The 144179-nt window shown below is 38.8% G+C and overlaps 2 protein-coding genes across 6 annotated transcripts; one reads left to right on the top strand and one right to left on the bottom strand.

The window, feature by feature from the left end:
• Nucleotides 1-34079: 34079 nt before the first annotated feature.
• OSTF1 (osteoclast stimulating factor 1) lies at nt 34080-97495 on the bottom strand. Its single transcript, XM_027875051.1, has 10 exons — nt 97119-97495; nt 59128-59174; nt 46892-46942; nt 46373-46436; nt 44318-44371; nt 43363-43470; nt 43090-43139; nt 42863-42941; nt 39682-39780; nt 34080-34631 (listed from the first exon to the last, which is right to left on the bottom strand). The coding sequence occupies exons 1-10, from the start codon at nt 97150-97152 to the stop codon at nt 34573-34575; spliced, it is 645 nt and encodes a 214-aa protein (XP_027730852.1). The 5' UTR covers nt 97153-97495; the 3' UTR covers nt 34080-34572.
• A 208-nt stretch (nt 97496-97703) lies between these two features.
• Nucleotides 97704-128612, top strand: NMRK1 (nicotinamide riboside kinase 1). Of its 5 annotated transcripts, none has more exons than XM_027875179.1 (10): nt 97704-97917; nt 107913-107968; nt 110122-110280; nt 113287-113377; nt 113704-113752; nt 118055-118202; nt 118276-118347; nt 121864-121970; nt 124762-124836; nt 128157-128612. In XM_027875179.1, the coding sequence occupies exons 3-10, from the start codon at nt 110243-110245 to the stop codon at nt 128207-128209; spliced, it is 633 nt and encodes a 210-aa protein (XP_027730980.1). In that variant the 5' UTR covers nt 97704-97917; nt 107913-107968; nt 110122-110242; the 3' UTR covers nt 128210-128612. The 5 variants fall into 5 exon arrangements, with proteins under 5 accessions (XP_027730980.1, XP_027730978.1, XP_027730979.1 ...); XM_027875177.1 differs by having other exon boundaries at nt 124753-124836; XM_027875178.1 differs by lacking the exon at nt 110122-110280 and having other exon boundaries at nt 124753-124836.
• The last annotated feature ends 15567 nt before the right edge of the window (nt 128613-144179 follow it).

Below are 144179 nucleotides of genomic sequence, written 5' to 3'. Positions count from 1 at the left end.
GAGCACTGGGCTGGGAACCAGGAAGATAAGTCTTCCTGAGTTCAAATCCAGCCTCAGATACTTATTAGTAGTGTGACCCTGGGCAAGTCACTTACCCCTGCTTACTTCAGTCTCCTTATCTGTAAAATGAGTTGAGAAGGTAATGGCAAACCACTCCAGTATCTTTGCCAAGAAAATCCCCAAATGAGGTCTTGGAGAGTAGGACACAACTCAAAGACAGCAAAAATATACTATGATCATGCTGTACTTGGGAATACATTTATATAGCTGGGAAGTTAGTAGGTTTTCAATGTAATGTTTCACTTGCCTGTGCAAGCAGCTAAAAGACATTCTGTTTAGCAGAAGTTAAACTTAGAAAGTTTTCTACATTGTACGTTTTCTGAAAGTATGGGGAAAGATAACTTCTAAAAAAATCTAAATTAAATACTTTTTGTATATATATAGAAAGAGAGACACTATACTGTTTGTACATAGTTGTTTGCATGCTGTCTCCCCCATTAAATTGTGAGTTCCCTGAATGAAGGGACTGTTATTTACCTTTCTTTGTATCTGCAGTGCTTAGCACATACTTGGCACACAGTAGGTATTTAATAAATGTTTATTGAGTGACTGACTGATTGACTAGTCATAAGAAAAGTCAGTATGATATAGTAGATAGAAAGCTTCCAAAACCAGGAGGATCTAGCTCTAATTTTATTTCTTATACATCCTGAGTGCACATTCTGGACAAATCACTTAAACTCTCTGTGTCCCAGGCATCTCTCTACAGCCTACAAATTAGAGACAAAGTCTTGATTTGAATTGGTATTGGAAGGTCTTCACTGAGAGAAATCACATATTCAGGTCTCCCCAAAAACCCTTCATAACAGCGGGGACTATGTAGAGACTTTCTTTGATTTCCTTCTTCTAATGGTTGCTCCAGATCATTCATTTCAGTAAGTTTGAAATGCTCTACAAAATTGGGTCACAAAGAGTTGAACACCAATGGAACAACTGAATGTCAACAGAAACAAACAATTGTGCATTTGTGAAGTTAGCTGGGGCGAGATGTAGTGTTTCTCTTTGGTATCCCCCATACAAGGCTGTCAACAAGGGCACACACTAGGGTATCAACAAATACACCTTTTTTTTTCTTTTTCAGTGAATAGCATTTGTTTGATCCATGGTCATTTTAAAAATGGGAAACTTTTGGTATTTGACAGAACATGATATTCTCCTGGAGGTCATCCAGATATTCTCATACCTTAAGCTTGTTTATAATTCATTCTGGCATTTAGTTCAAAAACTCAACAAATATTAAGTATGTGATTCATGCAGAGCATTATAATGGATGCTGGGAAAAAAAACCGTTTAGATAAGGTCATTGCCTTTACCGAGTATACAGTTTATCAGGAAAATATATTGCATTGTACAATGAACAACTGTGAATGACTTAGTTCTTCTCAGCAATACAATGATCTAAGACAATTTCAGAAGACTCATGATGGAAAATGCTATTCACATCCAGAGAAACAACTGATGGAGTCTGAATACAGATTGAGGCATACTATTTTCACTTTCTTTATTTTTTCATAGTTTTTTTTTCCTTTTGTTCTGTTTCTTCTTTCACAAAATGACTATGGAAATATGTTTTACATGATTGCAAATGTATAACCTATATTAAATTGCTTATTATCTTAGGGAAGAGAGTTGAGGGGAGAGGGAAAAAATTTGGAACTCAAATTTTTATTTAAAAAAAATGTTAAAAATTGCCCTTTCATGTAATTGAAAAATAAAATAAAATACTAATTAAAAGAAAAAATAAAAAGAAGATAAGTTGCACAGATAACTAAGTAGCAAAGCAACATTTAAACAGCCACAAAAGTATTCTTCCAGTGACATAAATCTAAATTCTTTAATCTCTCAGTGCTCTAGGCCAGTGGTGTCAAACTCAAATAGAAATGGAGTCACTAATCCATACATATGGATCCCTGCATATATTGACAATTTTAAAATATAGTATTATCTATTGTAATTTTTTTTTTGACTTGCTTGTTGTTCAGTCATTTTCAGTCATGTCTAAATCTTCATGATCCCATTTGGTGTTTTCTTGGCAAAGATCCTACAGTGATTTGCCATTTTCTTCTCCAGCTCATTTTACAAATGAGGAAACTGAGGCAGACAGGGTAAAATGACCTGCCGAGGGTCACACAGCTAGTACATATCTGAGGCTAGATTTGAACTCAAGAAGATGAGTTTTCTTGACTCCATGCCTAGCACTCTATTCACTGCTCCACCTAACTGCCATATATCTTGTTTAATATTTGCCAATTACACATTTTATCTGTTTCTGATTCACTCAGGAATGTTGAAGGCAGTGTGACTGACACCTCTGCTTTTAAGTTACAGAGAATTCTCCACCTACTTGCATGGGGAAGGGGAGTTTCCTCACCTGGGGGTTCTTTATAGCCATGAAATTATAGATCCAGTCCTTAGCCCCTAAACACAAACTCCTGGGTCTTTATAAATTATCAGGTAAGGAGATTATGAATGGAGACCATGAAAAAAGTTAGAAAAATCCCATAGAAAGCCTATGTACACATATTTTCCAATAATCTTGTTGATTGCCATATAGGAATCTGTGTATTGTGGATACCACCAACCCAAACTAAAATTCCAAATGATCAATCACACGATTTCAAAAATAGAAATAAAATATTATTTTTGTCCTGAAATGTAAAGAACATTGAAAATTAGTTTAATATTTCCCAAAGAGGTCCTAAGTTTATGAAATATCTCAGTTTCTTTTCAAGGACTAGGGGTCTAACAGTACTCAATGACTATAGTAATCTACTCTTTGATAAACCTAAAGACCCCAGCTTCTGGGATAAGAACTCACTATTTGACAAAAACTGCTGGGAAAACTGGAAAAGAGTATGGCAGAAACTAAGCATAGACCAAAATCTTACACTGTATACCAAAATAAAGTCAAAATGGGTTCACGATTTAGGTATAAAGGCTGATACTATAAGAAGGGGTCTAGCCAGGAAACCTCAACAGCAACATAATAACCACCATTTATTTAACACTGTTTCTATGAAAGATGTGTCGAGAATCAGTCTTGGATCGCATGATCTTCACAACTACATTGTGAAACAGGTAATATTATTTTCCCCATTTTACTACGTAGCTGGCTCCCTATTAGGAGAAAGAACATTTACATAAATCGATAGATATAAGACACATATTGTTGTTTGTCCTTCACTTTCAAAGAGGGCCAATGACATCATGAGATGTCTTGACCCATGCTTGAATTGGATTTGTGAGGCAGGGTTGTGAGTAAGGCTGATATACATATAGAATAGATGTAAGATATCTTAGGGAAGATGGCACTTATAGCTGCAGGGACTGGAAAAGGTCTCCTGCAGAAGATGGTCTTTCAGCTGAGAATGAAAAAAAAGTGTGTGTGTGTGTGTGTGTGTGTGTGTGTGTGTGTGTGCATGTGTGTGTGTGTATACACACACACATATATACGTACATACATATATATGGATGGATGAATGAATGAATAAATAAATAAAAAGTAAGAAATAAGTCAGGAATTCTAAGAGGCAAAGGTGAAGAGAGAGAGCATTCCAGGCAGAAAGCTAGTGCAAAGACAAGTAGACAAGAGGTGGAGCATCATGCATGAGGAACAGCATGTAAGGCAGTATGGCTGGACCATGGGGTGTGAGTAAAATAATATGTAAAAAAATTGCAAAGATAGGAAGGAACCAGGTTATAAAGAGCTTAAAATGCAGAACAAAAGAGTTTATATTTGATCCTAGAGGTGATAGAGAATCACTGGAGTTTATTGAGTAGAGAGCTGACATGGCCAGACCTACCCTTTAGAAAAATCACTTCAGCAGCTATATGGAGAGTGGATTCCAGTGGGAAAAGATGAGACAGGAAGACCAGTGGAGAAGCTAATACAATAGTCCAGGTGAGAGGTGATAAGGATCCAAATTTGGGAGGAGTCTGTAAGGAGTGTAGAGAAGGCAATAAATGCAATATATTTTATGTGCACACTATAGAAATGATAGGATTTTACAACTGATTAGATATGTGGGATGAAGGAAAGTGAGGAGTTAAGGATGGCACTGAGGTTTCAAACCTAGGTTATTAGAAGAATGAGGTATCCTTGACAATAACAGAGAAATTCAGAAAAGAGTGAGTTTAGAGGTAAGGATATTGAATTCTCTTTTGGGCATATTGAATTTAAAATACCTAGAGAACTTACAGGTCAAAATGTCCAATATGTAATTGGTGAAGCAAGATTGGAACTCAGGAGAAAGATGAGGGTTGGACATAGAGATCTGGAAGTCATTGGCATAGAAATGATAATGAACCCATGACTAAGTGAGACAGCACAGAAAGAAAAAAAGGGCCCAGGACTTAATCTTGGGAGACATCAGAGTTGACAGAAGGAAGAAGAATCAATGAGAGCAATATCACAAAACTTAGGAGAAGAAAAAGTATCCAGGAGCATGAGGTCAGCAGTATCAACTGTAGCAGAGAGGTCAAGAAGGATGAAAATTGAAAAAATAGTTTTGAATTTGGCAATAAGTAACTTTGAAGAGGGCAGAAACCAGTTTGCAGAGCATTTAGGAGAGAGAGATAGAAAGTGACAGAGACAGAGAGAGAAGGAATTAGGGGCAAAAAGTCTAGATAGCTTTTTCAAGGGGTTTGCTAAAAAAGGAAAAGAGATAGAAGATGACAGCTAATGCAGATAATAGTAAGATTTCTTTTTTGAAAGAATATAAACAAGTAATTCTCAGAGGAAGAAACCCAAGTTGTATGGGAAAATACTCCAAAACACTAATAATTAGGGGAAAAAAAGCTGAAACAACTCTGAAGTTCCATCACACACCTATCAGATTGGCAAAAATGTTTTAAGGAGGGGCGGGGAGCAGGGCTAAGTGTAATAGCAATTGTTGAAGTTCATGGAAAGAGAGACATACTAGTACACTGTGAGTGAAACTATGGATTAGCCGTTCTAGAAAGCAATTTGGAACTATACCTGAAAAAAAACCACTAAACTGTGATCCTTTGACTCAGAGTAACCACTATTAGTCCTACAGCCCAAAGAAATCAAATAAAGAAAAAACAGACTCATGTATAAAAAACATTAATAGCAACTTTTTTATTGTAGCAAAACACTGGAAACAACCAGGTTATCCAACAACTGGGGAATAGCCAAACAAAGGATACGAATGTAATAAAATATTAGTGCCCCATAAGAAATGACAAAAAAAGGACAGTTTCAGAGAAACCTGGGAAGATTTTTATGAACTTACGCAAAGTAAAGTGAACAATTTATACAGTGACAAGATTTTAATGTCAAACAACTTTGAAAAATGAGAAGAGAGAGAGAGAGGAAGGAAGGAAGGAAGGAAGGAAGGAAGGAAGGAAGGAAGGAAGGAAGGAAGGAAGGAAGGAAGGAAGGAAGGAAGGAAGGAAAAGAAAGAATACTTTTTTAATGTACAGAAGAGAACTAAAAGAAATTCAGAAGGAAATATAGAAAGCAAGGACAGCTTTGAAAGTAACACGTTAAATTTATTTTATGCTGGTTTTTTTTTTTTAAAGGAAGCTGTATGTCATTGATTCAGTTTTACATATGCTCCTTTTTCTGTTCTACTTTGGGAAAAAAAAAGGATAACCTCAACAACAACAAAAATATGAATGAAATTCTGAAGACACAAACAGAAATGTTTTCCTACAGGTTGGTCAATGCTAAAAACAATAGGCTCTTTTATTTTGTGGCCTTAAATGAAAACCAGGTGGCTTACCTAGAGATATGAGGGCCAATCTGACAGGAAGCTTCTGAGGTTCAAGGAATCACGTCAGGGGGATCCAGAGATGAGGAGTTCAAAAAGAGGTCCAGAGCAAGAAAGAAGGGGTAGCAGTCAGGAAAATGGATTGCAACCAAAACATAGACACTTTTTTTGGAGGGAGAAAGTTCAGAAAAATTGAAGTTTTTTCTAGAGCACAACACCCATTGAGCACCTATTATATACAAACCACTATTTCAAGTACTGCTCCATAGCATTACTCCATTTATAAGTGAAAGCATTAAAATCTAGATGTGCTGAATGACTTTCCTTAGTGCCTGTATAGGAAAATTGTAGGTGAAAAATCTATTGAGAATTCTCAAGAACTGATACACAGCAAATAAATAATATAACACAGATTTCACTAAATAACTCTATCTATTTTGAGGTCTTCTGAATAGAATGTCCCATTCTGGAAGCCTTATAATGTCTTCCAATGAGCTTGAAAATTCAACCCCATTTTAATTTGCTTAATCTACATCGCCCTGCCTTACTTATTTTAACATTCTGTTCATAATTTTATTGCAGCATTAATAACAGTTTCACCTTAATTCATACCTACTTAGAAAATCTCATTGTATTGAAATGAGTTCATGAGCCCCTTCTACAGACATACAATGTTAAACAGCAATTTAATACTAAAACCATAAAAATTTACATCTGACACTAATTCATTTTTCCTATTCACCAAGGGACTACAACATACCTACTTTGACATGAAAACCATTTTCACTTTATAGTTAACATAATTTTTGTTGCTACTAAAAGCCACCTCATCTCTCATAACTTTATAAATTCTTGGGTGTGACATTTTGCCAGATCTGTAACTAGGGCAAGGCAGCTGGGGTTTTGTCCCAGGGTACCAATTAGAGGGCATAAGAAGATTTGCAGTGCTTCAGCAACATAGAACTAATAGAACTTAGCGCCTAGTTAGTAGGGAAAAAAATAATAGGAAACTGCTAGATGGTTGACTTCCTTCCCCTTGTGGCCACAAAGGTGAGCTCCTCCTCAGCCCAGCCCTGCCCTGATAACTTACCACTCCTCCTACAACCTCCCACACACACTGGCCTTATGGTGCTTCAGATTTAAAAATGTATTTGAAGACACATTTTGTGCCATTTGTTTCAAGTTCAGGGTGCTGCCACAAGCATAAAACTTAAAAGTTAGAGTTCTACATTTTGCTCTGTTTTCTTTGTCTCTGTGGAATCTGTCCTGGTTCCTTGGAGCTTTCTTCTGTTCTCTGCATGTGGCTCACTCATTTTCATAAAGTCCCCCAATGCTTCATGGGAGTGAATTGAGACCTGGTAACTGAACAATGAAAGTAGCACATTACTTCTACACACAGTGGGACATGTCTTTTATGAGACAATTCAAAAAACATCTATTAAGTACTTACAAGTAGGTATCAAGTAGGTATATTCAAGTTAGGCATTCAGTCTATATAAAATGAAGGCATAACTAGAGTACAAAAGAAAGGAAAATGTCTCCATTATAGAATATCTGTAGGAAAATTGCCTTATAACCATTTAACAAATAAAAGATCAATAGTACATATTTCTTCAGAAAGAATTTCCAGCTTTTTACTATGTATGAAGAACTTAATGGACCATCTAGGAAAGGACAGATCATTGGACTGGGAGTTGAGACCTGCAGTTCTAACCTCATCTTTGCCACCAATTACCTGGGAGACCTTAAGAAAATCACTGCCCATCTCTGGACCTCAGTGTCTTCATCCTTTTAAATGAGGGGGTTACATTCTGGAAAGCAATTTGTAATTAAGCTAAAAAAAAGTAACTATAATGTCCATATGCATATAACTCCAAGGAGGTCAAATACTTAAAGAAAAGTACTTTATACACCAAAATATTCATAGTAAAACATTTGGTGATAACAAAGAACTATAAACAAAGTTATTCATCAGTTAGGGAATGGCTAACAAACTTTGGTAATCAAATGGAATGGAATCATAGGCAAGTCAGCTTAGTGAGAGAAATGATTATTTTTCTTTATATTAATAATCAATTATTAAACTAGGATTGAGGTTTCTCCTTTCTATTTCCCCATTCAGAGACCAGTCCCTGTAGATCAGTCAGTCTTTGAAGGACATTGCTGATAAATGAGATTGCCCAAATTCTCCAGGTGTATGCTTCACCATCTTGGGTCAGACCCCACCCAACTACAAGACCTTACAAACAGAATCTAATCTAGGTGAATTCTTGCCCTTAGGAAATAAGCCCATGCTATTGCACCCTCCACTAGAATTTAGGGTGACCCAGCTTATGAAGGAGAAAACCAACCAGAGTGGTCTGGGGAGTGACGGATTCCTTTGTCCAGATCACTAGAGGCAGCTGAGTCTCTTGATCAAGTCATGTTTTCAGCAGGAGTAGCAGAAAACTTTTAGCCTACCTCCTCATTAATTATTTACCAATAAGGGGTTGATTTTTATCTGTCGGGGCACCTCCTTTTTCAAAGGTATTTAAGCTTTCACTGATCTCCATAGTTTTATCTTTGGTTACCTAGAGACATTACTGGCCATCAATTTATTGATCATTTGCTAGCCTAATTAACAAACTAATTATTAATTACCCAGAAATTCTGTCTCTTGGGCTCTTCATTCATCACACTAGGTGTAACAGCAAGTCACCGTGAAGAAGAGAGAGGAAGCTACATGGGCCAGGTGGGCCAAACCAATGCCGCCACCTTTAATGTCACTTCCTCTCAGACTCTAGTGGAGACAGCCTAAGACTCTGAGCCCAAAAGCCCTGGGAATAGAAGTGCCAACCTCTCTCCACCTCCTTCACTGGCCCTGCTTCCAATCTGGCTTCTGCAGCCATCACAGAGGGGAGAAACCCTTTTGGAGAAGTAGCCTACCATCTCCACCATCATAAACAGCTGACCAGCTGCTACTCATGTGTAGATAAGCCCTAGAGCCCTGGGAATAACAGCATACCCAAGACTGCTCACCCTTCTATCGCTTGTCCTAAAGTCATAGACCAGGGAAGGAACCAGAAGCAATTGCTTCTGTAGCTGTGACAGCACCCACCCACATATATCTCCTCAAGCAACCACAACTATTGGAGCCTCAGAAAAAAAATTCTTGCCCCCAAAGTCCTTGGCATTGTTAAATAGTTAACTAGAAATGGATATAGCTTTATGAACAGAAATAATATTTTAAAAAATACATTACCATCTGGACCAGTAGGGTCTTTCCATCTGACTTGCTCTTGAAATCTCCTGTATGTGATGTATCCTCCTATTAGAATATGAGCTCCTTCAGAACAGTGACCATCCTGCTTTTTTATTTGTATCCCCAGTGCACAGTAAACAATACATTTTTTTTGTTTGTTCATTCAGAAAGAGTTGTTATTGTTGTTCAGTCATTTTCAGTTGTGTCTGACTCTTTGTGATTTCTTTTTCAGGTTTTCTTTGCAAAGATACTGCAGTAGTTTGCCATTTCCTTCTCAAGCTCATTTTACAGATGAGGAAACTGAGGCAAACAGGATTAAGTGACTTACCTAGAGTCACACAGGTAATAAATGAAGCCAGCTAGTAAGTTTCTGAGGCCACATTTGAACATAGGTCTTTCTGACTCCAGGCCTGGTGCTCTATCCATTGCACATCCAGCTACCACTTCAGAAAGAAAGAATAATGTAATTATGATGACAAAACTTGGCCCCAGAGAAGAGATGAAAAAATTTATCTCCATCTTTTTTGCAGAAGTGCCGGGTTATAAGCATGGAATATTGCATGCACTGTCAGAGTTAACTAAATTGCTTTTTTCTCTTTCTTTTTTCTTCCCTTTTTTTTTTAAATAAGAGGTGACTCTAATAAGAGGAGAATCATAGGATCATAGCTCTAGAGCTGAAAAGAGTCTTTGAGGTAATCTAGTACAGAAATGTCAAACACAGGGCTGCTGCATTGTGGCCTATAACATTCCAGAGTATGGCCAGACCCAAATTAAAAAATAATTGGGAAATAGTTAACAAATTAAATAAAAATATAATAGAACATAAATAATGTTAATATGTAGTTTTCTAAGCCAACATGTCCCCCACAGGGATCCCCTTATGTATCATATATACCTTAGTGCCCCCTCCATTCTATTTTACTTTGATACCATTGATCTAGTACAAACCCCTCACTTTACAAATGAGGAAACTAAGGATCCATAGAGGTTAAGTGAGTTGCCCAAGGTCATGCAGGTAATAAGTAACAAAGCTGGGATTCCAACTCAGGTCCATTGATTCTAACTTCAATGCTATTTCCACTATATCATTATGCATTAGGGGAGGGATAAATTTAGATGCAAAAGTGATCTAAAGACAAAAGTTAGCAACAGAAATTTAAACTTAAAAAAATATGAAAGGGTATTCTGTGGTACAGTAGGAAGAGCACTGGTTCTGGACTCAAAGGAAATGTATTCGAATCCTACATCTGACAGAAACTCCTTGATGGACATTTATTTGGTCTCCTCCCTAGGCATTGATTTTCTTGTATAAAATGATGGTGTTGGACTAGCTGGCTTCTGATGTTACTTCCAGCTCTATATATCTCTATATATCCATGATTTTATGACACCATATAGGGGCAGCCAGATAGTGCAGTGGTTAGAGCACCAGCCTGGAAGGAAGACCCAAGTTCAAATCTGACCTCAGACACTTCCTAGCTATATGACCCTGAGCAAGTCACTTAATCCTGTTTGCATCAGTTTCCTCATCTGCAAAATGATCTGGAGAAGGAAATGGCAAACCACTCCAGCATCTTCATCAAGAAAACCCTAAATGGGGTCATAAAGAATCAGACATAAATGAAAAACAACTAAACAAGAACAAAAAAAATGATATCATATAGCAAAATTTTGCCTCAGAATCAAAATATAAGCTCCTCTGTGTGGGGAAAATTATTAATTATTGAATTATGAGAATAATTATTTATTATTTCATTGTTTGAATTTAGCCTTTCGTGGCAAGAAACATGACGTGGATTGCTTAGAGACCAGTTTAGTTTAATGCTTAACTTGGGGCTCCATGCCAATCTGATCCCAGGAAACTTTAAGGAACTCGAAGATTGATGTATGGAATTTCCAATTTCCTGAGAAATATCTTTTAATTAATCTATGTGCAACGTAGTTAATCAATGTGCCTTATTTGGACATTCACTACATGCCAACAAATCAGGTGACTGTTTCCCTGCTTCTTTGTTTGAAACCTGCACAATGTATAACTCATAGAAGTTCAAGGAACAAGCTGCCTATTCTGGCTCTGCCCTCTACTGGAAGACTTAATAAACTTCTTCCTAAATTTCTTCAGTTCTCAGTTTTGTTGTCAGCCAACATCTGTTTGGTATTCAAATCTCTTTACAACCTGGACCCTTCCTACCTTGCCTTTCTTTCTGCACAGCCCTCCTCCACATGTCTCTCCACCAGGGATGTCAAACTCAGAAAAAAGCAAACCTCTGGTCTTATATTGACTTAGAAAACCACAAAATTAACATTATCTATGTTGAATATATTTTTACTTATTTCTTTAAATATTTCCCAATTACATTTTGATCTGGTTGGGGCAGCACTAAGAAGTTTTGTCCTCTGCAGGCTGCTGCTTTGCACACTACAACACTCCTCTCATCTCTATGCCTTTGTACTAACTGTTACCCATACTGAAATGCACCTCTCTTCAATTCTACCTGTTAGAATTCCTGGTTTTCTTCAAGACTCAAACTAAATCACCACCTTTTATATGAAGACTTCACTAAATCCCTCTACCCACCAAATGCAAGTGCACTCTTTCCCAAATGTATGTTATGCTAATTTTTTATTTATCACGTACATGTAACACCAGCTAGGCTTGGGTAGTTCCCTGAAAGACTCTGTGATGATATGCACTGCAAGTATGAAGGAGTATGTAACTCCTGCTTGTCTAGGATGCTTCTGAGCCTGTGATGCTATACATATATTTAGAGAGACTATGGAAAGAGAAAAGCAGAAAAAAAGAGAATAAGGAGTAACTTTGAATGTGGGATAAGAGATTTCCCTGGAGCCAAAGAAATGTAGGAAAAGCCAGCCCTCTAACACATCCTTTGATTCCTAGCACCTGAATCCCCAGAGACTACTAAGAATGCACTTCTTGGATGAGATCATACTTCTAGATTACAAATAGCTGATGTTGTCATAACTAGATGTAATTCTAGCTCAATATAATTTGGAGATAGGGAGATGAGAATCATTGCCCAGTCCTATCCATCTACTCACTCACCACAAAGGTCAAAATCACAGATTCCCACAAGTCAGTGGACCATATCTCACAATCTATGCTACACAGACCATCCAGGATCTCCACAACACAGATATACCTAGCTTCTATAAATGCTTATATACTGTCTCCCTTCTTTGAATATAAGTTACTTTTTGGGGGTTTTTTTGGTGAGGCAATTGAGGTTAAGTGACTTGTCCAGAGTCACACAGCTAGTGAGTGTTATGTGTCTGAGGTCACATTTGAACTCAGGTCCTCCTGACTCCAGGGTCGGTGCTCTATCCACTGAACCACCTAGCTGCCCCTGAATATAAGTTCCTGCAGAGCAAGTACTCTCTCACCTTTGTCTTTACATTTACAATGCTCAGCACCTTGCTGGGCATTTAATAAATGCTTGCTGATTGACCGTAAAAGTACACTGAGGTGGCAAAAAACTAAAAATAAGATAGGTGACCATCAATTGGAAAATGTCTAAACAAATTACATGACATGAATGTAATAGAATATTATTGTGCCATCAGGAAAAAGAAATATGAGAAATTCAAAGAAACATGGGGAAGACAGAGAAACTAATACCAATGTGATTACAACACTGTGAACTATAACACACACAAAAAAACAGTTGAAATCTGATTGAATTTTGTTAAACAATTTCAGTACGGGAGAATGGATTACAAAACACAGCTTTCCCTTAGTAGAAAAGTGGGGTCTATGGATGTGCCATATCCATATATGTGTTGTAAATACTGTCTGGCTAAGTTATTGGGTCAGTCAGGTTTGCTTATATGCTTTTCTTCGTTACAAGGAACAGCTCAACAAAGGGGTTAGGATAAGAGAAAATAGCTATGGTTTAAGAGCAATAGCCTACAAAACTTTTTAATTTCAAAAACTTTTTTCATATGGTAGGTTGAACTTGATGACTTCTTCCAACTCCATCATTCTATAACCATAGCAGGATATCCAGGGGTGAGTCCATTGGTAACCTTCTGACCCTGTTTTTAGTGTAATGAAGCTCCCAGGTGCTTAGAATTTCAAAGGGTTAAGAATTAGGATCACACCCTACCCCCTTTATAGCCCATACACTGAATGATTCCTCCCCTAGAAATACTTCCTTTTTCACACTACTCAGCTACTAACACCATAAACTCTATTCCACTTCTCCCCATGATAATTTGCATCACAGTGGTTCCCAACATCTCTGGGCCTGGATTGCTCTATCTAAAGCCTCTTGGAGACTTCAATGGCTATCTTGCTTTCTGAAATTCCTCTTAGTAATCTGACACCTGACAACATAAATAATAATAATAGCAATAATAACTAACATTTATATAGGCACTGTCCTAAGTGTTTCTTTATAATTATAATTATTATCTCATTTGATCCTCAGAATAACCCCATTTGATGGATAAGGAAACTGAGGTAGATAGAGGTTAAGTGACTTGCCCAGCGTCACACAACTAATAAGTGTCTGAAGCCAGATTTCACCTCAAGTTTTCCTGACTCCAGGCCCGGCAAGCACTTTCTCTACTGCACCACTTAATTGCCTCTAATAAATATAGTATACTTACAAAGTATAATTGAGTTTTCTGTTGTCAACTTCAAATATTTTTATCTTTTTTTAAAAATAAATTTCATTCTAAAAATATGAAGTGAGATTCAGATCCCATGAACCTCCGTGGGAGAATTATGGTTTGAAGGTTGGGGAGATTATGCTTTATAAGCTATTACATAGATAACATAGCTATAATTTCATTGAGAGAATAGCATTTTCTTTTTTGTGACAGATGCCTCAAGAGAAAGTGAAAAAAAAAAACCACAATTTACTTATAAAACAAAAGCAAAACCTTTAGCAATCCTAATTATTTAGTATTAAAGAATTGTTTTCTTCTCTTAAATTCAAGTTCATAAGAAAGGTCCCTCTTGACATTATTTTAAGGCCAAAGTATCCATTTTTCTATCAATTGTATCTCATTTTCACATATACTTACTTGTGGATACCTATTTCAGGCTTCTTCATAGATCCTTCAGAGGATTTAGAGCTAGAAATCATGTCTGCTCATATATATATATATATACACACATATATATATATGCACACATATACATATATATGTATATATACACACATATATACATATATCTCACTTCCACAAACTATCTCATTTAGCCTTCACAACAAGCCTTTGAAGATTGCTAAAGAGTCTTCTTTTGTTTCCTAAGTTGTGTTTCTCCATTTTCCCTTGAGGCTTCCAAAAAGAAAAGGAAATTTCATTACCCCCTTGAAATTACAACTCTGCTATTCATATAATATGTTACAAAACACAATCCCTCCAACTCCTAAACTGTAATTCTCCCACTGAGCTTCAGAAGAAATAAATTCCTTTTCACATTTTAAGAGAGAAAATTATTGCTATTTTTAATGAAATAAAACCAAAGATTTGTGGTTGACAACAGAAAACTAAAATAGAGCTTAATGTATTATTATCCTTATTTTACAGATGAAAAACTGAGATTCACAGAAGTGACTTGTCAATAGTCAGAGACATAACCATTATCAAAAACAGGATTCAATTCCAAGTCTTTCTGATTTCCAAATCCAGGGCATTTTCTACTATGTTTTATTATTAGTTAATATATCCTTTTAAGTGTCTGAAAGGGAACTCAAAGATCATTTATTCCAGTCCCCTTCTTTTTCCAAAATCAATTCCACAAACATTTATGAAGCACCTACTATTTATAGTCCTCGCCACAAAATCCTATTCTGGTGCTTCATCATGTCTAGGTTTTTTGAAGACTTTTTGTTCTTGTTGTTCAATTATTTCTGACTTTTTGTGACCCCATTTAGGATTTTCTCAGCAAAAATACTGGAGTGGTTTGCCATTTCCTTCACCAGCTCACTTTTACAGATGAGGAAATTGAGGTAAACAGAATTAAGTGACTTGCCCAGGGTCACACAGCTAGTAAGTGCCTGAGGCCAGGTTTGAACCTGGGTCATCCTGACTCTAGGTCCAGCCTAGTCCACTGTGCCACTTGGCTGCCCCTTTTGAAGGCTACATTAGCAGTATATGTACTCTGGCAAATTCTACCATGGTAGACAGGCTCTAAACTGAATCAGCTTTCCAAGAAACAGCCTGGCTAAGTACAGTCATAACCAGTAAACTAGCCATTTGTTAACTCATGAAACAAAGGAAAAAACAAAATGGTCCTCAGTCCTAATGACCCCTTTGTACTTCTGCAATGATGGTGGCCAAATAGCAGTAAAAGAGTCAGAGGATTAAGAATCACACATTTTTAGAATTTCAGTAAAGTTTAATTTGACTGTCAGTGCTCTAAATATGAGCCTTTCCCAACCTTTCCCAAAGGTTCTCAAATAAACATACAGCTGGGAGAAAGTGTGTGTAGGGGGGAGAAAAAGGGCACATTGTTGAATCATATCAATCTTGTCAGTCTTGCCTGGAAAAATTAAATAAATTAAACAGAAACAAGAAGTTGCTACTACATGGAAGGATGATGCACAGAAGTTCTTTGGAGGAACAAGGACAGGAGTTAACAGAATTGCTTTTACCATATGCCCAAAGTCAACAAGAAACATTATTTTATGTGATGACAGGTCATTTCATGTAAGAGTGCTCATGGTAAGTATTTACAAGAAGGCTATCAAACAACTGCAATCTTATACATCAATATCAGGATTAAGAGGCAGAGAAATTCTATAAAGAATTCAAGAAGATGATCCAAATTGAATCAGCATCCAACACTCAGGAAATTCAATATGAAGGTGATAGGAGTACAAAATGTGTGGGAAAGCTTTGTTCAGGAAGAAGGAATTAAAAAAAAATTCAGATTTGTAGATTACAAAGAGGCCTCACACCTTTATGCTTACAATATCAATATACGATGCAGTTTGTTTGACTGTTAAATCAGCATTTTACATTTCACCTTGGTTCTGAACTGTACAAACAATTCCCTCTGGGATTGTGTTTCTAACAAGGCAGGCCAGTAGTCATCTTCACCCTCAACAAGTATTGTTATGAATTACAGGATTACCTCCCATAATGTGGCTACTTTTGACCAAAGAACCTTGGAACTCCAACCTCTTGAACTCCTAAGATCACCTACAAGTTTCAACATGTCCATCTCAGGATCACTATTTGGTTACCAATGCTCAGATCACCTATACCCTCATGGCCCATCTCCACTCAAGTTCCACAGGGGTACAAATCTATTACACTTCTATTATGCTTATTTGCCACTCATTTATATGTGAGTTTATATTCTAAATCATTGTTGCCTTTGGCCACCATCTTTCTCCATCAGGCAAGTCAATTTTTTTTTTTTACCAAAGAGCTTTCTTATTTCTTTTAGTTGTGTGTGTGTCAGTAGACTCAGATAGATTAAAATTCTGCAGAAAATAATTATTAGTGTCAGTGTAATTTTTAATGTTAATTTTCCATTTTCCTTGTCTATTACTTATTTAAATACTTCAGCCTATATGAGCCTAAGCCAAGGTCTGGCTTGCCAGAAACATAATCCTGGAGGGAATTGTTTGTACAGTTCAGAGCCAAGGTGAAATGTAAAATGCTGATTTAACAATCACACAAACTGCATTGTATGTTGCAATTGTAAGCATTATTTTGGAAATGTAGAACAGTACTCATATTATTGCTGCTGCTTGATTAAATTTTTGTGTCAATGTGTGATTGTAGGATTGATATATGATAGGCATTTCTTTTGTGTAGAGGAAATAAACAGCTATCTTATACCTAATCTACATTGTAAATTGAAAATGTTTCTATTCCTTGCTTTGGGGAGACCTTAGACATAAGCAAATTCTATCTAATATTCAAAGAAAAATAAATTCCAATAATGCAGTAACTTTTTACAATAACAGGAAAAGAAGGAATCCTACCAATGATTCTTGCCTTATATGACCTTGATCTGTTTTCCAAGTCATCTCTTTTTGATATGAGTTACTTTACATTTTCTTTTATTTTTTCCAGTCTTTTAACTTTATTTCAATGTTTCTTGTTGTCTCATGAGGTGATTAATTTCTCTTTGATCAATTCTGACTTTTGAGGAGTCTGCAAATTGGATAAGGCTCTGTACCTTTTGTACTAAGCAATTCATTCTCCTTCTTATCAAATTCTTTCAATGACACAAATATTGTTTTGGTAACTAAACCAGAAAAAGTCATAACAGGGAAAGAAAACTATAGAACATTATCTCTAATGAGCTTTGATGCAAGGATTTTAAATAAAGTATTAGCAAAAAAACTGCAACAACATATCACAAATATTATACAATAATACTAGGTTGGAATTAACCAGGGATTCAAGGATGGTTCAGTATTAGGAAAACTGCAAACATAATTGACTCTATTAATAAAAAGAATGACAAAAATCATATAATTATTTCAATAGGTACAGAAAGTTTTTTATAAAATGTAATACCCATTTTTGTTAAACACATACACACACACATACGTGAGAATAAATGGAGCTTTCCCTAACAATGTAAGTAGTATATATCTAAAACCAAGAAGCAACATTATATGTAATGGGTACAAATTAAAGGTCTTCCCAGTAAGATTAAGAATGAATCAAGGATGCCCATTATCACAGCTACTAACTTGCTATGGTGAGAAAAATACTAGTTATGACAATAAGACAAGAAAAATAAATTAAAGAAGCAACATACACAATTTGTTGTTGCTCAGTTGTTTTGGTCATGTCTAACTCTTTCTGACCCTATTTGGGGTTTTCTTGGCAAAGATGTTAGAATGGTTTGCCATTTCCTTCTCCAGCTCCTTTTATAGATGAGAAAACTGAGGGTTTTCCGAGACTTTTTCTGAGGTTTTTCTCAGTTTTCTGAAAACCGAGGCAAACGAGGTTAAGTGATTTGACCAGGATTAGTAATCCCAGCTCTCTAGCTGAGGTAATATGGTTCATTGGAAGGAAGACTGGTTTGGAATTTTAGGACCTGCTTTCAAATACTGCCTCTGCTGTTTCCTGCTTTGTGACTTTAGGCAACTCACTGAATCTTCCTTGGGTCACGGTTTCCTCATCTGTAAAAGGAGGAGATGACTGGAGTAGATGATTTTCTTTGTCTGTTCCAGTCTCTGAGTTATGACCTCTACCATGAAAGCTCCTTTGTGGGGAAGAAAACCCTCTGTTGAGATCAGACAAGAAGAACCAACACGTCAGAGGCAGGTAAGGTGAGAGTGCAGAGCTTCAATGTTTCAAAAACCTTGCTGACAGTGGCTGTAGCAGCTGGACAAATGACAGACCATGAATAAACATCCTAGGAGAACAGAGTCCTTCTTACTAAAAGGTCTTCTTATTCACTTCCATACACATAATACTAATAATGTCAGAAATCTCAAAATCTGATAGGAGGGGGAAATGATAAATGTTGGAGGGGATGTGGAAAAATTAATACACTAATATACTGTTTGTGGAACTGTCAACTGACAAAACCATTTTGGAGAGCAATTTGGAATTATGCCCCAAAGAGTTAGTAAACTGCGTATACCCTTTGATCCAGCAATATCACTGTTAGGTCTGTTTCCCAAGGTGATCAGGAAAAAAGAAAAAAAAACCTATGTGTTCTAAAGTATTTATGGTTTTATATTCTAAACTATATATAATTTTCTTTGTGGTGGCAAAGAATTAAAAATGGAAGGGATGCCCATCAATTGGGGAATGGCTAAACAAGTTGTGGCATATAATTGTGATGGAATATTAGTGTACTGTAAATAAGAAATGATGAGCAGGGCAATTTTAGAAAAAGATGGAAAGATTTGTATGAAGTAATGAAGAGTGCAATGAGCAGAACCGAGAGAGTAATAGCAGTATTGTTTGAAGAATAAGTATAAACGATTAAGCTATTCTGAGTATTATAAATATTCAAGTCAACTATATAGGACCTATGAAGCAAGATGCTGTCCACCTCCAGAGAAAGATGATAAAGAGAAGTATGCATGGTATGGTTTTACACACACATACACATATCTGTGTCAAATGGTCTTCTCCAGTGCGGGGTTGGCAGGGGCGGGGGAGGGAGGGAGGAAGACAGTTTGGAACTTAAAATGTGACAAAAAAATTAATTAAATTAAATTTTTTAAAAAGTAAACTGGAAAAAAAAAGAAATGTAGAAGTCAGAGTAATGGGGTAGAAGTGAGGGGCAGAAATTGGTGGACCCCTACCCTCCAGTTCAATTAATGTGATGCAGAGGAGGAATACATAGTAGACAAAGGAGATGTTAATGTGTGAAGGTAATGAAAAAAAAATACCCATCTGTGCCCTGTCATTTTCCTGAAGAAAATGGAAGAGCAGCTGCCATTTGGCTAGTACTCTTTGGCTGGCCGAAGATTGGCTGGACTGCTAGTGGCCTTTACAAAGCTAAGTCTATAGGGGCAGCTAGATGGAGCACCAGCCCTGAAGTCAGGAGAACCTGAGTTCAAATTCGGCCTCAGACCAAACCCCATACTTACTAACTCTGTGATCCTGGGCAAGTCACAACCCCAATTGCCTAAAAAAAAATTAAAAAAAAAAAGCCAAGCTTACCGGCTCTGGCAAGAAGCCCTCTTGTGAAGTGTAACCCCTAAATATCTACCAGAGGAAGAACAGAGGAGAGATTTTTCTTTCTTTTTCTTCTGCCCATTTGCGGTGGCGTCCTACAGTGGAACTTTTGTTGTTCAGTCTTTTTCAGGTGTGTCTGACTATGTGACCCCATTTAGGTTTTCTTGGTAAAGATATAGGAGTGGTTTGCCATTTCCTTCTCTAGTTCATTTTACAGAAGAGGAAACTGAGGTAAACACGGTGAAGTGATTTACCCAGGGTCACAAAGCTAGTAAGTGTCTGAGGCTGGATTTGAGCTCAGGAAGATGAGTCTTTCTGATTCCAGACTGACACTCTATCCACAGCAACCACCTAGCAGTTTGTATACTAGAGCTTCTTGAGCAGAAGCAGACAGCACATCTGGGAGGAAGCAGAGAGATATAGACTCAGATAGTCAAAGGCAGGAAGCAAGTTCAAGAAATGGGCCCTCTTTCTACTGAGAAGAAAGTCAACTATCGATGCTAGGCAAGAGTTGAGCTGTGGAGAGAAGACCTGGGAGCCACACGGCAAAGACACCGAACCAAAGAAAATGTTCTTAAACTTTTTTGTATCGTGGACCCCTCTGGCATTCTGATGAAGTTTACAGCCTCCTTCTGAGAAGATTTTTAAATATTTAAAAAAGATACAGAATTACAAGGGAAAACAAATATATTGATATAGTTATCAAAATATTAAATGTTCCAAATTCACAGACTCCCTGAATTCTATTCACAGACTCTTTCCCTCTCACTCCCCCAACCCCAAGTTAAGAACCCCTGGCTTAAAAAAGGCATTGTGAAGACATAACAAGAAAAAAAAAAAAGGACATCAGGATCCTCCAGTACTAGAGTCATGAATTGCCTTGGCCATGTGTCCCCTACATGAGTGCCTCACCAGCAGTTTCTAAGTTTGTGCCCATTTTCCCCAAATGTATCTATGGGAAAAATGCATCTCACATTTATGGAGGGGTATATTCTGTATTGTTCTTCCTATGGCATCTTAGTAAATGTCTGCTTTGAGCTAATTGTGTGTATGACTGCCTATTGAAGGTAAACTCACCAGGGTGTGCACCTACAGAGTACCATGAACATAGGGGCACTAGGCAGACTGTCCCCTGGGGCCCAAATAATCTGTAAATCTGTGAAGGAAGCAATTGGGCAGTAATTCCAAAGGAAATACTCCATAAGGGAAAAAAAAAAGACAATATCAGAGGAAACCTGCCTGCTGACACTCACCTCAGATGTGTGAAAAATCAGGGTAAGGAGATTCAAATAGAGACCATTAGCCATCCAAAGGTGTGGGGTGAGCATTATAGTAGATCATAGTGTTTCCTGCCATAGGCACAGGGGATGGGAGGGTTGAAAGCTGACACTGCCACGCTTAAGGGATAAACTATGGCCTGAGGTTCTCAAAAATCAGGCTTTAACCTGATCTCCCCTGAAAAATTGATGGAGCCGTGACACCCTGTATTTCCACAAGTAGAGAGCTGACATTGCTTTCCTAATCTTCACCTTTCCCAAGACAGAGGTTTTGTGGTAGAAATGAAAGCTGAGACACTCAAAAGTTAATGAATTGAAAAATTATAAACTGTCAAAAGTGAGAAGCAAGTCTAAAAGAAGCAAGCCTTATGATGCCTAGTTCAGTCATTGATCCTCTCTCATTGATTTTCAGGTTAAATGATTCCATGTAGGATTATTTCTGCAGTTAGGCGGCTCAGTGGACAGAGCCCTGGCCTGGAGCTAACTCCTGACCTGAAGACCTGAGTTCAAATCTGGCCTCAGACACTCACTAGCTGTGTGACCCTGGGCAAGTCACTTAACCTCTGTCTAATCCACTGGAGAAGGAAATGGCAAACCACTCCAGTATCTTTGCCAAGAAAACCCCACAGACAGTATGGTCCATGGGGTCATGAAGAGTCAAACACATCTGAAGGACTGAACAAAAACAACAGAATTATTTCCAAACATCCTTTAAGGCTTGGGATCATCAGCTAAACCATCTATGTGGACATTTAGGAAGAATCACTTATTACATCGTTATGTTGCTATTGGAAATCAACCTTTCACTGCCAACCCCTCCACCATTGGCTGCACTGAAATAATAATAAATAACGTTTGTGTGAGGCTTTTAGATTTGCAAAACACTTTATGTGTATTATCTCATTTTATCTTTGCAATATGAGGTATTAGCCCCCATTTTAAAGAAGAGGAAAGTGAGGCAGAGAAGTTGAGTGACTTGTCAAGGGTCACAAAACTAGTGTTTGAGGGGGGATTTGGACCCAGGTCTTCCTGATAATAATAGTAACTAGCATTTTAAAAGGGCTTTACATTTTCTCATTTGATTTTCACAACCCTGTGAGATAATGTGTGCTTATCCCCATTTTGAGGCTGAGTGGTGACTTGACCAGGGTCACATGACTAGTATTTGAGGAAGCACTCAGACCCAGATCTTCCTGATTCCAGGTCCGGTGCTCTATCCATTATACCATACTACCTTCCTAGAAGAGGAGAATCCTGAGAAAGTTCATTTTATTCTTTTTATTCCTACCTTCCTGTGCAGTGTCTAGGGTGGAACAACTAGAGCTTTGTCCCTGGGCACCAACATTAAGAAGACTTTGATAGCTTTTGCTCCATCGAGGAGAAATTAAATTTAGCATTGTTAGCTAGAGTAATTACTGAGCAGTTAAAACATTATTAGTTAATAATTAATTAAAATAGAAACTGCCAGTCCTTTCCTCATATATGGCATGGTGTTTTGGAGTCTCCTTCAATTCAACTGTGTACTCAGAGAATATTCTTTTTTTTTTTTTTGTGGTGCTTACTATGAGTACCAGATGGTTACTGCTCTGGTTACACATAAGTAAGGACTCTGTGTGACACTTCATTTCTATTCTCCTTCATGCCCATGTCTGAAACACTCTCAGTGGGTCTTTGAGGCTGATTTTTAAAAGCACGCAAAAGGCTTTTAGTTCTTAAGGGAAAGGTTGAATTTTTAAGAACAAAGTTTATATGAATAAATTCATGAAAAAAATATCATTAATCATTCTGAAGAAATGTACAAGCAAGGTAAGAATATCAAACATCTGAACACAAGCTAAATAGAATTCAAATTTCACATAAAGCACTAAATGTTTGATCCAGGATCTTTCAGACTCAAGAAAAACATTCCAAAGGAGGCAATAAAAAAAAAAGTGGCAGAAATTTAGAGCTAGGACCCTTGTCTCTAACTGACTATTTCCATATCATGCTCACTTGAACAGTGATTTTTTTTTAAGTGACAATAACCAGGCTTTTGTGGTCACATTCAAAAATATACTCATGATATATGATGTACTAGCAAAACATGGCTCCAAGAGTCAGAACACTGGAATTTCATGCCCAGCTCTGCTACTAGCTAGCTGTTCAACTTTAGGCAATTCACTTTCCATCTCCAGACCTTGGATGCCTTGTCTAGGAAAGGGAGGGGGGGGGGGGAAGAAGGCTATAATTGATGACCTTTTAAGTTTCTTCTAGCTATGATATTCTGTGATACCAAGAGACCCTTCTCTTCACACACACACCACACAAACACACACACACACACACACACTCACACTCACACACACGATTATTTCTGGAGAATGTGTGTTGGTTAACACTATTTTTTAAATGAAAAATACCTCATTTAGGCCAAAGGCTTTGCACCAGAAATGTGGTCAATTTTGAAAGGGAGACAGCCATTTCTCTTTCCTCTAGATGTTCACTCTTTCCTTTTTCCTCTCTCCTTTGCCCTTCCTTTGCTCACACAACTGGTTTTCCTCCATTTTTTTTTGTCTCATCCCAAATCTCTCCATCTTGAAATGCCCTGGCCTCAAATATCTCACCTTGAGCTAACTCACTGAAGACTAAGTTTACTGTAACGGTGCTAGAAAATCAAGCAGCCAAGGAGCCTCAGGCCTCCTAAGTATACAGAAGTGAACAATAGGAGCTGGGAAAGCCCCTGATATCTATTAGTTCTTACCCCTCCCTAAAGTCATCACCAGAGACATAACCAGCACTTCAGTTCCCTGAGATGAAGGGCCATAAAACCCATGGCAAAATAGAAAGACAAATCATTTGAGCTGTGGAAGTAGGGAGGTGAGACCTCAGATTTTGTGACTCAAGGAGCCCTGGAGTGGTGATGCCCCAAGAAACCTTCCCTTGTGACAAAGTCAGAGACTCCAGAGCACAAGGTCATAGCTAGGGAGAACATCACCAGGGGATAGGAAAAGGTAGAGCTAAACCTAGGATTTCACCTGGGGCTCAGTCAACATGATGGTATATAGTAGTTTCCTATTTTGACTATTTATTCTTCCTAGTTAGATGCTATAAGCATAGTTGTTTCTAGCTATTAAAGAAGTACAAGTTAATGTCTAAACAAAAAGACCCTGGAAGAAAGCCCCAGTTGCCCTGTTCTAGTTACAAATCTAGTCATGGCTCTAAGGGCCATGTAATTTGGTCAAAGTAATTTGGATATTTAATGATATAATATTTTCTGAGTTTTATTTCACCACTCGGAATGTGGTTTGACAAAGAAGTGGGCTAACATGTATTCTTTTTTTCTTTTTTTTTTGGCTAGGCAATGGGGTTAAGTGACTTGCCCAGGGTCACACAGCTAGTAAGTGTCAAGTGTCTGGTCTGAGGCTAGATTTGAACTCAGGTCCTCCTGACTCCAGGGCTGGTGCTCTATCCACTGCGCCATCCAACTGCCCTTTGATTTTTTCATAGACCTATATAAATACCACCTACAACTACCAGCATATACCCATCTCATCTTTTGATCCATCCTGCTTATCCTTATCCCATTTAGGCCCCAATTCTTCTGGTCTTAATGTCAAATTTCTTTGCAAAAAAGTGGAATAAATCCATGCATACTGCTTATCTACAGAAAATGATCAAGGTCTTTGGGCTAGAAAGGATTTTAGGGGCAGCTAGGTGATGCAGTGGATAGGGCACCAGCCCTGGATTCAGGAGGACCTAAGTTCAAATCTGGCCTCAGGCACATAATAACACTTACTAGTTGTGTGACCCTGGGCAAGTCACTTAACCCCATCACCTAGCCAAAAAAAAAAGAAAGGATTTTAAAGACCATCTAGTTTTATGCTTTCATTTTACAGAGGAGAAAACTGAGGCATAGAAAGGTTAAATGAACAGCATTGAATCACAATTAGCAAGTAGCAAGGCCAAGATTCAAACTCTGATGAAGTACTTCAAGTCTTCCCCAATTTGCATACACTAAATCTATTGCCATTGAAAATTCCATAGATCCTGCAAGAACATTCTGTTTCCAGATCTTGCTGCCACACAATAGGTATCCATCCATTATAGAGTGGCTTAAAAAAATTATGGTAGGTGGACATAATAGAATGTTACTGTAGCATAAGAAATGACGAACATGTCAGATTCAGGGAAATATGGAAAGACTTATAAGAACTGATACAGAGTAAAGTCAGCAGAATCAAGAAAACAAAGTACACAATAACTATAATCATATAGACAGAACAAATAAAATGAATGTTGTATAGTAATATAATGATCAACTTTGGACCTAGAGAAGGTTGACAAAATGCACTTTCCTTCTTCCATTGCAGAGATGAGGCACTGTAGGTGTGGAATATTGCATATGTCCTCAGTTATGGTCAATATGTTGTTTGGTTTTACTAAATTGTTTTTTTTTCTTTATTTTTTTAATCTTTCAACAAAGTTACAAAAACTGCTGAATAAAGGAAGGTAAATCACAGAAATAAATGCAATACTAAAAGGGAAATTTTAAAATAACAAGTTAGGGATTTAATAGGCAAGATGAGATATATATTTGAATATGGACAATGTGAGAATTTGTTATGCTTTAACTATATATAATTGTTAGAAAGATTACAGTTTTTCTGTTGAGGCTTAGAGGTTAAGGCATGCTGGAACCCCAAAATTACGACATGCAGGGACTGCCCAAATGAATTCAACCCAAATCTTCTTTCAGTCAAAGGCAAGTTTTATTAAAGATCAGCCATATTGGCCAGACTCTTAAGGAATCTAAACATTTGTGACAATGGTAAAGACAAGTGGGCATGAGGAAGTCTCAGCCTTTAAATGGTGTCCAAGATGGACCTTATATACAGAAAGACTGTGGCGAGGGATTTAGCAGTGGCCAAGTAGTTGGGGGTGACTGGAGGAGGGTCTAGGGAGGATCTGAATGGGAGTAACTGGGAGATTGAATGGGATCTAGATAGGATCAAGGATGGGAAGTGGGGGAGCAGACATCCTGTGGTAATAGACTCTGGAGGGCTAAGCTCAATTAGGGTAACAAAGAATTGGGAGATTGGGTACAGGCAATAAGGAAAGGCCAGTTGATAGGACTATAACTTTAGGCAGCCACCAGAGAGCTCAAGGAAAGTTCAAGGAAGGTGTTTTTTTGGAGCAGTCTTGGGCCTGTACCCCATCATTTCCTCTATTTTTAAAAAATTAGGTGTAGGAAGGACAGAAAAATGCTTATCAAATGAAAAATAATATAAGATGTTTTAAGCAATGTTTTGAAAATTTTTAAAATATCTTATATTGATATCAGTTGTTATTGCTATTATTAATGACCCTGATGAAGCAAGCCAAGAGATGAGAGAAAAGGTACTAAAAGAGGACAGACAGGAACCTTAACAGGAATTTTTTTTTAAAAATAGCTATTAGCCATCATTATTATTAATAGCTATTAGGTAGCTATTATGTAATGAAGGAGGATGGACACACATGAAGCTTTGGGGCCAACTTTAATGAGAACTCTTTTTAAGACCCTCAGAAATTCAATGATCAGAATTTGCCTCTAAATAGCTATTCTTTAGAAATGTCTATTCAAAATAAATAAATAAAAACAATCACTGTTTCATGTTTGCTTGAATCAACATTTTGAATAGAGTGAGCTTTCTAATTTGTATTTAAAATTCTAGAACTGCCACTCCACAAACTAAGTTAAAAAGTTTGGTTTTTTTTTAAGGCAATTGGGGTTAAGTGACTTGCCCAGGGTCACCCAGCTAATAAGTGTCAAGTGTTTGGTCTGAGGGCTGGATTTGAACTCAGGTCCTCCTGACTTCAGGGCTGGTGCTTTATCCACTCTGCCACCTAGCTGCCCCCCCCTTTTTTTAGGCAATTGGGGTTAAGTGACTTGCCCAGGGTCACACAGCTAGTGTCAAGTGTTGGCCTGAGGTCGGATTTGAACTCAGGTCCTCTTGACTTCAAGGCCCATGCTCTATCCACTGCGCCACCTAGCTGCCCCCTAAACTAAATTAAAAAGAAAAAAAAGAAGTGGTCTAATTAAAGAGAACTGCAGGTGATTGTAAATTCATTGATATAGTCCTACCCTTTTTATAAATATAACATGTAGGATTTTTATCTTTCACAATAGAAATAAACAAATTAATTTTTTTTTACTTTTATCGGCTATCCAAGACATATAGGAAATAGACACATATATGAGAAAAAGAGTCTTTTCTCCCACCAGATAACGGATATTGAGGTCAAAGGATATTGTGGCATTTTAAAAGTTTGAGAGATATAATTTCTGAGTAGTCAGTCATTTTATTAATAATGCCAGTATTTTAACAAAAGGAGATTAGTGGCGCTCTGGAATGCCAAAGACATTCATGGTGGTGGGCTCAGGGCTTATATGCCCTTGGAAAAGGGGTGTTTCTGAGGGGGGCAGTCAACTTTGAATATTACAATGAGGGGCTGGGCCTATTCTAATGAACTTTGATTATGTCATTTACTTCTAAGTTACCCCTAGCTTTGGGCAATCTAGTCAAAGAATTTATCCCCACCTGAGTAGACCTGAGTAGAGCACAAGGGCTTCCCCACCTGGGTGGGGTCTGAACAAGATTGTTAAGAAATTCAATCCAATCTCATTATCAGTAATGTTTTTTAAGAGACTGAACTTTAGAGAGATGGCTGAGAAAAGCCAGGAAGTTGCCTGAGCTCTCCCCAATTTCCCTCGGAAACATTAATCAAGCCCCTAAATGGATTCTAGAGTGAAAGAATCTACAAAAAGATGGAGTGAAGGGGCAGCTAGGTGGTGCAGTGGATAAAGCTCTGGCCCTGGAGTCAGAAGGACCCGAGTTCAAATTTGGCCTTAGACACTTGATTTACTAGCTGTGTGACCCTGGAAAAGTCACTTAACCCCACTGCCTCACCAAAAAGAAAACAAAACAAAAAAATGAATGCTAAAAGACAGAGTGAAACAATTTTCCAGCTTAAGATAATTTAGAATTCAGGAAAGGTTTGTCTCACTTGAGTAAAAGCAGAAGTAGTCCTGCCAAGTCAGTAAGAGGCTCTTAGCCAAAGTACAGATTAGCTACTAAGGCCCTTCAGTCCTGACTCAGCAGGCCAGCTATAAGGTCTCCAGCCCCAGCACAGAAGGCAAACTGCCCCAGCGCAGTGAGCAAACCAAAGGCCAGTCCTGGAGGCCCTGTTGCAGAAAGTCAGTGACCAGGCCCCTGACCTCCAATGCAAGAAGCTTGGGACAATGTTCCATGTACCCCAGGAGCAGAACTCAACTTAAAAAGTCTCGATGAGGATGGGATCTAGACCCTAAAAATGAAAAACCCTGGGCTTTCCCACATGGTTAAACTGGCATTCGCCTGAGGTTATGATCCCATCAACTGGCCTTTCATTAGCTACACCCAATCTCCCATTTCTCAGTTACCCTTAACCTAGCCTAGTCCTACCTCCCTGTGGCCCCAGGCTACTTTCCACCCTTAATCCTATTCTAGGCTCCATTCTCCCTAGACCAAGTGGTCCAGATCCCTGGAGTTCTATTACCTCATAGACTACTTGGCCACTCCTAGATCCCTCCTATAGTCCTTCTGTATATAAAATCCTTCTCCTCTCCATTAAGATGCACAGATTCTTATAATCTAGCCAATAGCTCAGTAACATTCAGACTCCTTAAGAGACTGCCTAATGTGACGGATGTTCTAATAAACCTTGTCTTTGACCGAAAGAAGGCTGGGTCGAATTCTTTCCGGCAGGAACTACATATTATGATTTTGGGGTCCCAGCACCCCTAAGTCCCTAAACCTCAACAACGAAATAGACTAAAAAATTAGCAAAAAACAGAAAAGAATCCTGACCATAGAAAGCTGCTATAGTAACAGGGAAGATAAAAACACAAACTCAGAAGAGGACAACAGTGTTAAAATGCTTACAAGCGAAGCCTCAAAGGGGAATATGAATTGATCACAAGCCCAAAAAGTCTTCTTGGAAGAACTCAAAACGGATTTTAAAAAATCAAATAAGAGAGGTAGGAGAAAAATTGGGAAGAGAAATGAGTTATGTAAGAGAGTCAACAGCTTGGAAAAGGAAGGACAAACATTGACTGAAGAAAACAATTCCTTAAAAAACACAATTGGCCAAATGAGAAAAAATCCACTGAAGAAAACAACTTCTTAAAAAGTATAATTGGCCAAATGGAAAAGGAAGCACAAAAGCTAACCGAAGAAAATAATTCCTTAAAAATTAGAATTGGGTAAGCAGAAGCTAATGACTATTAGGAATCAAGAATCAGTCAAATAAAATCAAAAGAATGAAAAAAAATAGAAGAAAGTATAAAATACCTCATTGGATAAACAACTGACTTGGAAAATAGATCCAGGAGAGATAATTTAAGATAAAGATCAAAAATATATGATAGGGAAGGAATAATTTCAGTGAGATTTTTAGTTAATTAGAAAATAGTTTACAGAACCTTTTGCAGTAATCCCCACCAAATTCTCAACTTTCAGGTGCTTAAATTAGAAACCTGATCACCCAATTTCTTATTGTTGTATTAATTACAAAGGGCCAAATTGGCTATCAATCCATAGCTATTTACCCAAGACCTCTATCCTCTGTAAAAGTCAGATCAGCAATCTTTATCACTGAGAAATATTCTGCTCAGAAGAACCATTAGTCAATAAGAATGTCTGCCCTTTAAAATGAAGAAAACTTACATTAAACAACATATGCCTGGCTCAACCAAACTAACTTCAGATTCCATCCCTGCTACTACCATTCCCAAACAGAAAAGAGCAAAGGAATAATAAATCCCATTACTGGGCTAATGCTACAATTGCTTTGTTCCCTATTTGTCTATGCAGAGAAACAGGTAACAGATTCAAGGCCTAAATACAGAAATCTGGACCCTTCTGTGAATGGATAGGGAGCACTATGAAAATTAAAAGCATCAGGCCAATCCCAGAAATGAAACCTAACTTAGAAACCTCTCTCCTTATCTTAAAGGAGGCAGAGTTTTAGCTAAAGGGTAAATCCACTGACTGCCCAGAAGGTACTTTCTAAAGGACAAAGGCACCAAGACAGCCAGAAAGTTTAGACCTTAACAACTTCTAAAATCGTTTCCAGAAGGTAAATCACAAAGCTTTTGTTTGCCCTTTACAGGGCTATCACTGAAATGCAGTTACTGGATAATGGAACAGGTTTATTTTTTTCCTGAATTCAGCACTCCCTAAGCCTCTGTGAAAACCACAGAGTTACTGGTAGATACCCATGAAAAGTCAAGTCAACACAAAAGCAAAAATAAATTTTCCCATGGTGTCTCAGCTAGAACTGAATGAATCTGTCCTTTTTTACCTCCAAACTTTTACATACACCAAAAGACAAATATGTGCATACCTTCTGCAACAAGATGTCGTCATTCTCCCTCCCCCCATTCCCTCTTTACTTGACAAACTGTCCCCTAAAGCAGTGGTCCCCACACTAGGATTTCTCCCCAAAATCTTTACCTAAATATAAACATTGTCTTTGAATTTAAATGTAACTATAAAGATTACACTATTCTCATGTTTAAAATATTTTTACTACTACTACTACTACTACTACTACTACTACTACCACCACCACCACCACCACCACCTTAATACTATATGGTCTTGATTTTTCCCCCTCCCCATTCCCTCTTTCATCTACTCAAAATGTCCTTGGACTCAAAATCTATAAGAGCTAGGAGGACATCAAGAAAGTATGAAGGTCATCAGACTTTTGTATGGCCACTGAGGAAGCAAAGGCCACAATTTGGAGAAGATTTGCTTAAGGGTTACATAGGAAAAGGCAACATTTCAAAGAAGCTACCACTTTATAAAAATTTATTAAATACCTATTTTATGTAACTGATTGTGCTAAAGATGTTGTGTAGGGGGCCCAGACTGCTTATAGTCCACCAGACAGGGTCGAGGCACGTATATAAATAGCTGTAATACAAGCAGGATGTGGTAAGTGGGTTAAATGTCGTGGTAAAAATGTAATTGCTGGGCTTCAGAGGAAACAGACTATTGCATTGAGGTGGGAGAGACAGAGAAAACTTTGTGAAGGTGTCATTTGAGCCAGGACTTGATACACAGGTGAAATTTCAACAGGAAGAGATGTAGGGGGCAATGTTAGTGATGGACTTGAATATAGAAAGACTTGAGTTTGATTCCTGCCTCAGACCCTTATGTGACCCAGGACAAGTCACTTAACCTCAGTCACAGTTTTCCCAGCTCTAAAATGGGAATAATAATAGCACCTATATCACAAGATTGTTGTGAAGATCAAATGAGTACAAATGTAAAGTGCTTTTGTGAACCTTATAGCAATATATAAAGACTAGTTATTAGGCGGTAGGGAGTGAGAAGGGGGAATGATGGCAGGGAGAGGGAATATGAAAATATGGAGGCAGAAAAGTGTTGAGTATGCTTACAGTGAGCAATGCACCTTGTAAGATATAACATTTGTGTAGTTGGGTGATAAGACTGGGTAAGTAGGTTGGAGCCCTTGATGCCAGACTGAATTTGGATTTCATTTAGTTGGCAATGGTGAATCACTGAAAGTTTGGGAGCAAGTTAATAAAATTATCTGAGCTATAATTTAGAAAGATCACTCTGGTAATGGTAGATGGGATAGACTGAAGAGGAGGAAGATTGGTGGGAGGAAGTCTGGTAGGAGGAAGTCTGGTTAGGCTATTGCAAAAATCCAGTCAAGAAGCAATGAAGGCTTGAACTGTGGTGGTGCCAGCGAGGATAGGGAAGAGTACAAATAGATTAGATCAAGGGTTCCTAACCATTTTGGGGATCATGGTGACTTTGTCACCCTGGTGAAGCCTATGGAATAATGTTATATTATTTGTAACATTTATTACAAATTACATTTGTTAGACATGTTATATAGTTACTATAAAATAAATCTCATGCAATTACAGAGGCAATCAATTCTATTGAAATAGTTATCAAAACATTTTTCAAAAGACAAAAAACGGGCAGCTAGGTCGAGCAGTGGATAGAGCACTGGCCTTGGAGTCAGGAAGAGCTGAGTTCAAATCCGACCTTAGACACAACACTTAACTAGCTGTGTGACTCTGGGCAAGTCACTTAATCCCAATTGCCTCAGCAAAAAACAAACAAACAAACAAACAATTTGAGGACCCCAGGCTAAGAATGCCTCAGTCAGAAAGAGACAGTGATAATAAAAGTGATAGCTAGTCCTCCTGACTCCAAGTCTGGTGCTCTCTCCACAACACCTGTGGTATAATTATATAGCACAGGTTTAATATCTCAGATATAATTTCAGTTCACAAAATTAAAATATAATTTTCCCTCCGTTTCAAAATTTAATCCCATGGCTTGTTACTGCCATTCCATATACAGACTATTCATCAACTAGCATTTTGTTAAGGGCCTGATCGAGGGTCAAAAAAGTTTCACTTCTCAAGACACTCACATCAGACAAGGAAAGCCCTGCAGCAGCAGTTACTTACTTCCTGAGTTGAGCCACTTCCGTCTTTAAACATTTCCTTATCTTCATCAATGTGTTTTATGAAACTAGCATGACAGATCTATTACAAAATCAACTTTTAAACAGCAGATATTAACATTATCTCAGTAACACAGAATCAGGCTCTTAATATTCAGTAGAACTATTATAGAGGATGTTCTATTATTCTAACTTTGTCTTCCATGAAAAGCTTCCTGGTCACACCCACATTTTGTGAGGATGAGAACGTGTCAAAAAGAAAAACTGAATACAAAAAAATTTGTCATGATTACTGTGCATCTAACACTAAAAAAAAAAAATTTCAAACCAACTATAGAAACTCTCAGCTGAGAGATTTTCTTGGATTTGTCAATTTACTAAGGTGTCAGAGCCATGAAGACTCAGATACCTAGAGATAAATTAATGATGTAATTACCTTTCAAATTACACACCATTTTTTGAAACAACTTTCCAATGATCATTGCTCTTACATTAACTATCATGAAATTGTTCAAATTACATTTTTAAGAAGTTCCTGACTAGCATGTGAATTCACTGTTAGTTAAGCTGGGAATTGGGTCAGTCAATTCTAGAAGAGCTTGGAATAATACAAGAGAGATTACTGATTTGTTCCTACCTTTTGACTCAGGAATTCCTCTACTGGGAATATATTCCAAGGGGGGAAAAACACACATGTATCAAAATGTCCATAGCAACATTGTTTGTAGTAACAAAAAGCAGGAAACAAAATCTGAGCTCAAAGTGGCTGAACAAAATTATTTTATGTAAATAGGGTAGACGGGGCAGCTAAGTGGCTGAGTTGATTTGCCTATGGTGAAATGGCTGGATGATACAGTAGGTAGAGTACCAGGCCTCAAGTCAGGAAAACTCATCTCCCTGAGTTCAAATTTGGTCTCAGACACTTACTAGCTGTGTAACCCTGTGCAAGTCACTTAAGCCTGTATGCTTCAGTTTCCTCATCTGTAAAATGAGCAAGGGAAGAAAATGGCAAACCATTGTAGTATCTGTGCCAAGAAAACCCCAAATAAGGTCATGAAGAGTTGGAAACAACTGAAACAAAACAGCAAAATGAAGTAGAATACTACTTCATTAAAAGAATCTTAGATGAGTAAGAAGGGACCTCAGGGGCCAAAGTCCAACTCCCTCATTTTATGATGAAAATACTGAATCCAGAGAGGTTAAACATTCAGGGTCTCACCTGGCCTACTCTTTAGGACTTCTCCATCTTGCCCTGAGGAACCTTGTCATCTTGCAAGATCATGACTCTCACACCTCAACAGTACCCTCTGCCCCTGGGGGACTCCTCTGGACTTTGATCAAATAAAATATTCAGTTTAGTGACATGCTGCCCAAACCAGTCACTCCCCTTTTCCATTAAATCAATCCGGTTTTTGAAGGGAATGTACTCTATAAAAAAGTTTCTTCAGGCATTTGGGGGGTAATAAATTTGTGGTAAAACAAAATGTACCAATAAATTTGAAAACAGAATAATTTGTTTAAAAGCTTCTCATTAAAAAAAAAAAACACTAGGACCATCATAAGGTTCATTTACTAGTAGACAACTTCACAAAAAACAGACTACAGGCATAAAGTGAAATAAAATATTTATTTTTGTCAGAATAACCGACAGTTTTCTAAAGAGATACTTTTGGTTTATGTTTATAACAAGCATTTTCCCCTCTAAAGTTCATTCAAAATACTTCAACTCTGAGGTAAATTACAACTTAAAAAATATACATATATATCCACCCCAGAGTTTTCATTATTAAGCCAAAAAAAAAAAGTTTTTAATTCCTTGAGTAGGATAAATAAAAATTATTCTCTCTTATGCTAATTTGGTGAACATAAATGCACTTTACACAGCAAAGGAATCTAGTGACTTATTGGCAAATTTAAAGTGAAGACAAGTCATGTACAAATTCTGTTCCAACAGAAGGCAACACTGCCTTTTTCACACATCTTTTTTACAGTTACCAACACTCTTCTGGCAAAGGCAGGGTTGTTTGTTTTTTTACTTTTATTTCTATTTTTAATGGCCTAGACAGTAGAGGCTTCAGATCTCAGGCACTCAGGGAAGGTATTAATCTGAATCTTCATCATCAAGATATTCTTCTGCATTGCTTAATGTCCGAACTACATCTAAAAGAAGAGAAAAAGCAACCAAATGTTAGCACCCCTTAACACTTACAAAGCACTTCAAGTCAAGAGTATGGGTTATTTATTTATTTATTTATTTTCAAGGTTATTTTATTTTTTTGTTTGTTTGTTTTTTTGGAGTTTTTTTTGATAGGCAATTGTGGTTAAGTGACTTGCTCAAGGTCACACAGCTAGTACGTGTCAAGTGTTTGGTCTGAGGCCGGTTTTGAACTCAGGTCCTCCTGACTTCAGGGCCCGTGCTCTATCCACTGCACCACCTAGCTGCCCCCATGGGTTATTTATTGCTTACTGGGTGAAGAAGTGGGGTGGTGGGGGAGAGAAGGAAGAAAGATCAGCCCAACAGTGGGACAGAGACCCATGTTATAATGAAAAAAGAGCACATGACAAGTGCATCTCAAAGAGGCACCTGCCAATAAGAAAGAGTCAAGGTCCCCAGGTCCTCTTCTGAGGTTCTGTTCTCAAAATCAGCATCCAGCTCTAAAGAAGAAACTGCTCCCTAAATCTACAGCTTGCTACATTTTGGGACACATTTCTGAAAGACATGCAAAAAAGGAAAGATCATTAAATACTCCATCCTTTGCAAAACACACATGGCCTGCATGCATTGAACAATTATGCTCCCACATCTGCAGGTTTCCATCACCCCATCATGGACAAATCCATGACTGTTCCATTACCTAGGGGCAAGAGAGACCCAGGAGCTGAAATCCACTAGAACATGAGTCCTTTGAGGGCACAGACTGGTTAGCTTTTGTCCTTATAACCCCAGCTGCTAGCATTGGGCCTGGAACATAGTAGGTTTTTAAAAAGTACTTGCAGATTTGTTGATAGTGTCAAAGACATGCACAGAAGGGAGAGTAAGATAAATAAGGACCAAAAAAACTGAACGAATATAAGCTTGCTCCAGCCAAGAAGCCACATAGCCAGGTGGTGCAGTGGAGAGAAACACTAGGCCTGGAGTCAGAAGATGAACTGAAATCTGGCCATAGACATTTACTAGCTGTGTGACCTTGGGCAAGTCACTTCATTGGTTTGCCTCAGCTTCCTCATTTGTAAAATGGGAATAACAATAGCACCTACCTCCTAGGATTGTGGTGAGGATCAAATGAAATATTTGTAAAATACTTAGCATAGTGCCTGGCACAAAGTAGGAGCCTAATAAATGTCTGTTCTCTCCCCTCCCCAGGGGAAAAAAACCAAAACAAACAAAAAACACTACTAGTGTAGGAATAGCTACTCATCGAAAGCATTTATACAATGCTTTAAGGACATTTGATCCTTACAACAATCATAAAATTATATAATCATTAAATGGGTACTATAATTATCCCCATTTTACAGATGAGGAAACTGAGGCATGAGGAAGTTAAGCAAATTGCTCAGGGTCACATATCTAGCAAGGGTGTGAGGCAAGATTCAAACTTAGGTCTTCAGGACTCTAAGTCCTGTGCTTGCAGCCACCTAGCTTGCCCCAGGCAATGGAGAAATGGAAACAAAAATAGAGATTCAAAGAGAAAGGCCCCACTAAAAGCTAGTACTCCCAAGGACCTGATTTAAAACAAAAAGGAGGCCTTCATCTAGCCCCATCAACCTTTCTATTCAAATTCCTTCAGTTAAGGGCAAGAGGCCCTTAAGAGGAATTTTAAAGGGGCAGAAGGGAAACCTTTGTTAGGCAAATGTGATGGGGAAAGGAAGGGTGCAGTAAGACAGAAGGGGGAGGGAGAGAGCCGATAATAAGTTTTCAAGCTTACTTAGTCTATAGATCCTTGGGTAAACACACAAATTCGCCTTAAGCAGTCCTGATCTTTCCATAATAACCTCAACTTCCTAAATAGCTAAGAACCATGGATAGAAAAGGACATAAGCAACAGAACTGCAAAAAGGCCAAGCAAGACTCCCTCTCCAGACTTCTCTTCATCAGTCTCACCATCCCACTCAGAGGAACCCCCTTCTCTCCTGGTTGGTGACTCTTTTATGGGGATCACTATTTTAAGAAGGAAAGACCCCAGAAGATGCCTCACCCTACTCATGGCCTCAATTCACTCAACACACCTTCTCTTCCCCCTCCCTGTCTCCCTTTTATATGTCATCTTCAGCTATTAAAATGCAAGCTTAATGAGGGTAGGTTCTGTTTTGTTTGCTTGTATTTCTATGCAAAGCACTTAGCATAGGACCAGGTGTAGAGTAAAAACTTAATAAATGCTTTACCTCAATGAGGCAGCTAGGTGGCGAAGTGGATAGAGTACCAGCCCTGAAGTCAGGAGGACCTGAGTTCAAATCTCAACTCAGTAGCTGTGTGACTCTCTATCAACATCAACATTGTCAGTGATGTTGCAGTATGTATGGCAAATTGGGGCCATCCCTTTGGGGATCCTTTAGGGGCCCGATCCACATGATGCTAGCACTGGGAACTGGGCAAGCAATTCAGAGAGGCAACCAGTAGGGCAGATGAAAGGAATACTACAGTAACATTAACATAAGAAGTGGCTTAGGCAGATTCTGCTGAAATGCAACAGTCCATGATCTACCACCACCATAGCAAAGCTGTTCCTTTTGTTTGTTTTATGTCCTTCCTTTTTTATATCCTCTCTGCCCTACCCTAAACTCAGATACATTTTGCTTTTTTCTTATCCCCTTTCAATGTTACCCATGATATGCATTTTAACTGAATACTCAATCAATAAACATTTATTAAGTGCCTACTATGTGCCAGGCATGTGATAAACACAGGAGACAAAAGACAGTCCTTATCCTCAAGGAACTTACAGTCTAATGGGTGAGACAACACGCAAACAAATATACATAAATATATGTATAAAATACATATAAATAGATGTATAAAGTAAGCTATATACAGGATAAATAGGAAATAATTAACAGAGGGAAGGCACTAGAATTAAGAGGGACTGGGAAAGAGGGTAGGATTTTAGTTGAAAGTTAAAGGGAACCAGGGAAACCAGAAGTTAGAGGAGAGGAGGGAGAGTGTTCCAGGCATGCGTAATAGCCAGAAAAAATGTCTGGAGCTGAGAGATGGAGCCCGTAAATGGAACAGTCAGGAGGCCAGCATCACTGGATCAAAGAGTATGTGGGAGTAAGGTGTAAGAAGACTTGAAAGGTAGGAGAGGGCTAGGTTATAAAGGGCTTTGGAAGCCAAACAGATCAAGTGGAGGGGTAGGGGAGAGAATGATTCTTTCCTCTGAAACTTGGCTGCCACCTATGCCCCTCAGAGATGATCCTGCTGTCAGAGACGATAGCATGCAAGTTTCCTATGGTATAAAGCCCACTATCTCTTGACTGAAACACTAAATGGCACTCTCCAAGGCAGAGGAGGTGGCAAGATTCTTCTCAACCACCTTTAAGTTGATTCCCAAAGCGAACCAGGAAAGGAAATGATGAAAGGTACACATTTTTTCTGCTTCAACACAATGTTATTATGTGTGTCTGGTATAAGCTACCACATAATATTCCATTTCCCACCTGCGCCTTTGTATTGGCTGTCCCCGACAATCCCTTCTCACTTCTGCCCCACCTCTTCTTTCAAGATACAGATTAAGCAGCGTCTTCTGTTTGAAGACTTCCCTGATCTTCTCAGCGGCTAATACTTCCCTTCTTTAACTACCTGGTATTCAAACTACTGTTGTTCAGTTGTTTTGGTTGTGTCCAACCCTTTGTGACCCCATTTGGGGTCTTCTTGGCAAAGATACTAGAATGGTTTGCCATTTCCTTCTCCAGCTTATTTACAGATGAGGAAACTGAGGCAAGCAGGGTTAAGTGACTTGCCCAGGGTCACACAGCTATTAAGTGTCTGAAGCCACATTGAACTCTGGTCTTCCTGACTCAAGGTCCTGTGCTCTATCCACTGTGCCACTTCACAGTATTTAACTAATTTGTATTTATTCCGCATATACTTATATTTGTCCTTGTTGCACTTCTCTCCCCACCCCAATTAGAATGTAAATTCCTTGTGAATAAGGATTATTTTATTTATATTATTTGTATTCTCAATAAACTGCTTGCTGATTGATTGAAGGAAAGGGAGAATTCCTCCTCGGCACTAATCCCGTTTTTTCCATTTGACGCTTTGTAGAAAGGAGGGAAGAGAGTATGACAGAGGAAAAGGAAGTGATGACAGGAGTGATACTCAAGTAACTTGAACACATCTAAAAGTGAGAGAGCAGAATTAAAACTACAAAAAAAAGAGAAGACACACCATGATCCTTATCCCCCACTTTCAAGTACTAAAGTAAGTTGAATTTAGTAGTGACCCAGGGAAAAGACTCCATTGTGATTGGATCTGAATGCTAGTTTAATATCAAAGGCAAAATATTCAGAGGGATTATCCACAGAGAAATAGTGATCTGAATGTGTGCTGTGTCTTCTCTTTCAAAACCACTAAACAAGCTCTTTTCATGATTGTTAAAACTTGCTCTCAAAACCCAAAACAGACTCCTCCTTTAACACAGGTACATAGACTGTGTTAAAATTTATCTAGAAAGCAATCGACAATCTCTTTATTTATATAAATAGGACCCAATCAAAGGTGGCGATAGGATGTAACTCCACTGATAGAGTCTCAAGTTGCTAGAAAACAATCAAAGACCTTGAAATAAATTTTGAGATTGTTCTATACAAAAAACTTGCTGAGTGTTTTGATGTGCACGTATTTTAAATAAAAGATCTAGTTATAAAGAAGTATCTGTAGCAAGGGATAGGAAACACTATCTGACCCTGAGGAGCAATGAGATAAAAGCCTGAGTATGGGCAGGGGAGAGATTGGTGGGAAAACCAACATTACCCAAAAAGTGAACTGGGAGAATGAAAGGAGACATGAAATTAATCACCAAAAGCTGGGTTTCATTAGAGCACTCATTTTTATCTGGGATTTTTTTTTTTATGCTGCTAAGGTTCCTACTCCTGGTGGAGAAAAATCATCAATCTTAAGAAGTCACCAAAACATCTTTTTTGGGGAAAACACTCTAACCTTAAAGTTTGAAAAGAAGATGGAGAGGAAAGAAATGATAAATTGAGGTACCTGTTCCTTGTTTCTTCTTAAGCAGAGCAGCACATGAAGCATTGGTCGCCATGTCCAGGGCCAGCTTCTTCTCATTATTTCTCAAGTCTGTCCTAGCACCTTTTACAACAAAAGACTTGAGTCATTTTTTTTTTGCCCGGGGGGGGGGGGGGGGGGAAGAACCTCCATATCCTTAACAAATCCATTCCACCACCACCCCTTTGAAAGCCTAAGGGAAAAGGCAAAATCTGGTCTTTACCTCCCATCCAACAAATGACCACCTTTGGCAAAGACAAGAGATAGAAGCACTATGTAACATAGAACGGGAAGAGTCCTTAGGAGGTCATCTAGTTTAACTTTCCTCATTTTACAGATGGAGAAACTGAGGCCCAGTGAGGCGAGGTGACTTGTCTAAGGTCACATAGGTAGAAGGGGGAAAGGTAGTTTTGACTTAAGAGGATTTTGTTTTAGTTCAGTAATAAATAAAACAACAACAAAAACAACAGATGGAGGTTGTAATAGCATATATGACACCTTCAAGTAAGGAGCTTGTTGCTAATATTCTCATCTAGGGATAGAGATAGGGACTAGATCTGTTATTTCATTTATATTGGGCACTTCTAAACAAGGAAACTCCCTCTACCATAGAAGATAGAACCTTTCTCTGCAACCTGTACCTACAGCCATTGCCTAGCGGCAGTGAGAAGGGCAGCTAGGTGGATAGAGCATCAAGACCTGAGTTCAAATCTGGCCTCAGATAATTACTAGGTATGTGACCCTGGGCAAGTCACATAATCCTGTTTGCCTCAGCTTCTTCATCTGTAAAATGATCTGGAGAAGGAAATGGTGAACCAATCTAGTATCTTTGGCAAGAAACCCCAAATAGGGTCATGAAGAGTCAGATATGATTGAACAACAACAGTAAAAGGTTAAGTGACTTGCCCAGGGTCACACAACCTGTATGTGTCTGAGATAGGACTTGTCTCAAGGCCAGCTCCACTACATCATGATGTTTCTTACAATCTGTTATTACTCTTACAAAAAAAAAAGGTATTTCCCTTAATATTTCTATCAAATTAAGGTTAGAAAATTTGGTGAATGGTTTACTAACCCCAGAGTAAATCCCACATCATCAGATACACTAAAATAATAATAGCTATCATTTATGTAGCACTTTAAGATTTGCACAGGACTTCACACTCATTAGATCCTCACAACAACCTGGGAGGTAGGTACTAATATCTCAATTTTTACGGGAGAGAAAACTGTGGGAGACAGACATTAAATGACCTGCCCAGCTAGAAAGGTCACACAGCTGGAAAGTGTCTGAGGCCATATTTGAACTCAGATCTTCCTGACTCCAAGCCCAGTGCTCTATCCACTGTGCCACCTAGCTACTAATTAGTTACAAACTTCGAGATCATAATGAGTGTGTTAGAATTAACTTAAAGATACCTTTTCCCCTCTTGCTTCTAAAGATGCTCATCGAGAGAGAAAGGTCTGGGAGATGGGGAATGGATTTGACAGAGGGACATTTTACATCTGGAGGGTCTCTTTCAGATTAGATGAATTGGTTGCACAACTAAATCCCCATGTGATTTGTTGTTCCACATTGTCCTGTTGTCTAAAATAATTTATGCAATCCATTCTTCAACTCCTCTTTAAAAAAAAAAAATAAATAAAATATACAAAAAAGTAACATTTAAAGGCTAAAAAAATAAAAATTTAAAAAAAGTCTTGAGCCAGACAAAACAGTACAATTTAGAGAACTAGGAAATAAAAATCTCTTGGGCTTTGTCTTTTTCTCCTGGGCAGTTCCAATCTATCTACAGTTGAACTTAAGTTCTGTTTCCTTCTATTCTTTTATTCACTTCTGCTTTATATCAGATTTCTTGTAGGATGCTGAGTAATACAGACTCTACATGCCCAAAATGGAACTCGTTATCTTCCTCCAAACACTATTCCTCCCTCTTAACTTCCCTATTTCTGTTTAGAACACTATCATCCTTCCAGTCTAGTCTATTTACTGTTCCCCAAAGCCACTGTATCAGCTCCTGCCTCTGTGTCCCTGTGAATTTTGCCCCTCCCCGACCTCTTCTTTAAATCTTCGGCTCCTTTTAAGGCTCAGTACATGTTCCACCACCCATAAAGAAGTTTTCCTGACACCCCTGGATGTTAGTACTCTCACCCTGTTTAGATAATTGTGCAAAGACTTATCTGCTTATATGCTTTACCCCCCTCTCCTAGGTAGAACAAATGCTCCTTGAAGGTAGACACTATCTGGGGAAGAGGGGGGAGGGTCTTCATATACCAGCACCTTGAACAATGCCACATGTGACCTTCTAGGTCCTTGGGTGTGGCCTTTTGACTGAGTCCAAGTTTTGCAGAACAAATCCTTTTATTAAGATTTGTTCTACCTATGTGACCTTAGACAAGTCACTTTCCCTCACTGGGCCTTAAGGTCAGTCAAAAGGCTGTACCCAAGGACCTAGAAGGCCACATGTGGCTTTGAGGCCACAGGTCCCCCACCCCTGTCCTAGGACAAAGATTGTGAGCTGGAAGGGAATTGAGAGGTCATCAAATCCAATCCTTCATTTTACTGATGGGGCTTACGTAGGTTAAATAACTCACCCATGGTCACACAGCTAGTCAGTTTTTGAGATAAGAATCAAATTCAGGTATTCTTGACGCTGAGTTCAGTCCTCCATCCACTACACTCTACTGCCTTATCTTAGAAAGGTATGTAGTAGGTACTTAATAAACGTGTGTGGTATTGGATTAAGACACCAATGAAACAGTTTAAATGAATCCTTAATAAATCCTTACTACAAAGATTTTTTTCTATAAAACTTGGCCTTAGTCAAAAGGCCGCGCCTAAAGACCTAGGAGGCCACAAGTTCCCCACCCCTGGGCTAAATGTTAGCTTTTTTTTTCTAGTCAGTGAGTGCTACAGAAGAAAAGGCCAGAAGGAATCTCAGACAAGCAATTCAGCTTTGAAAATAACACTGAATTTACTATAGACTCTAAAAGAAAAAGAAAAGCTGCATATAATTGAGATTAACAGTTTCATATACAATATTCTTTTTTTGTACTACTATGTATATGGAAATGCCCATTTTGGTCATGTTTGTTAAAGTTTGTTTTGTTTTTTTAAATTAAGAAAAAGAATCGAGCGAGTGCTGAAATCAATTTTTAGGTTCACCTTTCGCCAGAAGCATCTCTACGATGTCGGCATAACCCTTCCAGGAGGCAGCATGCAAAGCTGTGTCCCCCAACTTATTCTATGGAAGTAAGAAGAAAAAGGAATCTCTTCAAAATACAAGAAAGAAAAATTCCAAGTCTACAACACAATTAGACTTAAAAGGCACACACATAGCTTACTAAAAAGAGATAGGTTTAAAGGAAGCGTTACGGTATAAATTTTCTTACCTGCTGATTTAGTTCAATATTTGGTTGGGTAAATAAGACTTCCACTACATCTGAAATACAAATTTAAAAGAGTAGCACATTTTAAAAGGCAAAAATAAACCACATAAAATAAAATGAGATGTCAAGAATAGCATTTAACATTTTGCCAATTAAAGAAAATCCATGTCATTAAAATGCTTCGAGATTAGTCTTAACAGAAAAAAACTGGGAAAAAAAACCTAAGTACATCTTCCATAGCATGGAAATATAATAGCAACAAAGCATTCATTATACCTTTGTGACCACCATGACAAGCCCAGTACAGAGCAGTGCTTCCAGCTTTATCTAAGCCATTGACGCCAACTCTGTTATCCAAGCATTCTCTCAACCAGCTCAAGTTGCCTGCAATGATGGTAAAGTGCAAATAAGGAGAAGTTTGGTTTTGTTTTTAAACCAATACCTTTTTACATAGATTTCAGTTTGGAATGTATTCATCTACAAGATCCAAATCATCACCTCTCTAACAATCCTATCACTATGGGTTGTGTTTTTTTTTTCTTCAGTCATTTCTGACTTTTTGTGACCCTTTGGAGTTTTCTGGACAAAGATACTGGAGGGGTTTGCCATTTCCTTCTCTAGTTCAATTTGCAGATGAGGAAAATAAGGCAAACAGGGTTAAATGACTTGCCCAGGGTCACATAGCTAGTAAGTGTCTGTGGCCAGATTTGAACTCAGGAAGATGAGTTTTCCTGACTCCAGGCCTGGCACTATATCCACTGTGCCATCTAGCTGCCCCTATGGTACATTTTGTCAATTAAAGTCACTTATTTTAATGGTATGTTTATGAGAGAAATTGTTACAAAGGTTCTATAAGTTCCTGCCTTCTAAATAAACAATCCTTTCCCATGGAGTGTAATAACGTAAAAACAAAAGTAGAGGCCAAGAGAAAACATCAAATTCCAGACCTGTGCCATTGTCAGCTCTTATTGGAGAAGTACTAACTGACCACTCAAAGTTACAGGTCTGCCAGTGCTAATCCAAAATAATAAATTCTAAACATTAAGAATAATGCCTTTGGTAGATAATATGAGCAGCTTAAAAAATATTAACTTACTAATAACTCTAAGTTCACTGTCAGTCATAAGCCTGAAGTTAGTACTTCTACATTACACCAAGGTTAAGAAATTTATGCAAATTAGCACTCTAGCAAGCTCCCCACCCCTTGGTCCCCTAGCCAAGTCATACCCACCTCTCTTGGCAGCTTCGTGAAGTGGATTATCTATGGACTCAGCTTGTTCAGCCACTAAAGGGAAAAGGAGAAAAAAAGGCAAACCCAAAATCAAATGACAATGCCAACTGGCACAGATGCCAAGCCTGTTAAATACAGTGTGTGGCCTGTTTAACGGAGACTATCCTCTATCTAAAAAGTCACTGTCATCATTCCTATGGTTTTCTTTCCCATTTTATTTACTTAGCCGAAAGGAAGAAAACAAAACATCTCTCAGATACTTTCTTTCCCTAAAGGCAAGCTAATCCTTATGTTTAGTGAAAACAACCCAAGTGAAAAGGTAATTATATACCCATTAATTAGATGGAGGAAAAAAAGGAGATATACCACAAATCTGCTATTTCAAGCTTCTTCTAACAAAAAAGAAAGAAATTATATAAACATCCAATGCCTGTAATGCATTTTAAATGTCTGTGGCATCTGAAATAGAAAGAACATTTAATTTGAGGTGCAATTTAGTTTCAAGTCCGAGCTCTTGCTACCTCTTTGACAAATCACTTAAACTTTCTGAGATTCAGTTTCCTCATCTGTAAAATGAGGAAGTTGGACTTAATGCTCTCTAAAATCCACCACTAAATTCCATTACTATGACTACTCTCAAGGTGTCTGAATATAAGTACATATTTCCCCATTAATGAGTTATTTTCACTAGACAAAGAAATCTTCTTTCCTAATGAAAATAATAATGGCTAAAAAAAAGCCATGGTAACAATTAGCATGGGAAAAAAGACGCCTATTCTCTTATCTCTGAGAACAACAGTTTCATCTCTCAGAGGAAGATCTGTTCATTGCACTCAGGAAGCCAGTAAAAGCAACAATCCAAATACCATCTCTGATAAAAGGTTATGCTGTGTTAGAATGCTCTTTCAGCTGCAGGCGATTCAACATTGGGGCTGGGCTTAACTACCACACAAAGACTATCTGGAGACTCACAATTTGTGGGGAGTTATGGTATGTGCTGTTTCTAGAGGCTTGAAGACTGGAAGAGAGAGAGAAACTTTTTTACATTTTTCTAGAGGCCCCAAACAATTAATTTCTTAACCAGGAAGCACTAGCCAGGAGGGAGAAAAGTAGAAATGATTCATACCTAATCTCCTTTATTGAACCCCCCAAACTGGTCACACCTTTGTTCCAGTTATGCCAATAACTCCTACAAACCTTCTTCCCTCCCTCTTTCCATTGTCTCCTTGTCCTTGATTATTCAGTACCTATATGTAAATCTCCTCAGCTCTAGGTAGTTACATCTAGCTTCTTGTAAAAGTTTTTCCACTTTAATTTATATGTACTTTTCTTTTATATGACTTGAGGGTGGGACCCATGTGTCTGATTCCCTAACTCCCCACAAGCCATCACCCAGGAGGTCATGGTAGTAATGACAAAGAAATGGCACTTAAAATATTTTATGTACCTTATCTCATCTGACCCTTACAACAACTCTGCTAGGTAGGTTCTTGAGGTATCATCCTATATTACAGATGACAAAACTGAGGCTCTGAGAAAGAAAATGCCTCGCCTACAGTCACAGGGAGTGTTTGAGTCAGATCTACAGCCCAGGTCTACTTTGGTCCAAATCTGGTCCTCTTGCCACTGCCTAACATTGCTTCTTGAGGTAGTTATAGAATGTCACTTGGTGAAAAGCACTATAAGATTAGGCTTTCCTTCTATGGATTTCAGGACACACAAACTAAGAAACAAATTTGACTTAGCAACAGGAAGATTGAGGCCTCCGCATGGAAAGATGGCAGAGATGGCCATGAGATACTCTGTTCCCTATTCCATTTCAAGACTTTTGCCCATGGCACAAGCCCATTTGGACCACTTCAGGGTGAAATTATTTGATAACCCCATCCTCTACAACAGAAGGTGACTATGAAGAGTAAAGAATACTCTAGACTGGTATCTACCCTACTTAATTCCTCAGTTACCACAGCCAAGGGGGTCCATAAATCTAAGTAATTAAAAAGGAGATTGAAATAATTATTCAGCTAACTGAAGTAAAATAGTCACAAAATTTACCATAGTTGCTTGGAATGAGTCCAGTCCTGCCCTTTGAGGTCCCTTTCCACCAGTTGGTATCACTCTGGGGGCGAGGTGGGAGAAACAATTAAATTATATTAAATCAATTTCAAATCAAATATGTGATATTAAAGATTAATGTTATGACTAATTATATTAACTGTTATAATTAATAATTAGCAATATTAAATATTAAATCAATATGCACATTTGTTTCCAACTCATTTGCCCTATGAAATACAGACCTACCTATCCATATTTATCAAGATCTCTTACATCTTAACCTTTTTTCTCCCTAAGCCACTAGATTTGCAACATAAATATCTACCTGTGGCAAATATAGCTTTTTCATAAAAGAAAAAAAAAGATAAAAGGCAAAAATATATTAATTTTAGACCAAATGTCCAATTTAATTTATGTCTTTCTGGTTTCTTTTAGTTCTTATATGAACAGGTACTATTTTATGGTTATATTAAATATAAAAGTCTTTACATCTAGCAGCAACTTATTTATGCTTACCATGTCAGAAATGTAGATAATATCACCTTCTTCAAAGTACAATTCATCAGGCTAAAAAAAAAGAGAGAGAAAGATAAAAGTTTGATTCCATTTCATTCTACAAATTATCTATGACTTAGTTAAGAATAAATAATTCAGAATCCCTAAAATGTGGTTTTCTAAACATGGAAAAATTAACATAGAAGTCATATCATGGAATATGAATGATAGATACAGATAAAAGAAGCTGGGTCATGCCTCATGATGGATTTCAAGTACCTATTTATTATTATTAACAATAACTGCATTTATGTAGCACTTTAAGGTTTACAAAGCACTTTACAAATATTATCACATTTATCACAACTAAAACAAGTTTAGCTCCTTTTGTAGTCTTCCACAGAAGTCATCTATATTTAAAATGAGACAAATTAAATATAGAGTTTATGGAAGGCAAAATAAATTATTTTAAATATTAATTGAAAGAATTTTTTTTTTACAGAAAATCACTCTACCCCACAATTAATTAGTTCCCAACAATTATTCATTCATTCATTCATTCGTTTGTTTGTTTATTTATTTATATTTTTTAAGTCTGTTTCTACTTTTTAGCTAGCAAGCTACCTAAACTGACAGGAGAGGATTTGGTGAGGGAAAAAAATCTACTCAGAATTCAACCATTTTGATCTAGGCCTGCGATTTCAGTGGTGCGGAGAATTCCGAAGTGAGGAACCTCCTTCTACCAAAGCACACTGGATGTTGCTCTGAAATTAATAGTTGTACAAAGCTACCCCATTAACAAAAGCTTATCATTCAGAAGTTATCAAGCACTTATTCTAAGTCACAGTAACCATAAGCAGCAACATCAAATCAATGGGTCCTTTTGTGGAAGAGTACAAGATACACTGTCCTCTACATGTATTAACCAATTCAACAGGGCTGGATGTGATGAGAAGTTGCTCTCATTTATGGTTGACAGTTTCTTGTTAGAGGCAGCTAGGTGGTGCAGTGCATAGAGTGGTAGATCCAGAGTCAGGAAAACCTAAGTTGAAATCCATATCAGACATTCACTCATTGTGTGACCTTGGGAACTCATTGCCCTCACCAAAGTAACCCATTCCAACTTTGGACAGCCCTAATTGTTGGAGCTAAAAGCTTTTCCTCTGGGACTTCTATTTATTGCTCCAGCTTATGTCTTCTGAAACAACGCAAAACAAACCTAATCCCTTTCTTTGTATGGTAGGTCTTCAAATGTTTGAATGTCTTACTAAAATATGTCACTCAAAGCTACGAAAATATTCTTCCACTTCTTATCTGCATTACATTTTTTCCCTAAAGAAATGATCCGAACTTTTGTCTGTCACTATCAGTCCGTATATAAGGCAGCAGAATGGTAATTTTCCTTGTATTTTTTTTTCCAATGAAAATTTAAAAGAATCTATAAAAGACCTCCAAAAGGGTAACTTTCTAGGACATTAAGTTCAGATTGTTTCCTTGGAAAAAATATGGTGTTAATAACAAATAGAAGAGATAGTTCTACTTTACTCGAATCTGAAATGGTTTCATAGTTTTGAAAACCATATTTTAGGAAGGACATTGATAAACCGGACAACATCCAGTTGGGTGACAAGGACAGCGAGGGGACTAGCAAACCAGGCAGCGAGGTAGCATGGTGGATAGAATCAGGAAGAGCTGAGTTTGAACCCTGTCTCACATACTTACTAGTTATGTGACCCTGGACAAGTCACTTAACCACTCCCTGACTCAGTCTCCTCATCTGCAAAATGGAAATAATAATAGCACCTAACTCACAGGATTGTTTGTTAAAAATCAAATGAGTTAACATGTGTAAAGTACACTACAAACTTTAAATCACTATATAAATGTGAGTTATGAAGGAACTGTTCCAAGTAAATTTTGTTGTTCAGGTGTTTCAGTCGTGTCCAACTCTTTGTGACCCCATTTGGAGTTTTCTGGACAAAGATACTGGAGGGGTTTGCCATTTCCTTCTCTGGCTCATTTTCCAGATGAGGAAACCAAGGCAAACAGGGTTAAGTGACTTGCCCAGAGTAACATAGCTAGTAAATGTCTTGGATCGTATTTGAACTCAGGAAGACGAGTCTTTCTGATTCCAAGCTCAGTGATCTATCCACTGTACCACTTAGTTGCCCAAGTAAATTTTAGATTCATATATCTTATAGATGTTGCAGAATTATGGAAAAGAACACAGCCTGGAGTCACAGAATCTCTGAATCCTGGCTATGCCACATACTATAACCTGTGAAAAATAATGTGGTATAGTAGAATCAAAAAGCCCAAGATGAAATTCTGTCTCTGCTAATTACTTTTGGGGTAGGTTCTCTTAAGGTCTCATTTTCCTAATTTATAAAACAGAGAGGGACATTATTTATACTACCTACTTCTCAGGGATTTTGTGAGGAAAGCACAATGCAAATCTTAAAATACTATACACACACACACACACACACACACCCCCACACACACACACGATGTCCCAAAGACATTAAGGCATGTGTGTGTGGGGGTGTGTGTGTGTGTGTGTGTGTGTGTTATTAATGTGTTGGAGCTTGGAAGAATCTTAGACTTAAGAGTCTTCATTTGTGTCATGTTTTCTCGGGTTTTTTAATATCTTTTTTTTTCGTTAGAGGGGGAAGAATGAAGAAGTCAAACAACATAAGAAAAATAAGAAATATTTCCTCAAAAAAATTGTTTTCATGATGAGTTTCCCAGGGCCCTAGATGGATTCCATGATACAATTAAATTTTCCCATGTCTCTCTTATTTGGGGAACATAGGTTGATCACCAATTTTCTATACTTCTAACCACACATTTATTTCTTATAGCGACTTTTAAGCCACAGGAAGCTGCATCCATCTCACCTCTTCACTCCTCCAACAGTTTGACCTAATTTCTAAGTCTTAAAAGACAAGTTTGCTAAAGGTCTCAGTCTCACATTGACAAGACTACCTCCCAACCAGATGAGCTGTGTTTGTTAGGGTGAATTTTCCATATCATTACTGGATGAAAGGTTTTTTTCTACAGTATAATTGCAGAAAGATTTAATGAATAAAGTTGGAAGCAAAAGAACTTTAGACAAAATGAGGGGACACAGAACAAAAACATTTTTTTTGCTTGTCAATTTATTCAGGTCGCCTGTATTAAATGCTAAGGAATTTACGTAAGATTTTACTCCTCATTTTGTATCTGTATATGATTCTTTATATTAAAGGTTAAGTTTATAATTTTTTAAAAAAGGTTTTCATTTGCCAAATGAATGAATTCTGACAGACAAGGGGAAGGAGGAGGGTAATTTACTTGAAGAATGAGTCATCAGGAATAACCTGGGAAAATGGACAAAGCTGGTAACCTGAACCAGAATGACCATTTACTGGGCTCATTGACAGCACAGTTACATCTGCTTAGAGAAAGAGCCAAGATGGTACACTCTACTGGGTAGTCATTTAACCAGGACCTTCAGATAACCAGGAGGGCTCTGTGCTAATTTCAGAGCCATCTAGGTCAAGTAGAAAATGGAAATTCATACGCCAGGAGGAGAGGACCACTAAGAAAACACTGGCTGAAAAGACACTGAGTGGAAGTCAGTCAACTAACACTGGGAGACTAGTGGGCAAAAGGAAGAGGAGCTCCCCAGGGGAACAAAAAATGTCTTCTGGGGTTTGAGACCCAACAGGAATGACACCACACTCCTTGGAACAAAGATGTTTTATAATTTCACAGCTAATTACAATAAAAAATCTTTTGTAAAAGTACTATAAATGTTATATAACAATTAAAGCCTACTTATTTTCTATGATGAAAATATAATAAATTTGAAATATATATAAAAATTTAGAAATAGTTACATCATTAAAAACCTTAATGTTATCAATATCATCTCTCACTGGTAAGGAAAAGTGCCTAATTCAGAAAATGCCATTGAACAGGTTATCATGGCATTTTGTTTCTTTTTTTAAAATGTGTTAAATTCATCTTGGGTCCCCATGATATTGTCCATTTTAGCCACTGGGCAACTTATTCCCACCTTTAATGAAATAGCTCCCAAAATACAATTTTGTTATCTATAAAATTTCTTTTCAATGATAAGTTATTCCCTGGACAAATTAGGAAAATGATCTCTCATAGGCCCTGAGCAAACTAGATGTTTCAGACTGTCATGAACACAAGCAATAATTTGGATTATTTCATTACTTTAAAAATCAAAATAGCTCTGAGGTATAAAGTTTGCATTTTCTATTAAGAAAACCCTCCCAATGTATTTAGAGAATATTTTTCAGTAATTTATTTTAAAATTTCTGACTTCAAATTTGTGGGTCAAAATGGAGAAAAATACCACAATAAGGCAAAATTGTCCCTAATTCAGTTTTGTTTTTTGATTCTCCACATCCCTCTTTTCCTCTATTCATGATGAATCATCAGGCAAAAAAAAGGGTAAGAACACATAATATGACATTAGTGATGACTATATTGTCTATAACTCAAGAGTACTGCTCAAAAAATAATTATTTTCTCACACTAGTCCTATACACTTTTAAAAAAAAGTGAATTGTAGGAAAGACTTAGGCACACTGTAAGCTTTAGTTTTTCAGTAAGCTTTCAGCAAGTAACCTTCACAGACTAGAATAACCCCAGAAGTACATCTCTCTACAAAGTGAGACAGCACACAAGAATATAAACTAATATTTACTCCCAAGGAAGTTTTAAAAAAAAAAAAAGGAAAGGAAAGTCCCCCCCCTCCCATATATATGAAGATATTAATGGTAGCACTCTTGGTGGTACCAAGAAATTGAAAATAAAGTAGGTGTTACTCTTAAGTCAGTCAACAAGCATTTATCAAACACTCGTTATGTGCTTTCACTGTTCTAAGTACTGGAGACATGAAGAGAGTCATAGATTTGGGGTTGAAATGAATTTGAGAGAACACGTAGCTCAACTTCCTCTACAGTAATTGCAGAATAACTGAATAAATCATAACATACAGACATAATAGGATACTATTGTGTTAAGAGATAAGACAAATAGGAAGCATTCACAAATGTTTGGGAAGATTTGTATGAACTGATACAGAAAAAGTCTAATGAACCTAATAACAGAAGAAAACACTAAAAGACAAGTGAATTAGATCAATGCACTGACCAGGAGTCAGGATGAAAAATAGGTACAGAATGTGGAATATGCTGTTAGATACAGGATCATAGACTTAGAGCTAGATGGGATCTTCTAGGATGCCTAGTCCAACCCTCATCATTTTTTTTTTTACATCAGTTTGTTTTGCTTAAGTATATTTCTTAGTAACAAATGAGAATTCTATCAGAGCAGGCCAGAGAGTGTTACTGGGATATGACATCCATATTTTTAAAAGCATCAATAGTGGGGATGGGATGAGGAAGGGGATGAATTCAGGCAAGGGTTTTCTAATATAAGAAAAGTGGAACAAAAGGGCATAATGTTAATGACACTTTTTCTTTAGATATCAGAGATGAAACATGAAAGTATTAAAAAGAAAAAACCTACTGAAGGGAATCAATTTCCTCATTCTTTTATTTACCCAGACTATAATATCTTCCCCTCCTGACCCACCCTAATTCTGCCCAATCTTCAAGGCTGAGCTTAAGTCTCAACTCTTTCAGAAAGCCTTTAAATGCCCCTCCAGTTCTGAGTAATCCTCTCCCTCCTCTAAACTAATAGTACTTATTATCCACACACCACTCATTTGGTTATCAAATGAAATATGCATGTTGATACTTGTACCATTTTGTTCACTGTTACTTTATCTTCATGTGCTCGGGTAACAATACAAAAAACAAAAAGCAAGTTGTCTTGCCTCCCTCTCTATGTGATAAGACTTTCTGTGTATGATCTTGCCATGCTTTTTTTTCTCCCACCTGTTTCTTGCACATAGAAGGCAGGCACTCAAAAAATATTTTAGTTGCTTCACTGATTGATATGGTTAATTCATAGGGCTTTTGTTTTAAATGGAAAGAAACTTAAGTGTCCATATGGTAAAATATACAAAGCTATGTTGTCCCATATTTTACTAATAAGAAAGTTCTAAAATGAAACATTTCAAACATCCCTCAACAAATCAACCAATAAGCATATAAGTACCTATGTGCCAGACACTATGCTAAGTACTGGGAATACAAAGATAAAAGAGAAACAGTTCCTACCCTCAAAGATCTTACATTCTAGCAGGAGACCATATGAAAATATTATATAAATATATATATTTCTAGCTATGGGTTAACACAATTCTGAATATTCCACAATTCAAATATTCATTCCAGTAACAGGTTATCACAACTTTTTTTTTATTCTGCTAGGGGCTCAAGATGGCCCACAACCTGACAAGACAGTGGTAGAATTAGCCTTTCAGTTATAGAGGAGATAATCTCAAATTTACAGTTTATGTGTCAAATCACTATTCATCTACTATTGCCCTCACTAGGTGGAAGGACACAGAGACCTCAAACCGGTCAAGAATCTTGCACCAGACCACAGGGCATGAGGAACTCTACCTGGGGCAAAATCTTAACTCAACTAAGATATGACTAATTATCTTCTCCTTTCCGATCTTCACGATCCTTTTGCCATATAGTCAGTCAGTCGGTTGGGGGCCATCTCCAGTCATCCTGATTTATATCTTGTCACTGGACCCAGATGGCTCCAGAGGATAAAGTGAGGCTGGTGACTTTGTACAGCCTTCCCTCACTTAAATCCAATTTATTTGCAAGTCATGGCATCACCTTCCTGAAGTCATGGTCCTCTTTGAGAATGACAGACAAACAACCACCAGTCAACATTTATTAAGATCAAATGAGATAATAATTACAAAGTGCTTAGCATAGTGCCTGGCACATAGTAAAAACTATATAAATGCTAGCTATTATTATAATTAAATGCATATTATATGCCAGACCCTGTGATAAGAAAACTTTTACTATACCACTTAATTAAGTGATAAGAGAAGAACTGTGTCCTATAATGGAAGGGAAGCCACCAGAGAAAAGTGATGAACTATGAAAAACTTGAATAAAAGTGTTTAACACAGGTACAAACCCTAATGTGTAAATCACAGGTTCGTGGATCTTTGAGGGACAGAAAGAGGCAATTATTCCAAAGAATTTTAAAGACTCTCTTTGAATTCTTGCAATATTTCAAACTTTTTCATTATTATTATATCTATTATGGTGATCTGTGATCAGTGATCTTTGATGTTACCATGGTAATTATTCTGGGGCACCATGAACCACATCCACATAAGACTTCAAAATTAACTGATAAGTGTTTGTGTTCTGACTGCTCCACCAACAAGTTGTTCCCCCTTCTCTTTCCCTCTCTTCAGGCCTCCCTATTCCCTGAGACAGTAATAAAGAATATTACATAAACTAAATTGATAAAACAGCAATAGGGTTTGAGAGGACTGACTCCAATTTTGAAAGAAATTCTACTGTGGGTAAAATGTTATCAAAGAGTATTGCATGCTACAAAGAAATCTTTCTGAAAAGAAGAGCAGCACTTCACTGTTATCTTATTTTAAGAAATTGCCACAGCCACTCCAACCTTTAGCAATCACCACCCTGATCAGTCAGCAGCCATCAACATCAAGACAAAACCACCAGCAAAAAGATTACTATGCACAGATGATGGTTAGCATTTTTTAGTAATAAATATTTTTAAATTATACTATGTAAAATTTTTTAAATGTAATATTATTGCACACTTAATAGACTGTAATATAATGTGAATATAACTTTTATTTGTACTGGGAAACAAAAACATTCATGTGACTGACTTTATTATGATATTTGCTTTACTGTGGTAGTCTGGGAGCAAACCTGCCATATTTCTGAGATGTGTCTGTGAGATACATACAAAGTAGCCACAAAGTGTCCCTAAGAGGAGAAGGCAATAGCAGCTGAAGGAGACTCACACTATCTCTATTCAAGGTGTGCCCATAAAGTAAGGAAACTGACATAGTTTTAAACCACCATACAACAAACTAACATTTACATCCAAATGAGTCAATCATTAACATAAATAACTCATAGGGACTAGCAGTGAACTCAACTCAAGCTAAAAGGATTTCATAGCTTCAAAGTTCCTTCCTCTAATTCAATTAAATATTTACCAATCAGCTCTGCCAGAGGATAGAATCTCAGAGCTAGAGTAAGGACAGACTCTGGAATTAGGATGCAGTACAATCTACTGCGGTCTTCAGGTGAAGGGCATACACACACAAAAACAGAAAGACACCCACATCCCCCTCCCCTACACACATACCCTTGGAAGGAAAGAAGATGAACTCTTTTCCTAATTCTCTGCTAATTACCTTAACTGAATTCTCCTCTTAAAGGAAAACTTGAACTTTCCCCAACCAACCTCTGACATAAATGACTAGGACAGACTAGTATCTAATAGGTGAGTCATTATATGTACACTCAGAGATGAGCAGTATGAGGCAACACACAGTTACAGAGGGAGGAACACCCACTGAGCAAGTCCCAGAGGGTTTAATCTTGGACATCTAAAAGTGGTTTAGATGTACATATGCAAGTGTGAAGAGTAAAAAGCAGGCAATTGTGGGTAGGGCTTCAATCCAATATTAACTCCCTCCATCTGTAAAGGCTTGGTAAACAGGACTGGATCAGGAAGAGGTAGCAGAAGGCTTTCTTCTAAAGAAATCAATAGAGTACACTCCACAGACCAGAAATACATCTTTCTTGTCTGCCCTAGTTTCTCTACTCTGGTTTATCCAGTTTAACCAGGCCTGTATAGGAAGCTGTTAGCGAGTGAGAAGAAATAACCAGGTTGTACGTTACCGGGTCTGTCCTGTCCTCCACTCTTTAAAACCAAAGACAGGAAATGGTGACCAAAAGAACCAAATGCAACGAGTCACAGATCAAGGGTTGAAAGGGACCTCAGAAGCCATTTAATCTAACCCCCTCATTTTACAGACGAAGAAAATGAAGCCAAGGAGATTAAGTAGCCTGCCCAGGGTCACATAAGTAGGAAGCACCAGAGATTTGAACCCAGGACCTTTGGTTTCAGAGCCACTACTCTTTCCACTATATCACACTACCTTGATAACCAATTAAATATGGCGATCTAGTGACAGTGGAATCAGAGAGAACTTCCAGGCTTCAAGCCTACATAATTAGTCAAATCACTTTCTGAAATAACTGTTATTAAATCACAACCACCACCACAATAACAATAGTTCTGGAAATGGCAACACATATGAATAGATTTTAATAATGACAGACCAGGTCAAAGACCAAAATTCAGATGCAAAAACTCCCTCCTCCACCGAGCAACTCAGCATCAGCTAGGCAATTTATAAAGTTAATGAGCTGCCTGGAGGAAGCAAGAAGTTAAATGATTTGTCCAGGGTCAAAAAAAACGAGCCAGGATCTGAATCCAGGTCTTCTTGACTTCAAGACTACCCATGATGCTTCTCAGTAATACTAATAATAGTAAGAGATATTTAGATAACATTTTATGGTTTACAAAGTGCTCTATGTACAGTATCTCATCTGATCTTATCAACCATATGAGAGAGGCATTAGTGTTCCTATTTCACAGAGGTAGTAGCTCGGTGAAGAGAAAAGGGAGCTGGATTTGGAGGTAGAAGACCTGGGCTCAAATCCCATCTTTACCATTTACTATGTGGCCCTGGTCAAGTTGTTTAACTTGCCCTGAATTCAGTGTCTTCATTTGTAAAGTAAGAAAAGTAGAACATAGATTCCTTCTCGTTATAAATCTGTGCTTTTGATTCTAGATGAGGAAACAAGAGAGGACGTGTCACATGCATATGGCCATAAGGCACTAGTAAGTATGTGTGGCAGAATTTGAAACCAGAACTTTTGATTCCAAGTCCAGCATCCTTTCCACTGTATCATACCATTCTCAGATATAAAAGGTTGAAAAAGTTAACTTTCTTCGTAGGAAGATGGATATTTCTAAAACGTGTGTAGCTTGACTGGAAGGCAGGATATCCAAGTGGTACTTAGAAATATGGCTTCACAGGTCAAGATGAACAAAGATAGAGTGATAGCAGTCAGATTTCTTCTAAAGACAGAGAGACAGATGAATAAATAAACAAATGGAGAGATAAATGAATAAATTGATCCATAGATGGGTAAAGACATACATGAACAATAAATCAATAGATATATAGAGATAAATGACAGATAAATTAACAAATAAATAGATCAATAGTTAGATGAATGAATAGATCAATAGACATGTAGAGATAAACAGATAAATGAATAAAGAGATCAATAGGTAGAGAGATGAATGAATACATCAATAGAGATAAATGGATAGATAAATAGATCAATACATAGGTAGACAGATGAATGAATAAATAGATTAATAGACATATATATACACACATACACACACACATATGCATAGCTGTGCATGTATCAAGCTGGAGATGTGGACAGTGAGTTATTTTTGCGATACAGAAGTGAAAATAAAGTTGTTAAAATGGATAAAATCTGTAAGACAGAAAGTATGGAATGCTGAGAGTAGAAGCCAGACATGTAGGTCTGGAGGAAGGAGATAAATCATGAAAGGAGAAAACTCAAGTTTGAGTCACAATCCAGCCTCTCACTAGTTCTGTGACCTTGGGGAAGACACTTCCCCCTTCTAAGTCATAGTTTCCTTTATCTGCAAAACAAAGAAAATGGTCTGCAGGAGGTCTGTTTCCTTCAGGCTCTAAAGTTTGGTGATTCTGGGACAAGAGATGGAGCAGCCTAGAGAGGCAGAAGGAGACTCAGGTTAGCAGAGCATCTAAAAAGACAAAGGAGGAGAAAATTCCAAGAAGACAGTGAATAGTGTAAATCAGAGGTTCCCAAAGTGGGCTATACCCAGGGGGCGCTGGAACAATGGGGGGGAGGGTAGTAGCCTCGGGTGCAATTGAGGGGTGTTGAATAAAAATAAGTGGCAGCATAAGGAAAGAAGAGAAGACAAGAAAATTTTGAAAAATTGTGTATACATGTTTCATCTGTGGTATAATAGTTAAAGTCATAAGGATTACATTGCTTTCCAAATAAACTCACAAAATCCAAGTTATAACCCATCAGTGGTCAAATCCGCAGGTCTTAACAAGCAAGTGTTGGCAGGTTATCATGTCCCATGTAGTCGGGAAGTCCAGCATATGCATGTAATGACTTGTTTACAATATGACACTACACAGTTACATGACACAATACTGCATCATCAAAATTTCAATGCAAGAAAATCCCCACAAATTTACAATAAATTATTAAATACAAGGTGCATCATTTTAAAAAGATTTTTAAATGATGCAATTTTTTAATTGCATTTAAGAGGGGGCAGCTAGGTGGCGCAGTGGATAGAGCACCAGCCCTGGATTCACAAGCACATGAGTTCAAATCCGGCCTCAGACACATAACACTCACTAGCTGTGTGACTCTGGGCAAGTCATTTAACCCCATTGCACAGCCAAAAAAAACCCCCAAACATTAAAGAGTTAAAGAAAGTAGATTTCTAGGGGGACACTGAGTAATTTTTTTTTAAGGGGCCAGTAGGCCAAATACGTTTGGGAACTGTTGGTGTAAATACTGCAAAGGTCAAAGAATAGGAAAACTGAAAAAAAAAAAAAAAAAAAAGACCACTAAACATATGACATTTTAAGTAGACACCAGCCACCTTTGAAAATGCAGGTTGAAGGAAGGCTAGAAGGAAAGGAGGAAGAGAGAAAAGAAGGGAGGAATCAAATATTTATTAAGCCTCTACTATGTAATAGATATGACCTTAAGTGCTTTTTAAATATTACCTCATTGATCCTCACCAGCAACCCTAGGAGGTAGGTGCTATCATCCCCATTTTAAGGTTGAAGAAATGGAGGCAGACAGAGGTTAAATAACTTGCCCAAGGTCACACAACAAGGAGGTGTCTGAGGCTTGAAGTAGGCACTGGTCTGTCTTCCTAACTCCAAGCCCAGTGCTCTATTCATTGCGCCACCTGGCCTTAAGAATAGTAGAGCAGACTGAAACCATGTCCAGGAGGGTAAGGGGTGAACAGACAATAAATGGAGGCAATGGAAAGTAGATCACTCACTCTATGTGGGAAATGATTAAATATTCATCATATAAAATTATTCCTTCTAATCAAAAGTAAGACAAACGATTTGGAGTAACAGAATAAACAACTTAGTTTTATGTAAACTAAAATTGAATACTTACAGTTCTGGGTTCAAATGTATACAGAGCTCGAAAGACTTTGACCTGCCCTGAAAATGAAAAAAAAAAAAAAAACAATACAATTAATTTTTGTTTTGTTTTGTTTTGCTAGGCAATGGGGTTAAGTGACCTGTCCAGGGTCACACAGCTAGTTAAGTGTCAAGTGTCTGAGACCAAATTTGAACTCAGGTCCTCCTAACTCCAGGGCCAGTGCTCTATCCACTGCGCCACTTAACTGCCCCCTACAATTAATTTTCAAAAGCAAAATCTACAATGCCATCTACCATCAGTATTATAAAATAATGTTGTTATATAGGTATTGTACGATAATACCAATAGTATAAACAAGTGTGAAATTTATGGTCATTACCTAATATAATCAAGTTTTCAAGTTCAGACTCTAACCTGCTTTCCCCATCTCCTCTTACACTCATGGAGACAACTGGACTACTTACTCACCATGCTTCCAAACTCATTCTGCCCTTTCCTTCCTCCTTAGCTACTGCTTGAGATGTCCCCCACTCTCAAAGGCTCATAGATTTAGAATGGTAAGGACCTTATAGACCATCTATTCCAGGGGTTTGCAAACTATGCCAAGCCCAAATCGACCCATTGACTGTTTTTGTATAGCCATGCATAAGAATGGTTTTTTATATTTTTAAATTTTTAAGTAAATGAAATTTATATTAAAGTTTTATTGTATTTTAAAATGTAAAAACCATTCTTAGCTCTGCTGCTGCACAAAAACAAGTGGTGGGTCAGATCTAGCCCATGGGTTATACTTTGCCAACCTCTGACCTATTCCATTGCTATTTTACAAATAAGGATACTGAGGCCTAGATCAGTGCTTCTTAAACTGTAAGGTTTCTGAACATACAACAACCAAAAATTAATTAAAAATCAAATGCATAATGATTTCAAGGTGTTTCTGGTAGCGCCTGCCCATGCTGCATCATGCAATTTCACTGCAACCTTGCCTCTGAACACAAAGCATGAGCACTTTGCACCGTGCATGCCCTCAGGCCACACCAACAAAAGCCAAAACTCAAAAAGGGGTCGCCAGTGGAAAAAGTTTAAGAAGCCCTGGATAAAGTGACCTGACCAAAGTCACAGAGATAGTAAGTAAAATTTGGAACCCAGGTCCAACCTCTTCCATGAAGTCTTCCTTAATCCTTCTCAGCTACACACAATCTCTTATCTCTCCCCCCTCTTCAGGTTTCTCATTTTCCTTGGTTTACACCTTTCAAACATAGTTCAATTTCAAAAAATTAGTGATTTCTTCAGGGTGGACCTCTTGAGTTGATTACATTCTAATTCACATTGTAATTAGCTGTGCTCCATCTTATGTCTTGTACTAAGCTTTTGAGCAAAGGGATAAAGGAATCCTGTCTCAGATGTCTTCTCCATCTCTGCATCCCTAGCATCAAGCACAATGGACTTGCCTATACTAGGTGCTTTTAATAAGTCCTCTCTCTGTTTCTCTCTGTCTCTCTCTCTCTCTCTTTTCATAAAATCAAAAAGATATAAAGAAACACTCAAGGGCAACTTGATACTTCTTTCTGGGAACCTTTAAATATTATGCTGTCTAATCTTTCCTTTTACTGCTTCAAAGAGAAACCTTGAATAATCATACTGGATTTTTCTTCCAAAGCAGTAACACTACTTTGAATATACTAAGTATTCAATACATGTTGGGAAATAATATATGAAAATGCTTTATACAAAGCACTATTAAAATAAGAATTATTTGTTATGATGTGAATGACCTAATTGATATGCCTCCAACTCAGTCTTTCCCTCTTTCAGCTTAGAAAAAAGTTGAGATTGGTGCACAAAAGACCTAGTTCACCCTTCTCTAGGTACGGAAGACCAGAGAAAGTTTGCAACATACATCCCTATCATTTCAGAGCTTAGTTGTTTTTTTCTTTTTTCTTTTTTTTTCCTGTTTTGATAAAACTAAATGTTTGCTCTCCCTCACCAGATACTCAACCTTCATTTTCAGTAGAGGTCATCTTTGTAAAGGTACTGACAACCTGCCAGCTTAACTTTTACTTTACCACAAGCTACTTACACTTCAAACAACTTTTAAGCAAACAAAACAAACCTTTAGCATTTAAAACAATGATTTGGATTGGTTTTTATCATTATTAGGGTAAATCTAAAATAAATACATTTTGCTATGACCTATCATTACAAATGGAAAATTATGGTACCTCTGAACGTCTCAAACAGCGACCACCCTTACCTGCCTAATAAACAGAATACCCAATTTTGTAGGTGAGTATGTTTGGTAGCACTATGAAAAGAATGCTAAATGCCATACAATGACTTAATGGCCTCAAATTAGTAGTTCTCTTTTTTTTTTTTTAACTATGACTCTCAAGTCTTACAGAAGAAAGTGAAAATGAAGAAAAGATAACTGGAAGAGAAACTAGCATTGCTAAGAAGTTGTACCACGTAGGTGCAGACTGAATGAGTAAGGAGGGCAGAGACTAAGCAAGAGCTCACTTAGGGATAATCACTCTTAAATACTCCAAATATTTTTTGTTGGTGCAGGTATTCCCTTGACCAGAAACAGACTGTAATCCTTCTGAAGTTCGCTCCCACACTCCCTCTCCCTGCCCCCACCATCCCAACTACCCACCTTCCCCCCACTTTGTTTTTAAAGAGGACCGATGACATCACAATGCTGGGGTCAGGGTACAGTGTGTTTGGCTGTGGTTGATCAGTCCAATAAGAGTTTGGAAGGCTGAACCACAGGTTGGGCATAAGTAGTCCGTTATAACACTTGGGATGGAGACGTCTCTGGATTTGCACAGTTCACGTTTCCTTTGTGGTACTGCAATTCTGCTTTGCTCATGGAGTACAGCACCTTTTTTGATGCAGGCATGAAATGCTGGATTGGTCCTGTGCCATCGGCTCCCATTTCTCACAATCAATACGGAAGTTCCTAATACTTAATATTTTCCCCCAATTACATGTTAAAACAATTTTTAACATTTTTTAAAGTTTTAAGTTCTAAATTCTAACCCTCCTTCCCCTCCCCCCTCCCTGAGATGGCAAGCAATCAGATATAGGTTATACATGTGCAATCATGTTAAACATTTCCATAGTAGCCATTTTGTACAAGAAGACTCAGGGAAAAAAAAAAGAATGAAAGAAAGTAAAAAAACAGCATACTTCAATCTGTATTCAGATAATCAGTTCTTCCTCTGGAGGCAGATAGTGTGCTTCATCATTGGTCCTTTGGAATTGTCTCAGATTATTGTATTGCTGAGAATAGCTAAGTCATTCACAGTTATTCATCGTACAATATTGCTGTTACTGTGTACAACGTTCTTCTGTTTCTGCTTATTTCACTTTGCATCAGGTTCATGTAAATCTTTACAAGTTGTTCTGAAATCATCCTGCTTGTCATGTCTTATAGCACAATAATATTCCATTACAATCATATACCACAGCTTGTTCAGCCATTCCCCAATTGATGAGAATCCCTTTGATTTACAATTCTTAGCCACCACAAAAAGAGGTGTTATAAATATTTTTGTACAAATAGATCCTTTTCTTTTTTGTTTTTTTTTGAGAGACCTTGAGAGTGTCCTTGTACTGCTTCTTCTGATAGAATCAAATCTAATGGTCTTTTCTTGATCCTCCTATCTTCTTGACCTCTCTGAAGTATTTGACACTGCTGATCACCTTCTGGTCTTGGATACTCTCTCCCATGGACTGTTTTGTGACCTTGCTTGACATTGGTTCTCTCTACCTGTTTGGCCATTCTTCAGTCTCTTTTACTCATTTTTCATCCATGACACTCCCACTAATCCTGGGTTTCCCCCAAGGCTCCGTCCTCGGCCCTTCTCTTTTTTCTCTCAGTAGTCTCCTCAGTTTCTGTGGCTTTAGTGATCATCTCCATGTAGATGACTTGCAGATCTATGTATCCAGGCCTAGTCATTCTCCTTAGCTCAGGGGTGGAGAACTTGAGGCCTTGAGGCCACACGTGGCCTTCTAGGTCCTCAAGTGCAGCCCTGTGACTGAGTCCAAACTTCACAGAACAAATCCCCTTAATAAAATGGATTTGTTATGTAAAACTTGGACTCAGTCAAAAGACTGCACCAAAGGACCTAGAAGGCTTAACTACAAACCCATACCAACTGTCCATATTTCAAACTGGATGTTCTACAGGCACCTCATACTCAAATGCACCCAAAATACAACTCATTATCTTTCCTCTCAAACTCACCTTCTTCTGAACCTCCCCATTACTGTCAAGGACACCATTGTTCTCTTAGTCACTCAAGTTCAGGAGTAGGGTATCACCCCTGACTCCTCACACTCACTCATCCCACACAGCCAATAAACTGCCAAATTTTGTTGCCATTTTTTCCACATCTCTTAAATATGTCCCTGTCTCTCCACTCACACAGTCACTGCTGTGGTTCAGGCTTTTATCACCTCTTATATTAGATTCCTATTTGATGTCCCTGCATCAAGTCTCTCCCCATTCCAATCCAGCCTCCACACAGCAGCCAAAGTGATTTTCCTAAAGCATTACATTCAGGCTCAAATATAAACTCCTTGGTTTGGTATTTAAAGCTCTTTAAGCCCTGATCCTCCTCCAGTTTTCTTACCTATTGTTTTGCTCCTCACAATCTCCAGCCATACTGGAGTACTTACTGTTCCTCATACACAACACTCCATCTCTGTGCCTTAGCACTGGCTTCATTCAGTGCCTGGGCCTCTCTCCCTTAGCATCTCTGCCTCTTAAAGTCTCCAGTTTCCTTCCTGACTGAGATCAAGTGCCTTCTACCTGAGGTCATTCATGGCCCTCCCTGGATGCTAGGGCCTTATCCTCCAAGGGTATTTTGTTTCTACTTTGTGTGTGCTTTAGATATGCTTATATATGCTCCTGCCATTTCCCTGGTTTGAATCTAAGTTTCTTGACGTGAATACTGTTTCATTTTGTTACATGGTAGACATGATAAATGCCTGTTGACTGATTGGGTGGTGTAGCGGATACAGCAGAGAATTAAGAAGACCGGAGTATGAATCTTGCTTCAGACATTTACTGATGGTGAGACCCTGGACAAGTCACTTGATGACTCTTGGTAGCGAGGTAGCACAGTGGATAGAGCACTGGGCCTACAGTCAGGAAGACCTGAGTTCAAATCCAGCTTCAGACACTTACTGCATGACCCTGGGCAAGTCACTTGACCCTGTTTGCCTCAGTTTCCTCCTCTGTAAAATAAATTAAAGAAGGAAATGGCAAACCACTCCAGTACCTTTAGATAAAAAAAAACCCAAGTGGGCTCACAGAAAGTTGGACATGACTGAAATGACTAAATAACAATAAAATGAGAAAGTAAGACTCAATGAACTCTTAAGATACTTTCTAGCCCTAAATCTCATTATCTTTCCCCAAACACTCACTTCTCATCTTTCCCATTATTGTCAACGGCACCATCATCCTTCCAGTCATAACTGTGATCTTCTGACTGACGGAGAGTAGAAGATCCTGTATATTAAATTAGATAGAAGATGAATGAGGTGAGTCATAGCAAACAGGCTTCAAAGCCGGAAGGGACCAGATAATTAATCTAGTCCAGCTCCCTCATTGTACAAATGAGGAACTTGAGGCCCAAAACGGCAAACCGGTTAGGTTAGTCAGTAATTTGTCATTCTTGTTCGGTCGTTTCAGTCACGTCCAACTCTCTGTGACCCCATTTGGGGTTTTCTTGGCAAAGATACTGGAGTGGTTTGCCATTTCCTTCTCTAGCTCATTTTACAAATGAGGAAACTGAGGCAAATAGGGCTAAGTGACTTGCCCAGGGCCACACAGCTAGAAAGTGTGTGAGGTTAGATTTGAACTCAGCAAGATGAGGCTTCCTGACTCTAGGCCTGGGACTCTATTCACTATGCCACAAAGCTGCCCCCAGTATTTGAATCCAGGCCCTCTGATTTCAAATCCAATTGTCAAATAGTTACCCACAAGCCCCCAAAAATTTTTAAGAAGGAGGAGAGAATAGGATAGGGGAAACTTTAAAGAAATTTCTTCAATGACATGTTTTTTTTTTAATGATATAATTATGGTCTTGAGGTTTTCTGTTCTTGTTATATACTCCCCACCAAATTCACCTGGCTATAACAGTATGATTAGCTAAAAATTTCAATAAAGCAACACACACATATATCACATTTCCTTGTTCACAAAAACTACAATTGTAGTTTTTTGACCTAGCCATTTAAAAAATATATGTTTCAGGGCAGCTAGGTGGGACAGTGGATAGAGCACCAGCCCTGGAGTCAGGAGGGCCTGAGTTCAAATCCGGCCTCTAGACCAAACACTTGACACTTACTAGCTGTGTGACCCTGAGCAAGTCACTTAACCCCAATTGCCCCCCCCAAAAAAAATTTAAAAAAATTAAAAATATATGTTTCTATTTTTATTTCAACTAATTCTCTCAAGTAATCCATACTGTTCTGGGAGACTTTGAGAGACAAGAATTTCTACAGCATCCTATTTTTTGTGAAGTTATTTTAAAACCACCCTACCATGACTTAGCACGTTCTTGAAATCCTGTCTCTATCCCTTACTACCTGTAAGGCTCTCTGGGTCTCAGTTTCCCAATCTAGAAAATGAGGGTATTAGATTAGATCAAGAGTTCTTAACCTTTTTTGTATAAGTGTCTCCCTCTGGCTGTCTAGTGAAGTCTATAGGCTCCTCTAAATAAGATTTTTAAATGAATTAAAAAAATAGAATTACAAGGAAATTAATTGTACTAAAATACGTCAGTACATAGGATCACATGCTACCTAGTGGCAATTCTAATAACTGCAGTAATTTCAAAGTAGTGATAGGTACAAACAACATTTTCAGATACCTACGACAATGCTAACAAGATACGGAACTCTCAGTGACTACAAACACTACTGTTTGTAATTGAAAGTAGTTTATAATTGAAAGAAATGCGAAGGGCAGCCAGGTGGCTCAGTGGATAAAGCAGGAGCCCTGAAGTCAGGAGGACGTGAGTTCAAATCCGACCTCAGATCCAACAGTTGACACTTAACAGCTGTGTGACCCTGGGCAAGTCACTTAATCCTAACTGCCTGAAAAGAAACGCTAAATTTCAGTTAGAGATTACCGGAAATAAAGATGTAATTTTTTTTTTGCCATCAAAGATCATGGAGCCCCATCAAATCCACCCATGGGCCTAAGGTTAATTAAGAACCCCTGGACTGGACAATCTCTAAAGTCTCCTCCTGCTCTGGAGAGCTATGATCCTGTGGTCTTATTATCACATCTGGCCCAATATTTGCTAATATTAGGAAGTTATGCCTGTGATTAGGGTGATGACTGGGCATTCTTGAATTTATGCCAGGTACAAACCTTCCTGGTACTGACCCTTCTCCGCAGACACACAAGGTCAATATTTTCAAATGGGCTAAAAACAAAAAATCCTCGCATACGTCAGGGAGAAGGAATGATACAGCTATAATCAGGCTATCACAATGATCTTATTGGAAACACGAACAAAAATTAACTGGAAGACTGAAAAAAATTGGAATTTTATCCATTTTTCCCCTTTTCTGCTACTATTCCATCCTTAGACAATGGGTGGCTAGAATGTTCTAGTAAGGATAAGGTTGGACTTACGATTTCTTTGGTATAAGGAACTCCCAGATTTGGCAGATTTCCCTCATGAAAGAAGTTTAGCGGCTCTGCAAACTAATAGTCTTAGATCAGGAGTACTTAACCTGGGATCTATGGATGGATTTCGGTAGGTTGTGAACTTGGATGGGGAAAAAAATTACATCTTTATTGTCACTAAATGTTTTGCATGACTATACATATATAACCCATATCAAATTGCTTGTCTTCTCAATGAGAGGGTCGGAAGGGAAAAAAAGAATTTGGAACTCAAAATTTTAAAAAATGAATGCTAAAACTGTTTTAACATGTAAACTGGGGGAATTAAATATTAAATATTAAAAAATTTAAATTACCTTTACTAACCTTTGGTTTTCCCTGTAATCCTATATATTTTATTTTATGCATTTAAAATGATTATTTTGGGGCAGCTAGGTGGCACAGTAGATAAAGCATCAGTCCCTGGAGTCAGGAGGATCCGAGTTTAAATCTGGCCTCAGACACTTACTAGTTGTGTGAACCCTGGGCAGGTCACTCAACCTTATTGCCTCAAAAACAAACAAACAAACAAATAAAACACTATTCTGAGAAATCTATTGGTTTCTCTAGACTTCCAAAATGCTCTATGACAAAAAGAATTCCTATCTTAAAAAGTTACATAGAGCACTGAGAGGTTAAGTAACTTGTCCAAGGTCACACAGACAGCATGTGTCACAGGCAGTACTTAAACCAGGGGTGGGGAACCTGGGGCCTTGAGGCCACATGTGGCCCTCTAGGTCCTCAAGTGCAGTTCTGGACTGAATCTAAACTTCATAGAACAAATCCCCTTAATAAAAGGATTCATTCTGTAAAGCTTGGACTCAGTCAAAAGGTGGCACCCAAAGACCTAGAAGGCCACATGTGGTCTCAAGGGCGCAGGCTCCCCACCCCTGCCTTAAACTCACTTCTTCCTGGCTTCAAGGAAGGTTCTCTAATCACGATGCCATGCTACCTCAGTAATGTGCTAGTTAGTAAAGTGTTTTAAAAAAACAATCTCCTAAAAATGAACAAATTACAAAATCTAAAATGTTCTGGCTTCAGCAACATCTCTAGAAAGGTAAAAAAAGTTATTCTTTAAGTCACTTATTTCACAACAGATATAAAAGTCTGACTGTTAAAGGCATTTTTATATTCACAGATTTCCAAATATCCCAAGAGCAAGCTCTTCTATCCAGACATCTCAATTTGCTTTTTGTGTGTGATTTCTAATGCCAAATGGCTCCTCCTACTCAACAGTATTAAGTTTGGTAGACCTGAAGAAATGTGAAACTTTCACCAAGCCTATGTTTGTTTGCTTTTTTAAATACACACCCACACAACATAGAAAAAGGAAACAGCTCACAACAAAGAGAAGGGGTCAGGAGAACATTTTTCTGCTGACCTGATGCTTCCTTCAAGCCCTGAGAGTAAGCCATCTGCACCACTTCAAACTTTCCCAAAAGAAGTTATAAAAAAGAAAATTTTTCTTGGGAGCAAGTCAAGTAAAAAACATTCAGAGTACTAATCACTTCACAGTTACCTTATCAGTAATTCAGAGACGTGTGTTACAACTAATGCTCAACAATTAAAGAAATCTCCAACTTGAATTTGAAGAGCTGGCTGACATTCAACAGAAACTAACTCACTTGAGACTGCACTGAAATTCTGTGATTGAGTCTTTGGTCATTCACTCTAAACCAGGGATTCTTAACTCAAGGTCCATGAATATTTTTAAAATACATATTTTGATAACCATTTCAATATAATTGGTTTCCTTTGTGACCCTATATATTTTATTTTCTGCATTTAAAAACACTGTCCTAAGAAGGGGTCCCTTACACAAAAAAACATTAAGAACTCTTTCTCTAAACTGTTCACATTTGAAAAGAGGGTGAGGTTTTAAGGATATTTAAAAAAAAAAAAGAACTGAACAGTAACCTACTAGGTTAATTAACCAGTGGTTAATGCTGAACATTATCTGTAAATGACACATTAAAAAAATAAAGCTTCCAGTTTTAACATTTTTCATTCTCAAAAACAAGATGAAAGTCAAGAGAATATGAAACAAAGCAAAAGAAAATGTTGGGGGAGGAGGGTGTTAAAGGAAAAATGGGATAAAAGGGGACTTCTATAATAAATGGGCAGGTAGGTGGTGTAATGGATAAAGTGCCAGGCTTGGAGTCAGGAAGACTCATTTTCCTGAGTTCTAATCTGGCCTCAGACCCTGATTAACTGTGTCACCTTAGGCAAGTCACTTAATCCTTTTTGCCTCAGTTTCCTCATCTGTAAAAAGAGTTGAAGAAAATGGCAAACCAAAATGGGGTCACAAAGAGATGAAAACAACTGAATATATGATAAATTTTTTAATTAAAATTCTTCATATTGAGAAGTGTAATTTATTGATGATCTTTACATCATATTTTCTTCATACAGGCAGCATAGTATAGTGCCAATATCATTGAATTAACCATCAGAAGACTGATAATTTACAATCCATTTGCCTCTGGCAAGTGACTAAGTTTCAGTTTCTTCCTCTATAAAAAGGGAACTCATGCCCTACCCACTTAACAGGATTTTAGCAAGGATCAAATTAAATTCTATATATGTAAAAGTGATTTGTAAACTATGAAGTCCCATAAAAGAGTGATAGTATTCTTCAAATTGTTGGAGAATAAGTAATGGAAATATGGCACTTTGTATATCAATACTGCCTTCCCTTCAAAAACCTCAAAAGATCACTTAATGGAAAATTATAAGCAGTTGCAAAATCTTCCCAAAGTTCTTTCAAAACGGGACAGACTGACTTTTGTATTGTAAAACTGTCTCCAAAGGTGTAAATATGCCACCAGCCTGTATGTAACCAAACCCAGTACATCTCAAACAAGATTAGTAAAGTAAAAATACAATAGGACACAGATAATGTTAATGTGTGGTTTTCTTTGTCAATATGTGGCTGGTGGGGATCTTCATATATGGTTTAGTGATCCTGTTTCTATTTGAGTTTGAGGTTACTAAATTAAAGCTACTAGGATGGACCATGAATTCAGAGCTCCCAGACCTCAGAGACCCCATCTGATCTAGCTCCCTCATTTTACAGATGCTGGTCCAAAGTTAAGTGACTTGCCCAAGGTCACACAGATAGCAAGTGGCAGAACACGGATTTGTACACAAGTCATTTGACCTCAAATCTAGCACTCTATCCTCTGTACCACAAAGACCTTTTGGGGCAGCTAGGTGGTGTACCTGCCCTGGCATCAGGAGGACCCTGAGTTCATATCCGGCCTCAGACACTTGATATTTACTAGCTGTGTGACCCTGGGCAAGTCATTTAACCCCACACTACCTGGCCAAAAAAACAAAAAACAGTCACAATGACCTTTTGTGGTGGTCTTGATCTGTTGCAAAGGAATTAAACTAACCTAACCTTTAAGGTTTTCTGATTTAAGAAAAGTATGATCCCAAAAGATATGATTCATCTGCAGTCATCCTGAACTAGGAGAAAAGAGTCCCATCTTTTGTTTAGTGTTTTATTTACTATTTATTGTTTACTATTTATTTACTATTTACTATATTGAAATAACATAAATCTTTAGGAAGCAGATAGGATTGTTCTCATTCCACATAGCAGACAGATTCCTATGGCATTAGACTCTGCCAGAATTTTCAGGTGCTACAGGCCCTGGGCTGGTCACCTTCATACAGAAAAGTATAAAAGGCAGGTTACTTCACTACTCATTGATCAGATGAATTCCTTCCTGGAATTCATATGTTTAATTCTTCATGACCCCATAGAGTTTTCTTGGCAAAGATACTGAAGTGGTTTGCCATTTCCTTCTCCAGCTCATTTTACAGATAAGGAAATTGTGGCAGAGTTAAATAACTTGCCCAGGGTTCACCCAGCTAGCATCTGAGGCCTCATTTGAACTCAGGTCTTCCTCACTTCAGGCCTGGCACTCAATCCACTGTGCGCTAGATGCCCCTGGAAATAAGGGGTAAAATAAATATTTCCCCTTTTTTGTGGTATACAGAAGGTGATAGGGATATTAATCACAGGTGGCCTGCAGATACCTCTTGAAGAAGAAAAGGGAAGACCTCTCGATATAGAAGCAGAAAAAAACACTCTTTTAAGTACCAACCTTAAGTTCTGAAATATCTGGTAGCACAATATTTGTGCACTTAAGATAACTGAAAGAATCAGGTGAAGGTTTAACTTTGACGCAGGCTCTAGTCTGACTCTCAATATAATTAACCCTCATCTACAAACACTTAACTATTGACTACGACAGCACACAAATACTATACTCTAAGCTTAGGCTTCACCATCCTGAAATCTCTACCTTTTTCCAACCGTACTGGAAGACTAGAATTTTTTGCATACGGAAAGAGAGGGAGAAAGAAGGGAGAAGGAGAGAAGGGAGGAAAAAAAAAGCCTACCTCTAAGAACGCAAACACCTCTTCTAAGATTCATTCCAGCATGGAATATCCTTATATTTTGATCATTTGATGAAACCATAATTTTGATGTGGGCATGCCCTTCTGGATGCAAATCAGAAACCACCCATACGTCCCAGCACACTAGAAGACCTTGCACTATATTTCATTGTAACTGGTCAAACACACTCCCATTCTCCACCTACTATTTCCTCACTCTCAATACAGGACTGCTTCACCTCAAGTTCATACATGTCTGTCCACACACCAAGTCACCGCTAGAAATAGGCTACAATCTAATTGTGCCACTCCACTTTGTCTCTTTGAGTCACCCACAATTTTGATTCTGATATGACTGATGTGATATGACTTTTAGCCATATAACATAATTGGGAGAATACTGGTATTTAAAAAACAATAGGTTGCCAATTTATCAGTGGAGGGAGTTTTTACAACGGTTTCTCTCTCTCTCTCTCTCTCCCCCTCTCTCACATACACATACATACACATACATACACATACACACACACACACACACACACACACGGTGAAAGGTTCATACCACCCCCACACTCCCATCTCACCCTACCCTCCAAAAAAACACACATGCACTCGAATGATGAAACAGGATGTTTTTTCTCTCACAGAACACAGTCCACCTAATGATGATTAAAAATCAAGGCCATCCTTTCTATTACTACGCTACAGGAAACAGCTGTACTATGTTGGCCCAACACGGCTCCCCTGAGCTTTGATGGATTACAGCTCCCATAAAATGTAATGATAAAGCAAGAGAACGGCCCACTCCCGAGGATGCATAATTATTTCATTCCACAAAAAGCCGGTTCTTTGGGAAGTTACAAATAGAAACTACATTCCTTAACAAGGAATTGTCATCAAATCGGTAGCAGACAAGAGCTTTAGAAACATGTAAAATGCCTATATTCATAGTCGTATATCCTGAAATCAATGAGTAAAACCAGATGTATAGAACCAATTACAAATTTAAAAAGAAAAGTTCTGACAACTGATCTAAGAGTTATATCACCTCCCCCGACAAAGTTAGTAATTTGAAACATTTCTTAACTGCATCAGCACAACTGGAGGAGTCTGCCTCTTTTCAAATAAGTGACTAGTGTTTTCTGACAAAAGGATACTGTTTCATTAACAGTGAGCCTTTTAAAACTTCCTTTTTTGCCTCCTTTGCCCTAGAGTTTGGGGTACCATTCTACAATTATTTCATATTTAAACAGTCACTTTTATATACTGAGATCTAATAAACGTCTTCTTTTTCCTTTCAGACTGTAAAATAAAAAGGATTCAGAATTTCAAGGAAAAGCTTCTTGCCAAAACTCTGTCATAACTTTGTATTTAACTACTTTGCGTGTTGTATGTATATGTCACAGATAGATTATATGTATATAAGGAGTGTGTGTATATATTGTCACATGTATTTATTAACTTTATATTTATTTTGTATATCCTTATATTTGTGCTTGCCTCTCCCATTAGAATATATGCTCCTTATGAGCAGAAATTGTTTCATTCTCTGTATTTGTACCACCAATGCCAAGCACAGTGCCTGGCACATCATAAGCCCTTAATAAATATGCATTGATTGATTGACCTTCAAATAAAAACAAGTAAAAGCTTGATTAAGTGAGAAAAACTAGCAACAGAACAACCATCAATTTGGGAGATGAGGAGCACATGAGTTCACAGAAGACTTTCCTTCCTGAAAGAATTCAGATGCTTAGAATGAGTTTTGTCAGATGCCTCTTGAAACACTGAAACTTAGGCTGTTTACCACTCCTGTCAGGTAGTGGGGGGTACAGTGAAAAGTGGGTTAGCTATGGAGTGAGAGAAACTAGATTCAAATCCTGGTTCTGCTATTTATGAGCTATCTCACCTTGGAGAACCTAAGTTCTCTGAGCCTTCCTTCCTCATCTGTAAAATGAGGGATTTAGACTAAAGGGCCTCTAAGACACTCTTTCCAGTCTTAAATCTATGACCTTGTGATTTTGGGTGTCTGTAAAGCCAACCTGTCAGAGAAGGGCAAAAAAAGGGGAACCAAGGGTGATGTTTGCTTCAGCAAGAAGGAAGGGTAAATTACATAGAAACCCAGCTTCAGAAGAAGAAAAAAAAAAAAGAAATGGAAGCCTTGGATGAAGGTTACTCTCAGGAGAAAGACTAGGCAGCACTGGAATTAGTAAAAAGTAAACTTCCGGCCTCAGCTAATCCACTCTCTAAGTCACTTCAGACTCAGTTTGCTCATTCCTAAAATGAAATGATTAGATTTCCTCCAGAGTGACCTTGGGTAATCCCTTAACCCCTCTGGGTGTGGTTTAATTTAGGTAATTTCTAAGGTTCCTTTTCAGTTCTTAAGACAATGATATCACATGAAATTTCTAAGGTCCCTCTCCATACTAAAATTTCTATTATTTTACTTATAGTCTTTTACCTCTCCAATCCATTGCCCACAGTTATCAAATGTATCCTCCTAATACATAAATCTGACCATGTCACCGCCCCCACCAAAAAACAAAACTAAAGTGTTCCCTATTATCTTTAGGATCAAATAAAAACTCCTGGCATTTCAAGTCCACCACATCCTGGTTCCACCCTACCTTCCTAAGCTTATTATATAGTTTTCCCCTTCACATACCCTACATTCAGTACAGTCAAACCTGTCTCCTTGCAGTTCCAAATACACAACCTTCCATCTCCCATCTCTGTGACATGGTCCTGCACCAAGCCTAGCCTGTACTGTCTCCTAACCTCCACTTCCTAAAATTCTCAGTTCACTTCAAAGTAGCCCAGGCCTCAACTCTTACGTGATCTCCTCAGTTGCTAGAGCCTCTTCCAAGAAATTACATTGCATTAACTTGGTATATTGTTTTGTATATACTCGCATGTGATCATTTCACATCTCCTCCGAGACAACTGAAGCTCCTGCAGGCAGGGGCTTTTTATCCAATTCCAATATCCCCAGCCACACTGACTGGCATGTTTTATTGTTATTCAGTGGTTCAGTCAGGTCCAACTCTTCATGATCCCATGGACCATGGTGCACCAGGCCTTTTTATCCTCCACACCTCCCCAAGGCTATCCACGCTCATGTCCATTGCTTCCAGAAGGCACTTAATACATACTTGCTGATTTCAAAGATATTCACTTCCTTTTGCTGTTCCTAAACCAAACATATGTTTTCTTTCTCTTCCTCTCTTGCCCTCTACCCTTCTTACCATTCCTCCTCTCTCATATTTCCCACTTCTCCCTCTCCCATATCTCTACTCCTTTATGTGTGTGTGTGTGTGTGTCTTTGTCTCTGACTCTGTCTCTCTCACTCATTGTTTCTCTGTCTCTCTGTCTCTCTCTCTCTCTCATACAAACACACACACACACACACACACACACACACACACACACACACACACCCCTTACTTTTGGCCTTGTCCCTACAAATGTGTCTCCTGTAAGAAGATGAGATGCTCAAATTCTGGCCCTATGTATTAGAGAATTCATTATAACACTTGAGCAGAAATTTATTAAGTACTATTATCAAGTCATACTATCACCCTCCATTTGCCTTGGTGGGTTTATAAGTCACATATGGACTTAAAATAACTATTTTGAAAACAAATTCTGTTCCAAATCTAGTTACTTCAATATATCAAGCGTCCAGAATTCTGTTGCTGTGGTATACGTTCTACTTCAGAATGTTTCCCCCACAGACATTCACAGATAATAAGAGTTTCTATTGGGGAAAAAATGCAGCCAGCCCTTTGAGAATGTGCCTGTGTGGGCTTAGCTCAGCTGATTCTCAAACCCCAGACATCACTAGGCTTGCTTTCAACTTGGTAGGAAATGCCTTCCCCTCTAGTGACATAATCATTAAGAATGCAGGGTCACCATCATCTAGTATAGCACCCGAGTAAGACAACTAGTGGTTAAGGGAGAAAAGCATCTTGGAAAATCATGCCGAGAGCATGAAGATGAGTAATATGAGACATGTCTGCCCATGTAAAACTGGAGCCAGACTAAAGGGGACCTTGAGTGAAAGAATCAATACTATATATTTTATTCAACAAGCAATGGAGAAATCATTGAACATTTTTATGTAGCAGTGACAGAATCTGAGCAGTACATTAAGAAGAATGCGTTTTCTCATCATACATATTAAAAATCCTACCTCTCACACTTTTCAGTGTCACTCTAGATGACTTTGCATTCATTCCCATTAACCTTCTCCTACCACTCATCACCTTACTACCATGCTGAAAAAATGAAAATATGAACAAATAATACATGATAAGTTCTCCCACCAAAAATAAATTGCATGAAAAATCTAAAACTACCATTACTTTTATTTCCCTCTACTGATTTTCTAGTCCCTAGAAGTCCCTGTAATACGTAGCATGAGCCTTTTAGGCATTGATAAACCAAATCAACCATAAACACTCGTCAATATGCTCAGGGTTTAAAAGCCAGGAAAAAAGGTATAAAGGAAACAAAGCTAAAAAAATGGCCTCTAGTTAGATTTTCTTGGAAATGGAGTATTTGCTATATAGGTAGATAACTGTGTTCTAACAGCCTCATTATAGAGGAAAAGGGAAAAAAAAAACCCAAGGATGGTCAAGAAGTAGATAACATTGGTAAATATGTGTAGGATTAATGCATTTTTAGAAGTTAAACATTTTTTAAGTTTTAAAAATCTGGAAAAAATCTATAAGGAATAATATTCTCTTACATATAGTCATCCATTCCCTTTGCTACAACTATCATGTCTATTCAGTGCTTCAAGGACCTAGCTTAAGGTACTGGCAGGACTCCTGCAAGGGATCAGAGAGGGAGGAGGCTACTATAACTCTAGGAAAATGAAAGAACTAGAGATCTAGCAATTATTTGCAATGGATGGAATAAAATCCAATCCACTAAAATTTCCCTCTGATGCATCATCACAGCTTGGAAGTGATCCTGAGTTTTCAAAGGGCAATACCAGTGGAAATGCAAGTACTGGCAAGTCCTACAAAATTACAAAGAGCTTAAGTATGGGTTTGGACTACAGATGTAGTCACAAAGGCCCAACTTTAGTAGGCCTAAAGAGGTTTAACCAGGGGAATGACTTCAGGGAAATGAATTTTGGCTTCCTAAGTCTATCTATTAAATCATAAAAAAGTTGTCATCTATGTAGCAGAATGCACATTGCCATGAGATCAAAGGATGCACCTTAGAGATCCTCTAGTACAAACCCCTCATTTTACAAAATAGGAAACTGAGGCCCAGGGAGGTTAAGTGATTTGCCCAAAGTCACACAAAAAGTTGTTTCCTATCCAAATGGTACAACTAGAAAAAGAAGGGCCCAGGCCCTTCTTTTATACTGATCTTAATCACCATAGTCATGCTTCCTGGTCCTTTTGATAGATCCAAATCAGGGCTCTGGCACTTACTACTTGAATGACCTAATTCAAATCATTTACCTCTAAGTAGCCCCAGGAAATGTTCTAAGATTAGTTAGAGTAGTCTATCTACATCAGAGGAAGAGGTTTCCATATCAGGAATTCCTCACAGAGATAAAATCATAGATCTGGCCCTAGTAGTCTTTTACTTGGGGTTAAAAAAAAAAAAACCACAAGTACAAGATGGATGTTCAACTGAAAAAGATCTGGGAGTTCTAGTGTACTTGCAAGCTGAATGTGAACCAGTATTAAGACATGGCAGCCAAAAGAATCTAAAGCAATCTTAGAATTAGCTGAGAGGCCTACTGCCCAGGACAGGGAGGGGATAGTTCTTTTATACTCTGTCCTGGTCAAAGCACAACTGGATTATCACACCCAGTCTGAAGTATCACATTTTAGGAAGGATGTTGATAAGCTGAAGAGTGTCTGGAGGCGGGTGACCACCTTCTTGAGAGGTCTTAAGATCATGCCACATTAAGATAAAGAAACAGGTGCTTTTTAGGCTGGAAAAGGAAAGACTCAGGGGACATATCAGCTTTCTTCAAGTATCTGAATCTGCTGTTTGGTGTTCAAAATCCTTCCTTACCTATCCCCTTACCTTTCCAGTCTTCTAATATCTTACTCCCCAATTGTTGAGTTGTTTCAGACATATCCGACTCCTCATGACCCCATTTGGGGTTTTCTTGGCAAAGATACTGGGGTGGTTTGCCATTTCCTTCTCCAGCTCATTTTACAGATGAGGAAACTTAGGCAGACAGGGTTAAGTGACTCACCCAGGGTCTCACAGCTAGTAATTGTCTGAGGTTGGATTTAAACTCAGGTCTTCCTGACTCCAGCCCAGCACTCTATCCACTGCACCACCTAGCTGCTCCCTTACATACTCTCCAATACATATCTTCGATGCAGTAATGCTGGTCTCCTTGTGATTCCATGAACAACACACCTTATCTCTCAGCCAAGAGCATTTTCTCTGGCTGTCTCCCATGCCTGGAATGCTCTCCCTCCTCATCTATGCCTCCTGGCATCCCTGGCTTCCTTCAAGTCCCAGTTAAAATCTCATCTTCTACAGGAAGCCTTCCTCCACCCTTCTTAATTCTAATGCCTTGCCTCCATTGATTATTTCCCATTTATCCTGTGTATAGCTTTATTTGTTTGTTGTCTCTCCCTCATTAGATTGTAAGCTCCTTGAAGACAGGGACTGTCTTTTGCCATTTTCTGTGCGGCCAATGCTTAGCACAAATATTGACTGTCTGAATATGTGACTGACTACTAATATCGCCACAACATGGCTTAGGACCATCCCACCTCCTTCCCTCCTGTAAGAGGGATTAGTTTTCCCTAAAAGGAGACAAAGTGGTCATTGACCTAACTGCTCTACTTCTTTGCCAAATTTGAACTAGGAGAGAGTGCTGGCTGCCTTCAATAAGCTGCCACATGGAAGAAGAATTTGACTTGTCCTGCCTGGGTCCAAAAGATACAAGAAGAAATGGATAAAAGTTGCAAAGAAGCAAATTCAAGCTTGATACAAGGAAAAGCTAATAATTAGAACTCTTCAAAGAAGAAGGGGGTCGTTTCAGAAGGTACTGACTGGATTCCAATGAGAAGTCTTCAAGTCAAGACTGGATGACCATTTGTTAAACATTCTGAAGAGGGGATTCTTGCTCAGGTCTGGCTGGATTAGATGATCCAACTGTGGGACCATCCTAATCTGACCACACACTGCTATCCTCTCACATATTCTATGTTCCTACAAACTAGACTATCCATACTTTCTGTCTTCTTGTCTCTGGCCTTCTGTCCACCCTGCAACCACATCTGATGTACACTCCTACCCCACCCCCCCAACTATCCACCCAATCTCTTTCTGACTGTGGAACTCACTCCCTTTAAGGCCCAACTCAAGTACTGCCTTCTCCATGGAGTCTTCCTTGACCCAAAGCCCCAGATCTAAGCTCTCCCTCTCCCATTCTCTCCCATTTTTACTCTAAGTGTCTTCCCCAACAAATCTACCTTCAAAGTGGAATGCAAGCTCCTTGAGAACAAGTATGGTTTCACTGTCCTAGTGCTTAGCACAGTGCCTGGTAGATAGTACAAACAGGTAGGTGGTGGCAGTGGATAGGGTACTAGGTCTGGAGTTAGGAAGACCTGAATTTAAATCCTGTGTCAGGCACCTAATAGCTCTGTGACCCTGGGTATGTCACTTAACCTCTGTTTGTCTTAGTTTCCTCATCTGTAAAATGGGTATAATAATAGCACCTACCTCCCAGGGTTATTGTGAAACTCAAGTAAGATAATAATTATAAAGCATTTAACACATTGCCTGGCATATAGTAAACTATATAAATGCTATTATTATTATTATTATTATAATGTTTATTGATTGATCAGCACAATGCTTGGATTCAGTAGGAGCTTAGTAAGTGTTGACTGAACTGAATTCTTTAAAACTCATTTATAGTATCCCTTTTAAAAATTTTTTGATTCCCCCTTTAAAGTAACAATAAGCATAATAGCCAGCATTTATATAGTGCCTACTGTATGCCAGGTACTTTACAAGTGTCATCTCATTTGATCCAACTCTGGGAGGTGGGTGCTATTATTACCCTATTTTACAGATGAGGAAACTGAGGCAGACAGCGGTTAAGTGACTTACCAAAGGTCACATAGCTAGTCAGTGTCTGAAGGAGAGGGGTAACAGAGCGACAGGAAAAACGATTTATGTAAATAATGGAGACATAGACTGTATATCACAGTGCCAAGCACACTGTAGACATTCAATAAGTATTTGTGAGTTGATTAATGTCCATAAGGGGTATGAGTAGCAATCCTATGAAGAGATTTATAAGAGTTTTACTTTATTCAGCAAATTATGGTAAAGCCCAGATGAGGTGATTTAGTGAGAAGTATTAAGAAAGTGATAAAGGTGAGGCTAGAGTCATTGGAGAGGAAAGAAAAAAAAATTACACTTTGGAAATTGAGACAAGGATAATCAACAGGTTCCTGCCACTTATAGTTCAGAGAACAAGACTTTCAAAATCTAACTTTCTATATAACAGAAGGATCTTATCAATCAATCCCACCCCCTTAAGATTTTTTTTTAAAGAACTCAAACAATCAAAGCAGGTTCAGAAAAGCTATTTCTAGGAACCTAACAGGAAATCTAAAATTTTCAATTTCTACAATCTGGTAAGATAACTGTCTGTAAGTCAGAAATTGCAATGTTAAAAATGATATTTTGTTCTCACTTTCCTTCAATATGTAAGCAATTTTTTTTATGCCAATTCACCATTTTAATCAGGGTGTGAGTTACTAATTGTGTGATCACATGACAAGTCATTTAATTTTTGAGCTATTTGACCTCCACTATACCATGCTGCGTCTATCACTCTGGCAATATTTTTTTAATGTTCTTTTTTTAAAATTTTGAGTTCCAAATCTTCTACTTCCCTTCAGGCCTTCCCCAACCATCGAGAAGGCAAACAATATGATGCCCATTTTATACAAAGGAAGTGATACAAAACATTTACATAATAGCAATGCTGCAAAAAAAAAAAAGGCTAGAAAAAAAGTGAAAAAAATATGCTTTAATTTGTACTCAAGAGTTGATCGCTTCTCTCCACAGAGATGAATAGCAATATTTTCATCATTGAGTTCTTTGGAATTGTCATGGATCATAGTATTGATCAGAGTAACAAAGTCTTTCACTGTTGATCATCATTACAATACTTCTTTTACAGGGTACAATGTTTTGGTTCTGCTCACTTCACTTTGTATCAGCATTAAGTATTTCCAAATTTTGCTGAACCCATTCCCCCTTGTCATTTCTTACAGCACAGTAGTATTCCATTACATTCATATGCCACAACTTGTTCAGCCATTTCCACATTGATGGGCATCCCCTCAATTTCCAATTCTTTGCCACCACACAAAGAACTGCTATAAATATTTCTGCCAAATTTCAAAGGGTATTCTGATTAGGTAGTTTGACCTTCTATCTCAGCAACTTGCGCAACTACCACCATCCTGTGTGGAGGCTCATTCATTCATTCATTCATTCATTCATTTTATGCTTAGTTTTCCCTTTCTGGCTATCAAATTAAAAGGAAAACTATCAGGTAGAAAAACTATCAAAATTAAAAACTATCAAATTAAAAGCAAAACTATCTCCTTAGGTAGAAAGCTCTACCATTCATGATTTCAAGCTATCACAGTGACATGTTGCCATCATGTAACATTATGGAAATGACCTTAGTAATGTCAGGTTACAATCCTTGAACTCTTTTAAGTTGTATTGGTTTTTTGGGGGGGGGTGCAGAGGGAGAGGAGAATGAACAATTAGAAGGAAGTTTATTTAAATACCCACATTTTCCTGATATCTGTGTTTAGAGTTAGGTTCTAAAAAGTTCAGGAAAAAAAGGAATACTAACTGTTCTTCTAGGACAGATTTGATATAACTGCCAATAGTGTTAAAGAACTACTTGTTTCCAGGCACTGTGCTAAGTGCTAGGGATATAAAAAAAGGAAAAGGCAGTCCCTGGAGCTTATATTTTGTTACTAATGTTTGATAAAATATTTTGAACTGAACTTTAGTATAATAAGTGAATTGATAAAAAGAAAAGCTACAACATTTTAACATAATGAATTCTAATAGAATGTCAACTCCAAAACTAATGGTTTTTATTTATACTAGGTACAGTATTTCTTGATATTGGAGAGGCCGTTTGGATAGGGTGGTGGGCTTAGAGAAAGGAAGAACCACGTTTGAATCCTACCTCTGACACTAGATGAGTAACCACGAGCAAGTCAGAAAACTCTGAGCCTCATTTTCTTCATTTGTAAAATGAGGACTAGATGACCTCTAAGATCCCTTCTAGCTTTGAATCTCTGCCTCTATAAAATAGCTGCAGTCTTTCAGCATTTAGGCTACTGGGTACCACTCAGATCACTCCTCAAACCCAGGGGTAATTACGAAGGCTTTTTTTTTAATTATTATTTTTAGGCAATTGGGCTTAAGTGACTTGCCCAGGGTCACACAGCTAGTAAATGTCAAGTGTTTGATCTGAAGCTGGATTTGAACTCGCGTCATCCTGACTTCAGGGCCGGTGCTCTATCCACTGCACCACCTAGCTGCCCCCGAAGGCTTTTTTATAACTGTCACAAGAGCGTCTACAAAGCTCTCTCTAGTCCACAGCTGTTTAGGGTTGGGGGTAAGAGAAAAGGAAGCTCTTTCTAACCCTGAAAAACAAATGAGAGAAAAGGAAGTAAGAGTAAGAGGTAGAAGAGAAATCAGCTTGGTTCTGTCCACTAGGATCCCTGGGGGAATCCCAAACCTAAAAGGAACCATCCTGAGTCAAACTGCTTCTCTGTGGTTACCTCAATAATGATGATGATGATGATGACAAATGCTGACATTTATATAGGGCTATAACACTTGTGAATCACTTCATATACATTAACATTTGAGCCTCACAAAAGCCCTGAGTGGTAAGTACCACAGGTATCATTACCTACAATTTACAGAGGAGGAACATGGCCATACAATTAGTAGCTATCAGAGGCATTATCTAAAATCAGCTCTTTCTGACTTCAAGTGTTCTATAGTTATACCATGGTGGTTCTCTAAAGATTTATCCAGACCTGGAATACATAACTGGGAGCTTTTCAGGGCTACCCCAACCAGAGCTGACCCACTAGGGCAGGGGTGAGGGACCTGTAGCCTCAAGGCAACAGGTGGCCCCCCAGGTTCTCAAATTTCACACTTTTACTCAATCTAATCTTCACAGAACATACAGTCAAAGGGCAGCACTTGAGGACTTAGAGGGCTACATGTGGTCTTGGGGAAGCAAGTTCACCACCGCTGCTCTAGGGTAATGAAGGCACATTCAGTTTGCTTCCCTCCATTCCTATAAGTGGGCAATGACTCAGGCAGTCAACCAGTAATACACTCAAACTCTACTCCACCCCTATATCACTTCATAAAAGCAAATTCCCTTCACAGACATGCCTGGTGTTACACATTGCTTTTCTGTAATCTCTCCTGCACTCCTGGATATTTATTTAACTAAATTTTACATACACAATTGGAAGGACAGGGGGAGAGCAAAGAGTTACAATGTGATTGCCCTCCATGGCATCCTAGTCCTGGTGTCAATCCAAACTCTTGGGGCTTCAGAGTTGTCCCAAGTTCAGGTTGTAGACAATGAGGCAATGAAAACAATAACCTCCATTAGATTTCGAGCTCATTGAGGGCAGGGACTGGTTGGTTGTTGTTTTGTTGTTGGGGTGGGTTTTTGGTGGGGTTTTTTTGGCCTTTCTTTTCATCCCCAGCACTTAGCATAGTGCCAGGCATATAAGAGACACTTAATAAATGCTTGCTGACTGACTTTCCCCAAATAAATAGAAAAATGTGGCAGATATTTACATAACTCCTAGGGGAAGACTCAAGGTACTTCCTGGCTGCAGATCAAGCAACTTCAATAGAAAGAGGCCCAGAATGAGTTTAAAACTATGATTTTTCACTGAACTAAGGCAGACTGTGATTCTGAAAGAAATGTACATGGATGGACAATTTGCATGAACTAAGACCTTATCTCTGTTCTTAGAAATCAGTTCCAAGAGAACAGAGCTATAAATAAATTACCAACTTTGTAGACTTTGCAAATGTAAATGTCCCCAGATTCTTGACCAAACCACTAAAAAATATTGTTGGGTTGCCATGAGGATTTGTGTGTTTGTGGAAACTCTCCATATATTTCCTACAGACCATCACTTGTGGTCTTAAGTTAGTGCAGCCACAAAAACAGGCACTGACCTAAGTGAAATCAGAACAGACCTAATTTTTTAATATGCTCTGACTCTCTTCTCTTCTCCCTTTTTGGTCATCATGGGACTCTGGGCTTGTGGGAAAACCCTGAATGTGCTTAGTTCAGCCAGATGTTTGTATTCAACTAAACCTTGAGATCTGGGAGTAGCAAGAAGAGGTCAGCAGCAGATTATAAAAGTTAGCAAAAATGTTGTGATTTAAAATAGTGATTTAAGAAAATTATTTGAAAGACTGTTCTAAGGATCAGTACATCAATAAATATTTAATAAGCACCTACTGTGTGTGGATTATTTTTTGTCATTTTATTACATTGTTCAGAAAATTTATTATTATTATGTTTAAATTCAAATTCAGGTGATTTAGAAATTGTTTTAACACAGAATGTTGTCCTGACCTCAGTAACTCTCCAGGAGTGCCAGAGATGACGGCAAAGAATTTTAGTTTTCCCCAGGTCTTAGATCCAAGCCAAATGTTTCTACACCTAAGTCTTATTTTGGGTCCACCCAAGCTTGTGTTTTGGGTTCCACTAAACAGATTGACTTATATGCAGATATCATTTCAAACTGCTGTTCTCTTGAAGGCTACCTACTGCCTACTGAAGCCAATGAGGTGATTATCTTTCCAACACCAATCTAACTCCTATATAATGTAACCTTCCAGAGCCTGAATGAGAGGGAGCCACATGTCCTTTCCAGCATGATTTCTTCTACCAAACATTTCAGATTTGGGGGTCTCTTTCTTCAAACAATATATGTAACCCTGGAGTACTAAATCAGGAGGCATGGGAATAAAAACACAAAGACACAATCCTTACTCTTCAGGAGCTTGCATGCTAATACACACAGAACAGTTCAGGGGTTCCATTGGTAAGAGGAAGAAGAAGGCAAAGGGGAAATCTAAATTGCGTTATTTCACGAACATTTTGAAGGAAGGCACTATTTTTTTTCCTGCTGTACAACCATTTGAATTGTTCAGCAAAAAGACATTTTAGCTATAGAAGTTAACTGCTATTAATACTATTTAGGGAGGATTCAGTTCAACAAAGTCAAGCACTACTTATGTGCAAAGCATCAGAGATACAAATACAAAACCTCCAAACAGTCCCAGCCCTCAAGATGTTTACAGCACAAATAAATAGATTCAACATAACACAAAAGTGATCACCAGAGGGAAAGACTGCTTTTCAACACTCTAATAAGAGTTATTAGCACTCTAAGGGGGTGGGGGGTGGGTGGAGGGAAGAGTCAGGAAAGGCTTCCCTAGGAGGTATTTCTGCTTTAAAGGAAGCTAGAAATTCTACAAAGAAAGATTAGGAGGATTTTCATTTCAGAGGAGGGACAAGAGTGGGAAGAGACTAAAGGCACACAGGTGGGTTTCACGTACCAGGAAAGGCTAGCAGTCCAGTTTGACTGGTATGAAGAATGAGTGAAGGAGATTAAACATAAAACTGAATAGGAAGAAGACTTATTGTCATCATTCCCCATCCCCAAATATCAAGAAAATAATGACAGCAATACAACCCTTTCTACAAGGTCCATTATACCAGATAGCGCTGATGGAGTCAAGGGACCTGAACCCCTACAAGGAAAAGCCCCTGAACTTTTCCACAAATTTCAGCCCCCCAGATCATTAGCTTTCTCCTAAGCATCTAGCCCATCTCACTTTCCTCTCTTCCCACAGCTGCTGGGGTGGTGGGGGCTGGGGGGATTGAACATAGGCACAGTAAGCAATTGCCTCTGGGGTGTGATATAAAGGATAGTAGAATTCCCCACGCCATAGCCATCTTTCCCACTAGCCAGTAATGACACCTAAAATTCCACCACTGGAGACTCAGTCCTCTAAATTAAGGTTCTTTTCTCTTCCAGAGCACCAGGTTAAAAACTAATATAATACTCCTCCATAGAAGTATGAAGACAACCAGTTAAAGAAAATCATTAATTCTTAACACCTTCCTAAGAATTAGTTTATCAGTTAAGACAAACAGAGCCCTCTAAAAATGGGAGACTCTACAGAGTAGAATCTTTAGTTGGAATGGCCAAGTCCTAAAGGGAAGCAGAAAGATAGATCAAGAGCAGAGAGACGCTGCAGTAGCAGGGGTGTGCTAGAACCAGCTCTTATCTACTCAAGAGATAGTGAAATTTTCAGTGAGCATTTACACCTAGGAAATTGGCAAATGCTACAAAACAGAGCTGGATTGTTTTGTTGATTGTCTCAACTTAAGAAAGTGATGGAAAATACACTAAAAATGCAAATTTGCAGATAGCAAGCTGTAAAACATTTACCAACCTACTCCTGAATGAAAGTCTAAGGGGACTGACTTACTGAGAGTTTTAGTCATTAACCAAAGCTCTGACAGCAGCAAAAAGACAAGATCAACCAAAGCTGAGGAACAGTTGGTCAAGAAGAGGTTACAGGATGGAGGAGAGCAGGAATAGGAAAGTGGATTCCGCACTAGATTTGAGTACCAAAGGACTCAACGTCAGTGCAAAAAGCAAGACACCAGTCTACCGAAAAAAGTGGGAAGGGAAGGGAAAGGGAAGGGAGCAGATTCAACAACCATTATTCAAACTCTGAAAGAGTATTAGATAGAATACACAAGCAAATAAAGGTAGACCAGGACATTAGTTTAGATTCAGGTAGGAAGTTGGGGAATCCTAATATCAGGAACTACAGATCTAGTCACAGAGACTGTGGTTTAGGGAAAACCCTAGTACTCTGTTGCCTGAGCTGGAGAGAAGGTGTTTACCAAGCAGATACTTAGTCACAAATAAACAAGGTAAGGAAAAAAACAAACCAACCAACCTGGATACAGGCAAATGAACTTCACTGGAAGTAGGAGAAGAGGAATGGGGTGGAGGGGAGGGGCAGGAAGGAAATAGGATTCATTCAATCAAAAATATTTACTAGGTACACAGGGTATACTGCATATTGTGCTCAATATTGGTGGAAGGAGGGAAGGAAACATCATACAAAATTAGGTAGGACATAGTGATGGTACTTTTAATTTGGCACACAGGTTCCCAAGATAGGGGATACTGCTCCCTTGGGGGGCGCTGGAAATGTCCAGGGGGGTGGTAGTAGCCTCAGGTACAATTAGGAGGCATTGAATAAAAATAAGGGAGAGGTAGAAGAGAAGAGAAGAAATTTTTGAAAAACCATTTATACATGTTTCATCCGTTGTGTAACAGAGTTAAAGTTGTAGCAATTACATTATTTTCCAAGTAAACACACAAAATTAAAGTTATAACCAATCAGTGGTCAAGTCCACTGACAGGTCTTAACAAGCAAGTGTTGGCAGTTGTCAGGAAGTCCAGAACGGTTGGCAGGAATCTGTGCATGTAATGATACTATATGGTATACTATATCATATACTATGATACTATATGGGTACATGACACAATATTGAGTCATTAAAATTTCAATGCAGGAAAAACCCCCACAAATTTACAATAAATTATTAAATTTAAGATGTGTCATTTTAAAAATATATATACCTTTTATATCTTTTGAAATGATGCAAATAAAAAAAAATTAAAGGGTTAAAGAAAATAGATATCCAGGGGGGTATTGAGTAATTTTTTTTTTAAAGGGGGCAGTAGGCCAAATAAGTTGGGAACCTCTGCTGTAGCAACAAGAGAAAACACAAAAATTGATATCATATAATTCTCAAGATCTCAGGATTTTACAGCCAGACTTACTGGCCATTTGGTATTACTTTCATTGAATTAATTTAAAATATACAAAACAAAGGGCAGCGAGATAGATAATACTGAGCCGATGAAATGATCTAATGGGGCTACATTTGGAGGTTAAGTAGCACAAGAGTGAAGGTTAGGGTTACAAGGTCAGGGAGTAAAGCAGGTTAGAGAATACTAGGTGACACAGTGGATAGAGTCCTGTGATAGAAGTCACCAGTCACAAGACTTGAGCACAAATACTAGCTGTGTAACTGACCCAAGGCAAATCCCTAAACCACTCTCAGCCTTCGTTTCCCAATTTCCCAATCCCAAATAAGGATAGTAAGAAACTCTCTTCCTCACACTAAGGGTTGTTTGTTTTGAAGATAAAATGAAATAATTATTTTGTAAAGCTCTATATAAAGGTTGGTTAACATCTAGTGCAGCCACCTAGGACTCAGAAAGGGAAAAGTGGGAGATATCTCTCTCTCTCTCTCTCTCTCTCCACACACACACACACACACACACACACACACACACACACACACACTGTAAACTTCAGTCTTGGCTTTGGCAGACCCCAGCACTTTGAGGCAACCAGCTGGGTCATTTAGATTTAGCACCTAGGCAAAGAAGTTAACATACAAATTTGTAAAAACGAATGACATTCCTCCATGCAGGAAAAAGGGAAGATGACAAAAAAAATAAATAAGTCTGACACAACTAATGATTCCACCTTGCAGAATGTTGACTTTGGAGAGAGCAGTTTTAGTTTTCATCACAGGTATTAATCTCATTTAAATAAATAATTAGAAACCTGGTATATTGGGCGGGGGGGGGGGGGGGGGGGGGGAGGGGTTGAGGGGAAAACTACCTGCTAAAGTGAGAGGAGGAGATTTCAAACCCTAGCTCTTAGGAGACCAGGATGTGATAGGGGAGATTTTTGATTTATCTTGCCCAGACCCAGGCCTCCACACCACTTCTTGACCATCTACACTTCATATTGACTCCACTCAGGCCATCATGCTCATATTCCCAACCTTTTCAACCTAGGACTCAGCATTTGAGATGTCATGGGTTGTTTTGTTGTTGTTCAGTTGTATCCAACTCTTTGTGACCCTATTTTGGAGTTTTCTTAGCAAAAATACTGGAGTGGTTTGCCATTCCCTTCTCCAGCTCATTTTACAGATGAGGAAACTAAGGCAAACAGGGTTAAGTGACTTACCCAGGGTAACACAGCTAGTGCGTGTCTGAGAAAGGATTTGAACTCAGGAAGATGAGCCTTGCTGATTCTAGGCCTGGCACTCTATCCACCTACCTGTCTTGAGCTTTTACCTACTCTTAAACAAAAAAAAGTTTCCTCGAAAACAAGGTCTCCATGGACTTCCTAACCATCTCCACACCTTGTTGCTTCCCCTGTCTTCCTCCCTTCTCCCATTTTCAGATCTCTTTTATGTACGGTCTTCTCCCATTAGAATGTAAACTCCTACAGGATAGGGGCTGTTTGCTTGCTTTGTATCTATAACACCAATGCTCAGCACAATCCCTGGGCACAAAGAAAAAAAGTGCTTAATGAACGTTTTATTTCTCTCTACTACTTTGTGAGATGTCAAGCAAGTCACTTAAACTTTTTCAACATTGTTCCCTCAACTACCAAATGAGTATTAGACTTTCTTTGGATTAAGATTCCTCAGGATTATCACTAACACCAAAAAAGTTACCATGTTTCAGGTAACCTTATACACAGGGAGAAGTCAACCTTTCAGGAACACTAACACTGGTCACATTTTACCAAAAGATGAACACGTGAGTTGGTATAGCCAGTTATAGTTGAAAGAGTTAGGGTGTTATTAGCTGTATGACCTCAGGCAAGTCACTCAATGTCTCTAAGCTCAGAGTTCCCTACCTGTCAAAAGAGAGTAATAGATGCTCCACAGGGCTGTGGTAGAAAAAGTATTTTTAAAAATCTTACAGCACTATAAAACCATCAATTATTTGCTGTTGTTCAGTCGTTTTTCAGTCATGTCCAACTGTTCTCAACCCCTTTTTTGGGGTTTTCTTGGCAAAGATACCATAGTAGTTTGCCATTTCCTTCTCTAGCTCATTTTACAGATGAGGAAACTGAAATAAACAGGGTTAAGTGACTTGCCCTGGGGTTATACAGCTAGTAAGTATCTGAAGCTGGATTTGAACCCAGATCTTCCTGAATCCAGGCCAGGCACTCTATCCACTTCATCACCAAGCACCTATCATGAAACCCTTAAAACTACACTGAATATCCCCAGCAACCCTAACTTCAGAGTATTTTCAATCTTTGCACCCAGGACAAAGAGTGGACATACAGTCTTTGGACCTCTCCTCCCCCAGAAGTGTGGGTTTGATCAGTTTACCTAAAACATAATTGCGGCTACTCTAAAGAAGGTCTTGAAAGGAAGATTAGTTTCCAGTCTATGGTAGCCTGTGAGTGGGGATAAATTGATTCAGTGGATTCAAAAAATTTGTTCACCACAAAAAGAAAATTTAGACTTTCTCTTCGATCTAATACAGAGCCCCCAAGAAATGGATCCCTGTCGAGGCACTCCTTCAGATATTGAGGGAGGGCCGTCCTAGAGAGGGTTTCCTAGAGGTGACTGCTGGGCTAGAAAGCTAGTCTCCAAAACCTAACTCAGGCTACTGGAGGAAGTTAGTTAGTGTAATGGAATAAAGTGATGAATTTGGAATCAGAAAGACCTGGGTTTGAATCTTGCCTTAATCATTTAATAACTGTGTAACCCTAGTCAAATCCTATAACCTAAGCCTCAGTTTCTCCATTTATAAAATGTGGATAATAACATCATCTACCTTACAGAGAGATTGTGAGGAACAATCAAATGAGATAATAAATTCGAAGCACTTTGAAAACCTTAAGGTACTATGTAAATGTTAGCTGCCATCACTATACTAGCAACTAAAAATAGTTGAGACCTACCTCCAGCCTCCCTAATAAACTTAAAACAGGGTTAGGAAAGTCCCATACCAGGTACGTATTTACTGGTCTAAATTCTTTAACCAAAGGATTCTCCTTTTCTTTCTTTCTTTTTTCTTTTTTTTTTTAAGCAAAAAAAATATAGCAAGGTAAGGTTTATGTCATAATATCCTAGAAAAATGCTGAGAAGTTAAATTCTGTTAAAGTGTGGGTACTATGGCCTTTTCTTTTCTCTAAACAACAAACTGAGAAATGTACAATGTGCTAGTCCAAAGTCTACAGAAGGCTAAATATAAAGAGGAAGTGATTGTCAGGAAGAGGAAAAAGGAGATGGTATTGGGCAGTAAGTAGCAACCATGAATTCTATTTAGTGTCATGCACAGACTCTCTTCAACCCTGGAGATTGCACTTTAAACACACAGCTAACTATTAATAGTCTAATAAAATAAAATAAAATAAAAAGCCTTAGATGTAGACTGCTAAGGTACATGTAAATGTCTCCCACACTTCGGAACATCCTAGTTCTGCATAAACTGTCATAGATGGTGAATGATTTTCTCTGCATAGATTTTGTATCTACTTATAGATGTGTGTGTTATTTCCCCTGCTCGCAGGTAAGTTGCTTGAGGGAAGAGATTTTTTGTTTTGTCTTTGAACAGTGCCAAGTATATTCAAGGGGTTTAATAAATGTTTAGCAAATTGCTTATCAATCAACTTATCCAGTTCACTTTTCCATTTACGAAAACAAAGGTCCTGACTCTGAATAGAACAAAGCACCTATGAAGCTGACTAAACTCGGCTACTCATAATGTACTTATCTGCATATTAACAGTGACTGGGTCTTACCAGTATGGTGTCTCTTTTTTAGGGGGTAAAGAACAAAAAAATAGCATTTAAAAGACATGTGCACAGATTCTGAAAGTGACCAAACAGTCCTTAAAACTATTTACCTTTCCTAAGAACTAGTCAAATTGGAAGCTCTCAGATGGCAAAAGCTAGATTTCCTCGTTCTTTTGTACAGTGAGTTTCCAGTACGGTTGAATGGAAGCAAAATAGAGGCTTTTTGAAATTAATTTTTAAAAAAATCATCAATTCACACTGAATATCCCTTGTTATTATATTATGCATGCTACCACTTTTAAATTGTACTTATACCATGATAATATTTGATCTAAAATAAATAACTTTACTTATTCCCAACAATTCCCCCCAAGCATTTGATTAATTTCTCATTGATATTAATCCACCACCAAATTCCCGGTGAAATGTCTCACCCAAAGGCATTGAGGTAGACCTGGGTTCTTAGATGCTAGACAAGGGGAGCTTAAGCTCTGGCTGGTGGGTCCTACTCAAAATGGAAAGATTTGGTGATGGATTTATCTACCTTCAGATCAGCACAGTGAAATTTGGAGAGGTTTGTAACCAGGAAGTTGGTAAGCTTCTTGAGGGCATGGGGCTGTTTTTGTCGTTCTTTGTAACTCTAAGGCTTAACACAGTTGAGCGCTTAGTAAGCACTTAATACATGCCAAGGATTGAAAAAGAACAGAGGCTTCAAGAAATTGCTTCAAAGGAAGGACAGATGGTAGTGGCTAGGGTTACCATTAATTCAAACTGACAGGAAGTGTCACTTTGGTCACTGTTACTTTGCATACAATGAGATTAGAGCATGGTTATCCAACTGCTCCCTTACCCCACCTTTTGTCCATCAGTTTAGGGCACTTTCAGAGGTTGCATCTGCATAAATAGTGTTATGCCTTTACAAAGGGTTAGAACAAAACTCAGCTTCCAATAACTTTATTATCTAATGAATTAATCCATAAGAAAGAGAAATATTGAAAAAGCAAATAGAAAATGACAGTCATGGGAAGTGAGTGGATAAAGATGGCCTGTGCATTAGAATAACTAAGGATTCTAAAATCTCTTTTAAGAGAATTTCCACTGGTTTTTGATGTAAACAAGATATACACATTTTGGATTTAAATTGCTCATGATTTGAATTTCACAGAAAATCTGACTGATTCATTTATCAAGGGTTTAGTTTTTTGTCTGTTTTTTTTTTCTAATCTAACTTGAGATTTCACCAGGAGACTAAGATATCTGTGGTATGGAAATTTCCTCAACCAAAGTAGATCTAACTGTCTGTAATTTATATTTTAATAGAGTTGCCTAGAGAACTGAGAAATAAAGTGACTTGCCCATGGCCACACAACTTGTATCCACTATTCATGCTGCCTCTACAAGAGATTAGTATATGGTTAAAATGACAAATAACACCAAAAATAATAACTTCCAGGGGTAACTAACACATAGAATGATAAATCTAGAACTGGAAGGAACCTTAGGGTCATCTGTTCCAACAACTTTATTTTACAGATGAGGACATGAGGCTCAGAAAAAGTGACTTGCCCAAGGTCACATAGGCAGTAATAGATTGAGACAGAACCCGGAATCTATAGCCTCAAATCCAGAGATCTTTCCAATGCTGCATCACTGACTCTGTTTTAGTTGATTTTTCCCACCAAAAATGTAATTTAAGCAGAATTCTTCAGTTTTTATGATTTAATCATGAATGCTAGAATGATTTTTAAAGTGTAATTTTAGCTTTTCTGATTTAATTTAAATTTCATTCTCTGTATTACACATCTTTTTCATTAAATAATAACCAAAGACATGAAATATTTATGATGTTTTGCTTTCATCCATAAAGTCAATATGTCATTAGGAAAAAAACAGTGCAGGTCCATCCACAACAAGGCTTGAGGCTCACAACTAAAAATTTTTATCTTTGTCAAACTTGCTTAAATATTAAATTTCTTACAAAATTCAGCTCCTGAAATAATTTCTTCTAAACCTCATTCTTTACATTAAGTATTGAGATAAAGTTTGTAAAAAGAGTGTTCTTAGATATCAAACCTTTGTCTTCTATGCTCTGACATGCTAAACAAATTTACTTATTCCTCTCCAGCCTTCAGAATGCAAAAGGGGCTAAAAATAGTAAAACTGCTGGTATAGGAGTATTTTTAGAGAGTATTTTTACAGAAATGGGGAGGAGAGGACAGGGAAGACACAGACTTTGGGTTTGGGTCTGGGATATATCCAATTTAACAAGTACATATTAAAGACCTACTATATAAAAAAGCACTATGCAGGGGATGTGCTAAGGAATAGAAGTGATGGTGACAAATATAAGTATTACCTCACCCTTGGCTCCGAAGGATTTTAAAAGCTTGAAGCAAAGATAAGAAAGAACACAAACAACTCTAAGTCAGAATGTGATAAGTGCTGCAATAAAGGTACAAACAATGCACATGGCTAGGGATGGGAATTGAAGCTGTGATTTCATTGACTGAGGTAATTCCTTTGACCAAAAGTAGCTTAGGTATGGTCTCTGCAATTTATAGTCTTAGAAAGTTGCAAGGGGTATTAAAAGGTTAAGTGACTTGCTCAGGGTCACATATGTACACATGAGAGGCTAGACTTAAGTTAGCTCCAAGGCTGATTCTTCTCCACAGAAGAGAAGGAAGGAGGAAAGGAGAGAGGAAGGGATAGAGAAGGGGGGAAAGAGGAAATAGCATTTTTTAGTTGTTTTTCAGTAGTGTCTGACTATGACCCCATTTTGGGTTTTCTTAGCAAAGATTTTGGAGTGGTTTGCCATTTCCTTCTCCAGCTCATTTTACAGATGAGGAAACTGAGGCGAACAGGATTAGGTGACTTGTCCAGGGTCACAGAGCTAGTAAGTGTGGCTAATAAGCCAGATTTGAACTCAGGATTTTCCTGACTTCAGGCCCTGCACTTATCTACCTACTGTACCATGTAGAGCATTTATAAATAAATGACTTATAGATGCTAGGCTAAGCACTAGTCATACAAATGAAAGTAAAAAGAAAGATAGTCCCTGCCCTCAAGGAGCCTACAGTCTACTTGGCGTTTGAGCCAGGCCTTGAAAAATAAAATTTCAACAAGCAAAGAGACTGGTGGGAGGAGAGTTCATGATCTGAGAATTCAAGGTAGAGATACGAAAGCATGAGCAAAGGCAGAGGTATAATAAGATAGGAGAAGCAGAGAAAAACAAGTAGTGGGGAAATGCTGTAGAGCTAGAGTTAGAGTAAGAACATGAAGGGCCCCAAAAGCTAAACTCCCAAGTTTGATATATATTTAGGGGTGGGGAACCAGCAGAGGTCACATATGGCCCTCTAGGTCCTCAGGTGTGGCCCTTTAACTGAATCCAAACTTCACAGAACAAATCCCCTTAATAAAAACATTTGTTCTGTAAAACCTGGACTCAGTCAAAAGGCCGAACCCAAGGTTCATAACTGTCTACCTACAACTAACTGTAAAAGTCTATCAAGGAGTTACTTGATATTTTTAAGCAGGGGAATAACCAAATGATCACAATTGTGCTTTAAGATACTAGCTCTAGCAAGTGCGAAAGATGGATTAGAGCAGAGAAAACTGGGCAGACCACTACGGAGACTATTGCAATAGTCCAGACAAGGAAGAAATAAGATCCTGAAATAGGTGGTAGCAGTGAGAACAGAAAACAAGAGAATGAAATATTGATCCATATTAGTGGGGTTTAATGGTAGTAGACGAATAGTGCCAATGTGAATGAGTACAATGGCTCAAGTTTAAGAACTAGAGATTCCTAATCTCCCATAAAAACAAAAAGAGGCTGAGTGACAGATCCCATGCCACGATACTAATCCATTAAACAAGTTCAAAAAAAAAAGTAACAGCCTTTTTTTTTTCCTGACTCATACAGAAGTAAGGAACAGACATCATCATAGACATTACTTAAATTGCCTCTAGACAAAGAGCATTTGATCAATTTCCAGGGTTTTGTTTTTTTTTTTAATAATTGAGTACCAAAGAATAACAAGGCATTATTTTCATTTGATAAGCTGCTCTCTCCTGGCAAAGAAAACCAAATATCCAATGGCAAAATTTGATTTCTTGCCTAAAATACTTTCAAGTCCCACTATTTCACTATTAAGCATAATGGGAGATAGCGGAAAAGATAGGAGGACTGGGAGTCAAGATAACATATATGTGACCCTAAGCAAGTCACTAAACTGATTTAACTTGAGTTAACTCATCCATAAAATGGGTATAACTGTAGTAGTGCTTGTCCTACCCTAGCTTACAGGACGGTCACGAGCAAATGCTTTGTAAAGCAGAAAACTTGAAATCAGTACATAAAAATATTGAGTTATTATTCACATCCGGTCTTTGGTCAAAATAATAACATAGTCTATATCACTCTTCTTTTAGTATGGCCTTCTTGTCAATAATTACTTCACAGTTTTAGGAATTCATCTATGTCATCACCATTCCCTCCTCTGACCACTCGGTCTCTCCACTGCCTACGTGGATGCTGTTCATGAGTTGGTATGGCCAAAAAAAACCCTATTATCTGGTGCTGAGTCTGTCTGAAGTAGGCTGGTCCTGGGACAACCAACAGATTCTGAGTCCTTTGCCAAGCCCATATGCAAACCATTTTCAGCATGGTAGACCATAACAGGACATATGCATAGCCTTCAAGGATCTGAGATTACTTCCACCCAGCAGGAGGCACAGGGTTTAGATTCAGTAAGGTCTATCCAAATTTAAATCCCAAGAAACTTGTAAAAACTTTGGCAACCAATAATTTTTAGAAGAGAGGCAGCTTGGCTCAATAGCTTAGCGGGGAAGGGCTCCAAGACACTCGTTCATTTGTCACAGATCTGTTGTGTGACCCTGGGAAAATCATTTAACCTCTCAGTAACACAGACTAAAAATTTCAGAGAAACTGCTAATACACTGGTAAATGAAATCTCCTCACTGGGAGTACTGGCATTCACCGATGAAATCACGAGCGTAGTAAAAGAATTTATTTCAAATAAAAGGAATTTATACTATTCTTATTTCCCATTTTTTTTTAAAGGAGGAAAACCATATCATGTTTGCAAACACTATAAACTTAGGGAGAAAATGCAAGAATGAAGGATATGTAGAATAAAATCAAAATCCTTTAAATTCCTGAATATACCAATAGAAAAAAATGTATTCTAAACTTTGATGACACGTTTATTAAAGTTCAGCAACATGGAATTGCAAAAATCCCCCAAATTAATAATTCCTACTTTCTTGGCCATTCATTAGTATCCCACTGAAACACACTAGATTCAGAAACCAGCTGTCCCTTTCTTCCTCTCTCCAAAGGTCACAAAACCCTTCGGTAGCGATGATAACAGTTTGCTAATGAATAAGGACTATCTGCCAAGGCAGTCTCTCTACCTCTCTACCTCAAGCATCCCTCCCTTCTTTCAATAATTCTCCACTCGGGATAGCAGGCTCCTCCTCTCCAACCGGATCTGCCAGAAGTATCCCCTTTCCCCCCATATTCACCCTGATGCTTTTATTGCGTATATATAAAAGTGACAGCTTCGAGCGGTAATGGTCAAAGCTGCCGGAATTTTTCCGGCCTTAAAGCATTAGGCCGCTGGAGTTTGCTAAAAGCTTTCCAAAAATGAACCCAAGATCAATTGAGTGTATTTGCTCTTCCTTCCGGAGAAGTCCCTAAGGACTCTATACTTACCTCACCTCACCCCACCCACCATGCACTTCCCACTTTTAGGTCCGTCACTATTCTTCACCGTGACACAATCAAAAAAAAAAAAAAAGGAAGTATCTTTAAAAGTCGTTTGGAAAAAATTTTTTAGAGCTATAATCAGTCGATTGGCATTATCTTACTAGATATCCCTCCAAGAACTTTGGAAAGTTGCTAATGTGTGCACCCACACCCAGTCTCAAAACTCTCGTGTCATCAAAAAAAATCCTATCATTTCTTGAACTTAAAAGTCATCGACAACCATCCAAAATGGATCGATCTTAAAAGAGAAGACTCGGGCCAAGCAAGCCCCCTATCCCAGTGGCAGCGCAAGGAAGCAGAGGGGAGGACGAGAAGGGGGACTAGGGTCGAGCGCCCCTCCCTTACCTGGCTTGACTGGCTTAGGTGGCGGCTTCGACATCTCTCCTGCTGGGGCGGCTAATCCGAAAGCCCGGGAGAGGGAGTAGACAAAGTACAGCGCTCCGTGCTCTACAAAGTTTTAGTATGGATCCCCGGCCACTCTCTTCTTCCGTCCCTCCGAGATTGGCCGAGCCCACTTCTCCTCGAAAGAGAAAAAGACTTGAAGGACGGTTTCCTCCAAGTTGTTCTCAGGGTCGCGAACGCACGACAAGGGAGAGCTTGGTCAATGAGGAAGTGAACGCTACATCAGCAAAAGCTAATTGGTTCGCGGGCCCGGAGCCCTCCAGCTGCAGCAGCAGCAAATGCATACAGCAGAGATGCGGAAGCGGCTGCGGCCGCGGCGGCAGCAGCAGCCCAGCCCCAAGTCGAGCCCAGGCGAAACTAAACGGGCCCGGGAGAGAGCGCGCGAGCGAACGAGAGCGCGGGCACAGGCGGCGCGCGCCCGGCCTCTCAGCAGGCGCCTCGCGCGCAGCACCAAAGCGCGCAACCCGATCTGGGACCAGGGTGCGGGCGCGCGTCTCGCTGCGGGCTGAGGCCCCGCCCCCAGGCCGGAGCAGGGGCGGAGGGTAACCTGAAGAGGCCAGTGGCCTGTGCACAGCGGCCGCCCCCGGAAGGTGCCGGAGTCCCCAGGCTTTCCGCGTGCTGGTTGCGAGGGTCTGAGCTGATTGCACTAATTGACTGCTTGCACTGAATGTTGCTCGTGCCCTCTGGAGTACCAGGGGCGAAGTGGTGCCTGCTTGGGACTGCGGAACCCTCCGGCGCCCAGGTGAGTACCCGATCAGTGCGGCGCTGCCACTGCGGCGTCCGCTCGGAGTCTTCTCCCGGGTGCTCGATTTGCAAGACGCTTGGCAAGTGCGCTGCATCCATTTAGGAGTGCCTCGGTAAAGGGTGACATCTAGGACCTTCTTCGGGAGGGTCTGATAATGGCGCACTTGTAGAGGCGGATGTTGTTGTCACCGTGAGTATTCCACTGGGAGAGCTGCCTCCTAGCGTGGGAATAGAGGACGGGTCTTAGAGGCAGGAGGACCTGGATTCGAGTCATCGTGGGCAAGTCACTTAACCTCTTAGTGACCAAGCAATTCTCTTAAGTTCAAATTACCAAAAAGTAGCCCTTCTTCATTGGTGGAGAAAGTTTCCACACCGTGTGGTTACTTCCCAAAGGAGTGAAATCACGGTTCCCCAATTTTGTCACCACCACCTCTCTGTAAAATAAGTAAATGATTATTGGAGAATTCCTAATAATCTAAGCTATCTAGGAATTGGGCTGCTTCTGTTGCTAATAAGCTTCTCATCACTGGAAGTCTTCCAGCAACTGGTTATATGTGTTGTGGAGAGGGTTATTTTTCAACCATGAGTTGGATTAGATTGCTTCTGTGACTTTAAAGGTCATAGGCTTGTAGATTTAGAGCTGAAAGGTACCTTAGAGGCCATTTAGGCCAGCCTTTTGATTTTGCAGATGAGGAAACTGACTTGCTCAAGGTCACTTAAGTAGTAAGCTTTGGAGGTGCAATTTCCTCCCAAGTCCTCAGACTCCAGAGTCGGTGTCCTTTCGTTTACATTCTTATTACCTCCAAAAAGGTAGCAATATCAGTAAGTACTAACCCATATACCTTCTTTCTAAAAAATTTTCATGAATATAATCTTCAAATGAACTGGGAACATCATTGTTGAAGGTATGAGGATTTCTACAAATTCTACGGCAAACTGCATCTTTACTGAATGGTATGGAGAATAAAAAGATCCCAATGTGCTTGTTATTTGATGTTTTGCGGGGGAAGCAGTTGAAAACTCAGCTCCGGGGGGGCAGCTAGGTGGCACAGTGGATAGAGCACCGGCCCTGAAATCAGGAGGACCTGAGTTCAAATTCACCCTCAGACCAAACACTTGACACGTACTAGCTGTGTGACCCTGGGTAAGTCACTTAACCCCAATTGCCTAACAAGAGAAAAAAAAAAAGAAAACTCTGCTCCAGTGAAGTGCCTCTATACATAAATAAAATTTGTACAAAATTCCTTGAAACATCTAACAGAGGCATTAATATCAGATTAATATCAAGCAAGTCAGAAACCAGGCAGGAACCAGGCAGGCATTCTACTTAAGGTGTTTGCCAGTATCATGCAGTACAGGATCCAAATGGAAGAGCCATTCCCAACAGTCTTCTAAAAATCACCCATTTGCGGGTGACGTTCTGCTGAGTACATCAAGCTTTGTGACATTTTACAGACTTCCTCCCCTACCCCAACAAGATCTATAATCACTTCTGAAGCTTGGGTCTAACTATCCACACAGTTTAAAAAAAAAAAAAAAACAAATGAATGAAGCACACCTGCTATTCAGAAGAAGCCATCTAATTGGACGTCAGGTCCATATTGCTGATCCATCATTACGTTGTTGTCGTTGTTTGTTTTTGGTTCTTGAAGAGCACCATGAGGTCAGAAAAATGATGCCAAGATTTGCAAGTGAATTGGATTTAAGTGAGGGAAGGCTGTGCAAGGTCACCAGCCTCACTTTCTCCTCCAGAGCCATCTGGGTCCAGTGGTAAGATATGGATCAGGATGACTGAGGGTGCTCCTGGGCCCCCACTCCATCATTACATACACCTTGGATAAACACTTAGATTTGTTAATGAGCCAGGCTTAAAACTGAATAGAAGGGAAAAAATGGGGATGGATTGCCTTTGGAAAAAATTATGTAGTGCTTTTAATGACCCAAAGCTTCTCTCAGAAAAAAAAGTCCCATCATTTTTACTCCAGTATTCTCTTTTATTTGAGAAAGAGTCATCCAATATTAATATTTATACAGTTGTACTTTGCTTGAATTGAAAATGTATCAAAGATATCACATAACACCTATGCAAATAAAGGATGGGGAATGACCAAAGAGGGGAAAAGATGGGGGGAGAGAGGGAGATACCTGTGGCAGGTAGAGAGGGCTGAGGTTAAATTTTACAAGTTGAGTATGAGTTAGCAGTGGCTGGCCGTTGTGAAAAATGCCAACCAAAATCATGCTTTCACTATATGCTGCGTTTATAACTTCCTTCTTAAAATTTTTATAAATACGCTTTAAATGGATGTGGAAGAAACTAAAGCAGGACATAAGAATAATAACAAGGATAATTAAGATGGCAAATAGGTCTTAAGAGTACAGTTTAAAACAATTGGTATTGTTTTAGTTTAGATAAGGGAAAGCTAAAATGTGGTTTTAATTGAAGTATAGGGTTGTTTTTTTGTTTTTTAACATAGGAATGCTGAGCAGGTATTTTCCATGTCTTTGGAAGACAAAACAGGTGGAAATTGACTTAAATGAAAGTGACAAAGATTGTAATTAGACATAGGGAAGAAACAAATTGACTATTATAGTAATAAAACCGTAGAATGACTCCTGAGAGGTTGAGCTATCTTGGATAAACTAAAGGATAAGGCATGAAAAGGTATTTTTTCAGTGCCGTCTATTTGCAAGGTATTGTGCTAGGTGATGAGAGAAATATAAAGAGTATGAGATACCCACCACAACTTATTTTATAAACCTTTTCAAACCTCCCAAGGTTTCGTCATCCTCCACCCTTTCAGTTGAGAACCTTCACTCATCTTCCACTGAAAAAATTTTTTAAAGAATAATTTGTGGAAAGTTTGCCCTTCTCTTCTTCATCCCCCATCACCCAGATGCTTTCTTCGACTCTCTCCTCCTTCACTCTTCACATGAAAGGACACGTGTCCTTTCCCCCCGGCAAAGCTAATGCTGGGTGTGCAAGTGATCCCATTCCACCCCACCTTGCTCCCTCTGCCATACTGACTGTCTCATTTGTCTTCATTCTCTCCCTGTTCACTGTCTGCCTATAAACCTGGTCATATTACCCCATCATCAAAAAACTGTTGCTAGATCCATCTATCTTCACTATCATCCCTTATCTCGCCTTCCTTTTTTTTCCTAACATTTAAATTTGTTATTTATTTTTAACATTTTTTAAAAATTTTGAGTTTCAAATTTTCTTCCTTCCTCCCACCCCCTCCCACGTTCTCTCATATCGACTGAGAGGGCAAGTAATATAATATAAATTATATATATGAAATCATGCAAAACGTATTTCCATATTAGCCATATTTTTTCTTTTTTTAAAGAAAAATAAGGGGAGAAAGTTATACTTCAATTTGCACTCAGACTTCATCAATTCTCTCTTTGGAGGTGGATGTCCTTTTTTTCATCATAAGTCCTTTGGAACTGTCTCTGATCATTGTATTAGTCAGAGTAGCCAAGTCTTTCTTAGCTGATCATCATTACAACATTGCTATTATTGTGTACAATGATCTCCCAGTTCTTCTCACTGCACTTTGTATCTGTTCATATAGTTCTTCCCATGTCTTTCTGAAATCACCCTCCTCATCATTTCTTATAGCATAATTATATTCCATCGCAATCATGCCATGACTTCTTCAGCCATTCCCCAATTGATGGACATCCCCTCCCTTTCCAGTTCTTTGCCACCACCAAAGGAACTGCCACAAATATTTTTGTACATGTAGTTCCTTTTCCTTTTCTTTCACCTCTTTGGGATACAGACCTAGTAGTGGTATTAGTGGGTCAAAGAATATGGACAATTTTATAGCCATTTGGATATAGTTCCAAATTGTTCTCCAGAACTGTTGGATCAATTCACTATTCCACCAGCACTTCATTAGCGTACTTATTTTTTCCTCATCCTCTCCAACATTTGTAATTTCTGATAGGTGTGAGGTGATAATACAATATTCTTCTGATGGTACAATGTCACTGCAAGTCATGCAATACCACATATAGTCTCTGAATAACTCAAATTGCAAGTCACCCAAAAGGCAATGAGAGGCCCATATTGAGTGTGAGTAGATTGCTAGGTACCTCCGTTGCTGCCATCAGAGATATGTGTGACTGAAACAGAAGGTGGGTGTGGTGAGAGCTGTAACTAATGACAGCTCGTGCACCATTCATTGGTATCGGTGCAGCATCAGGCAATCAAGAGGGAGGTCTTCAGTATGTCTCCCCATGGAGAATTCATGGGAAGACATGGACAAGAGTCATTCAGGATAAGAAGCTGTGGATGGATTAGGATCTGCTTGAATGAAGGGAGCACCTACAGCAAAAAGATAAATCACTGATCCATTGAAATATTGAAGCAAGTCTTATAACTTTGTTAAAAAGAAATGAAGTAAGGTTATTTTGACATATTTTGACAATCAACAACATTTATTTAGTGCTTATTATGTGCCCAGCATTGTGCTAAGCACTAGGGACACACACAAAGAAATATAAAAACTATCCCTGCCCTCAAGAAGGCAAAATTCTCCATGAAAAAATAACTGCTTACATATCAAGTTGAAGGAAGGTAATCTTAGAGGAGAAGGCACATGGAACACTGGAAAAAACCTCAGGCATAAGATGGGGTTTGAGCTAGGTCTTCAAGGAAGCCAGGAAAACTAAGAGGTAGAGGTGAGGAAAGAGAGCTTTCCAGACGTGGAAGCAGCAAGTGTAGAGGCGCTGTTGGGAGATGGAATGTCAGGTGTCAGGGAGATGGAGAGAACAGTGATTAGGCCAATGTAGCTTAATAGCATAACATAAAATAATGTAACAGCTGGGTGACTCAGTGGATAGAGTGCTGAGCCTGGAGTCAGGAGGTTCATCTTTCTGAGTTCAGATCTGGCCTCAGATACTTACTAAGCTGTGTGACCCTGGGCAAGTCACTTAACCCTATTTGCCTTAGTTTCCTCATCTATAAAATGAACTGGAGAAGGAAATGGCAAACCACTCCAGTATCTTTGCCAAGAAAACTCCAAATGGGATCACAAGGAGTCAAATATGACTGAACAACAGCTGAACACAACAGCTAGATATAAAGTCTGTGGAGGAGGGAAGAGTATAAGAAGCTTGGAAAAAGAGTGAACCCATGCTGGCTTGAAGTCATCACCACTTCCTTATCCTAATAGCAAATGAAGCTAAATCCTCAAAGAGGATGTAAAAGCCTTTGTAACCTAGCCCCACCCAGCATTATTACTCATGACCCCTCTTCATGCACTCCGAGGTTCAGCCATACTGAATTTCTTGCTGGGTTTCACAGACAACAGTACATCTCTCATTTCTGTTTCTTGGCAATGGTTGTCCTCTGTCCCCAGAAGGTTCTCCATCCCCACCTCCACCTCTTGGAATCCCTAATTTATTTTAGGACCCAGCTCAAGCACCACCTTGTTCAGGATGTCTTTGCTGGTCATGCTAGTGCCTAAAGTTACCTATTTTGTGTGTAAGTGTGTGTGTGTGTGTGTGTGTGTATACACACAATATGGAGAAATTAAGTGACTTGACCAAGATCACACAGCTAGGAAATGATGACAACACCAAAATTCAAACCCTGGCCCTTTCACTCCAAATCCAAAATTCTTTCTACTACTGCCTCCTGGGTTCACAAATTATACATTTAATATTTTTTCTAAAATTTTGCTGGGACTCATCACTAAGGACATTAGCTTGTAGTATCCTGTCTATAGTTTTTAGTTAATTCTTTGCTTGTTGTCTCATTCATTAGACTGTGAACTCCTTGGGAGCAGGGACTATCTTTTACCCTTCTTTGTATTTCCACTGTGCTTAGCAAGGTACCTGGTGCATAGTAGGTGCTTGATTAATATTTATTGACTGATTGACTAAGTTCAGAGACTCCACCATTTTCCCCTTTCTTAAAAGTGGGACATCAGTTGCCTTTTTCTGATACTGTAATACCAATCTGTAATGATGTGATTATAGACAGTGATATACAGATAAGGGAAATATTTGGACAGCAAAAAACCATCCCTGCTCCTCTCAAATCAGAGCACATTGTCTACCCATGAGGTATGGGTTTGGCCAGTACATATATACCAAATATACAAGAAAAATACAAATAATAAAAATTAGTCCAAGAATATATTGGCAATCACTAGATTCTGTTCTTTGTGACTCCTCCAAGCTCACCATCAGTTCTTCCACTTCTCACCTGTATACAAGGGATTTCAATACCCAAAGATGCTACAAATTTAGTACAGCTAACTTTGAACTCATCTGGGGCAGTTAGATGCCAACAGGACATAGTAAGAGAATAGCTCATTTAACTTTTTTTTCTTGCTCTCTCAAAAGGATCTCCCTTCCTGATTCTACCAGGTTTTTAACACTAAGCAATGCCTTAGAAGAGTGTTTGGGGATATCCCTAATTAGAACTCCATCTTCATCAAAAGTATTTAAGAATCTGATGATACACCAATTACCTAAATCAAGTCTCAGCTTCCCACAAAGACAATGAATGGTTTATTTTCCCTGAGGTTGTTTTTGACATCCCAGTGTGTTTCTGGCTATCTTTAAGGAGAGTTAAAAAAAAAATTCTCAAAACTAAATTTAATTCACTTTGGGGTCTTATCTGGGTGTTTGTGAATGTATCCATGGATACTTATGCTTATTTGTTTTTGTATATACATGAATAAATTCATAAACACATAATTATGTATAATAGGCACATACAATAGAACAACTCTTTGAGGAGTCCCTGAAATCAAACAAATGAAAATAGGATTTAAGACTCATAATTTGGGGGCAGGGAGTGCCCCCACCTGGTGCAGTGGATAGAGCACTGACCCTGGAGTCAGGAGGACCTGAGTTCAAATCCGGTCTCAGACCAGCACTTGACACTTACTAGCTGTGTGACCCTGGGCAAGTCATTTAACCCCAATTGTCTAAACAAACAAACAAACAAAAAAAAGACTCATAACTTCAGAAAGGCGGGCATAAAGATTTCTGAATGTTTTGAAACACTGAAGAAAAACTAGCTTCTTAGTATTCTATTGGATTTCATATCTCTAATTGAATCTCTGTTTCCAGAGTGACAATCTAAGAAGCCTTTTCTTAAACTTTCACAACAAGCCTTAGGCGAAAATTGTAATGTAGGTGAAGTTTGTCTTTAAGCTCTTTCCTTTTTCCTCTCTCCTTTTTGTATTCTTTCAGGGCTTCTCCCTGCCCCTTCTGTCAAAGCATATGGAAAATGAATTATACCACTAAAATGTTAGTGGACTCACCATCATTCCTTCAAAGAAAATCTGAGCTTAAAAAAAAAAAAACTCTAGAAAGATGGTAGTTTAACCTAAAGAAATGACTGTAATGGTATGAATATAGACCGTGGTATACAGAAAAGAGAGCTGTTTTGGCAGCAGAGGACCCTCCCTGCTGCTCTCAAATCAGAGCACACTGTATATACCTGAGGGATGGGTTTGGGCAGTACTGTACATATATGCAGAATACACAAGTAAATTACAAATAATAAAAATTTTATGCATGTATACATACTTGCAATTACTAGCTGACTCCAATTCAATAAACATCTATTAAATACCTCCTTATGTGCAAAACACCATGCTAGTTACCAGGGATACAACAATAAAACATATCCCCTGTCCCCAAGGGATACAACCCAGATGAGTAAAAACAAAATAACTTGAAAAGTAAGAAGGCACTTCCACCTAGGGGGTATCAGAAAAGGCTTTCCATTGGAGATGGCACCTAAATTATCACCTAAATGAAACTAAGGATTTGAAGAGGTAGAGGTGAGGAGGGAACATTTTCCAGGCATGGGGGACAGCTTGTACAAAGACACGAAGTCTGTAGATGGAGCTCATAGTTTGGAGTACCTAAAATGGGACAGTGTAACATATCTAAAACAGAACTCATTATCTTTCCCTCAGAATCCTTCAGAATTTCCCTCTGACTCACAATCTCTGCCATCCTTGGCTTCTCTTTCCCACTCACTCCATATATCCAATCTGTTTCTAAGTCTTGTCATTTCTACTGTGATAGCATCCTCATATATGTCCCCCTCTCTCCGCTCACACAGATAACAACAGCTGGTTCTCCTTAACGCCTGCCTGAAGTATTATATTAGCCTTCTGGTTCGTCTCTCTGCCTCCAGTCTTTCCCACTCTAATTCATCCTCTACTCAGCTGCCAAAGTGCTTTTTCTTTTTTTTTTGGCTAGGCAATGGGGTTAAGTGACTCGCCCAGGGTCACACAGCTAGTAAGCGTCAAGTGTCTGAGGTCTCAGGTCCTCCTGACTCCAAGGCCAGAGCTCTATCTGCTGTGCCACCTAGCTGCCCCCCCAAAGTGATTTTTTTTTTTTGGTGAGGCATTTGGGGTTAAGTGACTTGCTCAGGGTCACACAGCTAGGAAGTGTTATGTGTCTGAGGTCTGATTTGAATTCAGGGCCGGTGCTCTATTCACTGCACCACCTAGCTGCCGCCCAAAGTGATTTTTCTAAAGCACAGATGTGACCCCTGCCCACGTCCATTTAATAAACCACAGTGCCACCCTCTTAGTAATACTCCAGGATCAAGTATAAAATCATTTGGCATTTAAAACCCTTCACAATCTCTCCCCTTCCTACCTTTCTCATCCTCTTATACTTAATATTCTCTGTGTCTTCTATGCCTGGGATTCTCTATCTCACTTCCAATTCCTGACTTCCTTTAAGATGGAGCTCAAATCCCACCTTCCGCATGGGGTCTTTCCCATTCTTATCCCTCCCTTCCCCTGCTAGTGCCTTCCCTCTGAGATTACCGTAGATCTATTCTGTATATATCTTGTACATAAAAATTGTTTGCATGTTTTCTCTCCCATTAGAACATGAGCTGCATGGGGCAGCTAAGTAGCGCAATGGATAGAGCTCTGGCCTTGGACTCAGGAGGACCTGAGTTCAAATTCGGCCTCAGACATTCGACACTTACTAGCCGTATGACCCTGGGCAAGTCACTTAAGCCCAATTGCCTCACCAAAAAGAAAAAAAAAAAGGAATATGAGCTGCTTTAAGATGGAGACCATGTATTTGCTGTACTTTGTCTACTCAGCTCTTAGCACTACACCTGGCATACACCCGTAAGCACTTAGTATATGCTTGCTGACTGAATGACAGCTGCAGTCACATCAGAGGAGGAACCAGGCTATAGAGAAAGAAGGTGTAAGCTCAGAACATTGTTCTACCTGGTACAGTAGTCACTTCATTGAATAAATTGGCCAGGTTAGACATGACCTGGTTTACTGAAAGAACCAAACTCCAGATGAGCATGATGGCACACCCCTATGATCCCTTGCTACCAATGAGGCTGAGGCTGGTGGATCACTTGATCTTGGGATATCTGAGCAATAGCGCGATAAGCCAATCAGGTGTCTGCAGTAAGTTTCACATTAATATGTTAAGCTCTGGGAACTGGGGTTGCCCAAGGAAGGGCAAACTGGCCCAGATAGAAACCAGAGCCAGCAATAGCTTCCCTACTGATCAGTATTGGGATCCAGCCTATGACTGACTTACAGCCTCCAGATCAAGAGACCCAGCCTTAAAAAACAAAAACATGTTTATGATAAATTACAGCAACACTCAACTATCTCCGATAAGAGGAGAAACTGGCATGAATAATTTTTTTTAAATCATTTGTTTTGAGCCCTGGATACATCATGTGAATTTTTAAAATTAATTAGTGAATATCAGAAATGAATTCATGAGTTGATTGATTTGAATTATCTTAGCCTGACACTAGTTGTTACCACATAGCATTGGAGCATATCAGAGAGAGGACAACCTATTGTTAAATATCAGCTATGAATGGTCAATAGGTTTGAAAATCCTTACATGAATAACAGAGATGAATATATTTTTCCTGTTAGCTCATTTTATCTTGTGATTGTTTTATTTCTAAAAAATTGTCCTTTAATGATTTTTTTTTTTTAATTTTAGGAAGTGGAAGTAATTTGAAAGCACGTTATGAAAACACTTGTTGTTGGAATTAGTGGGTAAGTAGCAATCAGACTGCTTTCCTCTGAACAACTAGCTAAGAGAATAGTTTTCACAGGTGATGTAGAGGAGGGGAAAGAGGGATGATTTTCAAGGACTGGGGCACAGTCCAGCGAGGGTGGACCTGGGTAGAACACACAAAATTGTGGAGCTCCTAGAAGGCGTGGGGCAAGGGAAGCGCAGGAGACTGAATACCTAATAGTAGTAGGGAAAAGGTGGATGGCAGCAGGTAAAAGTGTCTAGAAAGGAGAAGTTGAGAGAGTTGGAAAAATCTGACCTTAGAAGTAATGTACTGAACAGTGAACATTCTCTCAATTCGTGGTGATTTCTCATATCCTTCTCCCCAGCTTTAGGGACCATCTCAGAGACTTAGTGGAGAGAATCTGTCTCTGTCCAGTTTTAGATAACCGATGACTCTGGAAACAATCTCAGTTCCTCCTTATGTATGCCTTAACACACAGGAGACAGGTGTTCCAATCAGATACCTGGGACAACTCTGGGCTATATGAACAAAGATTGTACTTCCTTTTCCACCATTACCCTTTTTCTGTTTCCCCAATATGTATTCAAATTTTATGTTACTCAATTGCTAAATGACAGGCTGAACCACTGTGATGTTTCTTTAAGAGAAGTTTTTGTTTATATGATTACAGCATACAATCAATGGGAAGTGGTTTTAACCTCTGAAACATCTTGAACTCTTCTTTTTCTCTGCACATCCAATTGATGGTCAAGCCTGGACTAATCTACCGTTGCAGTGTCTCTCATAGCTGTCCCTTCTATTCTATTCTCACCTTTCTAGCTCAGGTGTTTTATTACCTCCAAACTGGACTGCTGTAGTAGTCTTTTACCTGGTCTCCATGATTCCAGTCCTTACCCCCTTCAGTTTCCTGTGGAGGTAACTGCAGATTAATGTTTCAAACATATTATCCTGATTGCATTATCTTCTCTTCCAAAACATCCAGTGACTCCCATTTTCTACTTCTCAGTCGGACATTCAGGCCTTCCATGGTCTGACCCTAATCTTAGCCTTCTACCTTTTTCTCCCACTATCCATTTATATGTGGGTAGTCTGTGTTGCACTCTTATCTTTTCATGACTCTTCACCTTTGTTCCTGTCATCTTCTTCATCGTGAGTGCCCACCCTCATAACTTAACTGTCAAAATCCTAATCTTCCCTCGAATCATGGCTTAAATGCCCCCTTTCCCATTCAGCTCATCCCTAGAATTCAACAAATATTTGTTAAGTAGCTACCTTGTGAAAAGGCACTGTGCAGGAGACACAAAGACAAAAATGAAACATTTTCAATGCCCTCCATGAGCTTATATATTATGCTATGTACAGATACATGTGATACAAGGTAATTTGAGGGAGAGAGCACTAGAAACCAGGGAGATAAGGAAAGGCTTTGCATAGAGAACATAGGAATTGGGACCTGAGTTGAACCTTGAGGAAAAAAAATTTCTAGGAGACAGAGCTAGGGAGCAAATGCATTCTAGCTCATAGGAAAGCACAGACACAAGATAAAATGTTGTATTTGGGGAAAATTGAGTCCCGTTTGGACGGAACAAAAGGTACACAAAGAGAATTATGAAATAAGGCTAGAATATTGGTTGGACCCTGGCTATGGAGAGCTTTAAATGTCATGGTCAGGAATTTGCATTTTATCCTAGATGAAATAGGGCACCAAAAGGTTTTAAGGATGGCACTTACATGGTCAGACGCATACATTTTGGATTGTATCCAATGTCCTCTGTTTTGTGAAGGATGAATTGGAGTAGGGGGAGGCTGGTGGAAGGGAGGATAGTAATATTGCTATTTTAACAGTCCAGGTGAGCATTAGATTGTAAGCTTCTTGAGGTCAGGGTCTGCCAGCACTTAGCACAACACCTGGCACAAAATGGGACTTAATAAATAGTTATTGATTGATTGTGAGGATGGTGTCCTGAACTCAATTGGTGGTCAAATGAGTGGCTAGGAAGGGATGCCTATAAGAGTTGAAGAAATGGAGAGGGGACTACACTACAGTATAGTATAGAAGTATAGAGTATAGACAGACTTTCTCTAAAAGTTTATCAATAAAAATGAAATAGATACAGGATGATAGCTTAGGAGAGTTGCAGGTTCAAATGAAGTCTGTTTTCTTTTAAGAATGGAGGAGATCTGAGTTTGTTTATAAGTACCCGGGAAGGAGTCAATAGACTCGGAAGATAAGAGAGAGACAGAGACAGAGAGACAAGGAGAGAGCTACCGAGAGAAAGAGAATCTTGGAATGATTGATGAAGGGAAGTTCCTGGAAGAGAGAGGAAGGTATGGAATCCAAGAATGGTAAATTTTGACAAGAAGGGCCACCTCTTCCTCAGACAGGAGCAGAGAAGGAGGAAACAGGTGAAAATGAGTTCTGAAGACTAGAGAAAGAGAAATGAGGAGCTCATGGTGCATGACTGGTTTATTCAGCAAACTAGGAGGCAAAGTCATCAACTGAGAGATAGAGGATAAGAATTGTGTTAGGGTTAGAAGGGAGAAAAGAAGATATTGAAGAGCTGCTATCAAAAATGGGATAGAGAGTTAATCTGGGGAGAATAAAAGGGTCCATAGTGCAGCCAGGAGAGCCCAGCTGAGATTGGATGATATGAATCTATGTGGACACAATTCATACAGTTGCATGATTTCTTTCAACAGTATGCAGCAATTCAAGTCAGGGGGTGATCCATGGTTAAAAATTTTCAGAGTTTGAACAATGCAAGTATAAGAAGAAAGGAACTTATAAGTAAGACCCAAAGCAGGGATGATGGATTGGGGAAACATCTATGGAAAGAACAACTGACAGCCTCAGACACTAGCTGTGTGACTCTGGAATTCAAAGTGAAGATAAATATTTGGTTAAGGAGTAAGGCAGACGGAAAATAATTGGACGGTAGGCTATAAATGTTGAAAACTTTAGAGTTCAAGGTTATAGAGGTGGTGTAGTTTTGGGGCTTGGTAAGGTCTGATACATGACCTCTCTAGTTGGTAGCTAGGGAAAAGTGGAGATGGAAGTTATGGAAGCTGAAGAAGTTGATGAATTGGGAGGTTAGAGCATTCAAGGTGATGTCAAGTTGAATATTTATGTTCTAAAGGATGAGATCAGGAGTTGAGGTGAAGGGGAAGACTGAATCCTGGAGAAAGAAGCTAGAATGACCCAGGGACCAGTATTTGATAACAACTAAAAGATGAAGATGGAATAAACTTCAAAGAAAGAAAGACTGTTGAGTGATGGTGGCAGAGAAAGGATGCTTTAGTGAGCAAGGAGTATTCCAATACCTGTTTTTGTGGCCCAGTGTTTCAGGGGAAATGAGAGGAGCAGCCAAGACTGAAGAGGGTGCTCAGGGATGAGGTATCACCCTAAGAAACTCTGGTTTCCATGAGCACAAGAAGAGGAAGAGTATGAGAAGAGATAGTGTATGTGGAAGAGTTTGATGATGGAGTGGAAGTAATAAAAGATAAGTGAAAGGCAAAGGAGGAGGGCCAGATGAGATAGGGATGAGGGTAGCAAGGGAAAGGGTTTTCATCTTGGCAGAAATTAGCTCTGAAATTAGGGATTAAGGGAACTGTTTGCTAGCCAGAGGACAGGGGAAATGCTAGTTGATCAGTTATTTAGGTCATGGGATCACAAGCTCAGAGATAATGGCAGTCAGGAAGGTCATGTTTCAGAAGAGGCCCCTAGTCCTTGGCAACAATCAGTCAAGTCAAAAAGCATTTTTTAAAATCCCTTAATACACACCAGGTACTATGCTAAGTTGTAGGGATACAAAGAAGGGCAAAAACAGTCCCTGACCTCAAGGAACTCAATTTCTAATGGAGAGGCAACACGTAAATATGTATAAGATACATACAGAATGAATAGAAGGTAAGTTTATTGAGGAAGGCACTAGAGCTGGGGGACCCAGGAAAGGCTTCCTGCAAGGAGCAACGTTTGAGCTGAGTTGTGAAGGAAGCCAAAGATTCTAAGAAGCAGGGTTGAGGAGGCAGAGCAGCGTTGTCCTTTTCCATGATGGTCCTCTTGAAGAGGGTTGGGGCACTGGGTTCAAGCACAGTGGTAGCAGCCCCTCCTTAACAGCAGTGGATCTTGCCTAAGGTCACAGAGCCAGTAAGTGTATGAGGTCAGATTTGAACTCAGGTGTTCTTGACTTCAAGCCAGCCACTCTAACCACTGCACCACCTAGCTGCCTTGGACTTAAGTAGGTCCACACTAGAGGTATTATGAGCTTGGAATCTGTCACAGGCTAGACCCCTTAGAGGCTTTGTTAATGTTAATTGACAGGTCAGCACTGTCTGATACCACATATACCATGTTGCATGAATTTCCCAGGTTTTTGGTAGCCATTGCATGAATAAGCCAGCATAGGTAATAGACAAGTACACTACGATTTATTTATCCACCCAAAAGTGTGACACACTCCATCAGTAGGTGAGGGACGTGTGTCTCACAGTTCCACAGATGACTTAGGGATGGTCTCTCCTCCTGAGCTACATGACCCAGAGTTTGGATAGGATCAGTTAGGTGTTAGGTCTTTAGGCAGGCTTACAAAGAAATTTGGTTAAGATAAGGGTTAGGGCACATAGATAGGAAAAGGTACATTTTTAGCAAAAGAATAAGGATGTAAATTTAGGGTTAGGGTTAGAAGGGTCTGTTACAAAGGTCTTCATCATGGCTGTTTACACCAGTCCAAAGAGCACAGTATCTTCTTCATTAGTCAGGTAGTTAATCAACATTGGTTAAGCCCTTTGTGCCTCATAAGAATAAAAAGAAGAGGCTGAGTCCTATGAGTTTTCTTAAAGTGATATGGGGTAGTATGGTTTTACACACATACACACACACACACACACACACACACAGCATACTACCCCATATCACTTTAAGAAAACTCAAAGGACTCACCTTCTTTATATAGTTATAGATATAGATAGAAATATTGATTGAGATAGAGATATAGATATATGTGAAATTTGTGTTTAATTGTCACCTTCTCTAGGGCCAGGTGGGGAGGGAGAAAAAAAAGTACAGAGCAGAAACAAAAGAAAACTTAGAAGGAAGCACAGAAAAGCTTCACACCCCATCTAGACGTGAATATGAGCAAGTCATTTAACCACTTTCAACCTCAGTTTCCTCATTTGTAGGATGAGGAATAATACCTGTACCACTAACTTCTGAGGCTTATTGTGAAGATTAAATGAAGTAATATATGTAAAGTGCTACAAAAATGTCTCTTCTTGTTGCTGTGGATATAAAAAGAATTTTCCTTAATTTTTTTTTTTTTAATTTCTTTGGTTCAGTGTGACAAATGGTGGGAAGACAACCCTGGCCAAAAAACTCCAAAAACAGCTTCCAAGTTGCAGTGTCATCTCACAGGATGATTATTTTAAGGTATGTTAGAAACTTCATTGAGGGAAAGGGTGCACCTTAAGGCAAATATTTATTAAATTCTTAAAGCAATTGCTAAACATTGTGCCTGTTGTGGTGAAGGTAGACTTGGGTCATTTAGCTGATCGTCCACTAGGTGACACTGTGAATTAGTCATTTCTGTTTGGTTGTTTTTTGTTTTGTTTTGGTCTTTTTTCATTCATCAGTTCATTATGTTTTAATGTCATCACCAAAATCATTCACTAATGATGACACTTTTTATTTTTAAATTTTTGACATTTCTGCTACACTTAATATTTCTTCTGATATTCATATTCATTTTGTTCCAGCCAGAGTCTGAGATTAAGATAGATGAGAATGGATTTCTACAATATGATGGTAAGCTGATTAGTGGTATCATTTACAAATTTATGCGCTATCGTTCATTTCCTTTTTTTGCAATATAAGGGCCTCTTTTGAACAAAAAATGAATCTTAAAATTTGCTTAAATATGTCTCTTAAATCAGCACACACTTAATCATGCTGAACAGTTTTCATTAATTAAATCATTTCCCCAGTTTTGCATGTGAAATTGGAATTTTTAAAGCAATGGTGAAATTACAAATGTTCTCTCCTATCAAATTATCCTTCATTCTGGCAGAGCTGAATTCTTTAGTTTCCCCTTTAAAGTTGTTGGAAATGGGACTGTAATGTAACACTTAGCACCCTAGGGACTTAGCCTGGGGCAGAGCACTCTACTTGCTGCTAGGTCCTGCCCTAATTCTCCTCCCCTCAGGTGACCTTCCCCTTTTCTGGCCCTCAGACAGCCAAGCCATTTTCCCTCAGCTGCCTGTAAAGAATTGTCTACAGATCTTAGAAACAGATGTCATACTCTCTTACAGAAGCTGACATTATCTTAAAGGTAAAGAATTTTAAATACTGTAACACATAGCCTTTTTATGCCCTTAGAGATCATAGGCCTTAGGACATGTATTTATGTGTATGCACATATTTGTGTATACATGTAGAGAGTACATCAGAAGTTAGTAGCAAACTCTTAAGTCACTTTAGTGGGGTTTTAAAAAATTGTTTAATTTTGACAATAATAGTAGCTATCAATTATAGCGCACTTTAAAGTTTTCAAAGCATTTGCATATTTTATTTCATTTGATCTTCACAACAGCCCTGTGAGATCTGTGCTGTTAGTTTTTCCCCATTAGTTGTTGTTTTTGTTGAGATTTCAGCAGCGTCTGACTCTTTTTGACTCCATTTGGGGTTTTTTTTTTGGCAAAAATACTGAAATGGTTTGTCATTTCCTTCTCCAGCTCATTTTGCAGATGAAGAAACTTAGGCAAGCAGGGTTAAGTGACTTGACCAGGGTCATACAGCTAGTGAATGTCTGAGGAAGGATTTGAACTTAGGTCTTCCAGACTCCAAGTCCATTGCTCTATCCACTGTACCACCTACCTTCCCAATCCCCCTTTTACAAATGAGGAAACTGAGGCAAGCAGAGACTCAGAGGTGTTAAGTGACTCTCCCGGGGTCATACAGCTAGTAAATGGGTGAGGCATGATTTGAACTCAGATCTTCTTGACTCCAGGTCTAGTATTCAATATACTAGCTGTCTAGGTGAGATTGGAATAAAAGTTCTCTCATCATTTCCTTCATATATGTGTGTATGTGTGTATATATGTATGTATGTATAGATACATACGTATCTATACATACATACACATATGTGTGTAGAAAGAGAGTGAGATTATTTCTCTCTTGTATTTAATAACTAATTTTTTAATTTAGACCAAGGTTTTTCCCCTTTTCTTTCTGCCTTCTCATCCAGAAATCAACCAGTGTAGGAAATCTTCCTCAAAGACTTACCCAGCCTGGAAAGCTAAGATCTAATCAAAGACAGTAAAGAAATTCTAAGTTTCGGTAAATAGATGGATTCCTGCTCATTGTATTTACTCAGACAGTAAATGGGAAAATGTAGATTCTTCTTTTTGTCAGAGGGGTGATATAGAAGTTGACCAGGATTTGGGTGTTCAGTGTCAGTACCCCAAGAACCTCAATGGAATAAGCCCACCTCTCATTATAATATTCATTTTCTCATTAATTATTAACCAATCAGAATTGATTGCCACCCTCAGGAATACCCACTCTTATAAGAGCATATGAACTGTGAGCCCACTGCCATGAGTCATCTTTGGTTCAAGAGAGACAGCCAAATGACCATTCCTTTTATTGATAATATGCTAGCATTAGTAATAAAATGATTAATTAGCCAGAAACTAAGTCTCTCAAACTTTTAAAAATCACAGTATATGTGTGTGTGTGTACATATATGTGTACACACACACATACACAAACAGATAATTACTTAGAGAAACAAAGACATTTATTCCTTGTTTGTGCCTACTTCTCCAGCTGAAACCAAGGCATTTTCCCATATTTCCCTTCCACCTTTCCCAGGATCCATTCAAGACCTTATTAGATGGTAGGGAGTGAACCTAATTGTATGACTATATTTGCAGCTTGTTGAGTTTTGCTAAAAAGAAATTCAGAATATACAGAATGAAATTATTATGTCCTGAGGAGTCAGAATTTTCCACTGTGTTTGAATTCTTATGTCCCATACATCCCCCTGCTTCTGCCTCAACCCAAGCTTCTCCTCTCTGCTTGCTGCTTTGGAAGTAGTGTGATATAGTGGTTTAAGTGTAAGACCCAGAGTCAGGAAGACCTGGGTTCAAATCCCACCTCTGAAATTTATTAGCTGTGTGGCCCTGAGCAAGGCATTTAATTTCTCTGAGTCTTAGTTTCCTCATTTCTAAAATGACGGGATTGGACCACATGGCCTTGAAGATTTTTTTTTCCATCTATAATCCTATAATCATTTTCTGAGTTTGTAATGGTACATACGCTGATTAAGAATGGATCACTTCTCAGCACCTTACTTTGTCCTGGAAGGCAAAAGAATCATCTTTCTAACATGAATCATAATATTAATTAGGCATAATATTAATAATTAGACAAGGGGGTCTAATTTTTCTATCAAAAAATAAAAATTTGTAATTGCAAATAAAAAATTGTAATTGCAACTTTTAAAAAATTGAAAATATTCACTGCAGGCAGTCATACGCTTTGAGGCATTGGGTATTTTGATGAACAATGTGGGTTAAGTGACCCAGCAACCAAAAAGTTACTTGCCATAAGGAAATGAAGCATGGTCAATGCTTTGCCTGTCTTCCTAATGCTAGCATAAGCCCACGTGAAAGGCTAACTGTAATGATCCTTGTGTTTTTAATGCATATCAGCATAGCTCACCTTCGCTGGGAAAATTTTTTTTAACTGGAATTATGATTTCATTGGTGTGAGAAACTCCGAGGGAGAAAATTCCTTTTACCATTAGAGGCTGGCATCTCCTGTACAACTTCTATGGAGTTGCCTGGAACACTGAGAGGATAAGTGCCCCATGGCCAGTATGTTATCAGAGGCAGGACTTGAACCCAGGTCTTCATAATTCCAAAGTCACCTCCGTATCAATTTACACTACATTGACTCAGGGAACTTATATAATTTATTGATATTAAAGCTCTGGATTTGGAGTACCTGAGTTCAAGTACTACCTTGATACTGACTAGCATTGTGACCCTGAACAAGTCACTTAACCTTTTTTAGCCTCAGTTTTCTCATCTGTGATGGAAACATAGCTGCCTACCTCGCTTTGGTCCTAATGTGGAATGTGCAGTAGCACATTCCTGGAGCTGATCCATTCTCCCACTTCTGAAGGTGGACCTCAATGGCTTCTGAACAGAAGTGGGACCTAGATTGCTTTATACTTGAAAGAGTAAAAGAGGGGATAATTGGCTGGGAAGGGAAGGACGTTAGGGGAAATTATGATGATTTTTTTAAAAAGCAAATGATACCAGTAAAATCTTATTTTAAAGAATTTTTGCAAAAAGCACCTTTTTCCCTTTGTAAACTCAATGGTCTCAGGAATAGAAACTTCAGATGTCATTGGAGGCAGCATGGCAAAGAGAAAAAAATATGGGAATTGGTGTCAGTAGATCTGGGTTCAAATTTCAGCTCTATGACATTCATTATTATCATTATCATTATTTTAATGGAACTAGAAGAAATTAATTTCAATAGTTGACATTGAAATTTCTAAAAACATAGTTTTTGACTTGCTTTTTAAGAAGATGAATTAGGTGACATATTTCCAAAGTTTTCACTAATATCCCAAGTAATTATTCTAGAACACTAAGTGGAAAAAATACTATTTTCCTTTCTCTCCCCCTCCCCTTCATTTTTAGTTCATTTTATAGAACAGAGGCTACTTTTCAAATTCTTGGGCAATGATGTATCTTATCTAATGGTTGACGTTTTACTAGTATTGTGCAATATCTAAGACACACTGTTGCTCATAAGTTTTTTTTCTTTCAGAATGCTGCATATTTAAATTCTACTTTCAAATTAGTAGGTTCCAAATACATTTCCTTTGTTCAAATACAAATTCACAAAATCCACTCCTCCCGAAAGATGCTTTAGTTCCAGATGTGTTGCTTAAAATGTTTGATATTCATTTTTTGAAGGGAAAATACAATGATGCTATTTCTGTGACATTTGTAGAGCCCCAGAAATACCCAAAATATCTCATTGTAGGCATCTTCATCGCTACTCTTTTATATTTTGTCTTTTTAGAACTTGAAGCTCTCAATATGGAAATACTGATGTCTGCTGTCTACTCCTGGATGAAAAACCCAAGAAATTCCCTAGAATCAGATGACCTGGAAAGTGCTGAGGAAGTCCCTATTTTAATCATTGAAGGTTTCCTTCTCTATACTTACAAGTAAGCATACCACCCTAACATTGATTCCACATAGACAAGGAAGACTCGAGAACTAAATATGTTATCATCTTAGGCCTCTTGATTCTGTATGGAATAGAAGATATTTTCTGACCATTCCATATGAAGAGTGCAAGCGAAGAAGAAGGTAAAATTTTAAATTACCTTTTTTGCATTGTCATCTGTATCAGGATGTGTGTGTGTGTGTCTGTGTGTGTCTGTGTGTAAAAATACTTGATCATGAATTAGTACTTTTCAAACACCTCTTTCAGATCTCTACTTGTAGGTACTTACTGTATATGTCACCATTTATAATATAGAGAAATCCTAGTTCATGGCTCTAAAGAGATAAAGCTTTTGGTTCAGTTAGTTTGATTTTTTTTTTTGGCTACACAATGAGGTTAAGTGACCTGCCCAGGGTCACACAGCTAGTAAGTGTCAAGTGTCTGAGGCTAGATTTCAACTCAGGTTCTCCTGACTCCAGGGCTCGTGCTCTATCCACTGAGCCACCTAAATGCTCCCGATTTGATTTTTACTGTCCATTCATTCACAGGGATGAATTTAAAGTGATGTTCATTCAGGCCCCCTGCAAATTGTTCCTGTAAGAGAAGACTAACAAAAACACCTAATATCCTTTAGCTTATTTTTTTCCCTTATTCTTTAGGCTGTAGACCTAAAATTCATAACATTATTCAATGTATAAACTAGGAACACTGGTGTGCTGGTAAATATCTAAAAACTGGCTCTCCAGGGGAAAAAAGTATGCCCAACGTACTCATAAGTTCCATCTGTGTTATTACTATTTTCTCCATCTCTTCCTTAAGTCTAGATGCTCCAATAAATGAATGAATGGAGTTAATAAATAAATCACATCCTAATTTAAATAAATAAACAGACAAGCAGATAAATAAAAAAATGAAACCCTGATTTGTAGCACTTGCTGATTATCCAGGTACAAATGCTCTATTAGCTGGAATCAGTTGGAGCTTTCACCAGCTGGAAGAGATCTTTGAGATCACATAGTCTGCCCTCATCATCCAGCTCAGACCTCGGTGATCCTCGGTTTCCCTATAACTGGATTTCTCTCTTGTTCCTCCTGCCTGAGTCCTCATCCTCTACTACCACTTCCTGCTCTGTGTAGCTAGATCCCCATTAGTGTGAATAATTAATCTCATAAAGTGGTCATATTATTCAAATTCCCACTGCATCTTTCCACTGGGCTGGAACTAATTCGTGTATTTTACAAAATTATAATTTTGAATAGTACAGATTGTAATATGTGACTACTTCATGGAATTCATCATTTGAACTACTTGGGACCTAACTATACTCCAGCTGCCCAGTGACTAGGGTCTACTTTGTCCTGCCTGTCCTTCCAGTGGCTTCCTGGCACACAGTAGGTGCTTAATAAATGCTTATTGACTGACTGATTAAACTCTAACCTCTTTGTGACTGAGTACTTGCTATCTGTTTCCAGATCCTCTCACACTTTTACTACTTAACCTCCTCCGCTGACCTTTACCCCAGTGGAGTTTGGCTACTTGATTGCTGCTTAGATCTCCACCCTGTGCCTTAGCTCTAAGTATAGACAATCATCTTGCTCCTGCCCTCTAGCATTGTCAGCAGAACCCCCCTTCCTTTTTCTTATATACCCCAGATTGAACCCCCTGCATAATAAAGCAGACCAATTGCCTGTCACTCAGACCCTCCTCTCCTCCTCTAATGAGGAAATAAGGAATGAGAATGGATATGGTCTAGTGAAAGCTTTAGGTTTGTGAAAGAAAACCATTGAACAGGAACCATTATATAATAACTATAGGACTGCTGCAAAGTGCTAAAAGCTACTTGGTCTCATTACTAAGTCTAAAGGACCTAGTGTATCTCAAAAGCAGTAAATTTAGGCCAAATGAGAGTGCTAAAGTTTTATGCCAGTGCCTTGTGGTAGCATTTGCCTCAAACCCTATATTTTTAAAAGTTATGTCATCACAAATACTTGATGATTGATTGATTGATGCTAGTGAGACATGAGCTGTACCAGGTCCAGCCGTACTGGAAAGGCTTAGTTTACAGGTTGGCGGTTATCCCATCATCTGAGGCCCAGCTGAGTATGAAAAACCCTCTCACCAGAGAGTCAGTTACCAGGGGATGAATTGTTTTTAGCCATAGCAATTCATGAAAACTGTCTATTAAGGCATAGAGGAAGGATTACTAAAATCAAAGTTAAAAACCAAACCAGCTATAAAATGGTGGGTAAGAACAGCCCTAGTGTCTATGATAAAATGGCAACCAAGTGACAACCTTACACAGAGGGGTCAAAATCTGCTGCAATGAAAAAAAAATTTACATACTGGTTATTTCCATTTATATATATTTTTTATTATATCACTCTAATTTTCATGTATAGTCAACATTTTCTGACATCATTCCTTAGGATGGGTCAGATTGGGGCAAAGGGGTCACACAAAGGGACATATTTCTCTCCTAAGAATGGAAACTTTAAGAAGGAAAGATGAGCATGGGCAGCTCCAAATCCAGACAAGCAGAGAAGCATCACAGGAAAGCAGGAACAGCGCTACTACTCCCTTCTTACGTCCTAAAACCATTACCTCCCTGACCAGGGACAAACCCCATCAATGCTGCTGGGAGTAAAAGGGGACTTTTGAGGAGAAAGAAACCAAAGCCTCAACCAGCCCATTTATAATTTACAGTCCAAATACACAAATTAGTCTTAACTTTAGTCCATCCTATGAAGATAACATTCTTAGTTATTTTCATATATTGATACTCTTATCTCTACCTTGGGAACAATGAAATCTAATAGAATTTTCTTTTACAGATTACTAAAGGTAAAAAACAGATGATTGTTGATTAATGTTAATGGATGTGGTAGACTGCCATGGCCTTGGAATATATTATGTCTTAGTCATCTTAGTCCATGAGTCTTTCCATAACTAACCAGGCTCGTCCTTGGACAATACATACAAGTTGTCGTAGGGACTATACTCACAGGATTATATTTTTCACGAGTTTTTAAACTAATTGTTTAGTCTGACATGTTATTTTATGAGTTTTTCACTGACATTGAGTTTTAAATAATATACACTGAACTGTTTTTGATTATTAGAATTTCAGTGGCAGAAGACAGTTTGGAAAAATTTATATCTAGGGTAAATCAATGTCCATTAAAGTTATTTTATTAAGGCATATTTTATTGCTTTCATACCTCCAAACATTATTTCAACTATATCTTCAAAAAATGTATCCTGCTACTAATAATTTATTTTATATAAGTGAAAAGAAAGAAAAAGAGTGAACATGATATAGCAAACAGAGAGCAGGTCTTGAAGTCAGGAAGACTTTGGTTCAAGCCCTGCCTCTGACGCATACTGGCTATCATTGTCACTTTACTGGACAAATGATTTCACTTCTCAGTATGTGAGACCACTGGGAGTGGAACTTCCTTACTGGAGCTTCTACTGATGAAATTTTTGGTCAGCATTTAAAAAAAAAAAAAGGACCCTTCTATTTCCTGACCATTCATGTTCTACTTAGCATATCATTTCCGATTTGCATAAGTGAATATGTGCCTATGTATGTATATATGGATATCTTTATGCATATGTATCTATAAAACCTACTGTGGTTTTGTTTTGTTTTTTTAAAGCACCAGGGTCTATGAACCACCAGATCCTCCAGGATACTTTGACGGGCATGTGTGGCCAATGTATCTAAAACACAGAAAAGAAATAGAAGACATCACAAGGAATATAGGTATGTGATTTTTCTCTTTGGTCAAAGTGTTTTCTAAAATTATTATTCCTTAAATGAGAGGAAAAAATTTAGGAATTTTCTCTTTTAAGGAGATTTTTCTGCACAACTATACAATGACTGTACCTCGTGGCCAAAATAGTACTGCCCTTTAGGCTTCATCACCTTGTCTCTAGGACACTGGCTATTTTGGTCTCTGTTCCTAGTGTTTTGACTCTTGCCAAAAGCCAGTCAACATTAGGGCAGCCCTGTATGCCCAGTTTAGGAAACGGAGGAGAGTAGAAAGAGCTCTGAAATCTGAAGATAAAAAGACCTGGGTCAGGTTGAGGTCTGCTAATTCATAGTTATGTGATGTTGTACAAATCATATAAACTCACTGGCCCTCAGTTTCCTAGTCCGTGAAATCTGACATATACATATACACACACACACACACACACACACACACACACACATACACACACACACACATATATACACAATACGTTATATAATGTATATTATATATGTATGTAGTATGTGTATTTGTACTATCTAGCTCTTGGGGTGGTTGTTAAAAAAGTGCTTTGTAAATCTTAAAGCATTCTTCAAATGTAAGTTTTTGTTAATAGGAGGTGAGGAAAGAGGCAGCTGAACAGTTAGGGGGATGAGTGTTCCCCTTCTCTTCCTTTACTCCCAAGTGGCAGGGCAGCAACTTTTACTTTAACTCCACTTGATCTCACAAAAACAAAGTATGGTCTCCTGAGAAGCCTCTGATGGCATCCACTGTTACCATTTTAAAATGGGGAGGGAGGGGCAGGGGAGAGGAATATTTGCAGAGGAGAGTTACGCAGGAAAAGCATTTTTTCCTTAATTTGCTCTTAAAATATTGAGTGATTGGAGAACAATTTAAATAAAGTTATCTGCCTCCTACTTTCAAAATGGTCATTTGTTAGGGGCCCCTAGGTGGCGCAGTGGATAGAGTACCAGCTCTGAAGTCAGGAGGACCTGAGTTCAAATGCGGCCTCAGACCAAACACTTGACACTTACGAGCTGTGTGACCCTGGGCAAGTCATTTAACCCCAATTGCCTTTAAAAAAAATGGTCATTTGTGTCCTGACCTTGAAACTGAATGGGATCTTTTTTTTTTTTTTACAAGGCAGTTGGCATTAAGTGTCCAGGGTCACACAGCTAGCAAATGTCAAGTGTCCGAGGCAAGATTTGAACTCAGGTCCTCCTGACTCCAGGACTGGTGCTCTATACATTGCACCATTAGCTGCACTGGGATCTTTTTTCTTTCATTTCTCCATCCTTCCTCCCTCTCTTCTGGGTCATTTCCCTCTTCCCACCTCCCCACCCCCCTTTCCTCCCTTTCACAGACTTTTTTATTTCTCACCTGTTTTCCAGTCCTTCATCTTCACTTCCTTCCTCATGTCCAATTCTGCTTTGTTTGGGTATTTTAGATAATTATATTCCAAGTCATGGAAGCATTTAGATTTTTTTTTTTAGTAAGCCTGCCAAAAAGGAGATACGTCTTTCCTTGTTTGTTTCAACTGATCAGCCTATGGAACCATGATGATAACCCCAAATAAGAGTACTTGGTTAGATCTGTTTCTCTCTTCTCCTTTTCCCACAAATCACTCTTTTTAAAGTTTTTATGGTCAGATATCAAGCAAGTAAACAGAGTAAATATGGGCTCGTCTCCAGGTTTGGAGTTACAGAAAAGATGGAAATCACTGCACAAACTAGTTGATACATTCGCTTTGTTTTGTTTATGCTTGGCTTTCCTGTGGCTCTTTTCTTAATAATATTTGATTTTCCAAGGTACAGTGAAACCAATTTGACAGAAGCAGGCAGAAGTCTAAGAAAAAAGAAGAACCCTACATGTTTTGTAATGTTAAATATTTACTGAGAGAGATTCATGACTCCCAAACTCCAATTTCATTGATCTAGCACTAAAGATTATTACAGAGATCTGTCTTATTCAAGTCCAAGGGAAAGAACAACTTACATAATTCACTTAATGCATTTATCAGCCATAAAGCATAAATCCATATGAAATTTAAGTTAATGAACATTCCTGCCTCACAAAAAAAAAAACTTTAAAAAATTATAAATTATCCTGGCAGGAAAATCTTTGAACCGATTTTCTCCATCTTCTAAGACAGTGAACTGAAATTTATGACCAGCTGTGTCAACTTGGCTGTGAATCTACTTGGATGACTTGACTGATTTAAAATAGATTTTTTATGGTCATAATCATGTGTTCTTTATTTAAATTCATTGGCATTGTAGAGAGATGTCAGTTTCATCAAATGAGGTAGTGTTTGTGCCATAAGGCTATTGTTTCTGCTATTAACAATAACAACAACAGCAACAATAATAAATTTCTCCATTAAAGCCCCACTCTTGTGCGCCAGTGAGGTGTGGAGGTGACCCTGGCTTCACAAAGGCTTTGGTAACTGGAAGTGAGGCTGATACTACCAAACTGGAAAGGCCTCAGGTACGATCTCAGCAGCAGATTATATGCCAGGTTCACACCACCAGAGAGCCGGCCACCAGCTGGTGACTTCTGGCCTCAGCAATTCTCAAAATCCATCCACAAAGACACCCGGTGGGATTTCTTTCTATATCTGTGGAAATCCTGGCTTACTGAAGTATTCAATTATTCTACATCCTTTTTGTTGTTGTTCTTAGCAGTTACCCAAAATAAGCCTCCTTCTAAGTTTTCATAATCCTGAAGAGTTCAGTAGATCAATGTCTCGTTTTTTTGTTGTTGTTGTTGTTTTTTTTAATTTTCCCTTAGTTTATTTAGATGGGACAAAATCTGAGGAAGACCTTTTTACACGGGTCTGTGATGACTTGACAGAAGAAAGAGCAAAGCAGAAATGTGAGTACAGTCCTGTTAAATGGGGTTGGGGAGAAAGGGGAGAGGCACACTACCTCTCACTGTGACCTCCCTGCATGGTTTGGTAACCTGTTTTTATTAAGCAAAGTTAAACACTTCAGGGCATTGAAGAAAAGTTTAAGGATATTGCATGGCAGGGGAAATTGCCTTCAGACTTAGGGGTTCTTAACCTGGGGTCCATGAGCTTATATTTACAATATTTTAATAACTATATTCCAATATAATTGATTTCTTTTGTAATCCTGTGCATTTTGTTTTATGCACTTAAAAGCTTAATTCCAAGAAGGGTGTTAATAGACTTCACTGGACTGCCAAAGGGCCTCTAGACACAAAATAGGTTAAAAAAAGGTCTGAGTGCTGAATGCATGCCATGGTAGGTGTTTAATAAGTGCCTATCGAGATAAATGTGATTTATCTCAATCAATCAAAAGTGTAGGCACTTACTAAGCACCTACCATCGCTAAAATCCATTGTCACAAGAAAGGCAGCATAGGGAACTGCCCTTGAATTCAAGTCCTGTCTCTGACACATATTGGTAGTGTGACCCTTACTGTCCCCAGAAAACTCTTGTAGAACATTTGCAGGTTGGGTCTCTTTACGGGAGAAAGTTCTTACACTGATGAAATCACAGATCTGGACAGAAATTTTTTAAATGTATTGGGTGCTAGATTACAAAGACAAGTCAATTCACATTTATTAAGTGTCTGTTAAGGCTCACTGACAAGGGATAGAGAAGGCTGAGGCAATGAATTCAGTCAAATTTTGCCCCAGATCAATGGTGTAAATGGATTGCACGCTGGGCTTGGACTCAGGAAGGGGTTTAGTGGTTTCAGAGTGTCTGACTCATCATGACCCCATTTGGGTTTTTCTTGGCAAAGATACTGGAGTGGTTTGCCATTTCCTTCTCCAGCTCATTTTATAGATGAGGAAACTGAGGTAAAAAGGGTTAAGTGACTCACCCAGGATCACATAGCTAGTAAATGTCTGAAGTCGGATTTAAACTCAGGAAGATGAGTAATCCTGACTCCAGGCCTAGCACTCTATCCACTGTGCAACCAACCATCACTTAACCTCACTTTGCCACAGTTTCCTCAACTGTAAAATGGGGAACATAATAGCCCCTACCTCCTTGGGTTGTTGGTGAGGATTAAATAACATAATATTTGTAAAGTGCTTAGCACAGTGCCTGGTACACAGTAAGTGCTTGTTTCCTGTGAGGTGAATGCAATTAGATCCTCATTTTACAGATCAGGAAACTGAGGTTGGGAGGTTAAATGATTTGCTCAAGGTCACACAACCAGTACATGTCTGAGGCAGGATTTGATCTCAGGGCTTCCTGACTCGAAGTCCTGTGCTCTATCTACTATCCCACCAGGTGCCTCTAATTATCATTATTATTATTGTTAATTTGTTGCATTGTTTACATTATGTCATTATTATAATTCACACTGATATACTGCTTTACAGTTTGCAAAGTGCTTTCCACACAATAACCCAAGGAGAGAATAAATAGAGTGCAAATATCCCAGCCAGTCTTGTCCCCTGCTCCAATTGCCCTGAGCACTTGACAGGCATAGCTGGTGCCAAAAGGCCATCTGAGGGCAGTTTCTCTACATGCCTGCTCTTTCCTTGCTTCTCCCAGAAGGCTGGCAATGAAAGTGGCATCTGTGCAGCTTTTCACTTAACTGCCTCCCGAGTGTGTTTACCTCCCCACCACCCACCAACGTGGTTCAAAAAAAATTAACAGAGGAGAGGGGGAATGAAGAAAATTATTCCAGGAATGCCACAAATGACCCAGATAATTTTTTTAATCAATTCTATAATGTAATACAGATAGTAACTCATTGGTAAAGCCCCCACATTTGGAAATGTTAGGGAAATTCTGTCCGCTTTCCCTGTTCTAGTCTGGAATCCTGGAATAGTAGATACTCCTATATGTTTTTAAATTTTCTTCTAGAGGAAATGTCATTTACCCAGAAAAGCAGGGAAAAGAAATGATTATAGAATTGTTTCAACTATTGCTTAAAAACTACCCCTGACCACACCTGTCTTTCTTGGTCTCCCCAGGTCTGACACATGCTACATACTTAATAAATACTTGTTGACTAACTGAATGACCATGAGATAGGATATAGAGAGATTAAAAAATAAATGTAAGAAAGCAGAGATAATTTGCCAACCACCATGCCATAAAAATACAAGCAAATAATACAGAGCTGAATGGAAACTTAATCACTTCTTGGATAATGAAGGGGTCACAGAACAAAAAATGTCCTAAGACAGAACTTAGCCATTGAGTGTACTAGTGATCCATTGGGGGATTATGAGCACCTGCCTTTCATCTGGACTCAGTTCAGGGCATTTCAGCTTACAGATGCTGTATTAAAAAGTTATGATTCTCACTCATGATTGTTGTAGTCATTGAGTGCTAAATTTATCCCTCTGCTTCCTAAGATACTCATGAATATTCAGCCCAGCCTTTGGGGCTGTTTCCTCCTTTATGATGATGAATCTGAGTCAGTACAACTATTGCTGGCAAACTAGGGATTATACTGCAACCCATTAACATTTCAGTTGTTTAATCAGTTACTCCCTCTTAAAGTTGTGCACCTTCTGTAAAGTCAACTCTTGTTAATGACAGTCACACAGAATGTGCCATGGTGTCTCTAGATGGAGTGAACCCATTACATGATTTAAAAGAAAAAGAGTTGCTTAATTCTTTGAGAAAAAAGCATCCTATTATGGGGCCAAAGCCCACTGTAATGAGACTAAAGGAAAGCACAACTTTGATTAATTATAATGAGCAACCTTGGCCCAGAAAAGCTAATGATGAAATACTCTTTGCCTCAGTAGAGAGGAGGAGAACACAGATGCAGAGTGTAGTAGGCTTTGTCAGATGCTGTTACTGTATAGATTGGTCTTGCTTAAATGTTTACCCTTGTTACAAAGAAGGCTCCTTGGGGCAGCTAGGTGGTGCAGTGGATAGAGCACCAGCCCTAGGGTCAGGAGGATCTGAGGTCAAATCTGGCCTCAGACACTCGCTAGCTGTGTGACTCTGGGCAAGTTACTTAACCCCAGTTGCCTTTAAAAAAAAAAAAAACATAGCCTAAGAAGGATCCTCTGTGTGTGTGTGTGTGTGTGTGTGTGTGTTGGTGATGTGGTAGAAGAGAATTAAAAATATGTCTTTGTCATAAAAACAAAAGACTCTTCCAAAATCACTGTGACTTTGTGGTTCCTGCTCAATAGGGTTCACAGCTAAGTATTCTCCATTGACATCTCTTCTTTTGATATTTTCCCCAAAGGTCTGCAGATAACTCCCAAGGTGCCTTCCAGCTCAACATCTGGGATCCTATGAGTAGCATTGAGAGAGGATCCATCAGAATTCTTTCCAACATGGATTAGAAGAGTCTAAAGAAGCTATTCAGGCATATAACCAAGAGAATGATACCCACAATCACCACCATAGTGTAAAGGAAAACAATACTAGAAGACTTCAGATTACTCTAATAACCAATCTTGATTCCAGAAAACTGATGATGAAATATGCTTGTCTCCTCTTGGGAGAGAGATGATGGACTAAAGGTGTGAAAAGCTTCATATCTGTATATGCCATGATCTGATGGTCAGTGTTTTGGGGGTCAGACAATGAGCAGGGACTTGCTCAACTATTTTTTTTTAATGGGGGAGGGTTGCATGGAAGCATTAGGAAGTGACAAGGATGTAGGAAAAAAATTAAAACTATCGGTAAGACATTGAAAGAGAGAGAACAAAATTATTTTTATTCTAAAAGTTCAGTGTCTTGGTGCTATTGTCAGCTCCAGCTGAGTCTTGTCAGCCCTGATGGAATGAAGCACATTTGAAAAGCAGATAACCCCTTTAAGCAAATAGAAGTATCATCTTTCACTACCTGCATTCACCATCAGGGGTGGGAAACCTGCTGCCTTGAGGTCACATGTAGCCTTCTAGATCCTTAAGATAATTTTAAAAAATTATCTGTGTCATTTGTGGTACTCCTGGAATAATTTTCTTCATTCCCCAGCTCCTCTGCCTGTTATTTTTTTTTTAATTTTGTAAAATTTGGATTCAGTCAAAAGGCTGCACTTCAGGATCTAGAATGCCACATGTGACCTCAAGGCCTCAGGTTCCCCACACCTGCACCAGGTCCTCCACAACTTGCCCACAGTTCTACAATGTGCTCAGGTCTCTCTATCTTAAAAGGCATTCCCCGTACCCCTGCCACTCATTGACGTCATCGACCCAATCACTCTCCCTCCCCTTCACTGCCAAAAGTCTAGAAAGAGGAATTTATACCTGCTGTCTCCTTTCACTCAGTTCCGTGCAATCTGGTTTCTGTATCCCCTGCTCTACTAAAACAACTCTTTGCAGGGTCACTAAGGACGCTAAACTCAACGGCTTTCATGTAGATCCTAATCCTCTTTGATTTTTCTGCCTCATTTGGACTACCCCTCTTTCTGGATAGTGCCATCTCCCTTGACTTCCCCAACAGTGAGCTGTTCTCTCATTTCTCTGACCATTCCTGTCCTGTCTCTTTTGCTACCTTCTTCTCTGCTATTTTAATGTAGATATCTCCCAAGTGTCTGTCCTTGGTCCTCATATCTTCTCTTCCTATACTTAGTGATGTCATCCACTCCCCTAGTTTCAGTTATCACCTCTGCAGATGAAACCCATATCTATATTTCCAGCCCACCACCTCCCTAGAACTTCATCCCCTGTTTCCAACTACTTGCTAGATGTCTGCCTGCATGGCTTTAAATTCAACATGTTCAAAACTGAACTCATGTCCTCCAAAATCTAGCCCTCCTAATCTCTCTATTTTTGTTGATGGTGCCTCCATCTTCCTGGCCACCCAAGCTAAGTACCTTAGAATTTAACTCTTCCCTAACCCTGACCCCCACACCACATACCACACATCCAGGCATTTGCCAAGTCTGTTGATTTTATCTCCACAATATCTGTCCAGTCCAGTCCCTCCTTTCCACTCCTACTAAAAGTACACTTGTTTATGCCCTTGTCTGTTTTCAGTGGCTATTGTAAGAGCATCCTGACTTGTCTCCCTGCCTCCAGTCTATCACTGCTTCCCCTGTAATCTTCCTAACACACCACTCTGATCATGTCTCACTCTTCAAGCTTCTGTGGTTTCTTTTACCTACCACCAAATCAGATATAAACTCCTAACCCTAGCGTTCAAGTCTCTCTACAATCTGGTTCCCACCTACCTACATAGCCTTTCATTATAGTCTGTATCCCAAATAAACTAAGCTACTTTCTTTCTTTTTTAATTAATTTATTTTAGTTTTCACCATTCACTTCCATAAGCTTTTGAGTTTTCAATTTTCTCCCCCTCCTTGCGTACCTCCCTCCCCAAGACAGTGTGCAATCTGATATAGGCTCTACATATACATTCCTATTAAACATATTTTCACATGAGTCATGTTGTAAAGAAGAATTAGAATCAATAGGAGGAACCACAAGAAAGAAGAAACAAAACAAAAAAGAAGAAAAAAAAGAGCAAGTAGTATGCTTCATCTGCATTCAGACTCCATAGTTCTTTCTCTGGATGTGGATAGCATTTTCCATCATGAGACTTTTGGAGATGTTAAGACCTTGCACTGCTGAGAAGAGCTAAGTACTGGGCTGCTTTCTTTTCCCTTTTCTAGTCCTGCCTTCTCTCATCTCCATTGCCTTTGCTCACACAATTCCCTATACCAGCAGTGGGCTTCCTACTTCTGTGTCCTCCTGTCGATGTCCTTCAAGACCCAACTTAGATGCCACCTCCTCTATTTACAAACCTCTATCCCAAGTGAAAATGATTTCCCTTTCCTTAGATTTCTGCTAGCATTTTGCCTAGACCTGTCCTTTCTGCTTAATTATTTAAGTTAATTGTCTCCCTGGTCATTAGATTTTAAGTTCTTTAAGAGTAAGTTCTGTTGTGTGTGTCTGTGTCTGTGTCCAAGTCCATCCTCAGCACTTAGCGCAGTATCTGCACAAATTAAGCACTTAATAAATGTTTCCTGAAATTGATTGATTCTTCTAGTCTGATCATTTAGATTCTTTATGCTCTTCTTCTCCGTTTCCCCAGCGTACTAACCTATTTCCAGTGAAAGTACCCAAATAATGTGATTTAGTCCAAATAGTCTGGAAAACAGTTTGGAAATATGCTTAAAAAGAAAAAAAAAGGTAACTAAATTGTCCAAGTCTTTTAACCTGAGCATCCATCTGCTAAGCTTCTATCCCAAAGAGATTAAAGATGGAACAGAAGATCCAAAATATATGCCAAAGTAAGAAGGAGGAGGAAGAGAAGGAGGAGGAGAAAGAATAAAGCTATCTCATAGAAAAACAACTAACTTGGAAAGCTAATTGAGAAGAAAAAATCTTAAGAATCATTGAAGTACCTAAAAGCCATGACCAAGGAAAATAGCCTAGTTATGTTTCAAATCATCTTAAATCTATCTAGATCTGTTAGAACCGGAGGCTGAAGCAGGGATAGAAAGAATCCATCAAAAGAAATCCCAAAATGAAAACTCTCAGGAACATTGTAGTAAAAATCCAGTTTCCAGATCAAATAAAAAATATTGCAAGGGGTCAGAGAAGGATTCAAGTACCAAGAAGCCACATTTGGGATCACATATGATTTAGCAGCTACTATTGCAAATGAGTAGAGCGTTCAAAATAAAATATTCTAGAAGGCAAAGACTATAGGCTTAAAACCACGAATTACCCAAGAAAATAGAATACAGTCCTACAGGGGTAGTAAATGGATCTTTAATGAAGGAAAAGACTTCAGAGCATTCCTGATTAAAAGACCGGAACTTATAGAAATTTTGACTTTTAGCAAGAATCAAGAGAAGCATAAAAAAGTAAACATGAACGAGCAATCGTTAAGAGATTAAACAAAGATAAACTGTTTATGTTCTAGTATGGGGAGATAATACATGTGTCCCATCCGAACCTTATTATCACAAATAGTAGTGGGCGTCTAATTAGAAGGCCTGAGAGTGGTTCTGTTATGTCTTGATTTTAAAAAAGAACAGAAAGGAATACATAAAGGGAGGATAAGAAAATAAGAAATAAGCATTTATATAGCACTTACTATGTGCCAGGCACTGTGCTAAGTGCCTTGCAAATATACTCTCATTTGATCCTCACAACAACCCCGGGAGGTAGGTGTTATTATTTTCTCATTTTATAGTTGAGGAGATTGAGGCAAACAGAGGTTAAGTGACTTGCCTAGGGTCATACAGCTACTAAGTGTCTGAGGCTAGATTTGAACTCAAGCCTTCCTGAACTCCAAGACTTCCTGACCCATCTAAGACCCATTCATTGAACCATCCAGCTGCAAAGGTTGGGACAAGGAGAGAGAGAAAGTAAGCTTAAGGAGAATTATCTTACATAATCAGGATTTGCAAGCATAAATTTATACAAACAAGGAGATAGGCTTGTGAGAGTAGTAAGAGACAGATAGATTATAGATAGGCAGCCCCAGTGTTGTTCTGACGCCTATAAAACTAAAGATTTAAAGTCATGGAAGAACCTTTCCAGTGCATTGGTAGAATATCCTTGGAGGGTTTATGGAAGGAGAGGGATTAGAACCATACCAGATAAGAAGGCATGGATGTATTTCAACCTTCACCCATGGGGGAAGAACCCACATCAATTAGATCATAGAATTTAGAGCTAGAAAGGATCTTAGACATCACTGTGTCCAACCCCTTCATTTTACAGATGAGGAAAATTAGGCACAAAGAGAATAAATGATTTGCCTCAGATCATACAGTCCAAGAGTGATGGGATTTGAACCCAGGTCTATCCTGACTCCAAGTCTAGTTTCCTTACTGACTGTACCATACTGCCTCCCTAATGAAGAATTGACATTTAAAACATTAAAAACATGAGCTCACAATTCTAATGAAGTACTGAATATTAAAATATGAGTTTACCCATATATTTCCCAGAAAGAGGAAGGTATATCTTTAAAAAAATCATGAAAGCATGTCATTTTTAAGAAAGTGGAATAATCTGCCTTTCCCAGAGTTAGGGCAAGTATTTGATTGCTTTCATATTGCTCGTGGCAATAATATTGTATGGAAATTTATGCTGTTCTAAAATGAACTGAAAGAAAATAGTTTTCAAGAAATAGGCATATTCAATTACTTCTATGATGATTACTTCTTAATCAGCACAGAATTTGTCTCCTGGGACTGAGTGTAATTTAAAATCTAGAATGCCATTGGGATAATTTTCACTACTTTACAGACTTGGGTTTGCAAAGCCATCACTCAGGAGTGATTTTGTTCCTCCTAGACATTTTACTGCATTTTAGCTTTGATCCCGTCAAGTTCAAGGTAATGTGGGTGGATATTGTGCTGAACCAGGAGTCAGGAAGAGATGAAGTTGAATCCCTGCCTCTGACATATACTAGCTGGGTGACCATGCATAAGTATTATTCTTTCTGAACATGTTTCCTCATCAGCAAAATGGTGATAATAAAATATGCAGCATCTTCACAAGATCGTTGCAAAGCTTAAATGAGATAATGTATGTAAAGTGCATTATAAATGTGGTCTGGGTTTTCAGTCTACATAGGGATGCTGTGAAGACTAGATTAAAGGAAACAAACACTGTTTTGGAGTTGATCAGTCTTTTGAACTTAGCTTCAGTTCAAGAAGAGACACAAACAAATGACAATTTTCTTCCTACTTTGTTAAATTTGATATACACATTCCATCTCCCCTCAAAAAAAATTGTATGTAGCCTAAGTTCACAGTTTCATATACAAGCTTTTTTGAGGAAAGGAGGGAGGGAAGAAAGGAGAGAAGAAAAGAGGAAAGGAAAGAGGCAAGGAAGGAGGTAGGGAAGGAAAGAGAGAAAGGTGAGAAAAGGAGAAACTCGAGTAGGGGCAATTTATCAGAAGTTCACATTTCCACGCTAAATATGCCATAGTTCAGAGACTCTCAAGTCAGTCAATATCATCTACCAAGGTTATTCATCTTGGCTTTCCCTGAATCCTTACACTTACTTCACAACAGAAGGTTCATGCTTTTAATTACTCCTGTTTTACTACAGTAAGAATTCAAGAAGCTGTGTGTTGCAGCTTTACTGTGTGTGTTTAAACTTTTGTTCTTCCTTCAGCAGGTAGAACCAATTATGCTTAACTTCTAATTAAAAAATTAATTAGTTAAAATGATCTACCTACCACTTCACATACAAACTCCTATCCCTATAGTCATATATCAGGTGAAACCTTCTTAACTTGGCTTCTTCTCAATATTTTCCTTCTCCTGCTCCCGACAATGGATTCTCTAGCGATAGTCTCAAGCTGTCCTGGGTTCTCTGTTTCCTCTGCACCCCCACACAGGGTGCAGAGATGTCTAGGATGTCCTAGAGTCTCTCACCTAGTGGGACCTCAGGTTCCAAGTCCTGAGATCTCTCTCCACAAAGTCTCTCTCCCCACCTCCTCCCCAAACCCCATGTTTTGTACTGCATGTTTTAGGAGACAGAATTTACTTGTCGTAGCTCAATAATGTAATGCAATTCTGTTTTTGCACACAGGGCAAATATGAGTTCCCTGACTCCATTCAGTTCAACAGGATTACTCTCTTAGGCAATGAGAACTGCCCAGTTTTCTCAGTCTTGCATTCCAGAAGCTTTTAATGACTCATCCTTTTGGATATCACCTATCATCAGTTTCTTTAAAGGTCATGCAGAAAGATTTTATAAACCTCACGTTGACTGACCACAAGTTAAGTAACCTCACAGAATGATGCCAAAAATGATAGTATTTATATTATACCCTTCCAAAAACACAAAGTTCAGTAATGTTCATAGATGTAGAGCTGGAAGGGAGCTAATCTAACAACTTTATTTTGCAGATGAGAAAACTGAGACCCAGAGAGAGATGAAGTGACTTGTCCACAGTCACATTGGCTACAAATGTCAGAGCAGGATTTCACTAGTCCTTTGACTCCAAATCTAGGATGACCTCCAATACTCCACGGTGTATTTGCTTTTATTTCTGTGATCACTTGGGAATCTGATTGTCTCATCTAATGGTGACATATACTTTGCAAAGGAGAGAGGGAAAGGTGGTTCTTGTGGTCCCTGGAAACTTTAGATCTTCTGGCCCAGAGGGATCATGGCAACCAGGCTTACAGTGGGAATCCATTAAGAATTCTGTGGTTTTAGAAATAGAGGCAGGGAAAAATGCTCTAAAAAGCATATTCAGGCTTCAGGATATATTCCTACTGTTATAGGAATTTTTTATTTTCTGTTGTTATTCAGGACTGAGGGCCATTCCTCCTGCAAATTTTGGTTGACTAAAAGTTTGTCTTAATGCTAACTTTACCACACTGGGATGTGAAAACTTACTTAGAGCTTTAAATATTCCTTGAATAAGAAGCCAGAGGAAAAATCTCAACTGCCCCTGAATCCTTGGTGGCAGGTAAATCTACCTCCGCAATCAGTCTATTTGTGAACCGTCTAACCGTAGTTTAATCTGTAATCTGACTTAGTTTACCTACAGGGTTTGTATAATGAAATTTCTTTCCTTAGGGGATATATGAGATTATTACTCTGTTTAACTAAGTTTATTTAACTTTTATGATATCGAAGGAAATAAACGATTGTGGATCTATCTTCTTTTAAGCTTTTATGACCTGAGAGAAATATACAAGATCGCAATAAGTTAAAGAATTATTTCTCTGCCACTCTGATGTAATTTTGTCTATAAGAAGCCTTGTCCTCATGATTGTTAAGGTTTTCTCTGAGGCTTTCTGAACCTATTCTTGAGCAAAATAATAAAACCTAGGTTTTTACCTCTACAATTTCTGGTACTCTATATATTTGGCAACAGTTGTCCACCACATGAATTCAGACAGGAAATATTCTTCCCATAACACTAGACATGACTGGTTTGCATAGTAGACCACTTGCTGTCTCCAACCCGTATGAAGATTTTCACCTTATTCACTTGATGAAGGGTTCATGAATAAGCGTGAAGGAGAGGAAAAACAACTGATTAGAATACATATAAAGCACTTTGCAAGCTGTAAGGTGCTATGTAGATGTCAATTAGAAAGATTGTATGAAGTAGTGGATAGAAAAAGGAATATCTGGGTTTGAGACCTATTTCTGATGCATATGGCTATGCAATCCTTAGACACAACCACTCAAGTACACCAGGAAACTCTTTTAAGACTATAAATTGCAGAGAACATGCAGATCTACCTTTCTCATTAAGAGTTCCTAGACCAATGGAATTACAAGTCTAATGCAAACATTAAAAGTATATAATCATTATTATTATTATTATCTGATTGACACCTGTACCAACAGCACTAAAGGAAATTTTGATTATGCAGAGGCAAGGGAAAGAGAAGATAGTTACCTTTACACAATAAACCCTTTACAATTTAATAAAGATCTGGGTAGGATAGTGAAGTGGGGGACTAGGGGCAGCACAAGGGCCATGGGAAGAAAAACACAAAGGGATAAGGAAGGTTATAGAAAGAGAGTGGGAGGGAGGCAGCTAGGTGGTGCAGCGGATAGAGCACCAGCCCTAAAGTCAGGAGGACCTGAGTTCTAAATCTGGCCTTAGACCAAACACTTGACATTTACTAGCTGTGTGACCCTGGGCAAGTCACTTAACCCCAATTGCCTAAAAATTAAAAAAAAAAAGAAAAGAGAGTGGGAGAATGCTTGTTTTAAACTCTGACCTAGGGCTAGCTGGTCAAAGGAGGAGAAAACCTTCTCTTTCCTCCACTTGTACTGTGTTGACTCCCATTTCTAGGAAGTGTATCTAAACATATGTTTAAATATTTGTGTGCATACATGCATATATACGATATTTGATAAGTGATATATGTCACTATAAACAAATTAACTAGAGTCACATTTGTTCTATTCATTTTAGTACATTCATTTGCTTAAAAAATTAGTACATTCAACCCTTCATAATCTTAACCTCACGCTTTGTATTAAACCAGTCTTCACTAGCCCTAAACTGTTCTTGTCATTGTCTCCCAAAATTTGGGCCATGGTCATTTCTATATGCCTATATGTGATCATAATGTGCATTTGCTTCATATTGAGTAACAGTGACATCATTATTCTTGCATTTGCTGTATCATTATTTTATGTTTGATAAAAGCTGAAGATGTCATGGTGACTCATTTTGTATAAACAAGAATCACACCAGTGAGGACTCGGGAGCTGCAATGGAAAGTAGTAAGAATGTTTCCACTGGGGTAACCAATACTACACCTAAGATCCTGAGAGCATTTGAGTTGTAACTACATGGTCATGGACCTTCTCTAAGAACTTCAGATCTGCTGGTGTGAAGGCAAGTCAGAGAGAGTAAGCTAGCCTAGAGTGGAGGTAGGTGAATGGGATTCTGTAGGGCCTACATTAAGCTACCCCATTTTTCAGGGATCCAGTTCCACCTTCTCCATGAAACCTGATATGACCACTCCAGAATATATCAATATCTTTCTCCTATGAGGAAATATTTGTCACCCATTTTTATACATCTATTAAAACCATTGGTAAGCCCAAGGGGTTTGGGCATTGCATTCTTTCCCTTTGTACTAAAATGCCCCTCTGCTCTTGACTCCAGGTACTCGTTGAGTAGACTGGGTTCAGTCTTAGGGGAGAACTTGGCTTTTAGTGAAAAGACTTAGGCTGCTTTCTCACATTCTTTGGTTCCTAACATTTCCCACCCTGTTGCCTCACAGGAAAATTGCTTAAGGTTTAGATTTTGGTTCATGTCTAGCCTCTCCTCAAAGTAGGAAGAAGGATATTCATTATACAATATGAACTAAGTATAAAACAGGTATTTGTTTCCTATTCACAAAAAAAATGCTTAATGAAACACACACAAGTTCATTGACAGGAAGACTTAAAAAAGGATTCAGTAACTTAACATAACTATTGCTGCACTTTACTTTTTAGGCTGACACTTAAACATCATTAGAATGTAAAGCAGTTTATAAAGACTGCTAAGTATATATTGTTACATTTCACACTGACTTTATGGGGTGTATGGGATGTTCGGGATGTTCAGGGATGACCAGCATCTCCGGTACGAGGGCTTGCCAAGCTCTGCTCAGGGCTGCTCATCCACCTTTGGGGTCCACCTCTCATCCAACTTTCACCAGTGGCTCCAAAAAGCTGTAGCAGGAACATTGGCCACACCCTGGTAAAACCATCTGGGAAGACAGGCTAAACCAGGTTGAGGGTAACAGACAGGCTTCAAACCAGTCAGTGAGTTAGTGTGATGGCTACCCCAAGCATGTGAAGACTTTTCCTGGTGGAAGGGGATGATGAAAATAATTCATTTCAATGGCCATGAATGCAGCTGAAGCAATTGCTGTGGAGCGCTTAGACTGTGGTCAGACAGTGAAGATGCCAAGGTCATCCACTGCTTCCTGGGCCATCACCAGTCATCCTGACTTTTGTCCTGGCACTGGCCTTTGATAACTCTGGAAGAAAGAGTTAGACTGATGACTTTGTGCAGTTCTGCCTCACTTAAATACAATTCTGACGCAAGTCAAGGCATCACCCCATGATGTCATTGGTCCTTTTCAAAAAACGAAAGATGAACAACAACAATAAGATGGTCCCATTCAAAGTCTGTGTCTTCTAGTCAAGCAGACAAAGTCTTGGGTGCCTCCTTTAGGTGCTGGTAATCTTCTCCAATGCAGAAATATCCTCTGTTGATCGCTCCCTCTTATAGATAGCTTGGACCTATCTTTCTCAAGGTCATTGGTCAGTCAGCTGTATTCAAGAAAGACACAGAAAACAGAAGAGACAGCTACAGTTTTGAGATCCATTCTCAAGCTCATCTAGGCAGGCCATGTGCTTTAGCTGCTATGTGCTCATAACTGTTATGATGATTGGGCTGGGGAAAAATTTCAAGCTGCTCTTTTCCTACCGCTCATAGGAAATCCCAAAGTTATGAAATGCCACCTGAAAAGCTGAAGGAAGAAAGGAAGGAGTAGAGTCACTCCATTTTTAAAGGTCCACTGAGTCATCAACTCTTCCTGATTGGTTGCCAATAAGGAGTTTGCTTCATCATCCCCAGAGAATCCAAATGCTGAGTCACACATATGATCAGCTGGAAACAGGCAAAAGAGCTTTGTGTGTGCCTTGATCAACCTCCAGTTACCCTTAATTATAGTGCCAGGCTTTGGTATTTAGAGCTCCCCTCAAAAGAAAGGAGGAGTTTTCTACTTTAGTTGTATCCTAGCTAGGCAAACAGTACTACCTACTCATTAATCAGTAAATAGTTATTAATTAATTACTTCCCATCCAAGCTAAGGGTTGCCTTCCCCTTAAGAGCAACCAGACTATGGCTGCAACTCAAGCTACAACTTCTTGGAGCCACAGGTGAGAGTTTGGTGAGAGGTGGACACCAAAGGTGGATGAGCAGCCCTGAAAAGGCCTTGACAATACCTCATACCAGAAGTGCTTGTCTTCCCTGAGTACCCCATAAACCCAGACAGACTTAGCCATGTTGAGGGTAACTGATAGGCCTCAAACCTGTTAGTGAATTAGGGAGATGTCTTACTCCAAGTATGTCAAGATTTCTCCTGGTGGAATGGGCGGATGAGAACAATTTGTTCCAACACCATGAAGGCAGCTGAAGCAGTTGCTATGGAGTGCATAGAACTTGGTCAGACATCAAAGACACCCAGGTTATCCACTGCATCCCAGACCATCATCAGTTGTCTTGACTTTTGTCTTGTCACTGGACATCAATGACTCTGGAAGGGAGAGACTGATGACCTTGTGCAACTCTGCCTCACTTAAATCTAATCCCCAAGCAAATCAAGATATCACCCCATGATGTCACTGGTCCTCTTGGAAAAAGAAGACTGAACAACAACAACAACAACTCCCCATTCTCTAGAAATAAAGTACTTGAATTTCAAAAGAACATGTAAATTGCACAAGTCTTTTCTTCTAGCTTGAGCCCAAGTCTCAGTATTTTCTGGAGACAAGGGATAACTCTTATGATCTACCTAGGACTTTGGAATACCAAGTCCACTAACACCTTCATGTGAACTTGTTTAACCTTCCTAATATAAGAGTGATATGGAGCAGCAGAGAACACCTGGAACCTAGGGAAGGAAGAACTCAGAAGGGAGAAAAGGAAGATAGCTAAGGAAATGTCATGGAATATAAATCCCAAGAAGGGGAATGATTTAATGGAAAGAGCAACACACGGAGAGGCAGGAGCCCTGAGTTCTAGTCCTGGCACTACCTTTTACCAGCACTATACTGGTTGTCCAAATTTAAACAAGTCACAACCCTGTAGAACTGGGAATCAGGAGCTCTGTGTGCCATTTACTACAATCTTTGGACAAGTGACTTCCTTTCCCTGTTCTAATTTTACTTATCTGTAAGATAAGTGGGTTGGATTAGATGAAGCCATTAAAATCCCTTCCTGGGGCCTTCTAGGACTCTTTCTCTGAATAACAATTTGTATCTGTACCATAGGATTTAAAGCTGTAAGAGGCCTTGAATCATCTATTTTTAACTTCTTCATTTGAAAGGCTGGGAAACTGATAGAGAGGCCAACTCAGTTGCCTGAGATTATATTGCTAGAAAGCAGCAGAGCCAGGATGAGTCCAGGTTTTCTGATTCCAAATCAGGTATGCTTAACAAACACTTTACTACTCTAATCTGCCTCAACCATGATGATAGACTCAGATCTGTTTGCCTCAGCTAACTATTTTTCCTTCTCACATTTATTTTTGTCCAACATATTCAAAAGTGTCAATGAGATTGTTTTCTAAATTTCAGACTTTGTTTTTTATTTTTTTTAAGGCAATTGGGGTTAAGTGACTTGCCCAGGGTCACACAGCTTATAAGTATCAAGTGTTTGGTCTGAGACAGGATTTGAACTCAGGTCCTCCTGACTCCAGGGCCGGTGCTCTTTCCACTGCACCGCCTAGCTGCCCCTCAGACTTTAAAAGGAGCTCAAAAGCTAGGGAGGCACATGGGGCACTGCTCTGGTAATAGATATCATGGGTACAAATCAGTCTTCTTATGCCACTGTGTGGCCTTTGGTAAATTATTTAGCCTAGTGGGCTGCAGTTTTATAATCTGTTAAAAAAAAAATAAGGTGTTGGACTAGATTGCCTCTGAGATCCTTTCTACCTCTAAATTTATGAATCTAGTTCCAGGGTTGTTGTGAGGGTAAATGAAATGATAGTTGTAAAGTGCAATGCAAACCTTAAAGCGTTACAGAAATGCTAGCTATTGTTATTATTATAGGTCCAACTTATAGCTAACCAGGAATTCCCTCTACAACTTCCTTGAAAGTACTTATGAAGCTTCCACTACAAGACATTCAATAACAGGCAACTCTATACCCCCTAATGCAGTCCATTCTTCTTTTGGAACACTCGAATTGTTAGCAATGTTTTGCTTAATATCAAGCCTAGATCTACAATTTTTCTTCCACATGACACCCTTTTAAATATCACAACATCCTTCTAAGTTTTCACTTCTCCAGAATAAATAATTTCAGTTCCTTTAGTGACTTCTTGATGCAGTGAAAATAACAGGCCTAACAATATCTTCAAAAATACAGTACATAATTGTTTCTCTTTTCTGAGTCTTTAAAAAGAATCTTATTCATGTCTTCTATTTTTACGTCAGTCATTTCTGGATGTTGCTTATCTGTCCTGCTCTCATAGAGTTCCCCCTTCTAACAAAGAAAAGCAGTTAAGTCAAGTTAACTAGCGGCAGCTGGGTGACTCTGGAGAGAACTTCTGGACTGGAGTCAGGAAGACCGGAGTTCCAACCTGGCCTCATTTTTGTCGTTTTTTTGTTATTCGTCTTTCATTCTCTCACCCTCCTGATGTCATTGGTCCTCTTCGAGAATCTGGCCTCAGATACTTGCTAGCTGGATGACAACCACAGGCTTTTTGTTCTTCATACTCTCGCCTAAGATCTGCTTGGTCTCAGGGACTGGTAAAAGCCTGGGGTGCTGGGCTGTCTGTATAGGCTCCCAGTGGGCAATGTGGCATAAGCTGCTAGAATGACAGCAACCAAGTGACTTACTCTGAGCATCATGGTGTGTTGTGTTGAGATTTAGGGGTACTGGGACCCCAAAATCATGACACATGGGTCCTGTTCGCATGAATGTGACCCAAGCCTTCTTTCAGCCAAAGACAAAGTTGATTAGAGATCAGCCATATCGATCAGACTCTTAAGAAATCTAAGCATTTTTATCACTAATGCAAGCAGGCCAGATTTTAAGAAAAGGAGCCCTTGGCTAGATTCTTAAAGAATATGAGCACCTTAAAGGAGACAAGATGGACCTTATATGTAGAAAGACTGTGGGAGGGATCCAGGAGTGGTCAAGTAGTTTGGGAGGAGAAGTCTAAGGAGGATCTGGATGAAAGTGACCAGTAAGTTGGGGTAAACAGAAAGCCAGGGACCTGGACCACATGGCCAAGGGAGAATGAAGTCTAGATAGGATTAAGGGTGAGAAGTGTCCAGGGGCAATCAGGAGGTAACAGAACAGTATTGGAAGTTTGGGTGCAGCCACAATGAAAGGCCAGTTGATTGGATTACAGCCTCAGGCAAATGCCAGAGATTTGGGAAAAGTCCAGGGATTTTCTTTTTTTGGGGGGGGCCCAGATCCCAAAGACATGGTCTTTTCCTTTTAGGGGTTCAGATCCTATCCCCATCAGTTGCAAAGAAAAGGAAGATCACTTCCTGACATCATGGTGGCCCAGATAAGCTGGGTACCAGTCCTCTAAGTTTCAGGAGGGACGTAACCACTGTCTCAACACAGCCAAAAGTGGGACTGAGAAGAAGGTACAAAACTGGGGCACGAAGATACTATTGAAAGGGGCAAGATGGCGGTGGAGTGTGACTGGGGTAGGGTCAGCACCTCCTAAAGTCAACACCCTCTCTGTCTGAGCAGTCTCCTTATCAGTTCTAGTATACTGTGAACAACCAAATGGAGAAATCGCACACACTTCTTACCATACCTACTTTATGCTAAGTAACAAGCTAGGCAATAAATAAAGACAAAAATGAAAGAACCCTCAAAGCCTTCCAAGAACTTTGTTGAACTGAGCAGATAAAATATTGATAGGATCACAACTCTAGTGCTGGAAGGGACCTTAGAGGTCATCTAAGATGAGGAAACTGAGGCAAGAAGAAATCACTGGCCCAAGGTTCTCCAGGTTGTAAATATAAAAAGTAAGATTTGAACCCAAGTTCCCTTGATGGGGTTGGGATCTGGGCCCCAGAAAGGAAAAACCCTGGACTTTCCCAAGTGGCCAAATCTCTGGCGGGTCCTGCCTGAGGCTATAATCCCATCAACTGGCCTTTCATTGTGGCTATGCCCAATCTCTGTTACTCTTGACCTAGCCTGGCCCTCCATTGTTTCACCTTCCTGTGACCCCCCAACCCCCTGCCTCTTCCCACCCTTAATCCTATCTAGGCTCCATTCTCCCTTGGCCACCCCTGGAGTTCTATTACCTTATAGACTACTTGACCACTCCGAGATCCCACCCATAGTCTTTCTGTATATAAGGTCCATCTCATCTCCATTAAGATGCTCAGATTTCTAAAATCTAGCCACTGCTCAGATTGTTATAATCTAGCCAATAGTTTACTAATGTTCAGACTCCATAAGAGTCTGCCCGATATGATGGATGTTCTAACAAACCTTGTCTTTGGCTGAAAGAAGGCTTGGGTCGAATGCTTTTGGGCAGGACCTGTGGGTTGTGATTTTGGGGTCCCAGAACCCCTGAACCCCTAAATTGCATCACCCTGACTAAAGATCAGTGTTCTTTCTGCTATCCCATATAGGTAACTAAATACGTAAAAACAATTGCATTTGAGGAGGGAGAAAGCACTAACAATGACTAGAGGCATCAGCAACATCTTGCTTTTAGAGGTAGTGCTTGGGCTGAGCCTTGAAGGAAAGTAAGGATTCTAAAAGTTAGAGGTGAGGAGGGAACAAGTTGCAGGCATGGGGGATGGCACTTTGACTCATCAGTTTATTTAGACTTATAAAACTAAAGGAACTAAATTGGATGCCTTCATAAAAAAGGTGAGAGAGATAATGTATAATATCTGCATGTAATTTTATTTCATAAAAGCATGGAAAATTATACCTTAGCTTTAATTAGACCTTTCTTCTTTAGAAAGAAAATGCTGTCTCCTTTTATTATGCCATTCATCCCTCACCACATCCCTCCAAGGCAGGCAGAACTCAAGAAACAGTTGCCCCATTTTCTGAGGAAACAAGTAGAAGTTGATAAACTACTCGTAGTCAC

Source organism: Vombatus ursinus, unplaced genomic scaffold (assembly GCF_900497805.2).
Source record: "Vombatus ursinus unplaced genomic scaffold, bare-nosed wombat genome assembly UNPS02014807.1, whole genome shotgun sequence".
Classification (NCBI taxonomy): domain Eukaryota; kingdom Metazoa; phylum Chordata; class Mammalia; order Diprotodontia; family Vombatidae; genus Vombatus; species Vombatus ursinus.
This window is presented reverse-complemented; position numbering and strand designations above follow the sequence as displayed.

Bases quoted from the DNA above. Each gene is read 5' to 3' on its own strand.
- NMRK1 (XM_027875177.1), top strand. From the start codon at position 110,243: ATGATTGATGAAGGGAAGTTCCTGGAAGAGAGAGGAAG. The intron at 118,203-118,275 runs GTAAGCATACCA...TTATCATCTTAG, and splicing joins TTCCTTCTCTATACTTACAA to GCCTCTTGATTCTGTATGGA. The intron at 121,971-124,752 runs GTATGTGATTTT...ATTTTCCCTTAG, and splicing joins AGACATCACAAGGAATATAG to TTTATTTAGATGGGACAAAA.
- OSTF1 (XM_027875051.1), bottom strand. From the start codon at position 97,152: ATGTCGAAGCCGCCACCTAAGCCAGTCAAGCCAG. The intron at 59,175-97,118 runs GTAAGGGAGGGG...TTTCATTTTCAG, and splicing joins ACCTAAGCCAGTCAAGCCAG to GGCAGGTCAAAGTCTTTCGA. The intron at 46,943-59,127 runs GTAAGTATTCAA...CTTTTTTTTTAG, and splicing joins ATACATTTGAACCCAGAACT to CCTGATGAATTGTACTTTGA.